We start from the raw sequence: 144,179 nt of genomic DNA, 5'->3' as shown, positions 1-144,179 counted from the left end.
CCCATGCTCGTGGCTAGGAAGAATTAATATCGTTAAAATGGCCATCCTGCCCAAAGCAATATACAGATTTGATGCAATCCCTATGAAACTACCAGCAACATTCTTCAATGAACTGGAACAAATAATTCAAAAATTCATATGGAAACACCAAAGACCCCGAATAGCCAAAGCAATCCTGAGAAAGAAGAATAAAGTAGGGGGGATCTCACTCCCCAACTTCAAGCTCTACTATAAAGCCATAGTAATCAAGACAATTTGGTGCTGGCACAAGAGCAGAGCCACAGACCAATGGAACAGACTAGAGAATCCAGACATTAACCCAGACATATATGGTCAATTAATATTTGATAAAGGAGCCATGGACATACAATGGCGAAATGACAGTCTCTTCAACAGGTGGTGCTGGCAAAACTGGACAGCTACATGTAGGAGAATGAAACTGGACCATTGTCTAACCCCATATACAAAAGTAAACTCAAAATGGATCAAAGACCTGAATGTAAGCCATGAAACCATTAAACTCCTGGAAGAAAACATAGGCGAAAACCTCTTAGACATAAACATGAGTGACCTCTTCTTGAACATATCTCCCCGGGCAAGGAAAACAACAGCAAAAATGAGTAAGTGGGACTATATTAAGCTGAAAAGCTTCTGTACAGCAAAAGACACCATCAATAGAACAAGAAGGATCCCTACAGTATGGGAGAATATATTTGAAAATGACACATCCGATAAAGGCTTGACGTCCAGAATATATAAGGAGCTCTCACGCCTCAACAAACAAAAAACAAATAACCCAATTAAAAAATGGGCAGAGGAACTGAACAGACAGTTCTCCAAAAAAGAAATACAGATGGCCAACAGACACATGAAAAGATGCTCCACATCGCTAATTATCAGAGAAATGCAAATTAAAACTACAATGAGGTATCACCTCACACCAGTAAGGATGGCTGCCATCCAAAAGACAAACAACAACAAATGTTGGCGAGGCTGTGGAGAAAGGGGAACCCTCCTACACTGCTGGTGGGAATGTAAGTTAGTTCAACCATTGTGGAAAGCAGTATGGAGGTACATCAAAATGCTCAAAACAGACTTACCATTTGACCCAGGAATTGCACTCCTAGGAATTTACCCTAAGAATGCAGCAATCAAGTTTGAGAAAGACAGATGCACCCCTATGTTTATTGCAGCACTATTTACAATAGCCAAGAATTGGAAGCAACCTAAATGTCCATCAATAGATGAATGGATAAAGAAGATGTGGTACATATACACAATGGAATACTACTCAGCTATAAGAAAAGGGCAAATCCAATCATTTGCAGCAACATGGATGGAGCTGGAGGGTATTATGCTCAGTGAAACAAGCCAAGCGGAGAAAGAGAAATACCAAATGATTTCACTTATCTGTGGAATATAAGAACAAAGGAAAAACTGAAGGAACAAAACAGCAGCAGAATCACAGAACTCAAGAATGGACTAACAGGTACCAAAGGGAAAGGGACTGGGGAGGATGGGTGGGTAGGGAGGGATAAGGGGGGGAGAAGTAGGGGGGTATTAAGATTAACATGCATGGGGGGGTAGGAGAAAAGGGAGGGCTGTACAACACAGAGAAGGCAAGTAGTGATTCTACAACATTTTGCTATGCTGATGGACAGTGACTGTAAAGGGGTTTATAGGGGAGACCTGGTATAGGGGAGAGCCTAGTAAACATAATATTCGTCATGTAAGTGTAGATTAGTGATAGCAAAAAAAAAAAACAAAAAAAACAGGGCAGTTCCTGTGTGGTAACCTCCAACGAGTTCTACACAAGGGTATAAAGGGCATATAAAAGTGTAGGCAAAGGGTCTGTTTGTGTTTATACAGAGGATCAAAGCCTAATTGGGCTACCCCGAAAATGAACTAAGATATGATATGAAAAAGAACTTCCAACATCTGCACCCTCTGGAAGACTCATGCCAGAAGATGATCATCAAAAAACCCCAACAAAGATCCACGCACTGCTACAGCTGTAGATGCACTCATCCCACCAGTTCCTGGACCTGCCATGGGAATGAGGAAGGAGATATCGAAGCTGGCCTGTGCATACAGTAAAACAACAAAATTGGACTGGATCTATACTGTTGGAACTCAACCAAGAATTTGGAGAAGTGCAAATTGTAGCGCTCCAAAGTCTTACAACTACAAACTATTTATTGTTAAAAGAACATATGGCATGTGAACAGTCCCCAGGAATGGGTTGTTTTAATTTGTCTGATTTCTCTCAGACTGTTCAAGTTCATTTGGACAATATCCACCATATCATAGATAAGTTTTCACAAATGCCTAAGGTGCCTAACTGGTTTTCTTGGTTTCACTGCAGATGGCTGGTAATTACAGATATGCTTTGGTTATGTAACTATACTCCTATTATGTTAATGTGTGTGTGCAATTTAAGTAGTAGCTTAAAACCTATACATGCTGAAGTTACTCTACAAGAAGATATATCAAAGAAATAATCAATCTTCCCATGTTTTCTTCCGCCTGCTACTTCTATAGCTTTTCTTCTTCCTTCCTAATTACAACCCTTAAATAGAATTCGTGCCTCATATCAAATTTACCGAGTATCATAATTCTTCCAAGTGGTAAAGATACCTCAAGACAAATGCTGGGCATAGAAGCCACAGGGCATAAATATGCAAAGAAGTAAAAAGCTAACTTTTTCAAACAATAAGGCTTCTCTCTCACTTACCAACTTCACATTTCCCTGTATGGCCCCGGAAGATGACTGGTTAGCCAGAGACGGGTAAGATTCCTCAAGGGAGGAACAACCTAAGACAGGCACAGTCGCAGGGGGGCCATCAGGTGAGAAATTGGGGATCAACAGAGGTGAGGCTTAGAACCTCACCCCCCCGTTCTGAGAGAAATCTTCTGCATACGTGGATGTTTTATTGCCCTGGTCTAGCTTGGATTAACACATAGTCTACAGGCACACACCTGATCACCTACATGTGCTCTCTTACAACACTAAACTATGTTTTCTACCTTTATCTTGTATCTACCTACCACTTCAGCATTTTATTAAAAATAATAATAATAAAGAGAGAAATGTGGTATCCACATATAAATCAAGTATAAAAACCAAATGAGTATTCATATTTTAACTGACTGTTTATAGTTCATAATGCATGAGCAAAACCGAAAGTTTCTGTGATGACTGCCCTTGTACTGTTCACTATGTAACTTATTCATTATGTAAGAATTTGTTCTACATGTAAAAACTTGTTTGTTATGCCTCAGAAGATTGGAGACTGACAAAAATTAGGCTTGGGGTGGAATAATGATTGTGCATTGAGCATTGACTCCCCTATACAGAATTTTATTGTCGTTAACAACCATTTGATCAATAAATATGAGAGATGCCCTCACAAAAAAAAAAAAAAAAAAAAAGGACAGACTTCCAATGGTAAAATAAATTAGTAACCGGGATGTAATGTATAGCATAAGGAATATAGTCAAGATATTGTAACAGCCTGGTAGGGTGATAGCTGGAACCTAGAATTATGTATATAAATGTTCTACCACTGTGTTGTACACTTGAAACTCATGTAATGTAATACTGTGTGTCAACTACCCTTCAATAAAAAATAATTATTAAAAAAAAAAAAAAAAAAAAAAAAAAAAAGATAAACTTCAGTTTCCTGGGAGGAGATGATCTCTTAAGGCTGATGTTGCAAACTGGCAACCTTGGACAATAATCAGTATACAAACAACTTTGTTTAGTCCTCACCATAAGTGACTAAAAATTGTGTGAAAGAAACAAGCCTGGAGGAAAAAAACAGTGAAAATGCAGGAAGTACAGACCCACCAGCCGTGAGGTCTGGAGGGTGCTCCAACCTCAAAGTCAATGGCTAGAAGTTCTCAGGGACAGTTTACCAGAAAACATGGCAACATTTGCAGAGGATCTGGGCTGACAGCCCACACCTCTCTTCCTACTGCGTAGTAGGCAGCCACAGCAAGTGCACATAGGGACATGCAGCAGTGCCCCAGGGGAGCTAACAACTCCCTGAAGGACAGGGAGCTCCCGCACAAAACAAACCATAAGAACGCAGATCCTCAGAGGATAGCCATGTCCTCTCCAAACATCACAGGCACTCCATTGCAATCAAACCAGCAACTGGGGCAAATAGGAATTCCCAAGGACAAAGTATTACAGACCAGGAAAGTCAGCAACAAGGAGAGCCAGAATTCTGCAAGAAAAACTACGTGGGAACCAACAATTGAGGGGAAAGAGTTAACAGAACAAAGAGAAGACTTTAAAAATGATTAATAGCCCTAGAAAAAATAGGGGAGATTCTACACCCACTAAGTAATAACCCACTATGGAAAAAAAGCAAATAAAGGTCTTGAATATAAATATAAATATAAAAACATGATTTTTTTTAAAAAGCTGAGTTGAATAGCAAAATGAATAAGGCTGGAAAACACAGTAGTATGTTAAAAGATTAATCTGAGAATTTCTCCCAGGAAACTAACAAAAGGACAAAGGGAAGTTAAGTGACATGGGGGACACACCCAAAAGTTCCAACAGCTACCTAATATTCCAGAAAGAAGAACGTGAGAGAGGAAAAATAGGGAAAATAATTAAAGCAGCAATAAAAGAAGTTTTCCAGTGCTAAAAACACAAGACTTCTATATGGATCAATGTAGGCTGATCATGCTGTGATAATAAACCACACCCAAATTTCAATTTGGGAGGAGGTAGGGAGGGCTGTAGGGCCAGTTCTGGTCAGGCAGTAAGGGGCATGGGTGCATGTGGGCCAGTGAACTGCTATTTTTAATTATAAACCTTCTAACATGATTCGATTTTTAAAACTATTTAAAACCACACAGGTATGTTTCTGGCTCAAGCGATCTATCTAATATTGGCAAGGTGTCCATCACAGGTATGCAGTGCGTCACTCTAAGACTCAGGCTCACAATGCAGCCACCATCTTGAACGATTCCCATCGCTAGCCAAACGCAGAGAGAGCCCAACAGGGTCTCACACTGTCAATTAAATGGTCTCACCAAGAAGTGACATGTACTCACAACTCATTGCAGAACTAATCACATGGCCCCACCCAACAACAAGAAGGCCAGGAAGTACAATCTGATCATATGACTGGAAAACAGACAGAAATATTTGGCAGACAGCCCTGATGACTGATGGTGATGGTAAGTATGGAGTTCAAGGGTCCCCATAAAGGCAATACCAGGGGTGATCTCCAAAGCATTACGTGGAGTAAAAGAAGCCAGACTTAAAAGCCGTATTCCATTGTTCAATTCCATTTTCATGACATCTGGAAAAGGCAAATGATAGGGACACAAAGCAGATCAATGGCTGCCAGGAGCTGGAAGGCAGGGAACTTACCACAAAGAGGAACAAGGGAACTATTTGGGGGATAATCTCTTAATTATGGTGGTGGCTACATAACTGTGCAAATTTCTCAAGATTCACAGAAATGTACACCTAAAATGAGTGAATTATACTATATGTAAATTATCCCTCAAAAAATCTTGGAGGATAAAAAGTTAAATGGCCTTTTCATCCATAGGCCATATTTGAAATACTAGAGATTGTTCTCCAGCAAAATGAAAATTACATTCAAGTAAGAGAAAAATATGAGATACAAGAAGCAGTGTAAAGCAAAATGTAAAATAAAACTTAAAATTGAATTTTAAATTACTATTTTTTAAAGATTTTTCTAAAAGTAAGTAGTTTTTAAAATCAAATTATATTAGAATGTTTGTAATTAAAAAGTAGCAGTCCCAGTGACTGTAATGGGGTATGTGGTGGGGACTTAGTAATAGGGGGAGTCTAGTAACCATAATATTGCTCATGTAATTGTACATTAATAATAGCATAAAAAAATAAATATATAAATAGATTAAAAAATAGCAGTCCCCTGGCCCATGCACCCATGTCTCTTACTGCCTGACCAGAACTGGTCATACAACTCTACCTACCTTCTCAAGAGGTAACCACTCCCAAAATTTTTAGTAATTATTTCTAGTATTTATCTCCAAATTTAAAAGAAGTATTTTTTCTAAAATCATCAATTTTAGACATCTATTTACTTACTACATTAAAATGATTTTACTTTACTTTTTTATACACATACCTCTTTTCTCCATCCCTCTACAAATATAGTTAAGTCATATTTTGTTAAATTAAAAATGTTTTTACTGTTTTGACCACAGAAATATTGTGTGCTCTTGAGCTAAGCTGGGCACTATGTCTTCTTTTCCTTTAGTGGTCAAATTTTGTTTTCCCCAGAGTGAACAAGTGCCTAAATTTTCTCCCATTTGCTTAGTTTTCTTTGAACCTATGGTTTAAGTCTTTCCACATCACCCAATAGCTTTGTTAAATCTCTCTCAGCTCACTCCCTGCATTCCTCCATGCCCTCTGCCCCTGATTCCAGAGCCTCTGTGGTTTAATTTCTCCAGATGTTAAACTTCCTGTCTCTAGCGGAAGGATAGAGGGGCAGTCAGTTGAGACAGCGTTAAGATGGGGGTTGGCAACCTGGAGATCTGTTTCATATACAGCTTTTCAGCCAAAACCTGTTTTTAGTCCCTGTTTTCTGAAGTACCTGATGCCTCCAATTCCTGAGACTTTCTGGGATTCTGGAAAAGGACTGGCCTGTTCTTATCAGAATCTAGTTCTGCAGCGCTTGGATCTGCCTTCCTTCGTGTTGCAAAGTTCATTTCCATTTTTCCATGCTCCTTTCCACTTCATATATTGTAGTTTGAGGCTATGGATAGTGCCCTATTTTGCTAAATATGGATTTTTTGCTTCTGCTTTTTCTGGTACTTTGGGGGTGATTTTGGAATAAAAGAAAGGGTTGAACATGCCATTACTTTACCATAGTAAAAACTAAAGTGTTTTTTTTCATTTGACTTACTAACATTTAAAAACTCATGACATTTCATGTAAACATGAGAATGTTAGGATTTTCTTGAACCAACAGAAAATTTGATGGCACTGGGCCCTTATTATTTCCACATGGTAGCAGCTAGAGCTAAGGAGTGACTCTCCCCTTTAGCCACAGCATGTGCTCTGGTTTTTCAGTCCCCACCACTCCCTATTGTTCCAGAGTATTTTGCTTATTTCACTATCTGCCTGGTTTCTGTAAGCATTTGATTTGAAATTCCTGCTAAGCAGTACTATTAGCTGTGTGCCCCTCAATGGAACAAACTAGGTGGAAATTTTTCCTACTGTGGCTGTGGGAGAGAGGACAGCCTAAGGGTAACAGAAGGATTATAGAAGGCAGAGGACACTGGCAATCAGACAGAAGGGGTTGGAAATTGAAGGTGAGAGGGTTCTGAGGAGAAAAACTTTTACAATTTGGGGATAATACCTACCTCATAGGGTTGTTGTGGGGATTGGGTGAGTTAATATACACAAAGTACTTCAGACATAGCCTGGCCCCCAGTAGGTGGTGTAGGTTGCACGCACTATTATTATTTTTGTTTGCTTTGTTGGAGTGTAAGTTATATGAAGTTCTCTCTTTTTAGTGTACAGTTCAGTGAGTTTTGACAAACACGTACAGTCACGTAATCATCACCACAGCAAGATATGGAATAGTTCGAAAGTCCACCACGCACACACAATTCCCACTCACCACTTCGTAATCACTGCCTCTGCCCACCCAGCCCCGGCAACCTGCTTCTTGTCCCTGTTGTTTTTCTCTTTCTGGAATGCCACGCAAGTGGAATCATTCAGTAAGCAGCCTTGATTCTAGCTTCTTTCACTTCGTTTAACACATCTGAGATTCTGCCCTATTGTTGTGTTTATCTGCAGTTCGTTACTCTTTATTTCTGAGTAGGAAGGATTTCATTTTATGAATGTATCAAAGTATGTTGAACCATCACCACTTAAAGGCCATTTTTAGTTGTTTTATTTTTGGTGATTATGAATGAGGCCACTATAAACATTCACATACAGGCTTTTGCTCATTTTAATTTCTCTTAGATAAGTATGCCTAGGAGTAGGACTGCTGGATTGTGGTGAGTTCAACTATAAGGACCTGCCAAAGTAACCTCCAAATGGCTGTGGCAAAATGGTACAACAGTGTTGAGCGTGCTGGTTGCTCGGCATCCTCACCAGCACATGGTGTGATCTATCTTTTCAGCTCTCCTAGTGGGAGTGTTATGGTGTCCCATAGTGATTTTAGCTTGCATTTCTCTAATGCCTAATGATATTCAGCATCTTCCAGGTGCTTATTTGCTTTTTGTAGGTTTCCTTTGATAACATGTCTATGCAAATGTTTTGCTAGGTTTTTTTTTTTTGAGGTAGGGCTGTCTGCTTTCTTATTCTTGAGTTTTGAGTCTTCTTTATATATTGTAGCTACAAGTCCTTTATCAGATATGTGTTTTGCAGAGACTGTCTGCCAGTCCATGGCTTGTCTTTTCATTCTCTTAACAGTATCTTTAGCAGAACAGAGGTTTGTAAATTTGATGCAGCCCAATTTATCACTGTTTTCTTTTATTGTTAGTGCTTTGATGTCATACTTGAAAAAGCTTTGCCTAACCCAAAGTCACAAATATTTTCTCCCCTGCTTTCCCCTGAAATTTTTAGTTACATTTGGTCTATGATCCATTTTGAGTGAATTTTGCTGTAATGTGCAAGGTATGGGCTGAGGTTCGTTCCTTTTGCACATGGACACCCAATTGTTCCAGCACCAGTTGTTAGTATTTTAAATGATTATTAACAGTGTCACGATTCTCAGTGTTCTGGGGGCTGAGGGTAAGCAAAAAGACATCCTGGCCCCATGCATCCCTTCTACCTAACAGCGGGGGCCTGTTGCAATTCTTTGCTGGCAGAAGAATTGGTTTCAGGTCACTTTACCTCCTCTCTCTCTTCCTGAAATCTCTTGCATAAAACAAACCATGAAAGGGCAGGGGTGGCCTAGCGGTCTGGCAACGTCCCTTTGAAAATAAACAAGTACAGAAACTGAAAGGCAGAAGCCTTCTCTGGGGACTACTTGGAGAAACAGTTTGGGGCCTGAGCATCCGCCACGCGTGGCTCTCCTGCCCCTGCTGGGCGTCAGGTCAGATTCAGAGAAGCCAAACAGGATCCGATTGCTTCAGATGTCACCTCTGGCCAGGGAGAGCCCCAACAGCTTGCTGTGAGAGGCCACACTGTTGAGGAGCATGCAGCCGTTGGGGGAGCCCAAGAGCTCACCAGTTTGCACAGCCAGCCTCAGTGTCTAAGGACTGATGACCTTTTGTTTTACAGATAGGAAGTTGTGGCATGGGGGAGGGTTTGAAGAACTGGATGGTCACGGGTTAGGGTTTTTTTTGACAGCTTTATTGAGGTATAATTTACAGCTCATGAAATTCACCCACTTTAGGTGTACAATGCAACAAGCATTAATAAGTCACGCAGCTGTGTAATCCTCCCAGCAGTCCAGCTTTAGAATATTTTCATGACCCTAAATCATTCCCACCTGCCTCTTTACAGCCGATCATTGCTCCCAGCCCCAGACAACCCAGGCTCTCACTTGTGTTCCATAGTTTTCCTTTTTATAGAAATTTCATATAAATGGAGTCATGCAGTGTGCAATCATGGTGGGATTCCAAGCCATACTCTAACAAGGAAGCCAGAAAGCCAGGACAGCAAGCACACCCTTCCCCACGCATTGCACACTGGCAGCGCCACCCCGCTGGCTCCATTGTCTCTGACCTTCAGTCTTTATATCTTTAAAATGAGGCTACAAATTGGTCCTGCCCTCGGAGTGAAACTAGGGTGAAATGAGATAAAATGCAGGTCCAATATCTTACATATACATAATACTCCATGAAAACTGGAAACAGACCAAACACCGAGCAGCAAGAGAATGGGGAAAGTACACTGTCGTGTCTTCAGCCCATGGAATATTCTCCAGCCATGAGCATGACTGGCCTCCAATGACTGCAACAATATTGATGAATGTCACAAACAACACACTGAATGAAAGGAGCCAGGCACACACAAGAGCACATACAGTATGATTCCCTGACCATAAAGTTCAGAAACTGGCAAGAACATTTGTGCAAAGGGAATTGGGGTAGTGGTTACCCTTCAAGGGGTATTGACTAAAAGAGACAGGAGGGGACTTCTAGGGAATTAGTAACGTGCTGTTTCTTGATCCAAGTGCTGGTTAGGCAGGTGTATTCAGTGGTTAAAATTCATTGAGCTACATCCTTACATATTGATAAAGAACTCAGAAAAGTCTTGCATGGTGTTTGACACATAGTAGGTAATTATTTACCATCTGGCGCCCCATAGAAAAAGTTTGCCAATCCCTGCACTCAACAGTTTCCTGTTGAAACGCTGTGTAGTTGAAAGAATAAAAATACTTTCACCTTTGTAAGCCACATAAGTCTGTCTCTGTAGCAACTACTCAACTTTGCTGTTGTATCGTGAAAACAGCCAGGAACAATATGTAAATAAATGAGTGTGGCTGTGTTTCAATAATACTTTATTTACAAAAACAGGTAGGGGGTCAGATTTGCAGATCCCCTCATTTAGTGGAAGAAAGGCTGGGTTCCAAAGCCTCCTTCCCTGAGTCCCTACGGACCCTGTGCCATCACTTCCCTAGCCTCAGTTTTCTATCTGTATAACGGAGAGGCTGATCCCTATTCTAAACTACTGTTCAGGGTGGCAGGGAAATCTACTGAGCTCATAACTGAGGGAGCTCTGAGGCAGAAAAGAGCAAAAATGGAGTCAGTTGAGATGCTTTGATGCAAAGCAGATTGTTATTTCTGCCAAAGTCTGAAGAAAGCCATTGACCTCAAGTCACCCAGTGCATCATGGGCACCAGTGATATCCCAGAGCAGGTCAGGACCCACAGGCCTGGTACCACATCCTGATCTTTGCCCCCAGAGGCTTTTCCTCTAAGTCTATGGAGGGAGAACAATGATAAAGGAGGGAGTGTGGAAAAATAAGGCCCCAGTAAGCTGTTCCTCTGAGACCCAAGGCCCCAAAGTTCCCTGCTAGGGCCTGCTTTATTGAGTAGTCAGTGCTTGTGATGGGGCTGTGTCCTCAAATCACCAGCCATTTGCTCAAGCCCATCTCTCAGCCAGGAATGTCTTCCCTTCTGCCTGTTTCCTGCTGGGCTTCTACTCAACTACAAGGCATGATTCAGAGTATGGGTCACCCGGGGCATGCTGGCTGGATGACCCCAGTATCAATCACTTGGAGAAGAGGTAGGTTTTCAGAGATCCAAGCATAACTCAGAGGACGAGCCCAAAGCAGCTGAGGGTGGGCAATTCTTGCCATTCTCTGGGCCTCATTCTCTAGGAGCTGGATTTCTGGAGTCTAGGCATGCTTAAGGATAATAACTATAATAGTAATAACAATAGCAGCTAACATTTTCCCAGATTTACTATGAGCCAGAACCTGTCCTGAGTACTTTATATGTACGATATTGATTTAATCCTCACAACCTGAGCAGACACTACTATTCTCTCCATTTTACAGATAAGAAAACTGGGGCCCAGAGAAGTTAAGTTACTTACCTGAGGTCACACAGCTCTGAAGCAGTGGAACTCTGAGGATTACAGAAGAGGCTGCTTCACAAGCCCAAAATGGGTCCAGGTTATCTGCTGTTTACTTCCTTGTCCTTGGTTATGAAACTTCCAAGTCCTTGTCACATGGGAGCATTAGAAGGGGAATAGTTTGGAAGGGGAGAGAGACACTCCAAAAGAATGACACCCAGTAAGGAGTCAGAGCTATTCTATGGACTCTACTTCTCCTGGATTTGTCCAGGGGACACTCCCATCCCTAGAATGGAGAGGTTGGGCTCACATGGGGAAGGACAGTGCAAACTGACCTACACTATCAAGGGCATGTATTGGTTCACAAATTGAGAAGTTCAGGAGCTGGGTCCTGGTCCTCAAATGCTCTCAGACAGGCTTTGCCCTACATTGTTGTGAAGGTGGCCCCAGCTGCTCCGTGAATGCCCCAGGGAATTCTCTAGAACTCTTTGCACAGTTCCCACTGAAATCTCAGACTGGCTCTCATTGGGCCATGTTGGTTCATGTGATCATCCCTAAGCCAATTGCTGTGGCCAAGGTGGGGAGGGACCATGCTGTTTTGACAGGCCTTGGTCACATGTTCTCCTGGGAGTGAGAGTGGATGAGGGGGACCCCTACTGGAAGAAGAGGGGAATGCACCTGGCAAAGGCGGCAGGTTCCTACCCCAGCCTCTGGAGGAAAACATGCCTTCCTCACCCAAAGGCGGATAGTTAGACATGGCCTTTAGGGTCTGCAGTCCCTCCTTGGTCCTGACCCTGGGCCCCCATGCTCGTTGACTTGGTCTTACCTTAGACCTGGACCTGAGCTCTCTTTGCCTGCCTCGCCCAGCCCACCTGACCTCACCCCGGCTGGCCACAATATTGATTACCTATCATCAGGGGCCCATGGGCTTTGTTGCCAACTCCTGGCCTCCCGCTTGGCTTATTGCCCCAGTTCCCTAGTTGCTCTGCTCCATCCAAGTCTGGCCTTTTCCAGTGCATGCCATTCCCTGGCAACACCATCCTTAGTCCAGCAGAGCCCTGGCTCAGAATGTCCAGCCACTCCTTAATGTCAACAAGGAAAAAAGAAGCACTGCTCCCAGCCCCCAGCCCCCAGATGGAGCTCAACAAGTGCTGTAAAGCCCACATGTCCACTCTTGTACATGGCTGCTCCTGGTGAAGGGGATGAGAGGAAGTCAGCTCCACAGAGACAAGCAGGGAGCTGAAAGAGACAGAGACAGTGACACAGTGACTGAGAGACAGAGATCTGGGGGTAGAGACAACTGTGAGAGAGAAGTGGGGGAATCCAGAGAGGAGTAGGCAAGGAAAGGGCCTTCATTCAGAGGCAGGCCCAGGCTGCAGACACACAGGCAGGCAGGAGAGGAGAGGGTGAGCGTGTTAGCTGAAGCTTTTTCTTTTGTTAAGCAAACAAGGCTCCTGTGATTTGTGTTTTGTCAAGTTGAACTTTCCATATCAGGAGTTTACTTTGCTGAGCAACGATCATGGCAAAAACACTGGCACACATCAGTAAGGAACTGGTGGAGAGAAGAGGCAGGCAAAACGGGAAGGAGAGGAGGCTTGCCTCCAGGTTGAGAGACTTGGTGCAGGCCTCTGTAAGAGGATAACCTCTCTGCTCCCCACTTGGGCACTCATCCAGGCCAGATTTCAGGTGGAAGAGGGGGCAGCAAGACTGGAATAAAACGAAACTGTCAACTAGGGGGAGGAAGTCCGAGTTGAGAAGGAGAGATGCCCAGGTGCTGGGAGGGGAGAGGGCCCTGGGAAGGTTCTAGCTCCGGTCTGACCACAAGTCACGAGATGTTGAGTTAAGACAAGTCAAGATAACAGTTGCAATCCACCTGTGGGTTGACCCGATCCATGCCACAGGCCACAACTCCCAAAGTTGGGGACACAGCAAACTGGTGTCCTCGGCCAGGACCCTGGCTGGGGGGCCGGGTGTGGCTTTAAACTGAGACTCTGACTGGCAAGGGACTTTCCTGCTGTTGTCTCACCTGAACAAGGCAGTCAACAATGCCCACCCACAGCATCCAGCTGGTGCCTAATGATGGCAGCTATCTGACTGCTTAGAGGCAGCAGTCCCTGCATGCAAGAAGCTTCCAGTGTCCTGTACAAAGCCAGGGCCACATGGCTGTGGAGGAGAGGCTGAGCCAGCCAGTGAGGGACATCCTCACCATCAATTGGACCTCACTCTTTATTATAATGCTACAAAATCACATGGTGTTCATGATTTGAATATTTTTTTTATTTTCTGAAATGGAACCATTGTACATTGTACAAACCATACCTACTGATGGAATAAATAAGTGAAAAATTATACTGCTGTACAACACACCAAAAAAAAAAATTGTTAAGAAGGAAGAAAACTTAGGTAACGGTGAAAAAAGGTCTTTATACCTCTAACCAGGTCCTTGGCGATAATGAACATTCCATTCCAAACCATGACATCATTTGTTAAAGGGAGGTCACCACCCTATATGAATCGGTCAACTGCCTTCCAGGTTTCGGGTGTAAGTGCCAGCACTTTGTGGAATGTGTAGCCGCAGCCTCCCCAACTTCAAGTGCAGTGGGGAGTAAGTTTGCCCTGGGAGCCCTTTTAGGCCATGGGCCTGGTGTCCGCGGAAGGCATTTGCTGAGGACCCCCGGCCCTGGCTTGGCCGGCTGAAAGGTCTTAGATTCTGAGGTGGGACGGGGTTGGGGGCGGGGTGGGGAACAGCAGCTCCAAGGAGCGGACTGTGTCAGGGCAGGAAGCACATCTGGATTTTTGCAGTCTAACCACTCCGTGTGTGGAAGGCCTTCCTGGCCAGCGCTGAGTGCAGGCCGCTGGTGCTTTGCCTGGCGGAGCCATTGGGGGGGCCCAGTCGGTCCTGACCACTGGCCCATTCCTACCTTCAGGCACTTCAGAGAAAAACTATGACAGCCTCGGTATTGTGGATGTCGTCATCCTCAGCCGTGTCGACTCCCCTTACCTGTCCAGAGAGGCCATTGCCAACAGAAGGGACGTGGGGGAACCCTGGCTGACTTGCCATTTCCGTGGATGCGTGTGTGATTCTCCTTCAGCTGTCTTGGTTGCAACCTCTCATTTCCCAAAAAGAGAAGGAAATAAATACACAAATTCATCTTTCACCAAAATGGAGTTTCGCTGCAAAGAAAGGAGTTGCTCTAACTCTAGAGGAACTGGAGGTAAAGCCGCCGTGAGATACGCTGAGAGGTAATGCAGAACACAGTTCTCCACAGAACTGACTGCCTGAGGGGCAAAATTGGTAAGGATTTTTTTTTTAAGACAGAAACCTTTCGGCATTGCTAACTCCAACATTAAAATTTTCAAAGTTTGTTTTTTTTCTTCCCTTATTTCAGGAGACATTTTTGCATGAGGTATTTGAAATTCAGGAACATTTTGATTCTTCTTGAAGTGCAGGAAATAGATTGGCTCCCTTTAAAAAAAAAAAAAAAAAGAGCCCCACTCTCAGAAACTCCTAGAAAATGGAATCTGGCAGACACTTCCCACTGTGGTCAGGAAAGAGAGCCACGTGTCAAAGGTGGTACCTGAATATGCACCGATTAGCCAAAACAAAAACAAAAAAAACAAAACCCGCAACCCCCCTCCCTCCCACAGCTCAAAGGGAGTTGGAACTCCAGTGCAGTAAAGAAAGCTCAGGAAAAGGATCAAGGTCTGAGGAGTTCATACAGGAATTAAGAGCAAACCAGGCCTCAGAACCAAACAATCAGGCAGTTAGTCCAAGGGGGCATCTCCGTTTTAGCAGGAGGAAGCTGACCCAGCAGGCAGGGGTGGAGGCAAGGGAGCGATTCATCACCCCTTTCAGGAGGAGTTCAAAGCTTTCCAATTCACTGGCACCTTGTTTCTGGCCTTTGAGGCCCAACCATCAAGGCCCGCTCCCTGGTGGGGGCCTTCGGGCGCGTTCTGGGAATGAGATATATCCACCTGTTGGCTCTGAGAGTCAGAAACATTACTGAGTCAGGGATTTCGGCGACCTTGATCTTGCCCTCCCTGGGAGGTGGGACTGGGTGGAGCTGGGGAGGCAAGGGCAGCAGGTTACCGTAGATTTGAATCCACACAATTCCTATGAGAGAAAGTTCAGCACCAGCTATTCCAACCACCTGCTCCCAGCCTCCTCAGCCCTTCTGTCGTCTAAGGAGACAATCCTGCAGCAGCCAGAGAAGTCACCTCGTCTCCAGAGGTGTGGCAGAAGGTGGTATGGTGGGGGCAGAGGGTAGAAGTGGCTGAACCACCGTGTGTCCACCTGGGCCGTTGAGGGCTTGGGAACACCGGCCTCAGATGCCCCGAGGAAGTGAGAGCATTTTGAGTGGCCAGCCCTTGGGGACGGTGCCCTGACATCTGAGACTCCTTGGACCCTGGAGGCCAGTGCTGTCCCAACCCAGGGCTCAGGGCGTCCCTGAGCCTGTTCAGCTTCTTGCTCCAGATGAAGTCCTGGACCAGGGAGGAGAGAGATGTGAGGAACATGGCAGTGGCTGCCTGAACAAAACCAAGAGGGCACTTTTCAAGGGAGATGCAAAACAACCAGGAAAACATGCCAGAGGTCACCTCAAGGGCACAAGGCACAAAAAAAGAAAGCAGAAGGAATCGGCTGAACAGTGAAAAGCCTGGACGAGAAGCAGATTCCTGATCGGTACCACCCTCCAGTAGCTTATATCATTAAATAGAGAAGTGGAAAAAAAACAATACAGCAGCAACACAAATGTAATCTTGGCTCCAGAGAGTGCGGACCCTCCTGAGCTGTCGGCCCCACCTTCCCAAGGACAGTCACTTCAAGACTCAGGGGTTTTGCTTCACAGCAGGAAGTTCTTCAGTGTCTGAGAAGTCACGCTGTTCTAGGTTTTCTTGGGTTTGCACTTGGTAAACTTGAGAAGTTAGTAGTTCTGTTTGCACCTGAGAGAGATGGCTCAGGTGAAACTGTTCTGGGATTAAGCCTGCCAATGTGTCTCCCGAGAAACGTGGATCGCAGGACTGAACTTAGTGTCTACATCTCTTCAGAGTTTTGTTGGGAAGCCTCCAATTTCATCTTTTTAGAGGGTGGCACGCCTTCCAAGTCCTTGGGGAAGAGGACGACAAGAGAAACACAGGTTAATGTGCCAGAGGAGTGGTTTAGGCCAGCCGTGAGGTGGAAGGTCAGCCAGAAGGAGGGGTGGGGGGTAGGCATCTGCCATCCGAAACTTCAGTTCTGACCCTGTGGCCCCCATGTGGCCTCCAGGGAATTCACAGGCCTGCAAGGAATCTCAAACCCCATCTGCTCCTGCATCCACAAGCCTGTTTCTGCCATGCTGGATTCCCTCCAGGTCTCCTGAGCACACCGCCACCACACAACTGTCACCACACTGTCCCTGGTGCCTTGAAGTCCTCCTTCCCCTTCATCACACCTGGCCTGGGGCCGGTCTCCCCAGGATCAGCCTTCTGATGGAAATTAATTGCCAGGGTGGTGATTCAAGCACAAGTTTCAGGTGCACCTCTCCAAGCTCGAAGGCCTGGACTAAACTCACCGTGTTGCCAGTGGCTCCTCCAAGGCTCAGCACAGGGCCTGGCCTGGGCAGACACCCATAACTGACGTTATTCTGGGAAAAGGGTCCGTAGTTGTCACTAACTCCCCAAGGAGTCCCATGACTCAACACTCGCTCACCCACGCCTTCCCTGACCTTCCTGTTCAGCCACCTCAGGCATCGCCAAACTGAGCCAGCACCCAAGGCTAGTTCTTGACTTTATCCAGCCTGCCTGCTGCAACCACGGTATTTATCAATGGGAATAAGCTGAGTGGTTTCCTGGAGCCCACCCTGTCCCTCCCATTCTGCCACCCAACCTATCAGCACATCTCACCAACTCCAGCTCCAAGTGGAGCCCGCCCACCTCTCCCCTCTGCCCACGGCCTGCCGCACCTGGGCCACCACTGTCTCCTGAAGCGGCAGCCTGCCTATGGCTTCCCTACCCAGCCTTCCACATAGCCCAAGTGATCCTCTCAAAAAAAGAAAGCATACACAGGATGTAAAACCTACCAGTGTATTCCCACTGACTTCAGAACAAAATCCCAACTCCTCACCAGGCCAAGAAGGCCCTAGCGCCTGCCCGGGCCTGCCTCTTCCTGGTCTCACCCTCTCGTCCTTGTCCGCGAGCCCCTAGCCATCCTGCCTCCTCTTTGGTCCCACAGGCTTGCCTTATGTCCAGGCCTGGGCACCTGCAGTTCCCTCTCCTAGACGGCCTGCCCTCCCAGTCCTGACTTCTCATCCTCCCATTCCTGCCAAGAGCCCAGCCCGCTCTGCCTATGCCATCAGAATGCTCAGGCTTCTTTGTGTCATCCTGTCCCGATCCTCCCCAGGTGTGTTCTGTGACTGTGACCCACCCACGGGTGCTGCTGTGTCCGGGCATCATGAGCCCCAAGAGGGCAGGAAGGGACCTCATTGGCTGCTCATTCTGGGTCCCCAGTATCTGGCAGGGCCCAGGGAATGTTAACCAAGACCCCCGGACCATGACAAAACATGTATGAGTCTCGTGGGGCAGACCCTGAGAGCAGGTATCACGGAGAGGCAGGAAGAGCTGCCTCTGACTTTCCTCTCCCTTTTTCTAATGAACATAATAAAAGCTCAACTCAGACATTAAGGGAGAGAGAGAAAGTGGACTACAGTGTCTTCTGAGGGTGTGGAGCCTGTTCAGAAGGCCCTCTGGTTCTGCTAGGCACTTGGTGGCAGACAGTGTGAGCTCGCAGGGGGCGCGGGAGAGAAAGGGAGCTGGGAATGAAGGGGAGGAGACAGTGGCTCAGGGTGCTGGGCAAGAAGCCCTCCTGATACTGGGGAGGAGGAGGGGCCAGAATGGGGAAGCACTTCTTCTTTTTTAAACAGGAATGTCCAACCTCAGTGTCAAGTTGCTTTCTTTACTGCAGTGAAGCCTCCATCTGGCCCACAAAGCCAGCAGCTGTGTAACCAAGCATGACTATCCATGAGTGCACAGAAGTGGTGGCGGAGGCCCAGTTCCAGGTCTGGGCACCCTAGAGGAGGTGGTGCACGTCAGAAGGGATGATCCGTGAGCTTCTCAGACATGGGAGGCACCTGATGCCCCAGGGTGGGGAGCAAAGTTTCAAGCTGACTTTTCCTGCACTGAGTTTAAGAGGCCAAGAGACCCCAGACAAAGTCTTGGTTTTACAAACCATACATGAGGCTTTGATTTTTATTTTTCAAATCAAAAATGCTGATTTTTTATTTGTTAATGGGCATGCTACTCCTGAGGTTTTGTGCCTTGCTTTTCTCATTTCACATGATGAGAGTATTTCTCTATTCTCTCTCTGTACCTGGGTCAACCACACTTTTTAACAGCTGTATACCAGTCTGTCTTACCCATGACCCCCAGATTTTTTGAAATAGCACCTTTTCAACAAATTTAGGTTGTGGCCAACTTCCTGCCCCCAGCACTACGTCTGCGGGCATCTGGAGGTGTATTCTGTGGGAGGGGGAATTGCAGATCCCAGGGTACATAGAAGTTAAAGTCTGAGAGGCACTGCCAGTAGGGAAAGGCCTGGTTCAAGCCTCCACAAAGTGAGGCCAAGTCCTGCCCTTCCCTTTCTTTCTGCTGTTACTTGTCAGTTTCTCCTCAGGTACCAGAAAATATTGGAAAATATGCAGCAAAGTGGAAACAGTTTTACTAATTGAAATTTTGACCTCTTTGTCTCCATTCCTCTTACATGAGCACAGAAAGTCATCAGTGAAAAACCATAATGGTGGCAACACCAAGGCCTCTCTATGCCCAGCTGCACGTGTGGTACCCACATTCTCTCAGTGCACCCCACCCAGGCTCCAGGGCGGTTCTGGGATCCCATTTGGGCAGCTGAAGACGCAAGGCTCAGTGTCTGTGAGGTGGAGCCAGGATCTGAACCCGGACGTTGCTCTTACACACTGGGCCACCTGCTTCTGCACTGATTCAGACCAGACGCTGACAGTGATGACCCAGAAGGGGTCTGAGCAGGGGGAGCGTAGTCAACTGCAAAATCCCACAGAATGACCCATCCAGCATTTAGGGTTCCAAAGACTTCTCTTCCCAGCTCTAAAGGAAGTTGACTTTGGGTCACTGAAAGTGGGCAGTGCTTTTGTGGACCTGAATAAACAAAGTAACAAAGCTGAGGCTGGCATAAAGGACCTTTCCTCTTCCTACGCCCTCCCCGAAGGCCAGGCCCCTCACTGTAGTGCAGCGCCCGGGGTGGAACACAGAAGGAAGGTCATGAATCCTGCTCAGTGAATACAGGAATGTTCCAATCCTCCAACGAGAAAACAAAATAAAATGCCTTTCAACATACCCCCGACACCCCAACAGGCTCCCCGCTGATCTGGCCGCCCCTCTGAGGCCTCGATCGAGCTACCTGAGAAATTGTGGACATCTCTGCAGCTAGACCTGCATCTCCAGATGGCTGCCGCTCGACTTTCTCTGAACTGTTCATCGAGTTTTCCACTGAAGACTGTGAATTCTGCTCGTCAGAAGCATCTATGGGAAAAGCAAAATGACAGAAGCTGTTTTCAGACATGGGAAATGTGGAGCCAGATGGACCAATTACTAAAAATACCTGGAACTCGCTAGTTTTGTAGCCGGGCGGTCTGTCAGGGCTGCAATGAGTTGGGAGCCTAGGAACCCTCTTGCTTATTCTTTAGTGATGTCGTTTTAAGCGACCAGGCCACACGTCGACCCTGGGGCCTCCAGCCTCTCCCTGCACACCCATTACCTGCCCAGGTCCCTGAGCATCTAAAGGATGCTACAGGCTTCGCGCGGCGTGCGCCTTGCGCCCTCTGGTGGACACAACGCGCTCCAGTCATCAAGGCTGTTGACTCCTCCCCCTTCCATACAGAGCCTGCATCCTCCACTTGGAACCCAGTGGTAACTGCCCCTGTGTAAACGTTTCTCTTAATAATATGGGTATTTTTCTGATTGCCACAGCAATGATGATCATTGCAAATTAACGCAAAAGTTAAAAATACCAATTATCTCACGCCTACAGCTACCGCACCACTAACATTTTAGAGGATTTATTCCCATCTTTCCAGATGTTTTCCCCCAGTACATGCATGTAATTCTTCACTGTCCTCAAAATAGGAGTGCATAGTATTTTGGAAGAAATTTTCATGCCTTTAAAATTTTTCTAAATGCAAGAGTATACAAGATGGCTGCACAGATTCTATCAAGCAATCATTTATGTAATGAAGACTGTTTTGCCAGTTATTTGCACTGTTTCTTACATACTGGTCCCCCTGCCCCACCCACCCCTGCCTGGTTCCGTTGGCGGGAAGAAGGCACAGCTGTGGTGATGCAGGTGATGCAGCTTTGGAAGATGAGGTAGCAGTGGTTGCCCTTGAAGCTTATTTTGCGCACAAAGCTGGAGAGCTCTGGGAGGGAGAAGCAGCCTCCCACCCAGGGCCCGGCAGGCTGGTACGCAAGGCCCCAACATATGCCACCCTGATTTTTAAAAGGAGCACTGAAACACTCAAGAGTGCCTTCTTTCCTGGGGTTTATGAGGCAGAGCACCAACAAGGGGCGGGGGGTGGGGGGAATCCAGGCTTATGTTTTAAAGCAAGCAAGCAAAAGAGAAATGGAGAAAAGTCAAGTGGCACTCCAGTGCCTGAGGCAAGAGAGGAGCAGAGGGCAGGGCAGGAAGGAGCTGCGAGCCCCGACTCCCAAGGGGGCTGCCCTCCCAGCCACCCATCCCAACCGAACAGCTCTTAACACATCCTCCCCAAACCGGCAGCCAGGTCTCTCACCGCGGTGCCAGGAGACCCGACACCCACCAAGGCTCTGAGCTGGGTTTTCCTGCTGCCACGGGGAGAGTCAGGGGTCCACCCTGGCCAGCCTGGGCTCTGCCTACAAGTTGGTGTCTGCGGGACACAAGGTTTAGAGGCAGACCTGGGTTCCATACTCTCACGGTCACATGACTCCCAAGGGGCCCGTAAAAACCAACCACAGCCACCCTGTCGGGAGTGAGAGGCAAAGCACCCCAGCAGTAAAACCACCCCGGGTGGCAGTGACTGAGGGGTTTCCAGGGCACTGAACCAACCCCTGAGAACCTGACATCTCTTTGATACTTTTAGTTTTGCCTTTAAGATCCATGTGAATTCAAGTTCCTCAAAAAGTTTAGCAGAATTACCATACAACCCAGCAATTTCACTCCTCAGTAGAGACTCAAAAGAACTGAAAATGGATCCTCAAACTAATACTTGTACACGAATGTTCACACAGCACTGTTCACCACAGCCAAGGTGGAAACAGCCCCAATGCAAATTAGCAGAGGAAGGGATAAACAAAATGTGGTCTATCCACATAATGGAATATGACTCAGTCATAAAAAGGAATGAAGCACTGGCACATGGATGCACGCTACAACACGGATGCACCTTGAAAACACGATGCTGGGCCAAAGAAGCCAGTCACAAATGGTCATATACTGTGTGATTCTACTGATCTGAAATGTCCAGAACAGGCAAAGCCATAGAGACAGAAAGCAGACTGGTGGCTGCCAGCCGCTCGGGGAGAAGGGGAAGTAGCAGTTAATAGGTACAGGGTTTCCTTGGGGTGACAGAAATGTCTTGGAACTAGATAAAGGTGCTTCAACACTGTGAATGTGCTAAATGCCATTCAACTGTTCACTTTAAAATAGTTACTCTTTTTTTTTTTTTTGAGAGGGCATCTCTCATATTTATTGATCAAATGGTTGTTAACAATAAAATTCTGTATAGGGGACTCAATGCACAATCATTAATCAACCCCAAGCCTATTTCTCAACAGTCTCCAATCTTCTGAAGCATAACGAACAAGTTCTTACATGGTGAACAAATTCTTACATAGTGAATAGGTTCTTACATGGTGAACAGTGCAAGGGCAGTCATATCACAGAAACTTTCGGTTTTGATCATGCATCATGAACTATAAACAATCAAGTCATATATGATTATCCATTTGATTTTTATACTTGATTTATATGTGAATCCCACATTTCTCCCATATTTTTTTTTAAATAAAATGCTGAAGTGGTAGGTAGATGCAAGATAAAGGTAGAAAACATAATTTAGTGCTGTAAGAGGGCAAATGTAGATGATCAGGTCTGTGCCTATAGCTAGACAAGGGCAACAAAACATAAAATAGTTACTCTTTATGTTACATGAATTACATCCTTAAGAAAAAATCCATGTTAATGTTATATTCCATTTACTTTAACAAATGTTTTCAACTGTTGCTGCCCCCCTCCTCTCCAGCCCAGTGGAGGCGGGTGGGGGCCCCAGATGGAGGTACAGAAATCACAAAAACGGCCAATCACCCAGAATCGTGCTAACCCCTTGCGCAGCCTGAGAGCTCAGTGGGAACTGGCCCCAGGGCAGCAGCCTGATTCTCCTAGCCCAGTGGTACTGGAACTCACCCAGAAGAAATTATTTTCCAAGGGCCTAATTTTAGTCCAGGGAGTTTGGCCATTATGTCATCCCCTGAACTCACTCAGCAGTAAACAAGTTCAAAGCAAGGTTAACAGCTGGCAACCAACCCGCCCCGGTCCGGCAGGCAGTGTGCACCCACCTGCGGCAGGCCCGCCTGAGCAATGCTGGGCAGCCGTGCAGGCCCAGTGGCCTGCAGTGGCCAGGAGAGTTATGCTTCATGTAACATAAAAGTAACTATTTTAAAGTGAGCGATTCAGTGGCACTTAGCACATTCACAGTATTGTGCAACCACCTCTATCTAGTTTCAAGACATTTCTCTGTCACCCCTAAGGAAACCCTGGACCTGTGAGCAGTCACTCCCCCACCCCCAGCCCCAGGCAGCCACCAGTCTGCTTTCTGTCCTTATGGACATGTCTTATCAGTAGAATCACACAATGTGTGACCTTTAGTGACTGGCTTCTTCCACTCAGCCTAGACCAGTAAAGCTTTTGGTGATGATGGTGGGCGGGGTTGGTAGCTGCTAAAACGTGGCAATTCTGGAAGCATTAACCCAAGATGTTAATTCTGGCAGCTGAGCTGTAAGTGGCCCTTGAGGCAAAGGAAACACAGACGCCAAACCTGGGGGAAATGAGGCCGTGGCCTGGAAGAGTGCAGGGGGCGGGGAGAAGCCAGGATGCGGTGCACACCTGGTCCCGCAGGGACCTGCCTGCCGCCCCCAGACTCCCTTGAAAGGGCAGAGAAGGCGGCTCCCTCACTCGCTCACCAGGCCCTTCCTGCACACAAGGCCCAGGCCAGCACTTCACTTCCTTTCCTGCGTCATTCGCTTCTTGCAGTGACCTGACAAGGGAGGCAACTCTTATTTGTCTCATTTTATAAAGAAGGAAACAGGAAGGCTTGCAGGAGGCGACGCTGCCAGGCCAAGGCCACACGGCGAGCACGTGTCGCCCAGATGTGACCAGCTTGTCCTGTCCCCAGTCCCAGCCCCCTGGCTCCACTGTCCTCTACCTGCAGAGCCACCTTACCAGGGAGGCACAGGGGGCTGCTATGCCATGACAAGAGGGAACACCCACATGCTGCACACGGTGGAAGGCCACGCCAAAGTTCAGGACAGCGGTTCTCAACCATGGGTGATTTTGTCCCCCTCTGCCCAGGGGGGCACAAATGTTTGACATTTCTAGAAACATTTTTGGCAATCACAACTCAGGGTGGTGGGTGGGGGTTACTTCAGGGCTGCATCCTACCCACCTGCCCACACCCGAGCAGAGGGCAGGCCCACCAAGCGACAGAAACAACGCACGCGACCAACAGCGTGGGGACACTGAACAAGAAGAAGCTGGTAAAGAGAATAAAATGAACCTTATGCCTGAACATGGAACAGTCTCCATGGTGACTGTTAAGCGAAAGCGTTGTAAGAAAGGCAGGTTACAATTGCGTACAGCTATGTAAGGTGCACAGCCCATCTCTGGAAGGCCACAAAAAAACCCACCCACAGTCCTTCCTGCAGCCTGGGCAGGGTCTCTGCAGTCTGTGTCCTGAAGTCTTACTGCTCCCTGCATCCAGGACTACCTGCCTTCCACCCTTCCCCTGCCCAGAGGACAACCTGGCACATCAACACCTTCTTTGCCCAGTGCAGAAAGGGGCACCACTGAGCATCTGAGCCCCTCACACCTGGCTGGCTCGCCCCTTCCCCTCATGTCTCCAAGCATTACCCCTTGGTCCCTTCTGCTGGACTGCTCACTCCCCTCCTCCCCCTGCTCATCCTTCAAGCCCAAGTCAGACAGCACCTCCTCCAGGGGGCTTCACCGAGGCCCCCAAGGCTCTCTTTCCTTACTCTATCACAGCTCGGACCACAAACTCAAAGCTCCCTTAGGGGCCAGGCAGCACCAAGAATGAGTGAAGTGGGCTGTTTAGTTCAGACAAAGATAAAAAAAAAAAAAGTCTCATGGAATATTCTTCTCTTCCTCAAAGGAGCCTCAGACTTTTCAAAGGAGCCTCAGACTTTTGTTTTTCTACTTTTGATATAGAAATAGGTTTAAAAAGCTTAACTTTCTTTTTAAGGATATAAGAAAACAACAGTGATCTGGGAGTAATACAGGATAACTGCTTGTGAGGAGACAGTAGGGAGTAGTGGGGAGTGTGGTAACTGGTAAAGCAGTCGCTCTCACCCCCGTGCAGAGCTGCAGCTGCATTTCTGCTCTAGCTGGTTGCTGCTCCATGGAAAAGCAGGCCCAGTACTGCCAGATCTGATTTGTCAAGAGAAGGCAGAAATCAACCTTACTTTAAGTGAAGTTCTTCAAGTTTTAAGTTTTGACATCAAATTCAAATTAAAAATAAAAATATCACTGGGCTCCGTGGCCACACCCACACACATCAGGCTGGATCTGGTCTGTCTGCAACCTCTGCAGAGTGTAATTCTCAGTTCTGACGTCTGTCTCCCCTGCTTGCCCTTGAGTTCTTGAGGGGCGGGAAGCATGACTCAGCTGTGGCCCAGGACTGGCACAGAGTCCCACATAGGGTGAATGTGGTTCAAGTGTGTCAAAGGGCATGGAATGGGTCTTGGATCTGCTCCACAGAACAGGAGCATCTTTCTCCAGAGGAGACCTTCTCCCTCCCCATGCACCAAGCTGAGTAGCGTATCAGCCCAGGCAGCCCAGGCAGCCCAGGCCTCTTTCCAACCTGCGGATTCTGCACTGGGGCTTGGGCACCTAAGGCACCGCCCCCTCCCCTGCCCTGCTCCTCCCCCCACACCTCCCTTCACAGAGGGGCCAGGCTGTCCCTCCAGGTGCTAGGAGTCACCTTTGAGGCCCTGCCCAGCACAGGCACCACCTGTCAACACGTATTCTCACCTCATACCTTCAAAATAGACCTCGGTATTAGGCAATTGGGAACCACTGTCCAATTTCACTGGCATAAGAACAGTACTGTGACTATGTAAGATAGCACATGGAGGGTACAGGGATGCAACGTCATAAGGTCTATAACTTACTGTCAAAGGCCCCAGAAAAAAATCACCAAATTTGGTCAATATATACAGGAGAGTGAACTATTTTTTGAATTTCTCTGGGAATTTGAAAATTTTCATTTAAAGAGTCCAGAAATTTCAAAAATTTTTAAATAAGCAAATATATACACATATACATACGTCCTCTGCAGTCAGACAGCTGCCTCCCCACTCCTCTGTTCCTGCCGGCCCCCACCAGCCTCCCCCTCTGGGATGACTGCAGAAGCCTCTCGCTGGCCTCCATGCCACCATCCCAGGCCCCTACCATCTGTTCTCAATCTCAGCAGCTGAAGTGATCCTTCAGATCATGACCCTTAGTCACGGGGGTGGGTGGGTGAAGCGGCCTACAAGCCCGGCCCCTCTGACCTCACCTCACTGAGCCACTCCCCATGTGCTCCTGCCTCAGGGCCTTTGCATTGCCTCTGTCCGCAGTGCTCTCTCCCATTTACCCACAGGTCTTGCTTCCTTGCCTAATTTGAGCCTCATATGCTCTAATGTCACCTTCTCAGGGAGGCCTTCCCTGACCTCCTGTTTAAATTGCAATACTCCCTGGAATTCGGCAGGAGCCCCCTTCCCCTCTCTTCCTTTATAGTTTGTGACAGCACTTATTTTCCAAACACTAGACTGCAGGATTTTTAAATTGCTCCACAAAAATGTGAGCTCCAGGCATTCCCTTTCTCCTAAAGTCTCGGAACACGGCAGACCCCCCTAAAGACCTGGCAACGGACTGCTTGAAGGCTGGCTGGGGAAGGCCCCTCCAGCCCAGTCACAGAGCCCAGGCCCCGGCATGTACCTTCTGCCCCAGGGAGCTCCCTCCCATCGGCCTGGGCCTCATCAGCCTTGGCGTCGGGGCCATCGCCGGGCCCTGCTGAGCTGGGCTCCGGAGCCGGGCTCGAGTTACTGCTGTTCTCCTGTTTGATTGGGGAGGCGTCTGCGATGGAGCTCTGGTTGCTGTTATCATCTGCAGGGGGGAAGAGAAGCATGGGGTGAAGTCCCGCAGCCGCTAAGGGAAGGCACAGGGGCTCAGCCTCCCCACACCTCAGCCCGCCATGCCTCATGCCAGCAGCCCCACAGGTTGCTTGCCAAGGACAGGAGACACTTCCTCCCGAAGACCTCCAAGATGACCCCCCACAGCCAGGTCGCATGTCCTGTGAGGCAAAAGGCTCCGGGAGCTGGCCTGACCTTTGCCGGTGGGCTCACTGAGGAGAATCCTGTGTTTGCAGGCAGCTAGCTACAGAGAGTGGCCTACCACCTTTTAAATCTTTGGGGACATTTGAGGTCTCATTCTGGGTGAAGAAGCCAGACATCTTGTGTACCTGACATGACCCATGAGACAGCACTGCCAAAATGTTTCATTTGATCTAATCAAGCCTCTGGACCAACTTCCACTTGATAAAAAATAAAATGGAGAGAGGAACAAGTTAATGGAAAATGGGATATTTCCCAGAGCAATTGGCCCAGGGTCTTCAAAAAGCAATGAATGCCATTAAAAAAAGGGGAAGCAGGGAAGATTATTGTAGATTTAAAGAAATTTAAGAGCCCTAACAACTGAATATGGCATATGAAAATTTCCTGGATCTTGTTCTGAACCTTTCAGCTATCAGATATTTTGGGATAACTGGGGAATATAAGCATATATGGAGTTTAAAAGATAATAAGGAATTGTTAATTTTGCTAGGAGTGAAAAATGGTACAGTGGGCATACAGAAATGTTGTTTATTAGCAACATGTGTTGAAGTGTTTAGGCACAGATTTAAATACATTGCAGGGAAATGTATTTTCAAATGCTTTAGCACAGGCTGCATTCTGCTGTCAGAATTCCTTGAACCTGACACTCAAGAGCTGTGCATTTTTATATGTAAATTGTATTTCAATTAAAAAACTTAAGACATTTGAAAAAAAACAAATGAGGCAAACACGGCATAATGTTAGTGAAAACCTAGGTGGTAGGTATGCGGGATTCATCACACTATTCTCTCTACTACAAAATTTTTCATAATACAAAGAAAAAAAAGAAAGTTAATTGGGCAATGGCATTAGGAACTGAGCTGGAAGCAGAGCGGGGTCCCAGGGCATGTATCCCTTTGCCCTGGACCCCCTTTCTTGGGCACAGTCATGTTAAACTATAGATACCCAAGCAGTGATTTCAAAAATACTGCAAATCATATGCTGCTTTTCTGGGCCATGCTGTGCACCTGGGACCAAAGCCATTTTTGTAAAAATGAGAGAAAGAAAGAGAGAAGAGTTACATCAACATGTCCCAGGCACCAACTACATGCTGGGCACCAGGCCAAAGCATTTACAGTCACCTTGTTTAATCTGCCTAACAACCTACCAGGTAGGTGCAGTCAGAGGGGGACATGGTGGCTCAGAATGGCAGAACCCCTTGCTCAGGCTATCCTGCCCAACTCCAAAACCCAAGACTTTCTGCACCCTCAACCTGCCAGGAAAGCGCGAGGAAGTGATGCAGCCCCCACTGGGTAAACTGCATCTTATTTTAAGTATACTCTGGGGTACTCATAACACAAGAGCATTCTCTTGTGAATTCTGAGACTTAAAAAGCAATATGCACTTCCCTGACTCACCTTTTGAAAAAACCTCAACTTCCTTCCCATGCCAATACACGTATGTGTGCGTGTAATAAGCATAGAAGGCAGAGGCTGGACCAGGGGTCCCAGCATGAGGCTATGTTAATTAAGGACAGTAAGTGCTAATGTTTAGCAAGTTGGCTACCTGGGCCTAAACTGTTCACCAGTAATAGCGCGACCTTAATACCTGGGCTAAGACTAAAGAGAAGGCTGCAGGCAGGCCCTCCCTTCATCTCCCCCAAGACCAATCCACCCACCTGAAACTTTCTGGAAGACTTCAGCCAGGCCCACATCACTCCCTGAGCTTTCCTACTTACATGCTCCATGGTCAGACTTGATCTTGGGTGCACATGTACTAAAATGGAAATAACACCAAGAAGGTGACCAAGGCTCCTGCACTGGGGACCTGGTCTGTTCAGCATTCTAGATTTTTCAGGAGTGTTAGTCTGGGCTTGTGGCCACAGACTTGCATTCTGCCTCTAAGGAATCTCCAGTGCTTACACTGACAGTCACGAACTTCTTAACACTGGGCAAGTTACTTGCCCCTCCAAGCTTTAGGATCCTCATCTGTACATTAAATATTAGGATTAAATGAAATAATGCATGAAGTGGGTTTAATAATGCATGAAGTGTTCAACTGTCTTGTTGAACAAAAGAACTGGGGTGGCCAAAAATACAAAGATACTGAATTGGGATCAAGAAATGGAAAAAGGCAAGGATTGCAAGTTCTTGTATTAGCAGGCGAGGCAGGTGACAAAACTCCCATCAGGCAGGCAAGCCAGGTGGGCTTGGAGATGCCACACCCTCTTCCAGCGACAGCTGGTCCTGCCTCAGCAGGCTTCTGGCTGCCTCCAGGGAGCATGTGGCCAGGGTTCCCAGATCTGATGTTTTCAAAGGATGACAGAAATGCAAATTTCCTAATTTATAAATATCAGGAGCTCAATTTCTAAGAAGCTCCATGTTTGAATCTCTAAGGTCAGAAGCCAGGGGGTGGCTTTCCTTGGAAGGGTAGAGACACCCAGGAGGGGATGCCAGGTGTATTGCCAGGAATAACTTGATCTGGGCTGATTATATGGGTGTGGGCAGCTTGTGAACATTTTGTGGAGCCATACACTTAGGATGTGTGCCTTTCTTCTCAGATAAAACGGTACGAGAAATAAATACCAGCGATATCAAAATAATGGCAGGCTGGCTAAAGCAGGTCTCCAGCCTGGATTCAAATAGTGGGACACTGGTTACAACTTTCGAAATAGGGCAGCACAGGGAGTTGGGCTATCAATGTGGAAGGCTGGTCCCAGGGTTCCAGAGTGATTAATGGGATGTCAGAACCCAGTGTGGAGCTTCCCAGTGGCCGAAGCAAAATAGGAAATGCAAGTACAGTCTTCTATATGTTATGTCAGGCCTAGGAGGGAAAATGGTATACATCTATCCGAAACAAAGTTCCTGGGCACACAGGGCTGACAGAACATCTCCTGGGAGATCATGGTCACTGGGGGAGAAGGTCTTATTTTACATCTCTGGCTTATGTTAATGTTTCTTGGCTTGTTGTGCTGGGAAAAGAAGTTTCTTCTTCTCCACTGATCCTTCTCCTTGGCACAGAGGCCTCCTGGTTGTGCTCAGCCCTCCTACCCCCTGTCTGGAATGTGAACAAACCTGCTGGTAAAACAAAAACACAACTGAGAGCTCTGCCCCAGCCCAGGGACTGGCAGGGGAGGCCGCCGGGGCCGCGGGGAGCTCACCGTGCATGTCCATCATCCCTGGGGACGAGCTGTTCTCTGGAGTGGTTACTTCAGAACCACACTTCTCATCTTTCCCCTTCTTCTTGTTCTTGCTTTTCTGGAGGAGAAAAAACATGGCAGAAACCGAGTCACCAAATCGAGTGTGCGCCGATGCATGAGCAGAACCCTGGGCACAGTATGAATGTTTCACCTGTTCCTGCATCCTGGAGTCCCAAGTCCCTGAGGGCTCTCCTTGGCCTGCATTTGAAAATGTCCTACTAGGGGACTGACCTGGCTTCAGAATCTAAGAGCCCTGCAGGAGGGAGGATTCTGGGGCAGGGCTGGGAACCACCCTGCCTTGTTTGCAGGGCCAGCACCAGTAGGCATGCAAACACCCAGGCAGGTGGGAATTTCCTCCACCTTTGGGGAAAATATCTGGGGAGAAGGCGATCGTCTGGGCCTGCCCAGAGCAGGCATGGCAACGCTAGGTGACGGATGGAAAAGGCAGAGTTCTCACATTCCCACTCTCCGTGGGTCCCTGGGCTGTCCTTCTCAAAGTAGACAGCTGACGTCCAGCACCATCCTGGAAGACCAGGTGAGGAGGGAAATCCCAAGGAGAAGGGGCACGAAGGGAATGCTTTCTGTGTGCAGTCCCATTTTTTACAAATGGAATAGAATCGTGTTGGAAACAACCTGCATTCATCAATAAGAGACTCATTAAATAAGTCATAGTACATTCGTTCAATGTAATGCAGTGCCACAATTACAGAGACTAGGCTCTGTGTGGGTTACAGAAGTACAGTTCTTCAAGTACTAATGTGGAATGGTCTACAAAAATACCAACATATTAAAATATTTCAGTATCTCCAAGATGAGTAAGAGAAAGATGCAGAACATGGGAACATAAAGCCACCATCCACAGTAAGGAAAGGGATAAGGAACATGCACTGCGTGTGTGTTTGTGTGCACACACTCTCTCTGGAAAGATCAACAAACGCTGGTTGCCTCCCAGGAAAAGAGCTGGGTGGGGTGTGGCAGACATGCAGGGATGGGAAGCAGATTTATAAAAAGACACACAGAAAAATAAAAGTACCATTTGAAGAATATGCAAACCTATAGAGATAGAAAGTAGATTGGTGATTGCCAGGATCTTGGGGTAGTGATTGCTAATGGGTATGAGTGTTCTTTTTGGAGTAATGAAAATATTCTGGGATTAGAGTGGTGATGGTTACACAACTATGAAGATAACAAACAGTGATTGCAAACGTAGAGTGAATTTTATGGCACGTGAATGTTTTTTAAAAACGTTTTTAAAGTAACATTTGAATTCTGTAACATTTTACCTATTGAAAACAATACAATTTTCAAGAGCAAAAAATTTTCAAGGAAAAAAATGCTGCAGCCATGTTTTGATTGGGTGTTTAAAAAAATAAAAAGCTATCCCTCTAAAATGTAGATTCCTGGCCATAACCATGAGATTTGGATTCAGCTGTCTGGGGTGGAGCAGAGTGACCTGCATTTCTTCAAGATTCCCTGGAGATGGGCTGCTCCGCCAGGCTGGGACCCATCACCCTGGAGGAAAGTGGGTGGGGGAAATGGCCTATTGTGTTTCAGGGCTCACAGAGCTGACAGCGAATTAGCATTTGTTGAGCACCATCTGCATAGCTGCACTGGGCTAAGTTCTCTCCATTTGATATATTGCCTTTACTCTGCTGCAGAAACCCCAGGAACTGGGTGCTACTGTTCCTCAGCACAAGAGGGAAGGGCCAGCAAGGTGTGGCCACCTGTCCGACATCACAGGTTAATTGGGGGTGGCCTCTCAGACTCCAAATCTCATGCTCTTGCCCAGTCTGGAGCTGCTCTGTCCTCCCTGACAGCCCATATATTACATTTTCTCCTTGATCACAATCCATTTGGCACTTCCCTGATGTCTGCTTCATGCTATTCTATAATTATCTTCCCTCAACGAGATTATAAATTCTTTGAGAGCGGGGACCACGTCTTCTCAGATGCAACCAGCGTTTATACAACACCTAATGATGTGCAAGGCACAGACCTGGGCCTGAGCCAGGAGCTGCCTTCGAGGAGCCGGGCCACGCCCCGCTCTCCCTCTGAAACGGCCGACACCAAATGCTGCAATGGTTTAGGTCTTAGTGCTGCTGGGCAGGGCAGTCCTGGTGGCTCCAAAGACCCAGGCCAGACCCAGAAGGAACGACAAATGCCCATGTTCTCAGCCCAGTACAAACAGCCCCCCAGCCCTGGGTGAGCACGTTGACCACAGGGTGGAGAATGGAGCCTCAGCTCTGCCTGGAGGCCCAAGACAAGTACCTGGAGACAGTGGAGGGAGGCTCAGCCCCACCCTACGGCCCCCTAGAAACTACCAACTATGCCCATGCCTCCCCCAGGAGCTGGGTGGCTGGAGCAAGCCATCTTCCCGGAGGAGAAGACAGTTGGTATGGATAGGGAAGGCCCTCGAGGCAGGAGGAACAGCCCGTGCAAAGGCCTGTGGTGGAACCGTTCTGGGTTTGGTTAGACAGGAGAGTAGCTGACCTGGGGTCTTTGGGGGTAACTGGCATGGAAGCCACCAGCGGAAAACGCCACAAGGGGCAGCTGCCCAGCTTCAACCCCTTTATAATCCAGCCCGGCCGCTGGAGCTCCCCCTTGTGGCCAGTCACCACCGCGCCCCTACCTCCCCCACCACATAGCCCCCAACGGGAGGCTCACATTTCTGCACCAAACTCTCACTCAGGGTCTCCGGTGGCTCCAACCTCCAGTGGGCTCTGCACCAGCAGGGAGAGCACGTGCTCTGGAGGTAGATGGACCTGACACTTGCTACACTTGCTACGTGATTCTGGGGAAGGAGCTTCACCACCCTGAGCCTGTGTCCTCACTTTGTGCAAACAAAATAAAGAGATCAACTACATAGACTTGGTGTGACAGATAAGTGAGGTAAACCTGGCAGAAGGTCAGGGGCTCTCATGGTGCTACAGTGATGGGCACTGTCTGCCCATCTGTGGGTACCACCACACCTGCTCCCACTCCAGGGCTCCAGGAAGGGGACACCTCTGCACTACGCATGTCCCCATTGGCAAACCGGGGCTCTCAGCCCAGAAGAGATGACTTCCAGGGGTACCCTTCCACCTCTCTTGGACTGGACCAGGAGTGGGGGGAGGATACAGGTCCAGCAACCTCTCCAGCCTTAAGCTGAGTCCTTCTGCTTCCCAGGTGGCCTTGGCCCTTGGTGGGAGCTTGAGCAGATGGCCCCACCTGCAGCCCCACCCCACATACTCACGTCGTCAACCTTTGGCTCCGTCACAGGGACCCACTTGTAGATTCGCAGGGATGTGTCGCCTACCGTCACCCACTTCTTCTCCCTGCAGAGGATGGGGAAGAGCCTGTTACCAGGGGGTGTCTGGGGCAGACCCTGCTCACCCTTACAGGGGGAAGAGGCCTTATTCCCCTAGAGCACCTGTGATGCAGTGGCTTGGGGTCAAGACCGAGCCCCAATCACACAGACAGGGTTTGAATCCCAGCTCTGCCGCTCACTAGCTCAGGCAAGTCACTTCCCTAACTAAGCCTCAGCTTCCCCATCTGTTAGACCACACAGGGTTGTCAATCTCTCAGGCTGCCGCGAGGATTACACAAGGAATGTGTGTTAAAAGCCTCTGTGTCTGGAAGAAGTGCTTGGTAAGATGAGGGACAGGGGGCTGCCACTGGGATGTCCCTCTGGATGAAGGGAATTGGCCCACATTCTTCCAGCTTTTGCTCCACATCACTGCCAACCCCACGTGGCCAGCGCCTGAACCACAAGCCCCTCTGGGCAGCAGAGAAGGCGTCAGGCCAGTGGGGTATTTCCTCCTGCGGGGTGGGGGTCTTCAGCAAGGGCGCCCAGGGCTCACGCTGCCCTCCAGCCATGCCTCTGAGGTCTGGGGAAGGGGAGAGAAGCCGACAGCGTGAGTAACTACCCTACATGCTTCTGTCAGAGGAGCCAAGGTGGCCAGAGAGCAATGGCCACCTGGCTGCCCAGCGGCCTAGGCCCCAAGGGCGGCCCCCAGGCACTGACACCGAGGGGCTATGACCGTGGGCAGCAGGCAGCTGGCAGGACGCTCTGAGACCCCATGCCTTGGTTCTGAGACAGACACTCGTCTCAGGGGCTCTGCTGCTAATGCCACATGTGCACAGCTGCCCCCCACCCCAGCCGCATCCTAAACTCCTGGGCCCCCTAACTGCTAGGACAGGTTTATGGGCCAGCAAAAAATCATGAGAAGGAAAAGAGGTGACTGGTTTTCATTGAGGATAATTACCACGCTCTTCTCCCCCTGCTCTGCCCCAAGCCAATGCTGTTCTCTAGATTATTGCCACAGTCTCCAAACTTTGGTTCTTGACCCCCTGTGGTCCATAGGTCAGGTCAGGTCACTTCCTGCCCCCAACACTGGGAGGGACAGCCGGAGGCCAGGCACCTGAGGACACGAGGCTTAGGCGAAAGCTCAGAAGGGAAGCTGGCCTTCCATCCCAGGCGGTCTGCGCTCTGAAGTCCTCGTTCCAAGCACTGGCTCTGCCACCTCGGGAGAAGTGGGAGGTCACAAAGGGTCTGTCAACTGCACGAAGAGGAAAGTAGCTGGCTCAAAAGGACCCACTATGGAATGCTGGGGCCAGATGCACACCTGGTACAGGTGGCTTAGTTGCCAGGAGACCTCAGCAATTTTAGTGACAAGGGAGAATTGAGAATTGCATGTGACATGGGCACTTCTGTTGTGAGCTGCCAGCCACATTGTCCAGCCTCCCTGCCCAGACCTCAGCCTTGAGTCCTCCCCTCCATGGGTGGGTGGTAGTGGGACGTACTTTAGCAACCCAGCTTTCACCACAAGGGGTTCTGGGTGCCTACGCACACTCAAAACCAGCTCACCAAAACCATGGTCATCTCTACTCCAGAACTGTGCCTGCTTGGGTAACACAGGTTCCCTGATGGAAGAAGCCAGGGCCTGTCTTTTGTTTATTCTATGACTGTTTCTAGTGCCTTCTGTGTGCAAAGCACTGTACACACTTGCTCTAATTTTTCCATAATCTAGTGAGGTAAGAATTGTCACCTCCCCTGTTTGACAGATAAAGGAACTGAGGCATAAGGAGCCAGCATTCAAACCCTCCATGCCACACTTCTTTTTGGGGGAGCCTCACTTGCCCCCATCCCTGCCCCTTTTAAACAAGAAAGAGTTAAGTAAAGACAGGTATTTAAGTCATCACCACCTATCTTCCACCTCCCAGAGTCAGGATGGACAATCACAATCACAATCTTGCCCTCTTCCCATTCTGAATAGTCAGAAGGTGCCTGGAAGGGACAGGGCATTCCAAGGAACTCAGTAACAAAGCAGAGATCATAATGGCCATTGTATGGCCACTGTGTGCTGGGAGCTCACATTATGCCTAGTGCCAAGCGCGTTACTTACAATGCTCACTATCCCGAGGACTGCCACCAGGCCTGTGAGTGGGGACTGTTGTCACTCCCACTTTGTAGATGGGGAAACAGGAGGCGCATAGAGGTTATACTACTAGTTCATAGTCACAGAGGCCTAGGCCCCAAATGGGGCACCAGAACCAGGACTGGACACAGGCTCTGACCCCACAGCCCAGCCTGTGCTATCCCATGGTCCACGAAAAACTAAGAAATTATTCCAGAGAGCTCCTCAGTGACAGAAGCTGTACAAAACGTACAAGTTTCTAGAATTCCAGGCCCATGGCCAAAGGCACCCTTCACTCAAGCCTTCAGTTGGCTTCCTGGGACTGAGCCCCAGTAGGTCAGCAATTCCAAGGTTTGACTGTGTCTAAAAACAAAAAAAGTAACTGACTTGCAAAACACAGGACACCTCTCATGGCACAAAGTGTGCCATTTCTGGGCTTCATGAGGCAAGATGAACATTTGAAGTTGTAAGAGCTTCCCACAGATGTTACGGGACCTGCAGGTTATCAGCTGAACAGCCAGGGTCATGCATCTCACTTTGCCCCAGATGGTGACCCCTTGGCCCGAGTCCCCAGCTCACCCCAGAGATTAGAAACCTCATTTGGGTTGCGTTTCTAGGACATTGAGGGGCTCTGGAACAGAGTGAAGAGCTTTAAGGACCCACCCTGGAACTGCTGCTCCGCCAGCAGCCACTCAGGGGAGCCAGGGCCCCGGAGCTCAGGTGGGAGCCACTGAGCAAGCAGTGGAAAGACCAGAAGGGGTTTCATGGACATGTGCAGTGGGCTCTGGGTGTCCCATCAAGCAGGTGGCTTGGCAGCACCTTGGGAAAAGACACAGAACTCAAGGAACAGCTGAATTCCCACTACCACCCAAACTTGGCACCCCAGAGCACACTGCCCCCTACCCCTGATGAGGGCGCTGTTGTACTTCCTACCTCACGTCTGGGTGGCAAACAAGCGGCCAACAGGCGTGCTTTGTCTGGCCTGCATGGTACCTTAAAAAAATGTGAATCATCACCAAACTGTAAGAAAAAAGTCAGATCCACATGGATATCCAGGTTCCTGACTACTCTGGAAAACATGATCTGGCCGTAAAGGGCCCGCCTGCCCCAGGGAACGAGGGCTCTCTCCACATGGGGCTCCGAGGCTCCCTCAGACCTGCAGCTCTCAGCACCTGGAGACACGGGGCCTGGACTCACCACCCCCGGCAGCGCCCAAACCCTGCCGCGGAGCTGCGCTGGGCCCAGCTGCACCCTCCTGGCCCCTGCCATCCAGCCAGACTTCACCTTCCTTCTTGCCATCAGACTTGGGCTCCTGGATGGAAAGGACAAATGGGGTCCCAGCTGTAGCAGCAGAGACCAAATGCTCCTCGCCAGCACAGGCTCCTGTACAAACCACGAGCATCCACCCCAGATCCTCATGTTCTCCTGGGTCTAGGTTCAGGGACTAAGGAGGCCATCTTGGGGCCTCCCACTGTCCAAGGGGACCCTGCTGACCCCGTCAAAGAAGAGCCCTAAATCCTTCACTTTGTATTCACTTCCTGGGGCTAGTCCTTGATGCCCTGGGAGGCCTGGCCTATGGCTGGTCTCATCCTAACTAGGCCTAGGCCCATCTGACCTAACCTGCCCCTGGCAGGAGGGTAACCCCAAAGGTACAGTCAAACCTCCCCTCTCTCAGGGACAGATGGGAAATCCCAGGAGCACAGACCTCTGTCCCCACAAATCACTGAGGGACCCTTCAGATCAAACGCCCACAGACCCGGGCCTAAGCCTTACTGCTTGGCTCAAGCCTTAGCCTCCTGCCCAATGACTCTCCCGACTTCACCCACACTGGGCCTCTTAACATTGCCCCAGTTTCCCAAAAAGGGACCACCATTTTGTTCTTCCTTTAGCCATCTCCTGGCTGGAACATTGAACAGAAAGGAGAGGAGAAACAGCTGGCAGCTATGGACAGGGTGGTGGCGGCTGCCTGCTTTTTCCAAGACAAGTGGAGTGCAGTGCTGGCACAGGGGGGGATTTTTATGGGGTCACTGGAGTTGAGGAGAAATACCACCCTAGGCTTGCAGACTGAATAACATGCCAGACACCTCTGTCCTCCTCTGGATAAAATACAGGATGCTGATTTAAATTTAAATTTCAGGTAAACAACAAATATTTAGTGTATGTTATGTCCACATTGCATGGGGCATACATACATACATACAAAAAAAAAAAGTACAGTTAACCCTTGAACAATGTAAAGTTAGGGATGCCAACCCCTCAGCACAGTCAAAAATCTGTATAGGAGATTAATGATACCAAAATAAAGAGGAAATAAATAAATAAATAAATAAATAAGCTGTATAGGACTTTTGACTCCCCCAAACTTAACTATGAATAGCCAGCCTTTTGTTGACTGGCAGCCTTACTGATAACACAAACAGTTGATTAACACATTTTTGTATATTTTTTACATACTATAGTCTTAAATAAAGGAAGCTGGAGAAAAGAAAATGTTCTTTCAAGTTGGTGAAAATCTCCCAGAAATTTTCCAGTATATTTATTGAAAAAGTTCCATGTATAAGTGGGCCTGTGCGGTTCAAACCTGTGTTGTTCAGGGGTCAACTGTATTTTTAAAAATTATTTCTGAAATGTTTATCTGAAATTCAAATTTGACTGGGAGTCTTGTAATTTTATTTGCTAAATCTGGCAACCCGACGTTCCAGACAGTGGTGAAATACATGGTTGGTGGCCACGCAGTTAATAAACAACCCAAAACTTCAGGACTGACTGGAAGACCCATTCTAAAGGTTCAGTGGAGTGAGGTTTAGCTTCTCTGGGCTGGGGAAACCCAGAAAGTAAGGCGAAGCCATTTTTGCTTAGAAGAGGCAGAAAAAAAAGAAGAAAATTCAGCAAAACACAAGTTTGTACTGAGTCCCCCTCAAAATGAGGACAACATGTAATGACTTTCACACGTGCAGGGATAAGTCCTTTTAGAGACATGACCTTATTCTAGGAGGGGAGAGAGCAGCACACGACCCCTTGCTGCCATGGTTAGAGAAGTTGCATGGTTTGTCCAAGGTCATAGCAAGGAAGTGAACTGGAAGCCCAGTTACGAGCTCCCAAAGCCTGAGGACTTTAGAAGACATGACCTGTTGTTTCCCAAAACACAAGGAGGAAGGTAGACATGGTCTCCTCCCCTCAAACAGAGGCCTGGCTCCCTCCACACTGGCTGCTCAGGGATGCGGGGTGGAAAACCCCATAGCTCCATCTGTCCTCCCTGCAGAGCAGCTGGCAGGCAGGCCCTACAGGAGCAGCTGTCAGGGTGCAAGAGCCTCTGGGAACCTGGAGCAGAAGGCCTCACCACGCCTCCTGGAACAGAGAAAGGCAGCTTGCCCCCAGCCCCCTTCCCCTTCTCACCTCCAGACCAGTGATAGACACCAGTTCTTTCTTTGAATAGACTCTAAGGTAAGCGTCAACTCCAGCCTTCCCTCCGGGATCCAGCCTTCCCTCCGGGATCCCCACAGGGGAGGGCATTGCAGACTTGTCCTGCGTTGTGTTTTGGCCTGCAGCTGTTTCTGCCATTTTTAAATGGTTCCAGTTGGGCACTGGGTGCCCTGCCCGCCAGGGGAGCTCACAGAGCCCATAGACTTGGATCTCAACTTTGGAAGGCCTCCCCTTCTCACGGTTCTGAAAATTCTTTGTCCCATTGAAGCCAAACCCAGCCCTTGGCTGGGCATCCGGCCATCTGCAGAGGGCCCTTTCCATAGGAGGCCCAGGAGCACGTGGACTTTATTGATTTTCCTCTTGCCTTTTTTCTTGGGTTTGACTCAGAAAGGACAGCTAACTTGTGACACAGGCTAGACCGGAGGCTCGCCCCCAGTGGTTTTTAGAGACCAAGGCGTTACTCAAGAAATGACATCCCTAAACATAAACATACCCGCCAAGGGGCCTGCCCGGCTGTTAGGCTTTAAATAAAGGGTCAGGGCGAGCCCGCTGCGCTGACACTCGGAACATCGTGGCTGCTCCTCTCCCTTCCTGACCCTGGTGAAGCCGTGGGAAAAAAAAAATAAAGTTGAAACGAGGGAGCTGGGAGTTTTCAACAAGTCTGCCCCAACCCGGCGATCGGCTGCCGCCTCGGGCCTGGCCCTCGAGCCGATGGCCAGCGAGACTCGCGAGGCCGGGAAACGCTCGAGCATTAATTACACGAGGCCACGCCGGGCAGAGGCCAAGCGGAGCTACGCGAACACGCGCGGCCGCACCGAACCTGCCGCTCCTCCCAGGCGGGGGACAAAAACAACGGCCCTTTCCGCAAAACAAGCGCGGCTGCTGGCATGGGGGACGCACAGGCAGCCCGGGACCGGTTCCTGGCCCCCAGATGCACGCCCGCCCGCGCCTGGAGCCGGGCCGGGAGTGGACCCTACGCTCCGGGCCGCAACAGCGGTGCTTCCTTCTCGCGTTCGCCCTTATCTTTCTCCTCGCCTAGAGCCCTCGCTCCAGGCAGCCCAAAGCGCTAAATTTAAACGGCTCGCGCTCTGCAAACTCCGCGGACTCGAGGGCGCCGGGCCTGGGAGGCGCAGAGCGGGCGGGCCGGCCGGGAGGGCAGCGAGCGGAGGCCCGGTGCGGGCTGGGGCGCGGGGGCCGGCGCTGCGCCGCCCGGGGCGCGCGGGGAGGCGGCGGCGGCAGCGGCGGCCCGCTCGGAGCCTGCACAATGGAGCTCGCGCTTTCTCCTCCGCCGCCGGCATCGCGGCCCGGGCGCGCGGGAAGCCGCTTTCATGTGACTTGCACAAAACGAAATGGCTTCTGGGGCCGGCCCGAGCCCCCCTCCCGGGAGCCGAGCACCGCGCCGGGGACCGCCCGCCGCCCCGCCGCCCGGCCCGGGTGCCCCGCCGCCTCCGGGCTGCCGCCGCCGCCGCGCCAGCTGGGCGACAGGCGCGAGCGCACCTGGGCAGCGGCCAGGCCCCCGCTTCTCGCAGGTGACCCTGCTCGCGCGCCGCCCGCCCTCTCCAACTCCAGGGCCGCGGCGAGCGGGCGGGCGACCCGGGGCGCTGCGCCGCCGGCTTTTTGTACGTGGTCCCTGGGTTCGGGGCGGCCACGGAGCCAGGCGGGCGGGCGGGCGCCTCCGCTTACCATTTGCGCACTTTCTCGATAGCCGCCATGACCCTCTTGATATCATCTTTGGCCCGGCTCCTGGTCTCGGCTCGAACCGACCTGCCCGACATGGTTCTGGCGGGGAGAGAGAGGCTGGGGGAGCGCGCCCGCCGGGTCCTGCTGGCGCTCCGCGGCGGCCACACTCGCGCCGCCCGCCCGCTCACTCACTCGCACACACGCGCACACATACACACACACACGCACACACACACACACATACACACAAAGCCCAAGCCGCCGCGCGCCCGGGCCCAGTGCGCAAGCGCCGGGCGGCAGCTGCACCGAGCAGGGGAAGCAGCGCCGCCGCGGCCGCCAACAGTGCGGCCTTCGGGCGCTGTGAGCCTCCCACCCACCGAGGGGAGGCCCCGCGACCCCAGCCTCGCTGAGGCGGCAAGGGAAGCGCCGAGAGCGGCGGCCGCGCGCGGCCGCGTACTTGCTGGCCGCAGGTGCCGCGGGGCCCCCGGGGGACGCGCGCAGCCGGGGAGGCGGGCGGTGAAGGGGCTGCGTTCCGTGAGGCGTCTCGGCGGCCCGCCCGCTGCCCCGGACGTGCGGCAGCGGGTGCAGGAATGCAAGTTTCCTGCGGGGCTCTTGACTTCTCAGAGTTGAAGGCGCGATTAGGGACGCGAGGTGCTCTAGGAAAGAGTTGAGAAACAGGGATCTCTGCTGGCCCTGTGCCAGATGTAAACCACGAACTAGGGCGTCGCTTCCCTTGCTGGGTCCTTTCGGACACCTGGGTTTGGAGGAGAGGTGCCAGGAACGAGGCAGACAGACCACGAGTGACACTGGGCCTTGCAGTGTCAGGAAAAGCCCCGCGATTATCAGCATTCCAACAGGGGCTTGTCCTCTCCCCCCTGGAGATAAGTTGCCCTCGCCTTAAATAAGGTGGGGGTCCCAGGCTGGGTTTCTGTCGCAGAACCACGATGTAAATTTAAGCCACTCGCAGTTGAAGTCCCAGGCTCAGACCAGGTGCTGCTACTGCACAAAGGTAGCAGGTAAAATGGACTGGCCAGCCTCCAAAGAGAACTTTTGAGGTTGTTTCTTCCCCTTCGGCCTCAAGACAGAAACGCAGAGGAACCTGTAAATGTCAGGACAACCCAGGTGCCACATCTTCGAGTTTCAGCTGCAGCTAAACCGCCTTGACCAGAGCTGATTCATACCCAGATGAATGCTGGGGAAAGCGGGACACCCTGTCAGCAAGCCCAGTGCCTTTGAGATAAACTAGCCAGGCACCAGTCATTTTAGAGGGGTGGGGTGCGGGAAACTGAGTCCCAGAGAAGCTCAAGGTCATAACCATAGCCTAGGTCCCTGACTCCCACTCATCCTAGAACCAAGCAGTTTCCCCTGAGGTTTTGGTTTTGAGGAAAAATACTACTGTGGTACTGGAGTTTCTAATGTGAAAAATGAAGATAACTTTTCCCTTAGAGAATCATTCTGAAGGTTATATGGGAAAATAGGTAACAGTGAGTCATAAAAAACGTTTCATCTCTTGGCCCTCTGACAGTATTCTGACCAGCAGAAATGTGCTTAGGGCCAAACAGAACTTTTTAATATATGTATTTGAATTTAAAACAGGGAGATATCATCTCAAAAATCTAAACATCAACTGAATGGATAGATGTGTAAATATCCACACAATCAAATATTTTTCAGCCATTAAAAAACAATGAAGTACTGATACATGCCCCAACATGGATGAACTTTGAAAACATGCTAAATGAAAGAAGCTGGTCATAAAAGGACAAATATGGTATGATTCTACTTACAAGAGATACATAGATGAGGCAAACCCATGGCGTTAGAAAACAGAGTGGTATTTTCCAGGGGCTTGGGAGCAGGGAATGGGGAGAGACTGCTAATGAGTATGGGGTTTCCTTTAAGGTTGACAAGAAGTTCCGGAACCAGATAGTGGTGGTGGTTGCAAAGCATTGGGAATATATTTAATGCCACTGAATTGTACACTTTAAGATGGCTACAGTGGTCAGTTTTATATATCTTTTACAATAAAAAATCCAAATATCCAGCTTCTCTAGAGGTGGCAGAAGAGCTGCAAACTGAGCCCTGAGGGCCATGTGGCAACAACCAGCTGGAACTCAGGAGCCCTGTACCCCTCAGACAAAGCTCTCCAGGTCACCAGTGTGTCACCAATCACTTGACTCATTTGTGTTACCAGATGGCCCCTGAAGCTATTTGTGGTTTTGATCTCTGATTAAACTGTAAAGGTTTCTACAAATGTTCTTTATAAATCCACTATGTCACTTTTTATAGTTTCCTGTCCCCTGCAGATATTTTTAAACTTCTTTTAACAAAGCACAGTTGTTCTACAGTCTCTGTCTGATAATTCTAATATCTCAAGTATCTGAGGGTCTTGCTCATGGTATCCTATTTCCTTGTGATCTGCCTGGTTCTCTTTGACCATGCTGACACTGCATTTTAAAATTTATTTGTGAAGATAATTTGAGGACTAGGATGAAGTTACCTTTCTCTAGAGATGAATTACATTGGCTTCTGCCAGGCTCCTGAGGGCACTGCCAGGCCAGGACTACCTACCTCCGGAGCTTGTGGTTCCCTGGACCACCCAGGTGATGCAAATGCTGGCTGCCCAGTTGAGCAAGACTGGTTTGCTTACTGGTTTGCCCTGAGGGTGGAGTCACTGGCAGGCCTGCACTCCCCACCTCTGTGTTCAGTGACCTCATATTGATAGTTTGAAATCTGTGGTGGCAGGAGTATTTATACTATGGAAATTGGCAAATGCTATATATACATCAGGATCCTTTTCCCAGCCCAGAGCTGGTTGGTAAACATTTACCAGCATACCACTGGTGGAGCCAAGTGGGATCCCAAATTACCATGGAGAAGGTCTCATCTCCCACTTAGTGTGTGGTCCCTGAACTTTGATTTCTGACCTTGCCTCAAAAAAGTATACACATTGGGGTTCAAATATGCTAGGCTGGGCAAATACTTGCAGTGTTAAAGCAGCTTCTTTGCTAGATTATCTTTCAGGGTTCTCTTTCCTCGCATTTCAGCTATTCCTTACTATCTTGTCAGCATGTGGTGGCTCTCGGGATGTTTTAAAATACTTCTAGTGTTTTTAGTTGCATTCAGCTTGAGAGTTCATCTGAACAACTAGTTACCAGAAACTAGAAGTCAAGCTTGCTCTGAATGCTAGTTCTTATTCCAGATGTGTTAAAGGGTGATCTGAGGGTTGCAGACATGAATTGTTCAGTTATGGCTGTGTCTTAACTCTCTGTGAAATGGGGATGAAAATAATAACAACACCTGCCTCACAGAGTTGTTAGGAGAATCAAAGACAGTATTTGTTGAGCACTAAGAACAGTGCCTGGCACATGTTCAGGACCGGAGGCTGGGCAGTATTTGTTAAATGAAGGGCCTGTATGATCCTTAGCATCATTATGATCCACACTAGGGACTGAAGCCAAACTACTTCTTCCCAGGCTGCTAAATTCAACCCTTAGTTCACTCCTCCTGTTACAGCTCCTGTAGGGTGGAGCCTGGCTCACCCCCAGGGGTGCAGGAGGTTTCCCTCTGTGGAGCTGAGAGAGGGGATGCGTCATTGAGTGGAAAACATAGGCCCAGCTCCTGAGTTCTTGCAGCCTCTGCCCTCACCTAGCAACTTGCAGCAGCGGCTCAGTGTGTTGTTTTCATAAATAGAGGTGCTTTGGTGTTTGGGGAGCAGGCCGTTAGCAAGGCCCAGCAATGTGGGAAAACTTTAAAGAGAACACGCCAACCACAGAATGAAATATAGTCCCTTCCTCAGACACAGGAACAGAAGGGTATATTGCAAAGGACCAAGCCTCCCTCCTGTCATGGAAAAGGACATGAAAATCCAGCAGACTCAGTCCATTTAGCAGAGTCCTGGCCAGAACCCATGGCTTTCCTGATGGTGATCTCTATGTTCCCACTCCACCTTCACCGTGACTAGTTGGAAATCAGCCATGGTGGAGGTATTGACACTATGTAAATTGACAAATGCTATACATCAGGACTCCCCTCTCCCTCCCAAACCCAGGGTTGGTTGGCAAACATTTACCAGCATACCACTTGCTGGAGCATAATGGGGTTCCAAATTACTGTAGGGAAGTTCTCCCTTTGAGGAGACACCCCTTAAGTGTGGGCTTTATGAGGTTCAGATAGACTGGGGAGACCTTGAAAAGAATTTTGATAAACCAGATACTACAATCTCCCTTTCTGCATATTTTCTTGCCTGTAACTGTAACTATACTTACACAACTATAAAAATGGTCACCAGCTCAAATGCCTACCAGTGGACTGGCAATTTGTATATCCATCCATGCAGCCACTGGCTTACCAAAAAAGTTGGGCCCCTTGAGGTCATAAAAGAGGTGTTAGATATAAAGTACTTTGAAAGATGGATGTGTTCAAAGGTCAAACAGTGTGATCCACCACTCTCCTAACAATGAATGATTAAATGCAGACTGTTTGGTGATGAGCTGGTGACTTGGAGTAAAGTTGGAATCCATCCACAAACAGGCTTGGCAAATTCTTGGGTCAGGAATCTAAAAGGCTGCCCAGATATTTTCTGCCTACTCCCACAAGCTACCCAGTATCTGAATACCCTTCCTAGTTCTGGGTAAGCCTTTGGGGGGAAGGCCACCCCCACGCACGGAAGCTAGAGGGGACCTGTCTCTCTCTTCACTGTGGGAATTAGGTCCTGAGCATGGGTCGGACCTAACTGAGCTTGGGCAGATGGTCTAGCTGGATGACTTTTTTAAGTAGCTTGATTAAATTATAATTAACTTACCATAAGACTTAACCTTTTATAGTGATTTTTAGTATATTCTTAGAGTTGTGAAACCATCACTACAATCATTTTTTGGACATTTTGTCATCCAAAAAAGAAACCCTGTTCCCATTAGCAGCCATTCCCCTTCCGCACTCCCCACCAGCCCCTAACAACCATGAATCTACTTCCTGTCTCTGTGGATTTGTCTATTCTGGATATTTCACATAAACTGGATTATACAATATGTGTCCTGTGGTGTCTGGCTTCTTTATGCTAGCATATTTTTCATGTTCCTCCATGTTGTAGCATGTTTTAATTCATTCCTTTTTGTGGCTGAATAGTATTCCATTGCATGGACTTGCTGCTTTTTGTTTATCCATTCGTTCAATGAAGGGCATTGGATTGTTTCCACTTTTTGAATCTTATGAATAATGTCACTGTGAACATTCGTATATAGGTTTTGTGCAGATGTGTATTTTCATTTCTCTTACCTATATACCTAGGAGAAGTATTGCTGGGTCATATGGCTAACATTTTGAGGAACCACCAGACTGTTTTCCAAAGCAGCTGCCCTGTTCTACATTCCCATCAGCAGGGTAGGAGGCTTCTAACTTTTCCACATCCTCACCAACTCTTGTTCTTTTCTGTCTTTTTTATTTTAGCCATCCCAGTGGAGATGAAGTGGTATCTCATTGTGGTTTTGATTTTGACTATGGTTTTTGAGGCAGCATGGAAGCTGTGGAGAAATGACTTCGAGCAGAAATGGCCTAAGAGGACTGAAGGGGCTCTGCTGTCCCTGGGAGCAGTGCCTTTGGCATCCTGGCCTTTTTTGGCTCCTGTTCAGTTTCAGAACTTGCTTCTCCAGTCTCTCCATTGATTTTGTGAGTTACCTGATAGCCTTCAAATAAAGTCCCTTTCCACCTAAGCTAACCAGAGCCAGTTTCTATTGCTGCAAACCAAAGATCATCATTGGTACCACATTTAACCGTAGTCTTTAGACTTCTTTATACTTCCTGAGTGCCTCTTCTCTTGTTGCACTTCTTCACTTTTCCCCAAACTAACAGTCTCCTCACTGCTGTCTCTTTCCTCAGCCACCCACTTCTACTCATCACCTTGTCTTATGCCTCTAAGATGCAACTCTGATCCCCTTCTCTCCCTTCACGTTTAGCCTCCTTGATTTAGCACACAAGTCCATCCATAATGTGACCACTGCCTTCTCTGGGTTGCTTTCCTGCCACCACCTGCAGCCAGCCCTCAGATTGGCTTAGAGTACCTCATTTATGTAATTTCTCCTCCACCTTCCTTGATGTCCTCCTTCTTCCCACCCCATCTGCTCTGGGTGCCCCTCTAACATAACACAAGATACTGTAATTATCATTGATATACTGTTTTCCTCACTACAATGTAACATTTTTAAGAGGAGGAATCATGCTTTGTGTCACTGTATCTCAGGACTTAGCATGTGTCATTGACACCAAGGTCACTATTAGTTAGAAGATCTATATACAAGTTATAGCCATTCTGTCATTTATTCTAGAAAAGCGGTAGAGGTAGAGGTGACCAGCAGGACACTGAGGAAGAAGTAAGTGGCATGCATTTTTTTAAGCGTTACTGTAAACTAGGCTGCCTTCTGGTGATCACTAGCATCTCAGGGGAATGTATATTTCAACATGATTGTGCATAAAGGGACAAGATCACTGAGAAAATCATGGTTATTACATTTTTTTAAAATGTTGAAATTCCTGGAAAACTAAGAAGGATGCCGACTCAGGCATTACGGGGCTGAAACTCACCATGAGCTTTTTCCACCTTTGGCTAGGGTCATGTGAAAGAACACACCAGCTTAAGGGCTGGCTTCCACACATGACTTCTGTATGGTCTTCCCTGGAATCCTCGACAGCTCACTCTCCATCAAGACTCTTTGGACAGAAGGAAATGAGAACAGCCAGCTCTTCTTCCACATGGATCCATTCCTCTTGCCAACTGCCCACATGAAAGCATTCCTATTCAGACTTGTGAGGAGGAGCCACACAATAGTGTTGAAGGAACACAAGAGAACCTTCTAGACCCCTGTGGGCCTCATCTTGAGTCTACATCCCCTTCTACAGTTTGACCGCACAAACCTTTGCTTCACTGACTGCTTCTGGCTGTAGTGCACACTGTTCCCTCTGGAATATTCTGCTCCATGTCTTTCTATGACCGGCTCTCAACTTCAACGTCTCATCTTTGGATGACTCTCCTGACTACCTTAAATAAAGTCCATTCCCCTCTTGGTATTTTCTATTTCATAGGCCAGGGCCTTTTCTTTATACCTCTGAGTATCATTTGCAATGATATTTTTATATTTAATATGAGCTCCCTAAAGACAAGGTATGTGTCTGTCCTGTTCAACACTGCACACCCAGCCCTAACAGTGCTAGCACAGGGTAAATATTTGCTCAGTTTGTGAATGGATGAACGAAGCCCTTCTATGAAGAAATCAAATCCCCACAGAGATGCAAGGCAGCAGCCAGCCCCTTAAGTAGGACCACGTGCTCTGGGTTCGCCGCGGCCCCATGTCTCCCTGTACTTGTTGTGTTCTCTGCACCTCAGGCCTGTGGTCCATGCCACTGCCCACTCCTCCCTACTCTAGGGCAGACATGCTGGTCAGCAAGACGGGCGGGGGGGGGGGACTTGCAGTTCACAGCACACACTTGTGTATTGTTTGAAGTGCTGGCAAGGAGCATATACTAGTTGTTGCAACTAAATTTGTCCCCCTCTCAAAGAAAACACCCCCACTTTCTTTAAAGAGTAAGATATACAAAAATAAATACCATGTTTACATTGCTGTGGTTTGTGATTTCCAATCAACAAAACAACAACATGGGGGATGGGTACAGAACACAATGATTCAGTCCCTTTCAGGGGTCTAGGGGTGGCTTTGGTATTTAACTTCCCCATTGGACCACTAGTGATTTCAAACTATCAAAAAAAAAAAGCAGTGGTGCCAGCATTGGACAGTGACCTTCCTGGGCCTGATGCCTCTCACCTGAGCATGGATAAATACCCACCATTACCTAGAAAGGCACAAAGCCTGCTTTAGGCATCAGCAGCCTAAGAAAACCCAGGCTAAAGAGCACAGGGACCCTGCTATTTACTGTTCCATGAGATCAGTCCCGACACAGTATTGCACTGCCATTGAGGAATGTTGCATCAACCTGGGTTTTTAAACAAATATTCCTTTAAGTCAAGCTAGCAGAGGGTAGTTATATGAAAGATGAGTAGGGTGGCAACTTGCTGTTGATTCCAAGTGCCCTGTTTCTATTAATTAGAGTCAATTTTGAACCAGCTGCCTGGAGGGGAACCTCTGGCTAATTCCCTAAAGAGCAGACTCAGGCTGAAAACACCAGTGTCTAGGGGAGCTGTGCTTAGGGACAGAGATCTTTAAAAAAAAAAAGACCCTTTTTAGCTGCATTGCCTTGAAGCACAGCAGAGGGTCATGTTTGCAGAGGACTCCAGGCTCTCCTTCCAGCCTCCCTGGCGGGCACAGCTTATTTAAACATGAGACACTGACCAAAACTCAGAAATTAACATTGGTACAACACGATGAACTAACTGCAGACTTTACCTGGATTCCACCAGTTTTTCCTAATGTCCTCTTTCTGTCCCCGAAATCCAGGATTCCACTTCACATTTTGTCATCAGGTTTCCTCCATCCCCTCTGATCTGTGCCAGTTTCACAGTCCTTTCCACTTTGCCAAGACCCTGACATTTTTGAAGAGCACTAGTCAGGTATTTTGTGCAGATTCATCGTGTTTGTAGAAGTCTGTTGGCATAAGTGATCTTGGCCCCTGTGATAGAGAAAACTGCAACCTGTGGGACAACAATCTTCCCTGCTGTCTCTGTGTGGCCCACAGGCTAAGAATGGCTTCCACATTTTTAAATGGTTGGAAGAAATCAGAAGAAGAGGAAGATTTCATGATATGTGGAGATTGTCATGAAATCCAAATTTCAGTGTCCGTAAATAAATTTGATTGGAACATAGCCACACCATTCTTTTCTGGACTATCTATGGCTGCTTTTGTCTCCAATGGCCAAGCCCAGAAATTGCAACAGAGCCCATGTGGCCCACAGGGCCTCGGTATTTCCTGCCGGGCCCTTTACAGAGAGTTTGCAGACCCTGATGTAGAGGGCCTGTGAGGACCTGGCATTCACTTTTCACAAAGCCAAGTCAGCTGCTGATGGAGCCCTGAGGCGTCAGTCATTCTCCGGGTGTTTATTGAGGGCCCATTGTTCAAATTGGCAGATACCTCTGTTTGAGCAAGTGTTCACTGACGCTGAAACTCTGGAATTGGGGGAGGATAATTCTCATCAGATGTCTTACCAAGTCTCAGGCACAGTTTCTGCCTGTAACAGTAAAAGCTGCCGGCCTATTTTGAGAGCTACCTCATGCCAGTAATGCTTCCTTGCACTATCTTTTTTAATCCTTTCAGTCGGCAGGAGTTGTTCCAGGAGGACACTGAAGTTTAAGATATTAGCCACACCCAGGGGCAAGCAGGGAGCCACTAACAGGCAGCCCAGCCCAGCTGTGGCTTCCAGGGCAGATGCTGTGCAAACAAGACGCTTGCCAGATGCAGGAGGGCTGAGAGTCAGGGGTGGCTGCTGGGGGTGCTCTTGGTGGTTCCTGGAAACCACTGCTACTCAAACTGGGATGTATAGTATTTTTTTGTCAAAAGAACATCACCATGTGCTTTTTGGTGTTTTGTCTTATCCCTAGGTCTTGATATGCAAGCCCAATACAGTCTTGGCCTCTCCTTCTTCCTCTCTGGTATTGCTGCTCTGCCATGTGCGCTGCTGGAGTGTTCTCTGTTGCCCTGGCAGGAAGATCGCCCTCCGCCTCCTCCCCTGGAGTGGGTGCTGATGGCCTGCCTCCCCACGACCTGTATGGCCAGTGGGCTGCGCTACAGGGCTGGGAGGCAGAGGTCTCCAGTGCACACGCGCCACCCTCCACCTCAGCCCTGCGGAAGGGGGTCCAAAGGCGAGGAGGGGCCCGTTGGCCAGCCCGGGCTGCTAGCAGGTGGGCACACCATTGAAACAGGTCCTGTTACCCGTTGCTGCTTTGGACTTCCCAGATGAAGGTTATAACAAGGGCCATCCTGTCCCTCTGCTGACTTAAAGTGAGACGCAGGACAGTGGCTCAGCACAGAGGGAGCACTGCGGCCAGGTGACAGTGGCTCCAGCTCACTAATCCAGCCAGAGTGGTTCCAACTGGTCACTGGCCAATTCTGCTCAAGACAATTATTCCAATATATGTAGTCAGTAAGAAGAAAATCAGAGTGTGCCGGATTTAATGAAAGAAGCCCATAGTTGGTGTTCAGACTGCATCCCATTCTGAGTTACTTTTTGAGGAGAACAAGTCATTTGAGAGTTTCCTGTTCCCTATAACGTCCCCAGGAACTTCTTAACTGGCTTGGTAATATATCTCCTAAGCCCTTAGCAGCTGCAAAATTGATTCACAAAGCTTGTTCTTTTTTCTGTGTGTGTGTTTTATAAAAGAAAACAAAATGTAAACCAGGTTGCGAAGCCCTGGTGACACAATCTGACAAGCAGGTAGAAACTTGGCCCACACGGTCTGTCCCCAGCCTGCAGGGACACAGCATGGCTTGGGGTACTGGTTCCATTCTACATTCCACGATGTTCCACAGAATCACTGTGCCAAATTTCCAAGTGGAAGCCATACACTGGGGGGCTCTGTGCAGGATGGAAGGAGGGTGCTGTGCTATCCTATTTCTTGTACACAGATCTCTGCTCCTTGGAGAAAGCACCTTTAAGAGGGTCAGAAATGTTATCTGAAATGCTAGTTTCTCTGGGGATGGACCTGGTTTGGGGGGAGGCTGTGCTGAACTGAGCATAGTGGAGAAAAACATGTGGCACATTTGCCTGAGTGAGACCTCATTACTGATGACAAACTCTAAAATCAGACCTTGACTCTCATCTGTTTACACAAGGATGGTACCCTGTTTTCAAGGTAAAACACTGCTGATATTCCCTAAACATCCCCTGAGAGGGGGAACTAGCTTGTTTTTGCCTAATACCTGTTTTGAAGTCCAGCAGAGTGTAAGGTGGCAAATCAATCACATTGGTGTGTGTGGTGTGTGTGAGGGGTGTGTATGGTGTGTGTATGATATGTGTGGTGTGTATGTGTGTGATGTGTATGTGGGGGGGTGGGGGGTGGGGGAGTGAGGGGAGGGGGCGGTGTGAGGGGAGGGAGGGGTGGGAGGGCCGGGGTCTCACAGCCACTGGTGGCCGAGTCCTTACCAGCGGGGCTGAGCAGGGCTCCGTGGCCTCTGGTGCAGGTGCAGCACACACAGGCTCCAGGGTGCATTTTACATTCTATCTGGCAGTTGCTGCCGGGGTTCAGCATGGCCAGTGATGCTCTTCATAACAGCCACACACAACTGCTGCTGCTGGGCTGTTTTGCTGATAAGAAACCACAAGCAGGGACTCTCAGGAGCCCAGGGCACCCAGCAGCCCTACTCTGGCCAAACAACAGGCAGAGGTGATGCACACTGGGCCATGTAAGGCCAAGGGTCCAGGTATACTTGAGGGGAAGGGAATAAGGACACACGTGTGACTTGGAAGGCCTGCTACCAGCTGAGGGACCCCCAGGGAGCACTGTGCCTCCACTCCTGTCAAGCGCCCCTCCAGGCAGCACTGCTTTTGCTCAGGCACAAAACAGGCCAGGATGTCTAGCCACCATTGGCATCCAGCTGCCAATGTTTTTCTTCCCTCCACCCACTTTTCTATTTCAGAAACAGTGGAATGTCCAACTTCGTGAATTCTGTTGCTTAACAGAAATTTGCTTTTAATGTCTAAATGTTCTAAAGACTAAAGTGGGGGCAGGGAAATGCAGGAAAAGCAGTGCTAGAAAAAAAAAAACCCACACAAAGTCCCTTGTGCTTCAAACATTCCTTACAACTTCACTGACCATAGGATCTTGTCTGAAATCTTGTGAAATGGTTAAGCCAAGAATGTCAGTTGTGAATATTTCTGCAGTGATTTCTTCTGGAAGTTCTTCTTCAAAGCAAATTTCTGAACCTAGCCAAACAGGAAAAGAAAACAAATGCCTTCATAATGATTAGGTTTCTAACTCAGAAGCATTTTCCAAAGATACAAGGAAATGGAACTAAACAAAAGTGAGAGGTGCTTTGTGCTATGGTTTGGCTTTGATTCCTTGAAAACCTCTGGGTGGAAACTGGTTACAACACCTCCTTTACAGTTTGGAGCATTGTTAACCAACCTCTGCAAACCACTGGAAAGCCTTAACTACATGGTCTCATTAACTCAACCGTTTCGAAGCACCTAGAAACACAACATAAATATACACCAATAGAGAGAGGTACGTTCTGAGATCCTAGATATGCAAGGAATGGAGTCGGGAGCTTTCAGGAGGAAGTGACTGACCAGACACTGGTGTCTAGAACTGCACAGGTTTAGGAGCACCATTTAACTTGAAACTGGGAATGGACAAGAAAAGGAAAGGGAGAAGGAAGTGCAGTGAGGCACCTTTGCTCCTGACTCCAGTCTCATCGATGGTGGCAGGCTCGGACCACCCCGGGGTCATCGGGACAGCATCCTGGCCTGTCCCAGAGACATTCAAGCAGGCCCAGGAGAGCTGTTTGGCTTCATTCCTCCTGAGCTTAAATTTGCAACCTAACTTCAGGTCCATTTTCCTCTCTCCAGTGGAGTAAAGGAAGGAGGTGGGAAATCCTCAGGTGGGAAAGGAGAGGAAGAGAATCTTTAAAAACTTGAAAGTTCTGGCAGCTTGAAGTCTGACTTGCATGTCTACCAAGTCATTATTCTCTATTCAAGTCTGTCTTGACAACACCTCTTCTGAAAGAGCATCTGACCTGTATCCTCTACTAGTGGCCCATATTCACCCCTGCAAGCTGGAGAGATGAAGACTGGGTCGGTGGAATAAAGGGAATCACAAGGCCAGAAGACAGAATGCAGCAACAAAAGCTTTCATCTCTTAGACAGAAGTGCCGCTGCTGGTCTTTCATAAGTTATTCATGTTGGGTTCCCGACAGGCTTGCTTTGTTGTGTGCATGGTGTTAAGAGAGTGGCCTGAACCAGTCAGGAGAAGTAAATGCACTTAAGTCGACAACAAATTAGTGAGCCACGCTACATGCCCAGACAGAGCCAGCCACATTACCTTTCACGGAGGAGGCTGCAGGCTCAGATTTCCACCCCTCAGGATTCAGCCCCAACAGCGTAGCAAAGCAGTCAGACATCTCCTCTTCTGTCATGTGCTCACCTAAGTATCATAAAGGAAAAAGGCGGCTGTTCAACTCTTGGAACCAAGCATAATGTCAGAGCTTAGTACCATCATGCTGAGGTCTTAAGGAGAATTATTCTACTATTTCCTTTACTTGAGACACAAAAACAATATAGAGAGTCCCATGTGACTGTCACAAATACTTCCTTATATGGTTATAAAATGGTACTCCAATCAGGGAAAATATGTTGGGGTTTGTGTGGAGAAATAAGACCACTTTCTGATAAAGTGTGTGCTCAGCTGCATTTCACGTTCCCTTACATTAGAACCACCAGTTTGACTAAGATGAAATTGTCACCTAGAGAGCAAGCTTGTCTTTCTCACATAAAATAATGAGGCAAATAGCAAGTAAAAATGAACATTTTTACTTTGGTCTGGTTTTATTTTACAAATGCATCCTATCTCTACTTTGGTCTGGTCTTATTTTACAAATGCATCCTATCTCATAATATCCCTGGCACTTTTATTCCCCTTTCACAAGTGAGGGCACTGAATCTTGCAGTTTCTGCCAAGGTGGAGCGTGAACTGCATTCTTCTGGTTCCCAGCTCAGCATCCTTTCCATTACCCCACATTTGCCAGCCTGGAGGATCAGTAAGCAGCACCCCTCCCAGTTAAAGCCCTGTCATGGTGCAGACGCCAGGGCTCTCCCCAGGCTCAGTTCTCTCCAGAGGGAATGGCCCACAATGTTATAATATCCCCATTTAAGTATTTACCTTTAGTTAGAAGCAGTTTTAGGAAATCCTCTCTTCGAATAACCTTCTTTCCTTTTGAATTGGTAAAACCAAGAATGTCAAAACTCTGCTGGATGCCCCTCATGGTGTTACCGAAAGGCGGCCTGTGATTGAGGTAGACTTTGAGGAAGTCTGGTAAGTTGATTTTGTCAATTAGCTTCCCAGTGTCCACATACTCACTATATCTGATTTCGTTAAACATATCATCAATCTAGGGAAGAGGTTTAAAAAAAATAAATAAAGACAAGGGTAAGTAGAAAAGACATTTTGATATGCTTCTAGAAATTGGAGTGTCACAGACAAATGTTTATAGTTAAACTAGAACATGACTGTTTGGTTGATTGTCTCCCCCAAGAAAGATATATTGAAATCTTAACCCCCAGTACGTCAGAATGTAACCTTATTTAGAAGTAAGGTCATGGCAGGTGCAGCTAGGATGGTGTCAGACTGGAGTAGGGTGGGCCTTTAATCCAGTATGACTGGTGTCCTTATAAAAAGAGGATAAAGACACACAGGGAGAAGATGGCAGAGGCAGAGACTGGAGTGATATAGTTTTAGCCAAAGACCATCAGGATTGCTGGTAACAACCAAGAAGTAAGAGAGGCAAGGAAGGGTTCTCCCCTACAGGTTTCACAGAGCATGGCCCTGCTGACAACCTGATTTTGGACATTTGTGAGAGAATAAATGTCTGTTGTTTGAAGCCCCCCAGTTTATAATGCTTTGTTTGGGCAGCCCTAATACAGTGTCTAATTTGTCAGTAATATTAACACTGGTATAAACACTGTTTCATTTTTATCACCTGTCACCCAAATATCTCACAGTGTATAAACTACTTCATTGCTTTGTGAAGCAAATACTAGTTCCATTTAAAAGTTAGAACTCACAAGAATTTAGAAATTAGTTTATATGAATAAGCAAATAATTCAGTGTGAAACTCAAATACAGGACCTATGGCCTAGTAAGTTTCTTAAGACTATCAACTGCACCATGATTCGTTTTTCCTTTATTTCTTCTCAATTTTTATTCTGCAATATTTTATGTATACAACAGAGTATATGTAACATATATGTAACTTATGTGGCATAATTTAAGAAATGAACACCTAAAAAGCCATCATGCATTAAAAATATCAGTGAAACTGACAAATCTTTAGCTACACTAACCAAGAAAAAAGAGAAAAAATTCAAATTAACAAAGTCAGGAATGAGAGAGAAGACACCAATGAGAGAGAATAACCTTACAGAGCTGAAAAAGAGTATTGCTACTATATGCCAACACATCAGATAACTTAAATGAAATGGACAGATTCCTAGAAAGCTACAAATGACCAAAAATGACTCAAGAAGAAGTAGAAAATCTGAATAGACCTATGTAACAAGAGATCAAATTAGTAATTTTTAAATTTCCACAAAGAAAAGCCAAGGACCAGATGACTTTACTGGTGAATTCTGCCAAATATTTAAAGAATAGCAATTCTCCACAAACTCTCCCAAAAACAAAAGGGAACACTTCCCAATTAATTCCATGAGAATTTCTGATTTGAAAATTCATTATCTGTGTATTTTCCAAATTTTCTAGAATGAACAAAAAGTGCTGACATGTTTGTGGATTCAAATGGACATGTGGTGCTGGTTAATGCAGGTTTTGTTTTCACATGGGACCCTTTATGTAACAGGCAAAACTCATGGAAGGGAGAAATATAAAAGCAAAATCAATCCTCGCTGCCATCAATCTGTCTCTGCAGAATTTTTGTATCATTCATGTTGCAGTTGACTGAAATCCAGAAACTTAAATTATGCCTGGCAAAGGGCTAGAAATGAGTAATTTACTTTAGTATCTACATTTTAAACTAATATGTCTCCCAATAAATTGCAGGGTTTAGAATTTTACAAGGAGAAAGAATAAGAGCCACAGAAAAGTGGGAAATATTTTTTTCTCCAGAACATGAACTCTACTTGAGTCTGTAGAAATAAATCAGGAAGTGAATCTACATTTTTACACAGTATTTATCAACAGGTAACCAATTTCTCCCTGTCCACTAAATAAAATTATTTATTTTATTTTTTATATTTCATATTTATTATTTTTTTATATTTTAAATATTATTTATTATTAATTTGTCCACTAACTACAAAAATTGAAAGAGCATCCATCTGAAGGAACCCCAAACATCAGCCTTTCTGGGCACCCTAGTGTCTTGGTCTGGCTCTGAGTACTGAGAAGAAAATAAAAACCTCTTGCAGTCCAACTACCCAATCATAATTTCTGTGAAAGATTTGAGATACTTACCCTTTTTACCCATGTACATAAAATATATGTATATGTTTTTTGCAAAATTAATATCACATACTTTTGTATCCTGTTTTTTTCCTTTAATACTGTATATTAGTAATCACCTAGTATTTTCAAAGAAACCATATATTCTTAATGTAACATTCCAAGAATGGTCTTTAAATATAACATCGTTGGTTAGGAATACAAATGAGCTATAATTGATACTGTATATGTAGCTTTAAATTGTAAGATTTCCATATATAGCATTTATTGAGGTTATATTAGGTATAGTTGCATTAAATTATGTATAATTTTATGAATACATAAAGTATTATTTAGTAGCCTATTATTTATGCTTTGTACTAGATAATTTTAATATTATTATATGATATGAGCCAGTAGAAACTGGGACTAAAAGTATGACCTTTAATGACAAAAGTAGGTTCAAACCCTGACTTTGCCATTTTCTATGTCACCTTGGGTGAGTAACTTAACATTCCTTAGCCTCAGTTTCTCATCCTGATAAAGGAGGTGATATGGTAAAACATATACATTGGATTGTTTTGAAGCTTATTGCAACAATGGATGTAAAGTGCTCAACATAATGCCCAGCACCCAGTAGGCACTCAACAGGGAGTATCTATATTTTTTTAGGCAGTATCTGTTTTTGTGACTATTTTGATTATTATACCTTCTATGCCCTTGCTAATTACAATGTATGAAATTGTGATATAAATTATAATTTATAAGTACATAAATTATAATGTGATATATGTATAAATTATAATGTAAATGAGCTATATAAATTATAAATATGTGATTCAACTCAATTCAGAAATAGAATAACCCAAAGATGACAAAAAGGAACCAAAAGTGCCTGGAGTTACTCATACCCAGAGTGTTCCAAAGCTCTGAACATTCTGGGCACAGACTGCTCGGTAGGTGAGTCACCTCTCACTCCCTTGCCCATATGACTGACTGATCGAGAATCATTGCTCAACAAGGATGAAGTTGGCAGCTTTAGTACCCCTGACGTTTCTCACCCGAGCCTACTTTGCAAGAGTTAGTTGAAAAGGCTGGCTCTGCTGCATGTCTGAACAAAGTTCATGCTTGGGAGAGAAGCCTGGAGACGAACAGAGTGCAGAGGCTCCCCGGTGCCCAGTGAAGCCGACTTTGGAGGAGGGGAGGGCCCCCGGCCCTGCCCAGAACCTTTGGGTTGGCTTCAGCTGGGCCTTTATTGGCATCCCACATTGGCCCTTCATCTGCTAAGGCAGCGGTTCATTTGCTTCACCCAGGGGAGCCTTAAACATTCGGAGGCCCAGGCCGCATTCCCAGAGACCCCAGTTTAATTGGTCTAGGGTGGAGTATGAGCAGTCATATTTTTTGAAAGCTCCCAGGGGATTTGAATGTGCGGCCGAGGTAGAGAAGCATGGCTTTAAGTTAAGGCAGGGGTTCTCAAACTCTGCCAGGCATCAAAATGACCAGAAGGGTTTGTTAAAACACCGACTGCTGGGCCCGCCCCCAGAGTTTCTGATTCAGTCTGGGATGGGGGCCGAGAATCGGCATTTCTTTCAAGGCCTCAGGTGATGCCAGTGCTGCTGGTCTGGGGCCACAGCTTTGGGAACCACTGTTCTTAGACCACAGCAGCTCATGGAGGAGATACTCATGCCAAAAAAGAATCAGTTCTCGGCGTATTATTTTCAGTAAAGAGTAAGGACGGGTGGCAGCTGTGGCACATGACCTAATTCTCTGGGCCCACATCTACCTCCTCCATTACACTGCCATGAGAGCTTTCATCTCTGTTTCCTCAGCAGCTTCATTCAGAGCCTGGCACATTGTAGGGCCCCAGAGAGATGCTGGAATGAAGGAAGAAAGAGAAGAGAGGAGAAGAGAGGAGAGGAGAGGGGAGGGGAGGGGAGGAGAAATAGGAAGGAAGAGAGGGAGGGAGAGAGGGAGGGAGGGAGGGAGGAATGGAGGGAGGGAAGGAAAGAAAAAGGAAAAGAAAGCTGGCACAAGTGAGGCTATGGATGAATTTCTCTTAAAACTCACAAAGGGCTTATTTAGAAGACCGCTTACTGCCCTAGTTAATTTAGTTAGATTTACAAGAAGTCACTAAGCATTTGAGTCAATGCTAAGGAATGAAAAGCAAGTCACTGAAGTGTCACCCTGCTCGCCAGGTGTTCACAGTCCCAGCCAGTCCGCTCCTATTTATGAGGCACTTGCTAAGTGCAGGGCACTGGTCTGGGTTCCCTGAAGGACACTGAGAGACCACATACTGGGGGCTTTTGAAAACTATCTAGGCCCAGGCTCCACCCCTAGGTTCAACTGATCCTAGGGGGTGGGGGTGTAAAGGGGCAGAGGGATGCAGGTGAGAGGGGTGGTGAGGGAAGAGTGGGGGACAGGCCCCAGTGCTTTTTAAAGTGCCCTCTAGTGATTATAACCGGGTTGGATACCAAGGCTCTAAAAGATTCAGTGCCAGAATGCAGGAGATCAGCATCAAGGGGTGGAGGCACTCCCAGCGAGGTGGGAGAGCTTGGGAAGGCTTCATGGAAGAGGTGGGCAACATTTAGCCGCTGTGACATGAGGGTGGCCTATTCCTGGATGCCCAGAGGCCCCTTGCCCAGCATTTTCTACCTCTGTCATTCACCCCCAGAAGCCTTGGGGTTTGTGGTCCTGCTGTCAGCCACAGGAAGCCATTGATGGCCTTAGAATTATGTTTTATAATTAAGTTTGATAGCCTCCCTGACAAATGGAGGGGAACATGATGCATCTGAACTGAGGCTGCTCCTTGTTTTTATAAATGTATCTGGTGTGTGTCGGTTTCTTTTGTGACGGTTTCATGGGCTTGTAAACTGGGAGGACTCTCCCCCAGTATGCCCACCTCCTGACATGCAGTGCTCTCCAGAACACCCTCAACAAAGGAGGGGATATTCTCTTGCTACAGCACACCGTCTCCTTGCCACCAGGTCTGGTGTTTCCATGCTGACCTGGACAGGGAAGGAGGGGACTGAATGGCACATCTGGAGACACCTCTGCTACTTATGCATCACTCTGTGACTCATAACTGAATCCTGCTCCTTCCAGTAACTAGATCTGATGGACAGCTGCCTTTCTCCAGGAGTGGGGCTCACCCACTGGGGGCAGGCACAGGGAAGGGCCAGACCTTAGTGCTCAGCAACAGTGTCTCTCCCTGTGGTCTGTGATGGGTGCTCAGAAATGTTAACACGTAGCCAGAGACGGGTAAGATTCCTCAAGGGAGGAACAACCTAAGATAGGCACAGTCGCAGGGGGGCCATCAGATGAGAAATTGGGGATCAACAGAGGTGAGGCTTAGAACCTCACCCACCCTGTCCTGAGAGAAATCTTCTGCATACGTGGATGTTTTATTGCCCGTGTCTAGCTTGGATTAACACATAGTCTACAGGCACACACCTGATCATCTACATTTGCTCTCTTACAACACTAAACTATGTTTTCTACCTTTATCTTGTATCTACCTACCACTTCAGCATTTTATTAAAAATAATAATAATAAAGAGAGAAATGTGGTATCCACATATAAATCAAGTATAAAAATCAAATGAGTATTCATATTTGAACTGTTTATAGTTCATAATGCATAAGCAAAACCGAAAGCTTCTGTGATGACTGCCCTTGTAATGTTCACCATGTAACTTATTCACTATGTAAGAATTTGTTCTCCATGTAAGAACTTGTTCGTTATGCTTCAGAAGATTGGAGACTGACGAAAATTAGGCTTGGGGTGGATTAATGATTGTGCATTGAGCATTGACCCCCCTATACAGAATTTTATTGTTGTTAACAACCATTTGATCAATAAATATGAGAGATGCCCTCACACACACACACACACACACACACACACACACACTATATATATATATATATATATATATATATATATATATATATACACACACACACACTTCCAATTGTAAAATAAATAAGTGACCGGGATGTAATGTATAGGATAAGGAATATAGTCAAAACATTGTAACAACTTGGTATGGTGATAGCTGGTACCTAGAATTATAATGTATATAAATGTTGAATCACTGTATTGTACACCTGAAACTAATGTAATACTGTGTGTCAACTACCCTTCAATAAAAAATAATTATCTAAAAAAAAAAAAAAAAAAAGAAATGTTAACACGGCTCACACACAGAGCTCCATATGGTGACCTTCACCCAGCTCCTCAGCAGAGCCCAGGCCTCAAACACCTCCAGAAACTTTTCCCAGAAGAATGTTTTTAAAGGGTTTATAGTCTGAATGACAAGTCCTTCACCTTGCTTCAAACCCACAATTGAGGGTTTGTTAGTTAAGTGCCCACAACTGTTTGAAATCCTGATCCTGCCTTGTAGCTGCACCCAGAACATCAGATAGGTCCTGGTTCAGGTCAAGAAATACCATGGATGGAAAACAGGCTGGCAGTTCCTCAAACAGGTAAACATGGAGTCACCATTTCCATCCCTAGGTCTATATGCAAGAGAAATTAACACACAGCTCTACACAAAGACTTGTACACAAATATTCATAGCAGTATCATTCATAATAGCCAAAATGTGGAAATGACCCAAATGCCCATCAGGTGAAGAATGGAAAAATAAAATGTGACATACCCATATGAATGAATAGAATATTATTCAGATATAAAAAGGAGTGAAATACTGACACGTGCTACTGTGTGGCTGCACCCTGACATATTTTGCTAAGTGAAAGAAGCCAGGCACAGAAGATCACATGCTGCATGCTTCTGTTCACATGAAATGTCCAGAAGAGGAAAACCCATAGAGACAGAAGTAGAGTAGTGGTTGCCAGGGCTGGGGCTGGGGGTGGGGGGCTAAGTGCTAATGGGCATAAGGTTTCTTTTGGGGTAATAAACACATTCTGGGATTAGGTAACGGTCATGGTTGCACACATGGTGAACATACTAAAAGCCACTGAACTGTACACTCTAAATGGGTGCACTGTGTGGCATGTGATGTATCTCAAAGTTGTTAGAGAGAAGAGGCAAAGCCATGGCAAAGGCAAGAAACAAAGCAAATAACAGAACAGTATTTTTTAAAATATATTTTCTACCATCACTATGATCTATCCTTTTAAAATCATAAAACCAGTGTAATTCAAGCAATGGAGATATAAAAAAGAGAAATAAAATGCTCTATAATTCTCCATTCCTTGGCAATAACCAGTTTCAGTGGTTCAGTGTTCAAAAAAACATGACTTTAGGGTTTCCTCCTTGTTTGCACTATGGTGCAATGTGGGGTCTGGGGCCGCCAGCTGGGGTGCTGAGCCTGGCTCTGCCCTTGGCAGCTGAGCCACCGTGTAAGCTTCTTCCTCTCACTAACCCTCACTTTCCTCATCTGTAAATTGAGATGGTAAAAGCACAGCCCTGTCGTGAGGACCCAACAGCTGGGGGGCAGCGTGGTGCCTGGCTCGCTGTGAGAGCTCGAGAGAGAAGAGTAGCCCGGGCATGGCTGTTGGTAGTGATGTTAAAGCATCATCACCACCAGCATTCTTATTTAGTAGCTACACATATTTCAGGATTTCTTTCTTTAAATGGTTAAGTGTGAAAAACAGAAGTCATTTTGTCCTGCCCTGATCTCTCTACAGGAGGCCAGTGCCCACTGGTGTGGTAGTCCTGCCCATGAGCTCTCGGTTGACCAGGAAGACCTCCCTAAAACAGCAGGCCATTTCTCTTACCTTCAGGAGGCAAACACCTCCTGATATTTATGTTTCAGAGCAAATCCAACACACTGAGGACCTCCCTTCAAAGTGCACATCTCCTAACTCCCATGGGATCTTTATCAAAGCTGAACCTGTAACCGTGACCGTTGGCTCAGATTTCTCCTCCTCACATGGGGGAGGCTGGGGCACTTGGCCACGGTCCCTCTATCCCAGCTGGAAGCGTGGATTACCCATAAATATTAGCATACAGGGCTTTGGGAGGATTTGTTTGTTTGTTTTTTTGTTGTAAATACAAAAGCAACATAAGCTACATGCTTATAATTAAGAAAAATTGAATAATGCAAAAATGTATGAGTCCCCTCCCCTACCAATTTAACCAAAAACTGTCTTCCAGGTGGATGTCACTGAAAGGGAAGTTGTTCATTTATAGATCCTTCATATAGGCTTATACTGCAGGTTTGGAAATAGAAGCGACGAAGAACCAAACGTCCAGCAGAGGAGAAGAATGTGGGGCTCCAGGGTCCCCCAGGAGAGAGTGTGAAGCACAGCACCTAGTGATGCATGCTGTGGAAGCCCCTGTGGCAGTGGTCATTGGAACTGGGAAGAAGGTCTAGAAGCAGTTTTAGGTAAATTGCTGTGAAATGGGGTTATGTGTGAGCCTTTCTGGTGATTCCCAGAATTTCAAGAAAGTTGTCTTGCATGGATGGGCTTTCTGTTTCAGTGGAAACTGAAGGAGGAGCTGAGTGTCAGGTCCAGAATGATTTGCATGGAGAGTCTGTATCGGCACACGTTGGCAATCCCAGACCAGGAGAGCTTGAGTCACCAGGGCAGCCCCAAAACTCCAACTGACATGGACCAGAGGCCCCAGCCGACTCAGCGTTATTGAGAAAGGAGGAAGTAGAAGTTCTCCCAAATCCCATCCCTCAGAAATCAATGTCCTAAAGGGTTTGGAACATATTATTTCACAGTTTTGCTGGGCATATGCTAATGTGTATATACATATATATTATTGTTAATAAAGCTGAGATCATGTTTACTATGTTTAGCAACTTGTGTTTTATCCTTTAATAACAAATCTTGCACATTCTTTCTGATCAAGAAACATAGGTCAGTTTCATGTTTTGATGACTAGTAGGTGTAGGTGTGCCTTATTTTATTTATCCCATCTCCCATCAATGCATGTTGAATTGTTTTAATTTTCACTCTTATAAACTCTGCTGCAGTAATGGTCCCCCCTGTAGGCACATCACTGTACATGTGTGTGAGTTTCTCTATAGGATACACTCCTAAAGGTAGATTTGCTAGGTCCAAAGAAACACACATTTAAAAAGTAAGTTAGTGGTTATTTCCTATAAACACTCCTAAGCACGGCTAAAGCTCCTAAATATAATCAAACACCTTAGCACCACTAAGTTAGTTACTCTGAGATCAAGTAACAATGCCGGGGCTCTGTTTTCCTCTTTGTCTTTGGAGTCATTTATTCATTCAACCAGCATTTGCTGAGTGTCCACTATGTCAGCATCTGCTGAGCACATACATCTCTGCCAGGATTTTCCTTACATTTTTATAACTAACTGGTTGCATTACTGTTAATTCACTGCAAAAACCTATCAAGATTATATAGTGCTCTGCAAGCTAACTAGAAATGGAGCCACAAGTGACCAGGGAACACATGTGCTGCATGGGCCCTGCACTGACATGATATCCTAAAGTCCCTGAGGAAAATACTGAAAAGTAGAGGATGACACTTTGTCCTATGTGAAATCAGCTATAGAAAGTGTGACACCTAAGTTTTTGGTTCCTTCTATAACACTGTAAACATTGCTAATCTTTCATTTAAAACATGAAGGTTTGTAAGAGCAGTCCCCCTTCCCCGACCACACTTTGGCTGTTTTCTGCCTAAGTGCAGTGGTGCTCTGCAAAAGATGGGAGCGGTTAGGAATTCTTTGGGGAGGGTTATATTCTTGTATAATTTGGCTTCAATTTACCACACTGACTGGATTCAAATCCCCAAGGCAGTTAAAATGACGTAAGAGAAGTATAAATAATGTATAGCCTTGGGGGGCTGCTTTGAATCTTGGTGTCTGAGTCTTTTATGTAACCAAGTGTTAAAATCTTCTGTTAGCTGGGCAGATTTCTTCATACAACTTCTTGGGGGAGGAGGAACAGCTGCATCTTAATAGGAAATGTCTCATTAACCACGACAAAGCCAGGGTTTAAAAGTTTCAAAGCCCTGAAAACATTTTTATTAAAATCACTATAAATCTGCTGTGAAAACAAGAGATCAAAAGGTTCTCCTTGTGCAGTTTCAGATATAAACTAACTCACCAACTAACAAAGTTTGCAACACTGATGTGGTCACATCTGGATCAGAGGCCTTCAGAAAACATCTCCAAAGAGTAAATGTATTTTTTCTGTGGATTAAAACCCTGGAATCTAAGGGATTTATGGGACATTGAGTGGAGCACTTAGTGAAACTCTCCTTTTGGCAGTGGAGGGAGACATACCCAACAGCGAGTGGAAACCTTACAACCACCATTTGCGTTTCTTTTTGTTTTTGTGTTTGTAAATAATGCTCAATGTCACTTTATAACATTTCTTGCAGACTAACATTCTTTTCTGGGTCCCTTTACTTAACAGCAAGATGTTGATAGGCTGCTGAGCTTTATTATGTTTTTCCAATGGGACAACTGAACTCACCTTCAATGAATACACTTCCTAACTTCTACAGGAAGCAGAAAAATACCTAAAAGGGCCTGAGAGTTCATATTCACTGACCCAGTAATTCCATTTCTAGGACTCTGACTCTGGAAAATACCTAGAGAAGTGTACAAAAACTACACAGAGATGTTCATCACAGTTACGTCTCTGACAGCCAAAATACTTCAGACAACCTACATGTCTGTCAACCAGGGAATGGTTTGATTAGTTCACCGCCTTTAAAAAGCATGTTGCCTACACCACACTAAAATGCTTCTGCGCAGCAAAAGAAAATCAACAAAATGAAAAGGCAATCTATGAAATAGGAGAAAATATTTGCAAACCACATAAGGGGTTAATATCCAAAATACACGAAGAACTCATATAATTCAGTAGCAAAAAAACAAATAGCCCAATTTAGAAATGGGCAAAAGACTTGAACAGACATTTATTCCAAAGAGAATGATATTTAAATGGCCAACAGGTCCAAGAAAAGGTGCTCAACATCACTAATCATCAGGGAAATGCAAATCAAAACCACAGTGAGATACTGCCTCACACCTGTTAGAATGGCTATTATCAAAAAGACAGAAGTGCTGGTGAGGATGTGGAAATAAGGAAACCCTGTGCACTGTAGGTGGGAATGGATACAGAAACTGTGCTATATATGTGATACACACACAGACACACACACATATACAGTGGAATATTATTCAGACATTAAAAAAAAAAAGGACATTCTGACATTTACAACAGCCTGGATAGACCTTAAGGGCATTATGCTAAGTGAAATAGGTCAGAAAGAAAAAGACAAAGACTATATGATTTCATTTATATGTAGAATCCAGAAAAAACCCAAACTCACAGAAACAGAAAACAAACTGGTAGTGGCCAAGAGTGGGAAAAATGGGTAAAGGTGGTCAGAGGGTACAAACTCCCAGCTGGGGATATAATGTACCCCATGGTGACTATGGTTAATAATAATGTATTATATATTTGAAAGTTGCTGAGAGAGTAGATTTTAAAGGTTCTCACCACACAAAGAAGTTTTAACTATGTGAGGTGATGGATATGTGCTAACTAACCTTATTGTGGTAATCATTTTGAAATATATGCAGATACAAAATCACTACACTGTACACTTATACTTATACACTATTATATATTAATTATATCTCAATAAAGCTGGGGAAAAGGGCATATTGTCTTGGATTCTTACCACCATGCTCACAGTCACAAACAACAGTCACTGAGAATGTTGCTATACATACAGATATACACATATACATATACATATAAGTCATATATACATATGTAAATCTATACATATATGCATGTATATGACCATATACTCGGTAAAATGTTGACATATATATATATACACACACATACACTATATAATGCCAGTTCTTCATTTAAAAAACATATATATCTCCAGATATAAACCCAAGCATATATGGTCATTAATATATGATAAAGGAGCCATGGATATATAATGGGGAAATGACAGCCTCTTCAACAGCTGGTGTTGGCAAAACTGAACAGCTACATGTAAGAGAACAAAACTGGATTACTGTCTAACCCCATACACAAAAGTAAACTCGAAATGGATCAGACCTGAATGTAAGTCATGAAACCATAAAACTCTTAGAAGAAAACATAGGCAAAAATCTCTTGAAAATAAACATGAGCAACTTTTTCCTGAACACATCTCCTTGGGTAAGGGAAACATAAGCAAAAATGAACAAATGGGACCACATCAAGCTAAAAAGCTTCTGTACAGCAAAGGACACCATCAGTAGAACAAAAAGGCATCCTACAGTATGGAGAATATATTTGTTTTGGGGTTTTTTTGTTTTTTTATTTTTTTATTTTTTTTGAGAGGGCATCTCTCATATTTATTGATCAAATGGTTGTTAACAACAATAAAATTCTGTATAGGGGACTCAATGCACAATCATTAATCAACCCCAAGTCTAATTCTCAACAGTTTCCAATCTTCTGGAGCATAACGAACAAGTTCTTACATGGTGAACAAGTTCTTACATAGTGAATAAGTTCTTACATGGTGAACAGTGCAAGGGCAGTCATCACAGAAACTTTCGGTTTTGATCACGCATTATGAACTATAAACAATCAGGTCAAATGTGAATATTCGTTTGATTTTTAGACTTGATTTATATGTGAATCCCACATTTCTCCCTTATTATTATTATTATTTTTTTTAATAAAATGCTGAAGTGGTAGGTAGATGCAAGATAAAGGTAGAAAACATAGTTTAGTGCTGTAAGAGGGCAAATGTAGATGATCAGGTGTGTGCCTATAGACTAAGTATTAATCCAAGCTAGACAAGGGCAACAAAACATCTATGGATGCAGAAGATTTCTCTCAAAACAGGGGGGGTGAGGTTCTAAGCCTCACCTCTGTTGATCCCCAATTTCTCACCTGATGGCCCCCCTGCGACTGCACCTGTCTTAGGTTGTTCCTCCCTTGAGGAATCTTATCCATGGAGAATATATTTGTAAATGACATATCCAACAAGGGGTTAACATCCAAAATATATAAAGAACTCACATGCCTCAACACCCAAAAAGCAAATAACCTGATTTAAAAAATTAAAAAATGGGCAGAGGATATGAACAGACAGTTCTCCAAAGAAGAAATTCAGATGGCCAACAGGCACATGAAAAGATGCTCCACATCGCTAATTATCAGGGAAATTAAAACCACAATGAGATATCACCTCACATTACTTAGGATGGCCAACATCAAAAAGATGCTGGTGAGGAACAACAAATGCTGGTGAGGATGCGGAGAAAGGGAAACCCTCCTACACTGCTGGTGGGAATGTAAGCTAGTTCATCCATTGTGGAAAGCAATATGGAGGTTCCTCAAAAAACTAAAAATAGAAATACAATTTGACCCAGGAATTCCATTCCTAGGAATTTACCCAAAGAAAACAACTTCTCAGATTCAAAAAGACATATGCACCTCTATGTTTATTGCAGTACTAGTTACAAAAGCCAAGAAATGGAAGCAACCTAAGTGTCCATCAGTAGATGAATGGATAAAGAAGATGTGGTACATATACACAATGGAATATTATTCAGCCATGAGAAGAAAACAAATCATACCATTTGCAACAACATGGATGGAGCTAGAGTGTATTATGTTCAGTGAAATAAGCCAGGCAGAGAAAGACAAGTACCAAATGATTTCCCTCATTTGTGGAGTATACCAACTAAGCAAAACTGAAGGAACAAAACAGCAGCAGACTCAAAGACTCCAAGAAGGGACTAGCGGTTACCAAAGGGGAGAGGAGGGGGAGGGCAGGTGGGGAGGGTGGGAGAAGGGGATTCAGGGGTATTATGATTGGTACACATGGTGTGGGGGGGTCACAGGGAAGACAGTGTAGCACAGGGAGAAGACAAGTAGTGACTCTGTGACATCTTACTACACTGTTGGACAGGGACTTCAGTGGGGTATGGGGGAAACTTGATAATATGCATGAATTGTAGTAACCAAAATGTTTTTCATGTGAAACCTTCACAAGAGTGTATATCAATGATACCTTAATTTAAAAATAAAACAATAGAAGGAAGTCCACCAAAATGTAAACTGTGGTTATCTCTGAGTAGTTTCCATTTTCTTTTTTATAGCTCTATTTTCTAAATCATAAAGTTATAAAATTAAGGTATTTCCTTTAAAAATCATGTTTTCAGAAAAATTGTTAATAAGTGGAAAATGCATATGATAGAATATCAATTGAACTACAGGATAAAATATATATTCAATACAGTACCAATTAGTTTTTTTTAATGAGCATTTAAAAATCCAGGAAAATACTAATAACTGCTAAGGCTGTGTAGTGGGATCACAAGTAATTCTTTTCTTCATTTCACTTGTGTAACTTTTCCAAACTTTCTACAGTGAGAATATGTTAACATTTCATGTGGGAAAGAAAACCCAATTGGTTGCATTTTAAACCACAGTTTCAATAAGGAACATTTTCTCTGAGTGCCTCTGGTCCCTGGTGGGAGCCCCTTGCAGGTGGGGGTACTCTGTGAGGTCCTGAGGAGTGCCGGCACCTTCTGAGCCCACAGCCCAGGAGGAGCACCTCTTCCCAGAGACACCCCATGCACACAGACCAGGTTGACAGCAATTACACAGTGAAAATAGTCACAGACGCCACCATTTACTCAGCTTCTCCTACGAACCCTACAGCATCACCTCCTGCTTCTTGGAGGCTGGTCCTCACCCAGAGAAGGGCGGTCTGTCTAATTCCAAAACCCAATCTTACCAACACTGAACTTTGGTAAGGAATACGTCTTTTAGGAATATCTTACTTATTTTTACAGTAGGTCTGTTTCTAAGTAGTGCATCTGTTACATCCAGAACCTTCTCTCCTATTCATCAATGTAAGAATAATGCTAAATTTTTCCCTTGACCTATACTTATTGTTCCCAGAAGTCGTTTTCATAAATAACATCTCCCACAGCTGTTCTGTTTCCATTCTCCCTACCTCTTCTTCTGACGGGTAAAAGCCAGTTGCTCTCATGACAAAAGGAAGCTCCGACAGGCCAATGTGTTCTGACACCTTTCTGGTCTCCATTGTATCGATACCTTGACTACGGAGCTGAGAATAGTAAAAATAGTCTTCCAGCTCCTACATGGAAACACAACACACATTTTGGCTAAAGTCTGAAGCATCCATTAAGATCTCAAGGACTTTTTCCAGAAAGTACTTTTTGATTTCAGTGGGGAAAAGAACTTGGAAGAAAGCAAGAGGGCTAACCCTGGGCACATTTGTTTTACAAACTTAACTAGATGTTACCAGGAAGTGTTTACTCTGAGACAATTACCCTGTAGAATTTTCCTTCCCTGCCACCAGACACCAAACCATAGAACGGGGTCAAGTCTTCACCCCCGAGAGAAACTGCTGCCTCCAGGGCACTGGAACAACAAGAGAAACATCAACATTAGAGCTCACTCAGCTGTGATCGCAGCTGCCCCTGTGGGCCTCCAAGGGGCATCACAGCACACATACAATTAGGGGCTCCTAAACTTGTTAAGGAAATCCCCTCCAAAATGAAGCTGAAAACAGAAAATTCAATTTCAGTGTGGAACCTGGTGGTACCGGGCACCCGCCTAGTAACAGTGATATTCTCTCGCTGGTGACAGGGCAGGCACTTGGGAATCTGTCTGCAGTCTTTGGGGAACAGGGCTCTCCTGAGGGAAGGAGGAGGGAGAGCTCTGTGCAGGGCCACCGCAATCCTCCCCAGCAGAGTGGCTTTACCTGTAACTGCAGATCTGCATGTGACCAGAGAAATAAGAATGGGGTATGCACAGGTGGACTGCCAACACTAACTGCTTCCATAAAATGCAGAGGCCATGAGGGACCCATGCCAGTCAGATAAAAATAACCCTCTGCTCTCTAACACAGGGTCAGATTTTCCAAAAATAGGCCCTTTAAAAAGAAGAAAACCTACTTTTTGTATGAAACTGACTTTGCCTTATATAAAATGCTAATAATATTAAATCATTATTAACAAGCCACTAACTGGATTTCTGCTAATCAGGTCATTAGGATCTTTGTGGGGTTATTAAAACACACTTCAATGTAGACCACCAAGTGGGGAAGTGGCTAAGTGCCCAGAATCTGGAGTCAAAGGGATATGTGTAAGTCTTGGTTCTGCCACTTACAGGTAGTGTGACCATGGTCAAGTAACTGAACCTCCCTGGGCCTCAGTTTCCTCTTCTGTAAAAGGGGAATAATTGTAGGTCTGCCTCACAGGGCTGTTATGAGAATGAAGTAAATTAATGCATCGACAGGATTTAACACCAAGCCTTCATTCTTCTCTTGTGACAAATGTTTGTTGAAGTGTGGGGATGAATCAGAAAGACCATTTACTCCATTGTCTAGGCAGGTCATTTAAGGTCTCTGAGCTAGTTTCCAGATCTGTACGATGGGGACACCAACAGTTCCTACCTCACAGGACGGCAATGAGGATGGAATCAGTCAATGCAGGAAAAGCCCCCAGCACAGGGCCTGGCCCTGAGAGGGCCCAGCACAGGTGGTTAAGGCTATTAGTACTGTTGCCTGCGGACTGAAACATACCTACAGCTCTCTTAAAAGAGTCAGCCACAAAACCGTCTTGGCCCTCTTGCTGGGGTCCCGCAGAAGCAGGTCATGTTAGGTTCTGTGGGGGCCAGCGTGGTCTGGTGTCCAGGTGGACCAGGTGGACCTGAGGCCTCTCTCCAGCAGGGCCCAGTCTTCCTCCAGCTCTTGGTTCTGCTATCAGCCATCAAGAAGGCAAGTGCCAGCTGCAAGGGCTTCCTCTCTGTGGCTGCCTGCCCAGGCCCAGGCCTACTCCCACAGGCTCTGTGGGCAGTGAAGCCACTTTTAGCCATGTGGCTCTGGAGCAGGGCCAGGTAAAGGCCAGCAGTGACACGGAGGAGCCTGTTTCTGCCATGAATGCCCTGGGGAAAGGCTCACAGGAGCTCTGGATTCTCTGGGAACAGTCCTCTGGTGCTCAGGACCATACTGCGATCCCAGCTTCCTGGCCACTGTTAACTGACCTGACAGAGCCAGAGGGACAGTCCTGGGGTTGTCTGTCCAGAGCTGGAGAAGGAGACTCATTCCTCTGCAGTGAGAGCAACAGTTTGTGAAACTTGAGACCTGTCAGTGGCCACGTTCCCACTGGGGACCCAACCCAGTTCTGCAGGGAATGAAGCCCACCACAGAGCAGGGCAGAGAGTGCAGTGGGCGCCAGGGTACACTGCCCTGCTCTTCCTGCAGTGCGGTTACCTGACATCCCCTCGGCCTTCCCCTTTTTGCTTAAGCTGGGTTTCTAACACTTGCAACAAAAAGGGAGGTCTTTGGGGGCACAAAAGGGAAGTACACTTATTGACAACCTACTATGTGCCTGGAAATACATACAATACTTCTGAGAAATGAGCTAAAGCTCGAGAAGCAGTGAGCACTGTGCTAGCATACAGCAAGCACCCGGTAGATGTTCCCGGCAAAAAGGAGGAGGAGTGATAGCAACGGTGGTAATCATTACGCTCAAATCAACTCTGAACTTGGTGATAATATTCCCATCTAGCAGATGGAGAACTGAGACCCAGAAGTTCAGGGACTTGCCTGAGGTCACGCAGCAGGAACACAGGGAAGGTAGTATTTGAAACCAGGCCTTTCTGCTTTTAGCTGAGCAGGGCAGCAGGATTGCAGGTAGGCATGAGGTTGAGCATAAAAAGGTAACGGGGGATTTTAAACCTGAAGCCAGACAAGGAGAGGAAAAGGGTGGCATGCTAGCAAAAATGGGAAGAAGGGGAAGTATGTGTGGGGTGAACTTTGGGGGTAGGTGAAGGGAAGGGGTCTCTTAGGGAAAAGTTCAATTGCTGCAAAGATAATATTTGGACCTGGGAGTGCACAGATTAAAACAATGGAATCTTGAGAGGATTGATAGTCTTTATTTCCCCCTACAACTCCCACAGATCTAGTAGGGAGTTTTGTTTGTTTACTTGTTTAGGGTTTTACATTTCTTCCCATTAGTGAAATGCTGAACATATTAAGACACCAGAAGCAGCAATGAAGTGCTAATTAGTTTATAATGGTCCTTTGTCCCACAACAGATTAAATTGAAATTCTCAGAAGCCTGGACTCTGGCCAGGCACAGGAAAGCTATTGGAAAGCGGGTGCCTTTTTTTTTTGAATCTCTACCATTCCAGATCCCAAGATGGTTGAGAAAAGAACAAAAATGAAAAAGGGAAGATTCTGTTTTCCCACCAGGGTGTCATTTGCCCCCATGTCCAGGGAACAGGCTAGGAGACAGGGAATCAAGCAGCTCCTTTTAAGGATGATCGGGAGGTGTTTTTCATTAAGAGAGCTCACCTCCAGCTTCTAAATTCCCCCAATTCCCAAAATCAGCTCTTAGGTGAAGGCAAAGGTGAAGGTCAAAGTTGCAACTGAAATCTGAAACCACTGTGGCTGCAAAGCAGATTTACCTGGCTATTTTTACTCATATTCAGGTTAAGAGGAGAAGTTTCCATGTCTGCCATAAAAGACAGACGTGTACTTGGAAGATGGTAGGGGGTATGCTTTTACTGGGAGCCGTGCATCAAGTTTGTTCTTTGAGGAAGGAAGGTGCCTCTGAGCTGCTTTTATCTAGGCGAAAGCTCCTCAATGTGACACTGTCAGGCAGGGGGTCATCCGAGAGGCAGGGGCTTGGAGACAGTGGTCAGGATAGGCACTGGCTCTGCCCTGAGGCAGCTCACTCAATTTGGGTAGATGAGAGGATTGTCATATGCCCCTCTTTAAGTAAGAAAGACCCTGAGTTCATAAGCATGTGTCTTTATACAGAAGAAGAGAAGAAAGAAAATCATTAATTTCTAGAGACCTTAGCTCTGAGCTGGGTGCTTTACAAGAATCCTGTAGAAGTCCCTATTATTACCCCCATTTCACAGATGAGGAAACTGAAGGTTAGAAATGTGAAGGAACCTAAAGGTTAGAGATGAGAAAAAACCTGCCCTGCATCCCACAGCCAGCAGAACACAGGCTCAGATTCGAACAGTCACTTTGACCTCAAACCCACTTTTTCTCCACTGCTCAAGAATGGAATCCTCCAGCCTTGCGCTGGGCGGGGAGTCTCCACTCCAGGCGAAAGGGTGAGAAGAACAGAATGAAAACACTTATTTCAAATAACAGTCTTACTATTTCTGCAATACACACATGGGACCTGGTGTAGATTTACAGATGGCAGGGTGAGAGGTTTTTAAGAGGTCATGGGTGAGCAAGCTAGAATCTCACTTCCTTAACTAAAAATCCATCTGTTCCTGAGACAGAATAGGAACCTTTTGACTGCACATTAATATGCATGGATGTCACAGGGAGTGGCCTGAAGGCAAGACTGGAGTCTTGGTCATCTTTGTACCCATAGGCCTAGCACAGTGCCTGGCACAAATTGGGGCTTAAAACCTATCTGCCGTTGCTGAGTGAAACAAAGGGGTCTATACTTGACACCTTGCTTATTGGGCCAAGCTTCTTGCCCCATCATGTACCTTAAGTTGATTTTCCATTGTACCACAGTCCGATCTTGCCCTCCTGCTGTGAAGGCATAGCAGCCATCATAGGAAAGGGTCATTCCAGCCACCCCATTTGGGTGACATACAATAGCAGATGTCTTATGTGGATTGCCATCAACTGGTAAAATCTGAAGTCCAACCTAGAAAGGAATATGTAATTGGAAATTCAGACTCAGATAACGGGGCCCCAGGCTAAGCCTGGCACAGTCAAAAGTGACCTCCAGTTCTGTTTACTGGAAGAACCTGTGTGTCTGGAACCATCTCAGCATGCAAGAGCCATATTTCACATGACTGGGGTTCACACACACTCACCCTGCAGGGTTGTCCCTTAGTTAAGAGATACCAGGTTCCAGCAAAGACCCAGAAAGGAAGCTTTCTTCATGTCTTCATAGTCAAATGTGCAGGGTTTTCCATAATAATTCTGCTATGATTTTATGCTTTTTAATATAGATTATTCATTAAACATAACAACTAATTGTAACTAATTTGTATGTCTTTATAAGGTTTTTCCACGTAAATACAACAGAAAGAAAAAACCTTTTGGTGGACCACGTGTCTTCACTGGGGCACAGAAAATATGGTAATTCTGCTTAGAATGTCTCCTAAGAGTCATTCTCACCTCTTTATGGCAATTTTCAGTATCACTGTTAACCAGGATGGAAGTAGTTGGGCCTAGCTATAAAACCAAACATCCCTGAGTTTTCTAATACTTGGGACTGACTGCTGCTCAAAATACACAGAGCCATCTTACAGAGGGGGGAGCAAAGGGCTAATACCTTGTCTCTATTAATAAACACCAAGTGGCGTTTCTGCAGTTCCAAAGTGGTTTTCACTGGGAGGATATGTATCTGCTCAATGGGAGAACCATAAACTGGCCCAAGAAGTGTCTTCCTGCATGAGACAAAAGAAACCTTCTTTAATCCCACAAATCTAAATTTAGGTGTTATGACTAGCTACCTTTTAAGATACCCTGTCCATTTTAAACTCCAAATTTCCTGTCTCATCACTCAGCTAAGCCTGCCTGTAAGAACCTTTCTCTCAACCACTGCTAACAGCTGCCGCAAATAAGGGGTAACAGCTCCAAAGAGTAAATGTTTAAGGGAAACTGATTGTGAAGAATGCTTTTTGCATCTGAGGCTCTGACTTTCCTTCGTGACATCTGAGAGAAGGGAACATTATGCCCTGAGAATGTGTACAGGACCAAGGGATGGGAAAAACGCTGCGAGGAAGGGACATGCTTTGGTAGAATGCAACAAAACACCCCCTCCCAGGTGGTAGGCCACAAGATGAGGTGAGGTGCCGCACATGTGACATCCAGGTCTAAGTGCGGCATGCAGAGCTCCAAACCGCGACCTGAGAATCACATTGTAATGAACTGTATCCCTCCAACAGTCAGACTTCTTTAATTCAGACTCTATTACACTAATTAGGAATCTAACCTGAGATGAGGCTACTGACATCCCCCAAAGCCCAGACCTGGGTGTTCCCTGAAGCTAGCAAACTTGAGCTTCTGGACCCTCACTCAGGCATCTTCTGAGACCAGAAGGGGCCTGGGCCACTTTTTATTCTTAATTATGTACCTTTTACTTTAAAGAGAGCCCACAAAATCAAATATATATATCACATCCCACACACCTGGACCTGCCCATATGTGAAGGCCAGGAACGACTTCATCTTATAAGCCCCTCATTGTCTGGATGTGTTTTGTCCCTGTGTTCCCTGCACCCAGCCCATGTCTGGTGGCAGCAGGAGATGTTACATGTATGTGCTCTGAAAAAATGAAGAGCAAATACACTAAACACCTTTGTCTCTGTGCAAGGCACCGGGTTAGGTGTGGGGCACACAGAAATGACTGAGATTTGGGTAAGTTCTGAGGGCACACTTGGTCACCAGGCTGCAGGATGTCACAGGAGGTGTCACTCAGATGACCCATGCTTGGGTTTATATGCACAGAGAATTATGTGAAATGTTAAAAATACTGACATGACCAATTGGTAGACAATGTACCAGTTAGTTATGTCACCGTCATCTAATCATTTGAGTAGAAATGTTTAGGGACCTTCCCCAAATATCACTGAGTGGACAGAGGACAGACTCTGATTTGAATCCCAGCTCTCACCCTTAAAAATTCAGGGCAAGTTATGGAGAAATTGGAACCTTCATACACTGCTGGTAGGAATATAAAATGATGCAGCTGCTTTGGAAAATAGTATGGTGATTCCTCAAATGGTTAAACATAGTTACCGTATGACCCAGCAATTCCACTCCTAGATCTATATCCAAGTGAAATGAAATATGTCCACACAGAAACCTATACATGAAAGTTCAGAATAGCCAAAAAGCAGAGACAACCTGAATGTCCAACAACTGATGACTGGGTAAACAAAATGTGGTGTATCTCTACAATAGACACGATTCAGCCATAAAGATGAATACAGTACTGACATATGCTACAGCACAGATGTACCTTGAAATATTATGCTAAGTGAAAGAAGCCAAACTCAGAAAGTCACATATTACATGATTCCACATATATAAAATATCTAGAATAGAATAGACAAATCCATAGCAATAGAAAGTAGATTGGTAGTTTGTCAAGGGTGGGGCAGAAGGCTAGGGGAGGGAAGGAAGGGAATGGGGAGTGACTGTTGATAGGTATGGGATTTCTTTTTGGGGTAATGAAAATGTTCTTATTAGACAGTGGTGATTCACAATTTTGTGAATATAGTAGAAACTATTGAAAAGGTGTAAAATTCATGTATGTGAATTGTATCTTAATTCACATTATAAATAAGAAAAAAAAACCCAAAACACCCAAGGTCAAGCTAGTCAACCTCTCTGTGCCTTGGATTCCTCACCATAAAATAGGGACAATGACAACACCATTGACCCTTGAAGAATGAGGGGATTATGGGTGACATCCCCAAGGGTGGCCAAAAATCCACCTGGAACTTTTGATTCCCCCAAAACTTAACTACTAATAGCCTACTGTTGACCAGAAGCCTTACCGATAATATACGGTTGATTAACATATTTTGTATGTTATACGTATTTATACTATAATCTTACAAGAAAGTAAGCTAGAGAAAATGTTTCTTCAAATTGTTGTAAATCTCAAAAAGAAAAATTCCAAATATTTATTGAAAAAATCCACTTATAAGTGGATCTGTGCAGTTCACACCTATATTGTTCCAGGGTCAACTGTACTTAACCCCATAAGACTGTGGAAAGCCTTAAATAAGCCTTTTAATATATATATATATATATATATATATATGTATATATAAAACACTCAGTTTCTGGCACATAGTAGGAGCTATATTATTGTTATCTCACATTGTTAAACCTATCTAACAATTTCATAAAATTAGTATTTTTCTCCTAATTGAAAAGTTTTCTTCTAATTAAAAAGTATTACATATTCACAGTGCAAACATTTAGACATATTTAGAGCAGAAAATCTACCTATAACTCTACATTGCCATAGCCTTTATCACAAGATACTCAAGGGTAACAGTTTGGTACATATGACTCAAGAATTTCTTTATATATATTCTGATATATATAATTATAATTTTATATGAAAATGTACTCATGCTTATTTGGAAATTTGCTTTTAGTTCTTATTATGTCTTGGAGCTATTTCCACATTACTACGCAGGGAGCTACCTTTTCCTTTTTTTCTTTTCTAAAAGCAGCATCCTGTTTCAGTGTACTGACAGGCCATCATTTACCTAATCCCCTATTAATGGACATCTGGATTGTTTCCATTTTTAAAAAACATTTTCAAGCAAGACATTCTTTTACTTATGTCTTAGCATACTGTGTGAGTACTTCTGTGGGCTACATTCCTAGAAGTCAGAAGATACGGTCAAATTTAATAGAGGGTAACAAATTGCTCTCCCAAAAGGTCACCCCGATTTATACTTCCCCCAGCAGCCAGTGAGAGTGCCTGCTCTCTATGCCCTTGCCAATTCCAGGCACTATCAATCATTTTTATCTTTGCTAATCTGATTTGTGAAGAATGTCCTGTTTTCATTTGCATCTTTGATACACTAGAGAGCATCTGCTCACAGGTTTATTGGTCTTTTTCTGTGCATTGCCTTTTCATGTTCTTTTGAATATTTTAAAATGCATTTTAAAATTCTTTTGGATTTGTTATGAAAAGGCAATACTTTCCCCCTTAAGTTGTGGTTATGAGGCCTTATTATTCCTGTAACTTAAAAGATGCTTTATGCAAGGGGCTTTTACTCTGGAATGATGGAAATGTTTCAGTCCTAGACAGAGGTGATGGTTGCACAACGTTGTGAATAGACTAGAGGTCACTGAATTGTTCCCTTTAAAATAATTTCATGTTATGTGAATTTTACCATGATAAATTTTACCTTATTTGTTTTAAAAGATGCTTAATGCTAGTTTCTGACTGATCTTTAATAGGAAAAAACTCCTAACTGTATGGCCTAGGTCTCTGGTTAGTAACTGTTAGCAGGAACTAAGAGCCCCAATCTACCTGCTCAGCAAACTCAGATTTTTCTCAGGACTGGGCATATCTATGAGATATTCTTTGTCCAAAAAATTTGTGTCCATTACAGATGACGCATAAAGACACCAAGATCTTCTTAAAACTCCTTTTTATGTATTTCTTTCAATGTCTCCTTCCCAGTGTTTCACTAGTTTAAACATTTTTTGCTGGATTTCTCTCCTGTTCCTGTCAAATGGCATGGTATTTCTCAGTCATTTTTCCTTGTGCCCTCAGGAACTGTTTAAAAAAAAAATCCTGGGTGACCCTGGCCTTTTGAGGACCCATCTTACTGAGATACACTTCAAAAAAATGATCTTCCTCAAGGGTGGGGCCAGCTGCTGTTGGACAGTTTTCTAACTGCCTCTTTGCAGGTTGGGTCACAAAGTACCCACATGGCAGCCAACCACAGGTGGAAAGAGGCTGCCCTCTGGGGCTGACTAGGTAGGATCCCAAATCCAGGGCTGTATCAGGGCCCCATAGTGCCAAGTAGAGGACAGAGTCAGAGCTAGACTCAAGGGTCAAGGGTCAAGCTGGCTGCCTGACCGAGCTTTCTGACCTTGGGCAAGTTTCATTGTCTCTCTGAACCTTGAAGTATAATACTTTGCGGGGTTGTTGAGGATAAAATGGATGCTCAGTGCACGCACAGAGACAGTGGACCATAATCAGCATTTATCTTGAGGAGCAAGCCCTGGGGCCACCCCACAGATGTAGACCTATCTCAGGATAAGGGGCGGCAGCTCTAAGATGCTAAACTTTGGATGCCCTAGGCATGGCCCTCTGGCCTCTTCTCTACCTTTCCCCTTTGGAATCTTCTCATTTCATGGCACTAAAACACCACGTGCTCTTGACCTCAAATGTGAATCTCCAGCCAGCCTTTCCCAGGAACTCCTCTCCCCAACCAAAATCAAATTCCCTGAGACAGAAACTTTGTTTTTTTCTCATCCCGGCCTTCAGCACCTAGAATAGTGCCTGGCTCATGTAGGGGCTCAGTAAATACTTAAGTAAACACATGAATGCTACCAGGTGAACTTAAAAACTCCTTTAAGAACCAACAGTAAGATAAATCAAACAATCAGTAGTATTCAAGTAAGAACACCTGTTTTTATTCATTAGGGAAAACAGCTGATTTTTTTAGAGCATCAGCCACTTACTAGCTCCTTCAGTGATTCTCAGGCACTGAGCCCTGGGTACCTTATCTCTGTGCAGCACTGGGCTCAGAAGCAAGGGCTCTGGGCTTGAATCCTGCCTCTGGCACTTCCTAGCCATGTGACGTGGGGTGAGAATTACTAACCTTATCTGTGCCTCAGTTTCCTCTTCTGCAAAGTAAGTGATAGTAATAGTGGCCAAGCTGCTTGTAGGTCCTTAAATTGTGACTTGCAACAAGCCAGAATCTGTGAAGTTGTTTCATGTACATCAGTGGGACGCTCCAGTGCTTACCTGCACATTTTTGTGGTAGAATTAAAAAGTTTTACTTTGTAGCCACTGTTGCAAACTAGCAGGAAGAGTTCCTTGGTGAGTGGGGGATACCAGACCATACAGGTGGGGTAGCTGCCCTGGTCAGTTCGGTGAATGTCCAGGACTTCCAAGTGGTCTTTGCAGCTCTTGAGAAGATTATATTCAATCTGCAGGGGATTCCAGATGGACACACATGAGGACTGAGCAAAATGAAATCAAACCAACAAGCCTATTCTGGAGGAGACAGTATCAGGCCTCCTAAGAGAAGACTTGGCCTAGACCCTTACACTTAGTAAGCTACCATTACAGAGTATTCCTTATGAGCAAAGACGATGAGCAAAGTGCTCTAAAACCATGATGCTATCTATTTATCACAACTCCCCTGCAAAGCAGTACTCTTGTACCCATTTTACAGATGAGAAAATAGATGTTCAGAGAGGTTTAGTGATTGCTCAAGGTCGCACAGTCAAGAAGTGGCAGGGTGAGAATTCAAATTTTGGTCCAACTGATTCCAAAACCTGAATTCTTACAATTAAGTTGTACTGCTTATCCCATTGTTTTGGGAACACTTTGAGGAACTAATTCAAACCTAAATCCTAGCACTTAACAGTCATAAATTAGCAGCCTGCTGAATTTCACCCATAGAAGGTTTTAGTGGCCTGACAAGGATGGACAGATGGATGGACAGATAGAATAAAGGAAGGAAAGGGAGATAAGGATGGAAGAGAGGGAGGAGGGGGAAAGGGAAAGAAAGATGGAGGAAGAAAGTTTAGATAGATAGATAGATAGATAGATAGATAGATAGATAGATAGATAGATAGATAGATAGATAGATAGATAGATAGATAGACAGGCAGACAGTCAGACAGGCAAAGATCTGATAAAGACATAGGAAGTTGAAAATAACCGAAGTCAAAAATGCATTTAATACACCTAACCTACTGATGATCGCAGCTTAACCTAGCTTATTTTAAATGCACTCAGAACACCTACAGGAGCCTGCAGTTGGGCAAAATCAGCTAACACGGAGCCTATTTGATAGTAAGGCGCCAAATAGCTCGTGTAATATACTGAATGCTGTACTGAAAGTGAAAACCAGAACAGCCTTGTAGATACAGGACAGCTGTCGTCATGCCGGTGGTTGATCCTCCGGGTCAGTGGCTGACTGGGAGCCTCGGCTCACTGCCCTGCCCAGCATCACAGAGGGGATCGGACAACATGTCACTAGCCCAGGAAAAGATACAAATCAAACTTCCAAGCATGGTTTCTAGTGAATGTGTATTGCTTTCCCACCATCATGAAGTAAAAAATTCTACATGAAGTAGAACCATCGTAAGTTGGGGACCGTCTGCACATAGATTGGTTGACTTTGAATCCTTTTGTCTGGATCGTGTGACATTGCTACCATTCCCTCTTATCTCACATCCTCTAATAGTTGTCACATTTAGGTGACAGCCTGGCCCTGACCTCTGAACACATAGAAAGTGTCAGGAGTGTTGGCTTTTCAGATGTACACTGAGAGTTGAGGGTGGCTGAGCTGCCCAGGCTGTGGGGAACACCACTGCCCTGATGCCTGCCATGACTCCTCCCAGAAGCCTCTTCACTTAGGACACAAGTCCCCATACCACATCACAGCACATGAAGGCATAGAATGGACCCTGAGAGGCTTACACCACCTTACTGCACATTCATTTCCCCCAGCAAACACACAGACTGTGGGCCCAGTTCTGTGCCAGACACAAGGGACGGAACAAGAATTGAGACAAACATAGTCCTGGAAGCCAGGTAAACAGACACTATACGGCTCACCAGGAGTCTGTCTCTTCCAAGGCTCAGCAGCCTAGGCTCATTGCTGTCCAGATGGACCCCAAACAGGAGACTTCGAATGCTTTTGCGATGAGAACGAAGCCTTGCCAGGTATTCCCAGACCCTTTGTCCATTTTTCACTTTCACCATGTAAATGGCCACAGTAAAATTTACATCCTGAATATGAGCAAAAGACTAGAAGTCATTCCTTTTTAAATTTGGACTTAAAAATGTTCATTTTGTTTTCATATTAATTTTGCCTTTAGAATACTTTATCCAAAAAAGGAATCTTAGTCTATCAGAACAATTGGTAAAATAATACCCATTTTACAGATGAGAAACTAAGGTTAAAGACAGATGGCTCACAAAGGTAGTAGGGGAGAATATTTATCTGACACTCTGGTCTTTCTCCCCTTCCTAGTACCCACCTCATGTTCTGTGGAAACTGAAATGCTGACTCTTTTTGCCTTTGTCCTTCCTTCTCTTTATCCAGTTACACAAAATTAAAAAGGTATAATTTTTTAAAAAGCATAAATGCTGAGAGTGAAATGGGTCAGAGAGTGGGAGAGACCAGCCTGAGGGGACAGGGGGCATCTTAGTCCATGTCCTGATGGATGGGACCCCTGAGAGCTGGCTTTGGGCCTCCCAAAGTGTTGTGTGCACAGCCCAGAGGAGAGGCTGCGCCCCGGTGGAGGTGGAGAGCAGAGGTTTAGTGAAGCCCACTGCTACCGCCATCCCCAGCATCGAGGCAGGATGAGCACACTGCAGACCACGAGAGCCGGCAGCAAGCAGAGCGGGGAGGTCTGAGAAAGTCTTCACTGAGATGAAGAGCCCTAGTCACACCGGGGAGGAACAGAGTGCAAAACACTGGTGGAAGACTTTGCTTTGAGATAAATGAGAATGTCATCTTGTCAAAAATCAAAGGGAAAGATTAAAGAATGGATGCAGGGAAAAGGTTCCAAAAAACTAACAAACCCAAGTGAACCGTCAGGTAGCAGAATCCGAGTTTGGAAGTGCCAGGCCCTGGTCTTGTTCTCAGGCCAAAGTCCTTTCCCACCCCTCTCCTTTCTCTTTTAAAAGCAGCTTGAGTGAGATGTAATTCACATACCATACAATTCAGCCATTTTAAGGGAGGAATTCACTAGTTTTTGGCATTTTCACAGACCTGGCATCCATCACCACAATTTCAGAGCATTTTCATGACCCCAGAAGAAAGCCCACACCCTCAGCAGTCTCTCCCACTTCCAACAGCCCTGTCTTTTGGTTTCAAATAAGATTGCTAACCACTGGGCATACTCAGTGACAATACTTACAGCAGTTGCCATATACTGGGAGTCATGAGAGAAGCTGATATGTGTCACATTGGTTCTGGAATATTTGAAAGGCTCTGGGATTTCATTTTCTAAGGACATTGCATCAAGAATATAAACTGTCCCCTCTGTGAAGCCAGCTCCAAGAAGGGCCCCTAAAATCACAAGCCAGAGAACAATGATGGAAAGGGACTTCATCATTCAAGAAACATCAAATCCATGCCAGGCCTTGTTCTGGGTGCCAAGGAGACAGCAATGAACATGACAGACAAGGTCCCTAGAAGGAGCAATAAACTGAAAAGCCTTATACCCTGGCATGAGTGCTCAGATACTCCTAAGCACAGAGAGCCACAGGATCCAGAGGGAGGAGTTGTCTCATGTAGGCTGGTCGGGGGAGTGGGTCAGGGCAAACTTCCAGGAGCTGTTTCAGCCAAGGGCATAACCATCTGGGTCTGTTTTCAATTTGGAACCTAATTAGATAATAAAATGAAAATACCTTCAGGATTGTAGGTCAGACTCTGGACTCCACGCCCCTTCTCAAAGACCCTGCTGAAAAGGTACTCTTTCTTTTCATAATCCCACACTTTGATCATCCCACAGAAACTCCCGATGGCAATGAGGGGTTGATATGGGTGGCAGGAGATGGCACAAATGGCATCCTTGGGCTCTACAAATATCTTCTCAAGCTTGGTCCCATCTGTCGTTAAGTGGTACACTGTTGCATCAGATGTTCCAATGATAAAATTCCTGTTTGTCAAGGAGAGACCAAACAGTATCAGTGTTTGCAGGGAACGGGACTTTCCAGCTATTCTGCTTCTAATTGCACATGAAACGCCTCTGTCGTTGGTAATTTAGTGACATTATTAACCCAACATCTCCAAAAATATACCACCAATACCCAACGGCCTCCATCTGCAAGTAAAAAAGCCCACATTTCTACATGTAAATGGAGTCATTAAGTATGCAGATGGACAGTCAGTTGTACAATTAGCTAATCTGCACATGCAAATATTCATTTGTGTATGCAAATATGGAGTTTGGTGCACACATACAGATGTGCCTGCAAATACTGCAAGGGTAATTAAGCAGACTCACAGATAATTCAGTCTTGAAATGTTATGGCTATTAATTATCGGATGCCTTTTACGGCAGTGCTAGGACAAACTCGGCTTTCAGAAGAGACCAACCTACAGTGAAGGACTCCTGACACAGCAGCGATTCAAGCTCAGGGATAAGCCCTTCCCAGCTACCAGTTACTAAAGATTCCTAATACGAAAGTGATGTTTGAAGTGATTAAATAGTGATTATAATCAGCTAAGGGGAGCCATCTGCCAGCCAGGTAAAGGACTAACCAGAAGGCCATTCACACTGTCCCACTGCATGTAAGCTAAAAGAAGACATCGATTCTTTTTTGACCATTCAGATGATGAGATTCATTAACAACTTACCTAACAATAAAAAGGTCACCTTTTAAAGTGCAGTCTGGAGGATAGTTTGATTTTTCAGTAGGAGGAGATGCCGGGGTCTTTGAAAAGGACAGGGTTCTTATGGAGCCCAGATTGAAGTGGCTGTACCAGTTAGCAATGGACAGGGTGTGATCATAGAACTTAATGTTACCCTTAAGGTCACCTGTGACAATAAAGCTGGAATGGAGAATAACATCAACTGGTTAAATAGCAGTAAGCACCATCTACTGAACACCTGATCACACGGCAGGCTCTGGCCCCCAAGCATTGTAAAGTATTTTGTTTAATACTGCCCTATCAGGCTGATTTTACTTTACCCCACTTTACATCTAGGCAGTTAAGGCCCAGAGAAGTTATGAAATTTGCTTAAGGCCTGCGATTGACAGATTTAGCCAATAAAAATGTAGGATGCCCAATTAAATCTGAATTTCAGATAAATAATGAGTAATCTTTTAGTATAAGTATGTTCCAAATATTGCATGGGCTATACTTATACCTGACAACCCTATCTGGGCCATGTGGCTAGGCAATACAAGGACCCAGGTGTAACTAACACAAAGTCTGCGCTCTGACTCTATTCTTGCCTGCCCTCCAAGATCAGCCACCTGCAATGGCAGTGGGCAGTGACTGACATTCTCTTCCATAAGACTACAGATGACAACAGAGTCCATCTACCAGCCTCTGAAATCACACAGGCTGGCACTAGGACACAAGGCACTGAGAGGAAGGTGCTGCTGTTAGAGTAATTGTAAAACCCTCTCCAGGCATCACAGCCAAAAGCAATGTCGCGTGACAAAATGGCTTTTATTTCCAGTCCTAGATTCATCCCAAATGGGCTTGTTTTTTAAGCCTCTGACATAATTCTAATCACAGGGGGAGCAAAGGGATGAATTTCCTCTTATATATGCAAAGTAATTAAATGAGGTTTCTGATTAATAAGCAAAGCAGGTGGGCTGAGTAATTGGCTAGAACATCTTTTACTGCCCTCTGCTGGACAGAAGTGGCAAAACGTTTTCAGAGGCCTTTTCCTCCTGGCTCCCTGGTCCTGGCTGGGTTTTCTCTCACACAGGGAGAAAGAAACAGAGGCCTGTTATTCACGGAGTCCTATCCCACAACTATTAAAATATGATTGCATCATCAATTGCAAACTTACGACTGTCTTTTCACACTACTGAATGAGGATGACAACTTGAATTTCTCTTCATAAAGCCATACCAGAACCTCACTGTTCCCCTGAGATAAAAGGAAGGAAAAGGAAAACCCATAGGCTTTTGGCAAGCAGATAACAGGGACTACACACATAGGGTTAGGGTCCTTGTCATTAGGCAGTTTTCTCCACCACCTGTGGGAACACCTGTAGCACACTAATAATGATTATTTTACCAAGAGTTCTCCTTGCCAGCCATTGTGGTGAGTTTTACATGCCTGTTTCACTAAATCCTTGTAAAATCAAATCACTCTGAGATAGATAGCATTATAATATCAATTTTACAGATGGAAAAATGGAGGCTCAGCAAAAGTTAAGTCCCTTGCCTAAGGTCACTCAGCAAGCAAGGGATGCCTCTTCAGATGCATGTGAACACCTTTCTGTCTGAGGAAGAGGCTTTTAATGATCGCCTGTGAGATCCACAGCCTCTCCAAATCAAAGAGTGAACTTTATAATATTCTGTTGTATATCAACTTTTCATAATGGGTATGTGTATTTTGTAATCAGAAAAAACAATATAGCTATTAACATTGTTTTCTTAAAGTATATTAAATTTAGGGTGCACAGTAAGTCTGATTAGTGCAGAAGAAAAAGATCAGTTTTTGTTTCATTAACACAAAGAGATTTTTAAAAGTAATACATGCTCATTATTTAAACAAAAAGCAAACAACATTAGTACAAATGAGATTCCAACAAGAAGTAAATCCACCCCCATCCTTGATCTTAGTTCTTTGTTCTTTTCCTCAGAAGAAATAGTTAACTTCCTCCACGTTCCTAGTTAATTGTGGCTTTCCCCAGAAATATTCTATGCATATACAAATACAGGTATACATACAAAAGGATTTTTAAGTACTTTTAAAAATTAAGTTCATTACCGATCAACTGTAGTAAGCACAGTGATGCCCTCTTCCTGCAAATGAACCAGTTTACAAGGTTTGATAGAGGGAAAGCACACAGAGGTAGAGGCAGATGATAGTGGGTGGTATATGTCCCAGACAACCAGCTTCCCTTCCATTGTTGCAGAGAGTATTTGTGTTAAATTCAAATGGAAAACAGACTGGCTGAATTTTCCCACGAGCTTGTTGAATGTCTACAGTTTAAAAGACAGATTACAGTTTATAAGTTATCATTGGTAATAAATATAAAACAGCATTTATCAACATGACTTTTTTATAATATTACATTGAAATACAGTAGGAAAAAAAGCTTTTAAAAATCACTGAAAAAATTCCTCCCGCATGGATTGCCATGGTGCAGGCAGCTCTGAGCCTCTGAAGGTTTACTAAGAGCAAGTGAAGGGTTATGTACTGTGCTAATTAAACTGTTTGCTTAAAGCAAGTGAAAGAGTGATTAATCACTGTATATACCTGTTCAACTTCACTTATTGAGGTTTCAGAGACTGATAAAGAAACTAATGTCTGTTGCAAGCAAAAGTATGCTCTAGTTGTAAAATATCATAATTCTCCCAGTCCCCTTTTGATCATAAATTATTTTCCTATCAGTAGAAATTAAGCACTGTATGCACAGAAATGCCCCTAAGACTCCTTATTAAACGTGTGCTATGTAAAATAAGGCACTAGGTCACCTTTGTTAGACAATGTCTTAGAGATGAAGGATGGACAGAACCCACAGCAGTGAGTGAAGCCCCTCAATGAATGTTTAGCAAATGAATAAAAGAAACTCAGCAATCTGTCATATGATATGGCAAGTCTGCTGCCCAATTCTCTGATTATGCAGAGAAGATCCTAGGGTTTACCTCTTCTGACTTGAACACAAGAGGGTCAATAAAATAATAATCATTCAAGCAAAGGCATCAAGTCCTTTCTGAGAGCAGCACGGTGCACTGTGAAACATTTTATCATAAGGCCATCGATCCTCATCGTAAGTAGGTTCTGTATTTGAAAATTTGTCTACTTGCCAAAATTTATCTGTAACCCCCAAATCAATCCTCAGGGCACTTAAATGATCATTTGCATGTGCAGAGTGGTGGAAAATTTGACTCGCCCTACATGCATGTTCCCTGCTAAGGGCAAGCAAGGCAACGCTCTGCTCTGCCTTTTTGTTTCTGATCTGAGATTGTAAATAGGGATCCTTTAAGTAGCCTGTTTAGTGTCATGATCTTCACACTTTGGGGTTGCTTTTTGTTGGCTCTTTTAATATTTAAATTTACCCCCCAAAATAGTGCTGAAATGCTGTCTAATTGTCCTGAGCACAGGAAGGCTGTGATGAGCCTTACAGGGAATATACTTGTGTTAAATAAGCTCTGTCAAGGCATAAGTTCCAGTGAGTCCAATGTTACTGAATCAATATTACATATTATACGGTGTTATTAAACAGAAACATACATAAAACAAGGTTTTGTGTCTATCAGTTGATGAAAATGTTATGACCAGAGGCTGGCAGGAACCTATTCCTGTATTTGTCCCGGAGCAATGGTTCAGTATTCCCTAGTTGAGTCCTGAAGAGAGTTTTTGGAACATAACTGCCACCAATACTGAGAATTGACTGTATTTATTTTTTGATACTTTGATTTATGAAAAAGAGTTTCCAGAAAGAATAACCTTTCCTCGTATCCATCTCATCTTTTTTCTTCTTTTGACATGCCCTCTCAAAAAATACATTTCTGTAAGTCATACCAAGAATGAAGAAAGGGAACAGAAATTTATATAGCATGCTCACTGAGGGCAGATTACATGGGTATCAACACAGAAAATGCTGCAGGAGATGGGGCTTGTGTTCCACCTCAGGGGCAATAGCTGGAGGTAAGCAGGCAAGATAAACTATTTGCTCCAACACCTGGTTCACCACCTTTCTGTTGGCACACAAACAACTAAACACCCAATATCATTGTTTATTACTCTGAAAACTGAGCATCTTAAAAGGGATCCACTCCTGTTCAACTACCTTCTTTGTATCAGTCCAAATTAATTTTCATTCTTTGTCATATGCACACATACATTATAAAAGCAATCTTTTTGGGGGATATTTTCTCATGGTGATGAAATTTCTTTTCCATAACATTTATTCTAAACAATAGTTCCATTATTTTCAACTGACAATTCAGTATGGCAAAGGACTCAAGTAAAATTCAAATTATCTTCCAAAGGCTTAATATCAAAACATATAAAGCACAGCCCAAAGTGACTAAGCTTACACATACATATTTACTCTCCACAAAATTTGACACATAAAAATCCAACAGGCATACTCACTTTTTCTGTTAAAAGTGGAGCACTGTAAACAAGTATATCTTCCTCTTCATGCTGATAAGTACAGATAAAAAAACACCGCTAATTAAAAAGGGACCTGATTTTCAAAAAAGAACTACACACAACAAAATCAAAACAAATGCATCTAAACAGGGCCAGAGCTTTGTAATTTCTATAGGAGCGAGAACCTGCTGCCTCTAGGAATATCTAAAAACATTCTGAAAGAAAAGCAAATACTTAAAAAATGCCACAAATATTGCGACTTTAAATGGTAGTTAATGCACAAATCTGAATTTTACATTTGTAAGGACTTAAAGCTGTAACAAATACCTGAACTAATGCCTATCACTGAAAATCAGCAATTCAATCAGTGTTTTTATTTTGCATTTTTTTAAAGGCTTAATTTTTTTACTGAAGTATCATTGATATACAATCTTATGTTGGTTTTGTTTTGCATTTTTTATTGAGGTAAAACTCACATAATTTAAAGTTTACCATTAACCATTTTAAAGTGTACAATTCAGAGATACTTAGTATATTAACAACAATGTGCAACCATCATCTCTATCTAGTTCCAGGACACTTTTATCACCCTAAAAGGAAGCCCACGACCATTAAGCAGTCATACCCCAAGCCCCTCCTCCTGCCCCTGACAGGATTTACCTATTCTGGACATTACATATCAATGGAATCATACACTATGTGGCTTCTTTCACTTAGCATCATATTTTCAAGGTTCATCCACATTGTTGTGTGTGTCAGGGCTTCATTCCCTTTTATAGTTAAATAATATTCCATTGCATAAATAGACTACATCTTGTGTAATCCATTCATTAGTTGATGGACATTTGGTTTTGTTTCTACCTTTTGGTTATGGCCAATAACACTGCTGCTATGAACATTTGTGGTAAGTCCTTGTTTGAATGGCTGTTTTCAATTCTTTCAAGTATATATCTAGGAATTGCTGGGTTATATGATCATTTTATGCTTACTTTTAATGTTTCTTTGGCTTATGATTTTGTCCTCTGTCAGTATACACATCACTGATCTGTTTGCTAATTATTTTCTAAAAGGAAATAAAGTCCAAGGTGTTGAAAAACCCTATATTTTAGACCTGTTAAATATATTCAAATAAATAGTTGACTTATTACCTAAAAAATTAAATGAAATTTAAATTATCTGCTTCTGATTCAATAGGTTAATTTCCAGGTATACTAAAAAAATACTATAATTAAATCAAAACATTTTAAATACATGCCTCATATCAAAATTACTGAGTATCATAATTCTTCCAAGTGGTAAAGATACCTCAAGACAAATGCTGGGCATAGAAGCCACAGGGCATAAATATGCAAAGAAGTAAAAAGCTAACCTTTTCAAACAATAAGGCTTCTCTCTCACTTACCAACTTCACATTTCCCTGTATGGCCCCGGAAGATGACTGGTTAGCCAGAGACGGGTAAGATTCCTCAAGGGAGGAACAACCTAAGACAGGCACAGTCGCAGGGGGGCCATCAGGTGAGAAACTGGGGATCAACAGAGGTGAGGCTTAGAACCTCACCCCCCCTGTTCTGAGAGAAATCTTCTGCATCCGTGGATGTTTTGTTGCCCTTGTCTAGCTTGGATTAATACTTAGTCTATAGGCACACACCTGATCATCTACATTAGCCCTCTTAAAGCACTAAACTATGTTTTCTACCTTTATCTTGCATCTACCTACCACTTCAGCATTTTATTAAAAAAATAATAATAATAATAAGGGAGAAATGTGGGATTCACATATAAATCAAGTATAAAAATCAAACGAATAATCATAATTGACCTGATTGTTTATAGTCCATAATGCGTGATCAAAATTAAAGTTTCTGTGATGACTGCCCTTGCACTGTTCACCATGTAAGAACTTATTCACTATGTAAGAACTTGTTCACCATGTAAGAACTTGTTCGTTATGCTTCAGAAGATTGGAGACTGTTGAGAATTAGGCTTGGGGTTGATTAATGATTGTGCATTGAGTCCCCTATACAGAATTTTATTGTTGTTAACAACCATATGATCAATAAATATGAGAGATGCCCTCTCAAAAGAAAAAAACATTTTAAATACATTTATGGCTTCCTGAGTAGATACTATATTGTTACATTGCTAAAACACCTGTATTAGAGGAATGAACATATACATGATCAGAACATATCAAAATATTTCTACTTACCCACAGATAATATATTGCCTGTGTTTTACTATTGCTCACCAATTCTTTATTATTTGTTGGATTAAAAGTAAGGTAGTTCTGAAATATAAAGCATTGAAATACACATTAATAAGCTAATTAAGCTAAAGGTTAAAATTAAATAACATTTTTTATTATAATAAATGAATAGGAATATAAAACAGAAAATATATGGCATTTTATAAGCCATAAGAATATGATTAAATACTAGGTGTTAAAATTAATGGTCTCAAGTGTATTCACTTTCTTATTTAGTATTATTTATCATAATTCATCATACATAATTTGGAACAAGCAAAAGTAAACCAGTATTCACCAATAACCTTTACTCTGTATCCTTTTAGGCAAAGACTGCTGTATACACATTTCTAAATTGGACAGGGCCACAAGGTAACCTGGAATGAGTGCAAAACATCAGAAGAGGCTTCTGACTCCTGCCAAGATGGTGAATAGCATGGGTTGCCTGGCTCCCTTCCCAAATATCAACCCTTCAGAAACTGAGGGAAACATGAAATGCAGTGACTAAACAATAACAACAACAAAAAGTGAGAAATCCCTGGAGAGACATAAGCATACATTTTGAATTAGTATGTGTAAGGGAGGTGGGTGGTTGCAGCTGGAGATGAAGGGCCTCGGTGGGGGACGCTGAGGGACAGGCTTGAGAAGGGCTTCCTAACTTCATGCCTGCCATTTCCACCCCATCTCCTATTCCTGCCTCACTTCAGGAATATAAACTACCAATGCCAATGTCTAAGAATACATACAGACACATCATCAAAAAACTTCTAAAAACCAAGAGCAAACCTTAAAAGAAGCCAGACAGGAAAAAGAAAGGCACATAACTTTCAAATGAGGGAAACTAAGACTGATCATTGACTTCTCAACAGAAATGATGTAAGACTGAAGATAATGCAGTATCTTCAAGGTACTGAAAGATGATAACTACCAACCTAGAATTCTACACTCAGGGAAAATATCCTTCAGAAACAAACCAAGAGATAAGCACGTATCCCTACAAACACTTGGGTGTGAATGTTCATGCAGCTTTATTTTCAGGTAGGAGTAAGAACAAGCCAGTATCGCTAACTGATAGCTTCCTTTCTCTCAATGAAATACGAGAGAGATCAGCTGCAAGTGAGAGGAAGGGCCGTGGCTGGGATGAGGGGAGGTGTGAAGCTGTCTCTAGAAATGAAGAAGACAGACTATGAGAACAGCCAGGCAGTGCTGAGAACATTCTCACGCTTGTGACTGAATTCCAAGGAAAACGGATCAGCTGATTTGGATGGTTCTCTCCAGCCATATCCAGCCTGCTCAGGTACTAGTACAGAGAAGGCTGAAGGCAGGGTTCACCCAGAGTTGGGGCGCTTTTGCAGCATTGTCCAGTGGCACTTTTCATGATGATGATGTTTGAGAATCTGTGCTGTCTAAAGCAATTGCCATAGTACAGCATGGAAAAGACAATTAATGACTTTATAATATCTTACTACACTGACAGACAGTGACTGCAATAGAGGGGGTGAGGACTTGATAATATGGGTGAAAGTTGAAACCACTGTGTTGTTTATGTGAAACCATCATAAGATTGTATATCAAGAATACTTTAATAAATAAATAAACAAAACAAAAATGTGATAGCCATTAGCCACGTGGCTAATGAGTACTTGAAATGTGGCTAGTAAAACTGAGGAAATGAATGTGTAATTTTATTAATTTTAATCAATTTCAATTTAAATAGCCAAAAATAGCCAGCAAAGTTGCAGGATCCAAAATCAGCACATAAAAATTAGTTGCATTGCTATACACCAGCAAAGAACAATCTGAGAAGGAAATCAAGGAAACAATTCCACTTATAATAGCATCAAAAAATACTTAGGAATAAATTTCACCAAGGAAATGAGTGATCTGTAGTTTTCAGAACTATAAAACACTGCTGAAGGAAATTAAAGAAGACACAAATAAAACATATAAATGGAAATACATCCCATGTTCATGGATTGGAAGACAATACTGTTAAGATGACAATGCTACCCAAAACAACCTATAGATTCGATGCAATCTCTATCAAAATCCCAAAGGTGTTTTTTACAGCAATAGAAAAAAACATCCTAAATAGCCACATCTAGCTGGTGGCTACTGTATTGGCACAGCTTTGAAAAGCAGTAAGGAAAGTTTTTTCAGGGAGCAGGAAGAACGCTGTGGGGGAAGAGGAGAGAAAATGGGCATAAATCTGCAGATGACATGTGCCTTGCTGAGTCTAGTCACCAGGCCCTTTGTTTGGATTCTAGTTCCTGCTAGCAGGTATGTACTTACCATAGTGTCTGGCACATAGTAGGTACTCAGTAAATGTATGCTGAATGAGAGAGGGAAGGATGAATGAGACAATGCAGGATAGCAGGGTAAACTTTCTGGATGTCCTGGGAAGTCACCTCATGCAAATTGAGAATAATAACTCCCCTATATTAAAAACAGTTAAGAGCATGCTTCTAGAATAATAAGGAATGCCAGCTTTAGACAAATTATTTAACATGCAATACCTTATATAAAGAACTTAGAATCTGGCACATAATAAATGCTCAAAAAATAGCTATTATAATAAAAAACAAAATGAAATCATGGATAAGAAAGTGTTTTTAAAAAGCCCAAGGGCACCATTAAAAAACTCCACTAAAACAAAAAGTAGATTTGACTTGGCATCAGCATAACTTTAGGCTTATCTTTATGGGCTCAATTGAACTCACTTGAAAACCATACTCTTTTGGAAGGTCAAGAGTGCATGCTGGTGTCTCCACTGCTAAAGTCCACCTCCAGATGCAAACTTTCTGTAAGTGACAGCAGACAAGGAGAAGGAGCATGAGAAGTTTTCTGAAGGCTGCTGAAGTAGCCCGAAACTCTCACGATAACACTGTAGCTTTGCTTAACTAAGCACAGCACCATGAGCTAAGCCACAAGCATGGAATCCTGTCATCCCCTGGGAGTGTCACAGATGCCATGTAGTCTGGGCAGAGCTGTTCAGGAGGACACTCTTGACAGGGTGGCCAGCGCATGCGTGCTGCCCCATAGGGCCCTTTACCTGGATTTCAGCATCAGAGATGGTTGCCAGATACTTGGCATCATGGGTGATAGCTATGGCCCTGATGCCATTACCTTCTGGGCAGCTGTCAAATATAGTGTGCACAGGAATGCTGCAAAACAAGATGAGGGAACAGGCATTTGCTGAGGTCTGCTTTGCTTCCCAGAGGGACCCACTTCAAAAACGTAACAACTGAGGGGACTGGATTAAAGATGGCAGCGTGAAAGATGAGACAGAGACCTCCTTCTAAAACCACATATAATATGAAAATATAATTAATACAACTAATCCTGAAAGAGCAACAGGAAAGAAGGCTGCACCAGACTGAATACACCTGGAGAAAAGAGCAGACCTCAAGGTACAGGGTAACATACCAAAGTTGTGACCCAGTGGGGCCCAAGCCCTTCCCCAACCCCAGCTCACCAGCAGAAGGAAGAGAAATGGAGCAGGGAGGGAGTGGAGGCCTAGGACTGCTAGAGATCTGCTCTGGGAGCATGAACCTACATTGCATGGTGATCTGGTGATTTAGTGGGGTTGGAAAGCTAAGACAGATTGAATACCTAGAGAGACAGAGACTCCAGTTGCTTGTGGAAAACAGGGATTCATATCCTACTGATCTGGGTGGGCAGTCTGAGAGACTTTCTGAAAGCGAGAGGGCTGCTAAAGGGGCAAGAATTGCACAGAGCTTAATACTCAGCAGAAAGGACAGGTAGACAAAATTGTCTGGGTGCACTCTGCCCAGCAGGTTGGGAGCTTAAACGATCTTCAGGGGCTCCCGCACCCTGGCTGGCTATGCAGCTCCAAGGCCACCCACTGTGATATGCAGCCTGCTGTGTCTTCCTCACAGCTAGCCTGTACCTGGCTCAGGCTCACAAACCAGCAACCCCTGCCCTGGTGTTAGGCCAGCCAGAGAGAAGCCCAGCCTATGGCAGCTACAAACACAAAGCAGAGAGGATTACACCTGAGTTTTCAGCCCTGGTTCTGGCAGTGGAGACAGGCATAGCAACCAGGAAGCAGGAAAAAGCTCTTTCCTCCTGGCAAGCACCAATACCGCTCCCCTGTGAGCCCCAACATTGCTCCAGGGGCTGAGCAGCTCCAGAGAGTAGAGCTTCTGGGTACTAGAGAGCGCCACAGACAAATTATGAAATGTCAAAGGAACCTGGTTCAAAGCAAAATTATGAATACACATGAGAAAGATTCAAATGAAATCGACCTCCTGAATCTTCCTGAAAGAGATTTTAAAATAAAAATCATTAACATGCTCATGGAGGTACAGAAAAATATTCAAGAACTCAGGAATGAATTTAGGACAGAGATCCAATTGTTGAAGAACACAATGAAGGGTATTAAAAAGCAGATTAGATACAGTGGAGGAGATGATAAATGAAATAGAAATTAGGGAAGAGGAATACAAAGAAGCTGAGGCACAGAGAGAAAAAAGGATCTCTAAGAATGAAAGAATACTGAGAGAACTGTGTGACCAATCCAAACAGAACAATATTTACATTATAGGGGTACCAGAGGAGGAAGAGAGAGAAAAAGAGATAGAAAGTGTCTGAGGAGGTAATTGCTGAAAACTTCCCCAATCTGGGGAAGGAGATAGTCTCTCAGGCCATGGAGGTGCACAGATCTCCCAACATAAGGGACCCAAGGAAGACAACACCAAGACATATAATAATTAAAATGGCAAAGATCAAGGATAAGGACAGACTATTAAAAGCAGTCAGAGAGAGAAATAAGATCACATACAAAGGAAAACCCATGAGGCTATCATCAGACTTCTCAGCAGAAACCTTACAGGCCAGAAGGGAGTGGCATGATGTATTTAATGCAATGAAGCAGAAGGGCCTGGAACCAAGAATACTCTATCTGGCAAGATTATCATTTAAATTTGGAGGAGAGATTAAACAATCTCCAGATAAGCAAAAGCTGAGAGAATTTAGCTCCCACAAACCACCTCTACAGTGTATTTTGGAGGGACTGCTATAGATGGAAGTGTTCCTAAGGTTAAATAGCTGTCACCAAAGGTAATAAAAAGGGATAGACAAAGAGTACAGAATATGATACCTAATATATAAAGAATGGAGGAGGAAGAAAAGGAGTAGAAAAAAAAGAACCTTTAGATTGTGTTTGTAATAGCATACTAAGTGAGTTAAGTCAGACTCTTAGATAGTAAAGAAGTTACCCTTGAACCCTTGGTAACCACAAATCTAAAGCATGCAATGGCAATAAGTACATATCTATCGATAATCACCCTAAATGTAAATGGTCTGAAGGCACCAATCACTAAATGTATAAAAAAACAAAACCCATCTATATGCCACCTGCAAGAGACTCAATTCAAACCCAAAGACATACAGAGACTAAAAGTGAAGGGATGGAAAAAGATATTTCATGCAACTACTCAGGAGAAAAAAAGCAGGTGTTGCAGTACTTGTATCAGACAAAATACAAGTCTAAACAAAGAAAGTCACAAGAGACAAAGAAGGACATTACATAATGATAAAAGGGTCAATCCAACAAGAGGATACAACCATTATAAATATCTATGCAATGGACAGTGACTGTGAAGGGGTATGTGGGGGGGACTTGGTGAAGGGGGGAACCTAGTAAACATAATGTTATTTCTGTATTTGTAGATTAATGATACCAAAAAAATATATATATATATCTATGCACCCTTACGATTAGCATGTATAATGTGGGGTGGGCACGGGGAGGGCTGTGCAACACAGAGAAGACAAGTAGTGATTCTACAGCATCTTACTACACTGATGGATAGTGACTGTAATGGGGTTTGTGGGGGGGTGCTTGGTGATGGGGGGAGTCTAGTAAACATAATGTTCCTCATGTAATTGTAGATTAATGATACCAAAATATATATATGCAGCCAACACAGGAGCCCCTACATATGTGAAACAAATACTAACAGAATTAAAAGGGGAAATAGAATGTAATGCATTCATTCTAGGAGACTTCAACACTCCACTCACTCCAAAGGACAGATCAACCAGACAGAAAATAAGTAAGGAGACAGAGGCACTGAACAACACATTGGAACAGATGGACCTAACAGACATCTACAGAACTCTACACCCAAAAGCAGCAGGATACACGTTCTTCTCAAGTGCACATGGAACATTTTCCAGAATAGACCACATACTAGGCCACAAAAAGAGCCTCAGTAAATTCAAAAATATTGAAATTCCACCAACCAACTTCTCAGATCACAAAGGTATAAAACTAGAAATAAATTGTGCAAAGAAAACAAAAAGGCTCACAAACACATGGAGGCTTAACAACATGCTCCTAAATAATCAATGGATCAATGACCAAATTAAAACAGAGATCAAGCAATATATGGAGACAAATGAAAACAACAGCACAACACCCCAACTTCTGTGGGACGCAGCAAAGGCAGTTCTAAGAAGGAAGTATATAGCAATCCAGGCCTTTTTAAAGAAGGAAGAACAATCGCAAATGAATAGTCTAAATTCACAATTATTGAAACTGGAAAAAGAAGAATAAATGAAGCCCAAAGTCAGCAGAAGAAGGGACATAATAAAGATTAGAGAAGAAATAAATAAAATTAAGAAGAATAAAACAATAGAAAAAATGAAACCAAGAGCTGGTTCTTTGAGAAAATAAACAAAATAGATAAGCCCCCAGCCAGACTTATTAAGAAAAAAAGAGAATCTACACACATAAACAGAATCAGGAATGAGAAAGGAAAAATCATGATGAACACCACAGAAATACAAAGAATTATTAGAGAATACTATGAAAATCTATATGCTAACAAACTGGATAACCTAGAAGAAATGGACAACTTTCTAGAAAAATACAACCTTCCAAGACTGACCCAGGAAGAAACAGAAAATCTAAACAGACCAATTACCAGCAATGAAATTGAATTGGTAATCAAAAAACTACCCAAGAACAAAACTCCTGGGCCAGATGGATTCACTGCTGAACTTTATAAGACATTTAGAGAAGACATAATACCCATTCTCCTTAAAGTTTTCCAAAAAAAATAGAAGAGGAGGGAATACTTCCAAACTCATTCTATGAAGCCAGCATCACTCTAATACCAAAACCAGGCAAAGACACCACAAAAAAAGAAAACTAGAGACCAATATCCCTGATGAACATGGATGCAAAAATACTCAACAAAATATTAACAAACTGAATTCAAAAACACATCAAGAGGATCATACACTATGATCAAGTGGGATTCATCCCAGGGATGCAAGGATGGTACAACATTCAAAAATCCATCAACATCATCCACCACATCAAGAAAAAGAAGGACAAACACCACATGATCATTTCCATAGATGCTGAAAAAGCATTCGACAAAATTCAACATCCATTCATGATAAAAACTCTCAACAAAATGGGTATAGAGGGCAAGTACCCCAACATAATAAAGGCCATATATGACAAATCCACAGCCAACATCATACTTAACAGTGAGAAGCTGAAATCTTTTCCTCTAAGATTGGGAACAAGACAAGGATGCCCACTCTTCCCACTTTTATTTAACATAGTACTGGAGGTCCTAGCCACAGCAATCAGACAACACAAAGAAATAAAAGGCATCCAGATTGGTAAGGAAGAAGTCAAACGGTCACTGTTTGCAAAAAACATGATATTATACATAAAAAACCCTAAAGAATCCACTCCAAAACTACTAGATCTAATATCTGAATTCAGCAAAGTTGCAGGATACAGAATTAGTACACAGAAATCTGTTGCATTCCTATACACTAATGAGATCTAGCAGAAAGAGAAATCAGGAAAGCAATTCCATTCACAATTGCAGCAAAAAGAATAAAATACCTAGGAATAAACCTAACCAAAGAAGTGAAAGACCTATACCCTAAAAAGTACACGACACTCCTAAGAGAAATTAAAGAGGATACTAATAAATGACAATTCATCCCATGCTCTTTGGTAGGAATAATTAATATTGTTAAAATGGCCATCCTGCCTAAAGCAATCTACAGATTCAGTGCAATCCCTATCAAAATACCAACAGCATTGTTCAACGAACTGGAACAAATAGTTCTAAAATCATATGGAACCACAAAAGACCCTGAATAGCCAAAGCAATCCTGAGAAGGAAGAATAAAGCAGGGGTGATCTCACTTCCCAACTTCAAGCTCTACTACAAAGCCACAGTAATCAAGACAAGACCCATAGACCAATGGAACAGAATAGAGAGTTGAGATATTAACCCAAGCATATATGGCCAATTAATATATGATAAAGGAGCCATGGATATACAATGGGGAAATGACAGCCCCTTCAACAGCTGGTGTTGTCAAAACTGGACAGCTAAATGTAAGAGAATGAAACTGGATCACTGTCTTAACTCCATACACAAAAGTAAACTTGAAATGGATCAAAGACCTGAATGTAAGTCATGAAACCATAAAACTCTTAGAAGAAAATATAGGCAAAACTCTCTTGAATATAAACATAAGCAACTTCTTCATGAACATATCTCCCTGGGCAAGGGAAATAAAAGCAAAAATGAACAAGTGGAACTATATCAAACTAAAAAGCTTCTGTATAGCAAAGCACATCATCAGTAGAACAAAAAGGCATCCTACAGTATGGGAAAATATGTTCATAAATGACATATCTGATAAGGGATTGACATCCAAAATATACAAAGAGCTCATGCACCTCAACAAACAAAAAGCAAATAAACCAATTAAAAAGTGGGCCGAGGATCTGAACAGACACTTCTCCAAAGAAATTCAGATGGCCAGCAGGCACATGAAAAGATGCTCCACATCACTAATCATCAGAGAAATGCAAATTAAAACCACAATGAGATATCACCTCACACCAGTTAGGATGGCCAACATCCAAAAGACAAACAACAACAAATGTTGGCGAGGATGTGGAGAAAGGGGAACCCTCCTACACTGCTGGTGGGAATGTAAATTAGTTCAACCATTGTGGAAAGCAGTATGGAGGTTCCTCAAAATGCTCAAAATTGAAATACTATTTGACCCAAGAATTCCACTCCTAGGAATTTACCCTAAGAATGCAGCAGCCCTGTTTGAAAAAGACATATGTACCCCTATGTCTATCGCAGCACTATTTACAATAGCCAAGAAATGGAAGCAACCTAAGTGTCCATCAGTAGATGAATGGATAAAGAAGATGTGGTACATATACACAATGGAATATTACTCAGCCATAAGAAAAAAACAGATCCTGCCATTCGCAACAACATGGATGGAGCTAGAGGCTATTATGCTCAGTGAAATAAGCCAGGCAGAGAAAGACAAGTACCAAATGATTTCACTTCTATGTGGAGTATAAGAACAAAGGAAAACTGAAGGAACAAAACAGCAGCAGAGTCACAGAACCCAAGAATGGACTAATAGTTACCAAAGGGAAAGGGACTGGGGAGGATGGGTGGGAAGGGAGGGATAAGGGTGGGGAAAAAGAAAGAGGGCATTGCAATTAGCAGGTATAGTGCGTGGGGGGCACAGGGAGGGCTGTGCAACACAGAGAAGACAAGTAGTGATTTTACAGCATCTTACTATGCAGATGGACAGTGACTGTGAAGGGGTATGTGGGGAGGACTTGGTGAAAGGGGGAGTAGTAAACATAATGTTCTTCATGTAATTGTAGATTAATGATACCAAAAAAAAAAAAGAACAAAGAAAAAACTGAAGGAACAAAACAGCAGCAGACTCACAGAACCGAAGAATGGATAAACAGTTACCAAAGGAAAAGGGACTGTGGAGGATGGGTTGGAAGGGAGGGATAAGGGGGAAAGGGGGCATTATGATTAGCATGCATAATGTAGGGGGGCACACGGGGAAGGCAGTATAGCACAGATAAGACAAGTAGTGACTCTACAGCATCTTACTACACTGATGGACAGTGACTGTAATGGGGTATGTGGTGGGGACTCAATAATGGGGGAAATCTAGTAACCACAATGTTGCTCGTGTATGTTTATATTAATGATACCAAAAAATAAATAAATAAAAATAAAATAACAATAACAAAAAAAAGTAACAACTATGGAGAAACAAAATGTGGTCCGTGCACACAATGGAATATTACTCAGCCATAAAAAGCAGTGAAGCATGGACACATGCTACAATGTTGTACATGGATGAACCTTGAAAACATCATGCTAAGTGAAAGAAGCCAGACACAAAAGACCACGTACTGTATGGTTACATTTATAGGAAATGTGCAGAATACAGAAATCCATGGAGTCAGAAAGCAGATGAGTGTTTTTCATGGGGGCAGGGGAATGGGGAGTGACTGCTGATGGGTGTGGGGTTTCCTTTGGGGGATGAAAGTGTTTTGGTACTAGATAGAGGTGGTGGTTGTACACCATTGTGAATGGACTAAATGCCACTGAGTCGTTCACTTTAAAGTGGTTCATTTTATGTTATGTGAATTTTACCTCAATTCTTTAAAAAAACAACTAACTCAGGGTATCACGTATATGTGCTATTTGGTCTCCACATGAACTCTAGTCTCTCATTCATTACTGAGTGCTAATTCTGGGCTAGGCACTGTGCCAGGCATGAAGACTAAAAAGATGCCTAGACCAATACCCCTGCTCCCAGGAAACAAGAGCTGTCCTACATAAGTGGGAATATAAATAAGCACAAGCTTTCCAGACAGCAATTTAGCTGTATCTATCAAAATTTAAAATGTACATACCCTATGGCCCAACAATTTCACTTTACAACTTTTTCCTAGAGGAACAATAGCAAAAGTAAAGAGAGAGAAATGTAAATTCACATTCATTGTGGCACTGCTATTGGCAAAAAATCTAGAAACATAAATATCTATTAATATAGGCATTGTTAAACATTATGACACAATCATATAATGAAAAACTATGCTACTTTCAAAAAGAAGGAGGTAGACTTGGGAAAGTGATAAAATTTTGTGAAAAAAGCAAATTGCGAAACAGTTTACACAGCATCATCTGGATTGCATGTGTGTGTGTCTTTGTGTACAAAGAAAAGTCTGGAGGAATAGTCTCCAAATTGAACAATGGTGATTCTGGAGGTGAGGTTTGGTTGAGGAGGGACTTTCACTGTTTGACTTACACAGTTCCGTACTGGGTCACCGGCAAGACTTTAGAACTGTTAAGATGCAGACAAAGCCTTGACAATGCAGAATTTAATTAGATGATAGTTAAATATCTAAAAGAGTCAAAGAAAAACAGGAAACAATGGAAGCAAAGAGAGAAGTGAGCTGTAACTTTGAAGGCCCCTGACTTCCACTGGAAGTGAAGAATGGTTGTGCGAGCAGGTGACAGGAAACTTAGGAACTGTGGGCTATGAGCTCCCTCTTTTTATGGAGCCCTTGTTACAGTATGTCCCATCAGTGTCCTAATTGGCTGGAACCAAGTCTGTGTACTAGCTGAGGGCCTGTCTGGTCTCTGTCACTTGAGAAACTTAATCCCACTGAGAAATAGCCCCAGAAATTCACTTGGAAGGCAGTCGTAAAATTGCTGGGAATGACATAATGATATCCTTAATTTGAAAACATAACTTATCCCTGGGAACATTTAGAATTAAAAATAGAGAAGATGAAGCCAGTCAAATTTGCACTATTAACACATTTGTGATCAGAGAATTTGTTCTTTTTTTAGGAATGGCTGATGTTTAAGAGAATTTAACATATCAGAGTTTCTAACAGATTAGATTTGTGATTCTAATCTAAAGTACATAATGATTTAGACTTGTGATTTTAAATTCAAATTGTATTAGGTTTATAAACAATATTAGAACACTTAAGAGAATTGAAGATTTGCCACATTTATGTCTAATTTATTAGATTTACAAGAATTAAGTACAGTTGAAAGATTTGTTAATCAGGCTACTAATGAACTTAAACATGATAGCAAATATATTCAATTTCTAAATGCAGCTTAAATGTTTAAAAGGAGTTAATAATCAAATTTGTAAGTGGGACCAAACATTAATCAAAGTCCTTTTAAGGCAACTGCAAAAATATGCTAGATTTATAAATAGAGTAAGATTTATAAGTTGAACGAAAAGCTTAAGAATTACAGTTTTTAATTTATCACTTTAATAAAGTGAATATTTATTCCAAAACCAAATAACCTTTTCTGTGTCTTAATGTCATCATTTGTGATGTCATGAAACTCATATCGACATGTCATTTGAATTGTTAATTTCAAATAAGCTTTACTATATAACTTAAAAAGAAATCACTACTAGAGTCACCCTCTGTCTATTGGGAGAAACAGCTTTATAGACAAGAAAACAGCAAAGAATAAACACTTTGTAAGGGGCCAGCTCTGCTTGTGGAGAAGGACTATCAGCAACAGCTTTAGAGCAGAGACACACTGAGGGACCCATTCTTGCAGGCTTTGGATTTCCCATTGCAGGAGATAATAACCTTCCGCCATGTGTAAGCAGAACGTCCCGTTCCTTGTAGCTGAAAGCATGTAACAGCTACAAATGACTGCTAGGCATGCAGATGGGAAATTTCACTTTCTGGGGTAACCGTTGGTACAGCTATGATGTGAGGTGTGTTCCCTGTGACACAGGCTGCATTGGCAAGGAGCAGCCTCTGAAGGGTGGCAAGCAGGGGAGCAACACAATCAGATTTGGCGTTTGGGAAATGATCACACTCAAAATGCTGTGGAGAAAAACCACATGATGATACATGATGATATCCATATATGTGTAGTTAAAACAACAGCAAATGTTCTGAAAGGAAACATACCAAACAGCCTCTAGGAAGAAGACTAGGACTGGAATGGTAGTAAAAGGAGACTTAAGCTTTGCTTTGAATTAAAATGTATTAAGACAATTTTTTAAAAATCAACAGATGAATGGATAAGCAAAATCAGTACATCTGTGCAATGAATCTTAAAAACCATAAAAAGGAGTGAAGCACTGACACACACTACAACACGGGAGAACTTTAAAAACATGACTCTGAGTGATAGAAGCCACCACAAAAAGCCACATATTATGGAATTCCACTGACACAAAATGTTCAGAATGGGCAAATCCATAGAGACAAAAAGCAGATCAGAGGCTACCAGGGGCTAGGGGAGGGGGAATGGGGAGCTCATCAGTACAGGATTTCTTTTGGGGGTGATGAAAATGTTCTAGAAATAATGGTGATGGCTGCACAACATTGTGAATGTAATTAATGCCACTGAATTATACATTTTTAAACAGTTAAAATGGGCAGTTTTATGTTATATGCTTTATTACAATAAAAATAATCAATGTCACAGAGGCTGGGTTGAAGAGTGAATCCACAGGGAGGGAGACCAGGCAGGGGGCTGCTATGAGAGCCCAGGCTGCAGAGGTGGGCAGGGCTGCAGGGACAGGGTCAGAAGTCCTTTGGGAGGTAGATGCCTCAGGACTGTGGACATTTTAGCAGGAGATGCCATGGGACATATGGGAGAATGTCCTCCAGCAGTTTCCTCATCAGTAAATAGAGGAAACCCTGAGATGGTTGTGTTCTCACGTCCTAGATCTGGTCCTGGCTGGAGAACAATACCAACAGCATCCTCATCATCTCAGGCCACAGTTAAGGAATGGCCAGAGGAAACTGAGCCTGAGTAGAGTCTGAGAAGGAATAGACAGCAAGCAGGATGAGAACCAGGGGGACATGGTAGCTGAGAAGCCAAGAGAAGAGAGGGTACCAAATGCCACTGAGGTCAGGTAAGATGAGGACCAGGTAACATGGCCTATGGAGGTCTCCGGTCACCTGGGGGGAATAGTTCCTGTGTCCTAGAACATTCAACATAACTTTCAGAACACTCAAGAACACTGAACGTAACTTCTTCCTATTCTTGCCCACCTGGACCCATTCAACCCCACAGCCCTACACTCTTACACACCCAACCAGGGCCTTGCCCATGAATCTAGCACCACTCTCTGCCTCTAGGACCTCGAGTTAAGAAAGAAAACTCATCTGTAAGCTCTATCATGGGCCAGGTACTGTTCTCTACTGTCTTCAGAATAATCCTGTAAGGTTGTGTTATGGGTTGAATTGTGCCCCCTCAAAACTCATGTCCGCTCAGAACCTGAGAATGTGACCTTATATGGAAATAGGGTCTTTGCAGATGTAGTTAGTTAAGATGCAATCAGACTGGATTAGGGTGGGCCCTAAATTCAATGACTGGTGTTCTTACAGAAGAAAAGACACAAAGGCAGATGAGGAAAATGCCACAATGCCACGGGCAGATGAAAGCAGAGACTGGAGTGATTAGTCTACTAGCTACCAAGGACGGCCGGCAGCCCCCAGAAGCTAGGAGAGGAGTGTGGGACAGATGCACCACCAGAACCACAGAAGGAGCCAACCCTGCAGACACCCTGATTTCAGACTTCTTGCCTTGTGAACTGCGAGAGAACAAATTCCTGTTATTTTAAGCCACCCAGCTTATAATAATTTCTTATAGCAGCCCAAGGAAATCAAAACAGTAGGTATGATTAGCCTCTTGTTTTTTTTGCAGAAGGAAGTCACGTAACTTCTCTGGGTCTCCAAGCTGGGTTAGTGTGAGTTAGCCTCCCTCAGCCCACTCTGCTCTGGGACACTGTGAACCCAGTTTCTAGGCTTAAATAGCAAACAATTGTAAAGGGGAAATTTATCAAGGTAATGTCACTCCATCAGGCCTCAAGGCAACAAGACAACCAGCCTTCCCTGGCAACCTCAACCCTCACCCTGCATCACTGGCATCTGCACCCCAGACCTGCACTTCTCATTTTTTGCTGGTTGCAAGGGCAGACATTCCATAAAAATTAGGGGGGAAAAAGTGACTGCACCAAACCTACCCTGTGAAAGAGTCCCAGATAATTATCAGGCAGCTGGGCCCTTTGTCGGCAGTGGCGATCCATCGCCTGTCTTCGCTGACGCAGAAGCAGGAGATCACATTAGGGTGGCCCTGCAGAAATGAAGAGAAAATGCTACATCAGGGATGCAGCCCAGTCTTGGCACCAGCAGGAATGGCTGGGCCCCCAAGAGAGAACTGAACTCCTCTTCCAGGCTCGTCAGGCTGAAAATCCTCCTGACAGCCTTCCCTGGTGTTTCTCCAGAGCCAGTGGTTTTCCCACTTTCTCTCCTTCAGAACATCTGAAGGATAAGCTACACCCTCTGCAAGAACAGTAGCTTCCTAGGGGTCTAGGCATGTACCCGACTCTGAACCAGGGTTGAGAATAAATGTCAGGGTTGTCCCCCACCACTGTTCCCCTTGAACCTCCCTGCTGCCTCACCTCCCTAAAACAGGGATCACATCAGGTCACTGAGCAGGACAACTGACCTGCTTAGTAATTTCAAGTCAGGGACCTACATGTAACACCCAACTTCACCATTAGCTAGTGCAGTCTTGGGCAAGTCAGTTATATCACTCCAAGACTCAGTTTCTTTTTCTGTAAAATGGAGATATTAACACTCACTTCTCATCATGATTATGAGGATCAAAGCCCTTTGAAACCAAGTGTTAATGAATCTGAATCCCTGCTAACGCCCTATGTGTCTCCCCACATTCTATGGCCACATTTTTACAGGAATGTGTAAAAAATACAGGTGTTTTTAATTCTTGTTACTATAAAATGAAAATCAACTTCTGTTTGTAGATTGATTCTGATTAGAATCAGAGAGACAATGAACAATAAAATGTGTTTCTAAAGACAGGATTTGCCATAGTTCAGAAGAGAGGTAGGAAAACATGATAGTGGTATAATGAGGTCAGCCCTTAAAATAAAAGACAACATGCTATATGCAAGTTAAAAACAATCTTTTCTGCTTGTGGTAAGAAAAATCTGCATACCTGAAGATGATGCTGATTATTCTTGAAAACATTGTAGATGACTGCAGTGTGAGCACAGACATACAGAAGAACTCTCTGGTTTTTGTCTCCAATATAGTAAACAGGAAGAGAACTGTTCCACCCGAATGACCAAGTTTGGGTCTGGAAGACAAAGGTGAAACCAGGAGACATCAGTGTGCCGAGCCCAGAGCTGTGAGGCCAGGCGCTCCTGGCAGGAGTCCTTTGTGGAGAAGCATTTCGCATCACCAGTCCAATGAAGAGAAATCACTTTAAGATAAAGTCCTCAACACATGCTACGATGTGGATGACCTTGAAAACATGATGCTAAGTGAAATAAGCCAGACACAAAGGCCAATAGAGTATGATCCACCTGTATGAAAAGTCCAGAACGGGCAGATCTGTAGAGACAGAGAGTAGTTTAGTGGTTGCTGGGAGCTGGGGGAGGTGGAATGAGTGACTGCTGGTGGGTATGAAGCTCTTTCTGGGGTGATGAAAAATGGTCTGGAATTAGACAGTGGTGATGGTTGCACAACCTTGTGACTGTGTTAAAAAACAACAATGAATTGTACACTTTAAAGGGGTAAATTTTATGAGGATGTGGAGAAACTGGAACCCTTGTGTGCTCTGGATGGGAATGCGAAATGGTGGAGCTGCTACGCAACACAGTACAGAAGGTCCTGAAAGTTGAAAATGACCCAGCAATTACACTTCTGGGCATATCCCAAAAAGAATTGAAAGCAGGGTCTCAGAGAGAGATATTTGTGTACCTGTGTTCACAGCAGCATATATGACAGTAGCCAAAAGGTAGAGACAACCCAAGCATCCATCGACAGATGAATGGATAAACGCAAGGTGAATATTATTCAGCCTTTAAAAGGAAGGAGATTCTGCCACACATTGCAAGATGGATGAACTTCGATGACATTAGGTAAGTGAAATACAGTCACAAAAAGGCAAATACTGTATGACTCCAAGTACATGAGGTACCTAGAGGAGTCAAATTCATAGAGACAGACAGTAGAGTGGTGGGTGGGAGCCCAGGGCTGGGGTCACTTAATGGTTAGAGAGTTTTGGTTTTGCAAGATGAGTTCTGGGGACTGGTTGCACAGAAGTGTGAATGTGCCTAACACTGCTGATCTATACACTTATAAATGGTTAAGATGGCAAATTCTACTTTATGTGTTTTTTACAATTAAAAATGTGAATTTTACAATATGTAAATTATAACTCTATTTAAAAAAAAGTTTTTAACCGTAAAGAGAAACAACCTCCTATTCTCTCACTTTCCAGAACCTAGACCTAGCTCAAGACCAGACACACAGTGAGCACGTAATGTTGTGAAATTCAGTTTACTTCATGCAAATCCATAGCATGGACAAGTTATAATAAAGTCACTAAAAAACTTAGTAAGACAGGCAATTATCGAGCAGAGGTATCTGGTCCTTACATGCCATTTTCCTTGGAAGGATGAAGTATAGAAAGACAAAATTCCATATTGCCAGAATAAATCCAAAATAAAAAATTTATGAAGTGAAATTTATTTATGTACATTTTTGTGTTCAAGGTCTTTTTAAAAATTACAGATAAACTGTGGTCCATTCACACAATGGAATAATACTCAACAATTAAGAAGTGAGCAGGCAAGCCATGAAAAGACATGGAGGAACCTTAAATGCACATCACTAAGTGAAAGAAGTCAGCAAGAAAAGGCTACATACTGTATGATTCCAACCACGTGACATTCTGGGAAGGCAACACCATGCAGACAATAAGAAAAATCAGGGCTTGCCAGGGGCTGGGGGAGTAGGTAGGGTTAGAGTTAGGGATGACTGGGGAGTGGGGCACAGGATTCTTAGGGCAGTGAGATGATGCTGTGTGATGCCACGCTGGTAGATACATGGTTTCACATATTTGTCAAGTCCCAGAGACTGTACAATATGAGTGAACTCAAAGGCAAACAACAGACCTGTTAATAATAACATATCAATATTGCTGCATCAATTATAACAAGTGTACTATACTAATACAACGTATTTAAAAGAAGGGGAAACTAGAGGTGGAAGAGGCACAAGGGAGTATACAGGAAGTGTACTTTTCACTCAGTTTTTCTATAAAGCTAAAACTGCTCAAAAAAATAAAGTTCATTTAAAAAATTCACTAAGGCCAATTAATTGAAGGTGGTAGAGGTAGAGTGTTTAAAGAGATGGCTAACTGATTAGTTACTAAAAATCAGTGAATTATATTGGAGTATAGAAATGAAATCTGCTGTTGCCTTTCTTATCTCTGACCAACACTTCCAAGGTTAAATGGATTGTGCCCTGTATCTCTCCCGAGATGGACAGCGTGGGCAATGTGGCCCATTTCTCTCTCCTACACTCTTCACTCCCCATTCTCTCCTATTTCCATCTGCTCATTCCCTGTAATTTATATTTATATTTAGGTCTCTTATTGTGTGGGTGTGAGTGATAGAATTACAGAATCATAACTGTCTCAAGCTGCAACTTCTAGGAACAGAACTATTTAATAATTAGCTGGCTCTTAAAAACCAGCTTCTTCAATGAGATTGTTCTCTTTGAAAACTGCTAATCCTAAACGACATTTTTTTAATCTTGGAAATTTATTTTACCATTTAACTAACTAGTTATGAAAAGAAAATATTCCTAACTAGACTCCTAACTCGAGGTAAAACAACCTTTCTGACTCAAAACCAGGCTGAGTTGACTGAGTCGTCACAGAACGTCCTTACTCAAGAAGCTTCACGTTAACTGAAGTCTCATAGTATGAATATTGTATTTTGTGCCAGATTTAACATTCATGGTGAATGATCATAGAGATAGCCACCTCTTGCATCAATCTTTTTTTTTAATATGGTGATCTTGGAAACAAAACTTTATTGTCAAAACCCAATTTTGCTGAATTTGATCGTCATAAGATTCCCTCTCATAAATGTGTGATACCTTGTTTCTTGGCTGGAGATGATATCTATGGTATGCCTATTTACTATGAGCACTGTGAGTTATTAGAGGCCTTTGGAATAAGGCAGGACACCCCAGAGGAAAAGGAGGGTGCCGCATGCACAGGGATTGCTGGAGGAGCACACTCACTTGAAGCATCATTGGTGACAGCCAGAAATTGGAAGCAACGTAAATGGCCATCAATAGGGGAAAAGGTGAATTTAAAATAAGGAAGGGAATCTACATGCACTGATATAGAAAATCCTCTGAGATGTATTAAGTGAAAAAACATTTTGCAGAAATACAGAATATCTCACTGGCAAAAAAATACCCTAAAACTAAACGTATGTCATGTGCACATACATAACATGTTTGCACACAGATAACATGTTTGTTATGCACAGGAAAAGCTTTGGAAAGATAAATAGTTATGCCAAACTGCAACAGCAGCCACTCAGAGAAAGGGGATTAGGGTGGGAGTGTGTAAAAGAAGAGCAATCTTTGCTTTTGCTGAATTTTTTTTATGAAGAGCACTCATTAATTTTAGCAAAAAACCAACAACAAAGGTGAAAAGAAAGGGGAAAGAAAGAATGTGTGCCCAAAGAACTAAACAAATCTACAAAGGGAGATGGCCTAGGACAGTTTGGTTCTGAGGTGAGCCCAAGGCTAGCAGGAGACCCAAACCTGGGCAGTGGCTTTTGTCAAGTCCGGACAGCTGGGGCCCAGACACAAAAACCACTTGCTCTCATAAGTGATGTTAACCTGCTTTCTTCTTTGCTGGCTCAACAAGACAAAAGTCTTCTAAGACTCAATTATTCTTTCTTTCAGACTGAGCAGTTGCCAGCTTTAAACTTTAATGCCGCTGCTCAAAGTAGGCCTAAGCTACAGACCAGAGGCTGTCAGTGCCTGCAACTTCCACTAGGCATTTTGTCATCATCATTGCCACCATCATCATCATGTAGTTGTTAACACTTGTCTAACTGCTCACTGTGTGTTAGGAACAACATTAGGTATTTTATATACACTCACTCACAAATCTTCCAAAGGCATGAATCTGCAATGAAAAAGAAAAAAAAAAAGAATCCTAGGAAACAATTTTTGGAAAGTAGCAGATGGAAGAAGGAAAAAAGCCCTCCTCTTCCCTCTCTTAGCAAGTGATCATATTCTTACTCCTCACAGACGGTGCCTCCCTGGAGCACTGTCAGAGGCAGCAAGGACAGGTTCCTTTCGACTACCTAGTACTTTTCACAGTACTTTCACTTTTCCCTACCTTTCACTTTCTGATCCATCTTGGAATGGAGTTTTAGAAGCCTGGAACAGTTTTAGGAGTTTGTAAAGGTGTCAGGACAGTAAGGCAGAAGAAGTGAGGAGAGGGGGTAAAGGGAAGGAGTTGGTGGAATGAGGAGAATATAACAATGTGAGAGAGGAGAGGAGAAAGGAGGAGGGGGAGAGATTGAGGTGGAGTCTCCCACAAAAAGCAGCACCCCATGCAACAGGAAAACCATGTTTGGGACTTCCTGCCTGCTGAGCAACACTGTTGAACCCAGATGCAGTAGTCATGTCCATGCTGCGTCACACATGTCCAGCCAGAGCTCTGAACTGAACAATAAAAGACACAAGTCTCTTAGTAGTTTAAAAAAGGATCTTTCTGGTGGTATTTTTTTTCCCCATATATATAAAACTCCCCTATTTCACAATACTCTCAAAGCTCTGGGGGAAATTAAAAGGCATGTTACACTTACCAAGGGATACACGTTGGCACTGTCATCCTTTTGAAACAAAATGTCCTCAGTGCTGGTGGACACCAGTGAGTCCTCTGGGATCCCTGCTTTGGGCTGGAGTATTTCTTCTTTCTCCTCAATTAAGTATGATATTCTTTTTTCTTGTCTCCTTTCTCCCTTTTCTGAGTCTGAGTCTCTCCTTTCTTGTCCCAATTCGTGTTGGGACAACTGGTCTGTTTTCCCTTCAAGCTCACCTGAGGACTGCCTTTGAGAGCAACTAATCTGTGGTTCCTCAGAACTGGATTGATCCAAATCAAGAAATGCTAATTGTGAGCTCAGGTCTCTTGCAAGCTCACATGTTCCTGAAAGTTTAGATGGTAATGAGTGCTTCAACTTGCCATCACTGTGGGATTTCTTAAAAAAGAAATAAAAGATTATAATTCCAAAAACAGCACGTGCTTCTACATTTCCTCATTTATTTCCCTCTCTATTCCTAATCAGCCAGTCTGTCAGCCTCACATTAGAATTATGAAGTATTTTTATATGGAGGCTGGGGTATTTTGTACTTAAATAACATGAATGATGAGTGTGCCAGGTTAATTCTTGGCCTACTAGCAGACCTACAACATCAAAGTCACTCTTCTAAGTGGCACTGGTGGTCTCCAAAAGATAGTTAGTCACAGAGAGTCACTGCTCCTTGGACCAGAGCTGAGTTCTACAGAGTCTGTGGGAAGCCTACGTTGCTTCCTCACACTAACTCTATTCTAAGATAAGCACACTCCAGCTAAGCGCTTTAAGTAAGTCAGGTCTAGCATACACCTCCTCCAGGAAGCTTTCCCTGATCATCCTCCAAGCTGACTTAAGTCATCCCTTTCTTTTTAAATCTCCTATGCATCTCTAAATCACTACACATAACATATTGCTTTATAATGTTCTATTATGGGTCTGCCTCCTTACACACCCTAGAGCTCCTTAAGAGAATGCATTATATAGTATTTGGTTTTATATCCCCACAGCCTGGTGTATAGTAACTATTCAATTACTGATTTTGAATAAATGAATGAATTACAATTATTACTCACTGGGATAGTTCCTGACAACACTGCCTGGGAATCAGTCAGTGTCAGTCTCTCCAAACTGATCATGGACTTGGTTATTTCTTGGGGTTCTGTTGTGGTTTCTTCCTGTATTCCTGCAGCCACCACCTCCTGTGAGGCTCCAGGCTTTTCCTCCATTTCTCCTCCGACAGTCTCCTCTTCCTCTTCCACATCTGCTTCCCCCTCTACCTCCCCCTCCCCTTCTTCCTCTTTCTGCCTCTCCTCCTCCGTCTCCCTTTTCTCCCCCTCCTCCCCCTCTTCCTCCTCCCATTCCTCCTCCTCCTTTTCCTCCTCTGCCTCCTCCTCTTTCTCCACCCCTTCTTCCTGCTCTTTCTCCGCTTCTCCTTCCTCTTCCTCCACCCCATCCCCGACTTCTCCTTCCCACAATTCCCCCTCCTCCTGAGACTCTCTCCATGCTAATGTGTCATCTTCTTTTGATTCCTGTTGCATGTTTTTTGCCTCTTTATAATCTGGATTTTTCTCTTCTTCCATTTCTGTTTCTTCATCTTCTGTTTCTTCTAGTGGGTTTTCCTCTGCATCTGACATTCTTCTCTTTGGAGTTTTCTCTAGAGAAATTTTGACCATGATAATTAGCAGCACCCTGTTTCTCATTTTGATCTCCTAGAGCACTAGCCTACTGATGGAGTGTGCAATACCAACTCTGGTTCCTTTCCACGGAAATAAAAAGAATGCCCTTTTCCCAGGAAAACCTGTCCCACATGTTAAAAATGTTGATCTTGGGGTCTCTTGCTTTCCTAACTTTAGAACTCTCTCATTTTAAATACATTCATATTCCTACAGGGAGCAAAATGATAACCCAGACATTAGCAACTATTATAATAATATGAATAAGGGAAGCAGCAGTGTGGCTTAGTGGTTAAAAGTGTGGGCTTTACAGTCAGCCTCTCCTAGCATTGAATTCCTGCTCCACCACTCACTCGCTCTGAGAACTTGGGCAAGTCACCTTACCCCTCAGGGTCTAGATTTGCTCACAGGCAGAATAAAAATGATAACCCTCAACTCTGGACTGTGTGAAGATTAGATGAGATGACGTTAAGTAAAATGCTCAACACAGTTGCAGCACAGAGTGCTTGAGAAATAATAGCAATTGCTTAGAAAGTTTAAAACTTATTCTCTCATTTGTTCCTACAACAAGCTTAAAAAGAGTTTCTCGAGACTGAGACTGAACGACTTAGGCAAGATCACACAGCTGGAAGCAGCCCTCTCTGACGTTCAGTTCCTCAGCAGTATTCCTAAAAAATTACAGCTATGATTGCAAGCCGAGAGCCCTCAACACAGAACCCGCTCCGACCGACAAACTCTGCCAGTAGGCCACAGTTCAGGGGTCGAGAAAAGGGCAGCAGGTGTGTAGGCCTGCGGGGCGCCACGCCCAGACCCGGCCCTCCCTCAGCTCCGGGCTCCCCGAGGCCGCCCAGGCCCAGCGGGGGTAGGGTGAGAGCTCCCCGCCCCCGACTCACGGCGTGCGCCCTCCCTGGTCCTCAGAGGCCGGGGTTGTCCCGCCGCCTACATCCCCCCGGGCCTCCAGCCACCGCAGCTTTCTCTGTCACCTGCTCCCTAGTTACGGTTGCCACCCAAGCCTCATCCCGTGGTAACCGCCGCAGCTGCGGGCGGCGAGTCGTAAAGCAAGAGCGCTTAACGGTGGTCACGTGCCCAGGACGCGGCCGCGAGCGGGGTCGGGACGCCCCCTGCAGTCCAGGGAAGAAGCGCCTCGGCGACTCGGGCGGCGAAGTTGGTTTTCCTGGGTCTTGCCTCCTTGTTCTCTCCACTTTTTCCCATGGTGTCATCCATTGAGAAGCTGCACCACCAATACTGGCAGTTTTGACTTTCTGGGCTTGACAAGATTAAGTGAATAAATAGTAAGTTTGATAAAATTCTCTGCCAAAAGCAAACTAAATTTCCTGGGTTCATGGATGCAGCACATGGCTGTCCTGCACACCGTCTCACCGGGGCACTAGCTGTGTAGAGACTTTTAGCTAGCTGGTATTAAGTATTTCATAAATTACATTATCCTGCTGTTCTTATCACAAAACGGTTCTGCAAAACCAGTTTGGTTAAATTTCTTAGGATCATTCCACTTAAAGTTACTCTCTGCTAGACTCTCAAGAAGCCGTACAAGTGGCCCACCCTGAGGTTTCTTGGGCGAACCTGCAGGGAACCAGTCAAAGGCATTGTTGCAGAAAACTCTTTGCTGCTTTCATTTGAGGAGAATGTGAATGATTCTCCATCTTCCCCACTCACGTGTCCCAATGCTGGCTGATTAATATGCATACATTTCAAATAAACAAACTGGATGATACAAGCCGTTTATTATAGTCTAGGGTTATAAAAGTGATTGAAATACAACTGGGAGTTAGAAGACGATTTAAGCAGCAAACAATGGTAAACAGCATGTCTGTGGCTACAGGGGTAATACATGGTGGATGTAGGGCTAGAGTACAGTTTGCCGGAAGTCAGCCAGCTGAGCTTGAGGACTCATGGCTGGAAGCATACCCCAACACTGACAACTGTCAGGGCAAGCTGGTATGTGTATCCAACCCAAGAAAATCCAGTCCTGAGGAACACGGGCATGCCTCAGCATAATGTGCCAGACCTCCTCTGAAACAGAAAGGGATCTGCAGGAACTTTGGAAATAAATACTGTGATATGGTGAAGAGAGACAGAAGGTAAAAAAGTCACTAGGAACCACTGAAACCCATTTTACCCTATTAAAGAAAGAAAATAAAAGGAGAAAGGAATCAGCATTTTCAAGAAATCAGATCCACACATATTTCAGCAACATCAAGCACACCTTACCAGCTTACAAAACAGTGCTCATCTACTGTTGAGAATTAGGCTTGGGGTTGATTAATGATTATGCACTGAGTCCCCTATACAGAATTTTATTGTTGTTAACAGCCATTTGATCAATAAATATGAGAGATGCCCTCTCCAAAAAAAAAAAAAAAAAAACAGTGCTCATCTGAGAGCATGGCCAGGAAGCTCAATTATAAAAAGCCAAATTAGAAGCTAACTGCTTGTTCTTTTATTCCAGAAGTGAGGGGACCTTGCTGCCCACTGGTAGATTTCAGAAGAGGAAGCCAAAATCACTCTGGGCTACCTGGGGAGCCTCCTGACTCTCCCTTGGCCTTGCAGGTCCAACTGCTGAGGATGTAACTTCTGTATCCCGAGCAGCAATGCTGCAGTACAAATGCAGATGGTGGTGCAGCCTGCATGTTTGGAAACCCCATTCACTGAAGGCTGACATTCCTGAGGGGTTGGTCAAATCTTGACTTCAGCACAACTGTTGGTTTGTTCTGCCCAGTTTTCTATAAAGATATTCTAACTCCCATCTGAGCTTGGTTTGAGAGGTTCATAAGAAATTCATCTGGAGTGATAACATTGTCATTTCAGCACTGTAAAACTGTTTATTTGGGGGAAAAAAATTACTGAAAGAATAGTTTTATCAGCACCTGCCAGAATAACTCCTGCCCACCTGCCCACAATCCAGAGGGTTCCCATTTAATGCCATGGCCTAATTTGCAAAAGATGCTAAGCACAAATCAAGTTTTTATCAATGCTTTAATTCCAACTAAGTACACTGGGAGACCACAGCACTTCCACCACCTAGATGCTCAGGCTTCCAGCCTCTTCCAGATCCTTTTACTTCAAGGAGAGAATAGAAGGAGGAAATCTCCACTAGACCCAAGTCCAGGCCAAGGGAAGATGCTTTCCTCTTATGTTGCCCAGGGACAGTCATCTTTGCAAAGGAATAATGTTGCAGCTGGAAGACAAGAAGGAAAGGAATGACATAAGTTTGCTGGCTCCATTCAGGAAGATCAGAGGTGAGCCCTTCTGAGCTTTCAACTATATTCTTGTTATTTTAAAGCAACTGCCCAGTTAATGAAACAACCAGAGAGACCAGGGCTCCCTCCACCTCCATACCTGCATCTCATTCTGCCACAAGTATTTACCACAAGTTTGTACAGGCTGTCTGGGAATTCCCATCATTTCGCAAGAACCCCACCTCCTCCTGCAGCTTCCTGTGTAAAAAACACCCAATTGACACTACAGTGTGAATAATACTTTACCCCAGCAGTCCTCTGCCCGCCCAGCTGGTTGGGACAAGTCTAAGCTGGTGTTTCTCCCCTCTTCGGATCACTGTCACATTCAGGGGCTTCTGAAAGGAAAATAAGCCCATTTTAGTTAAAAGAGATTCAGGCTAAAATGCTAAGATGCTGATTTGTGCACATCAGATAGGTAAGGATGCTTATATTAAGCAAAATCCTGCAGTTGGTGAGAATGTTGGGGAAGTAGCACCTTAAGGCAGCCAGTGGGGCCGCAAATCAGTACCACCTTCCTGGAGAAACAGGTCTCCCCCGATAAAAAAATTTTTTTAAGCCGCATACAAAACATATTTTTCAAAAGTACAAAATGATATATGAATGAAGCATTCACTTCAGGATTGTTTATAAATTCAAAAACTGAAAAACCAAAATACCACTCCATAAGGTATTGTTCAAATATAGTATCATGAATGAAGCATTTTTAGTAAAAACAAAACAAAACCAGCAAAGTACAAACCAATCTGAATATATGTTCTAAAAGGACATGTGTTGCTTTATGCATACAAAGTTTTCTGGAAGATACACAACAAAACCGTTAACAGTGTTTACTTCCAGAGAGAAACACAAGTAGTTTTGAGTAAGAGAAGATGATGACATTTACTTTTATATCTTTCTGTGCCATTAATTTTTTCTTACCACATATATGTAAATTACTTTAATTTTAAGTACGTAGAATACACACCAAGGAAAATTATAGATTAAAGCCAAGATGGATCAAAATTTAGAACTTCTTAAATCAAAGGACACTGTAACAGACTGAAAAAGCAACCCATGGAATGGGAGAAAATATTTTAAATCATATGTCTGACAAGGGATTAATATCCAGAATATATTTTTAAAACTCCTACAACTCAACAATGAACGGAGTTCATGGCACAGTGGATGAACATAGAAAGAAGTGAGCCCCAGATTCACTCAACAACATGGAAGACTCTCAGATGTTAGATGCTGGGGGAAAGGAGCCAGACTTATAAGGCAGTATGCACTGGGAGGTTCCATTTATATGACAATCTGGAAAAGGTAAAACTATAGAGACAAAGTGCAGATCAGCGGTTATCTGGGGTGCAGTTAGGGGGAGGGTTAACCACAAAAGGATAGGAGGCCATTTTGGAGAGACAATGGAACTGCCCCTGTATCTACAATACAGTGGCAGTTATCTGACTATAAACATTTGTCAAAATTCACAGTACTGTACACTGAAAAGGGTGAATTTTACTGTAGGAAAACTACACCTTAATAAACACAACCAGTAGCTCTATATGCTGGTGTATGAACAGACTATCTCTAGGCAGACACACAGCTGGAAAAGTGGCTACCTCTGGAGGACAGCACTGGATATGGAGTAGAGGGAGACTTCCCATTACATGTTCTTTGGTTCTTCTGTCTTTACCAGGTGCATGTATTACCTCATCCAGGAGAAAAGAAACATAATAAACGAGTAACAGTGAGCCCAGACAACTGCAAAGTTTGAAAGTATGTACATTAAGGTACACAAGAGACATGAATGAGCCATAACAGCTAGAAAAGATGGAGGGAAAAGGAGGGAAAAAGAGAGACTTTGGATAAACACAGTGAATCTGTACCACCTCCAGAAACTTCACTAAAATGACGATGGAACAGTAAAGGGATTACAAAGGTATACCACCACAAGGACAAATAACAAAATGGGAAAGGGGACTGCAAAGATGAGAGATGGCAACAAAATGAAAATGGTTAGAGAATCTATACAAGTAGTCACTGAGCTAGTAGGGAAAACAGAAACCCTGTGTGATGGTTTTAGAATATGCCCATAAATTCTTTGATATTCTTTCCTTCAATAGGTAAAGGCTAATTCCCCTCCCTTTGAATGCTACCTTAGGGACTGGGTCAAGGAAGCCCACTGCTCCCCTTGGCTCTCTCCTGGATCGCTCACAATGGGAGCAGCCGCCATGCTGAGAGGGCACCCAAGCAGCATGATGGAGAGGCCTGCGTGAGGAGGAACTGAAGCCTCCTGCCAACAGCCATGTGAGAGAGGCATCTTGGAAGCAGATTTTCTAACCTCAGTCAAGCCTTCAGGTGACTGCAACCTCATGAAAGACCCTATGCCAGAACCATCCATCCTAAGCTAAAACATCCTTGATGCCAATCCTCAGAAACTGTGAGAGATAATAAATGTTTGCTATTTTAAGCTGTTAAGTTTTAGGGTGATTTTTTCACTTATCAATAAACAACTAATATACCCTCCGTGGCAAAAGGATAAAGGGAAGCTGATAAAGAACAAATGGATTTGTTCCAGGGAACTCCAGAAGGGTTCAGAACAGACTAATGAAACAGAATAAAGAATGTCAGAGGACTGGGGAAAAAGATGGCAGCATGAGAAGTGAGGCAGAACCTCCTCCCAAAACCACATATAACATGAAAACACAGCAAATACAACTAATCCTGAAAGAGTGGCTCAAAGACTATAGAACAGAAAACAGAAAACCTCACAAAAAAGGGTAAAGTAGCAAAGCCACAATCCAGCAGAACCTAAGCCCTCCCCCCACCCCAGCCCACAGGTGGGAGGAAGAGAAACGGAGCAGGGAAGAAGTAGAAGCCCAGGACTGCTTAACACCCAGCCCTGGAGATCTGCTCCAGGAGCACGAACCCATACAACATGGTGCTCTGGAGATTAGTGGGGTTGGAAAGCAAATACAGGTGGACTACTCAAAGAGACTGAGATTACAGCTGCTTATAGAGAACAGATACGCACATATGCACAATCAGCATCCCCTCCCCCTGGGGACAAAATAAACGCGGGCACTTTGAAAGACTTCCGAACAGCAAGAGGGGCACTAAAGTGGCAAAAATTACACAGAGCTTGCTGCTCAGGAGAAAGGGCAAGTGGACAAAATCATCCTGGCACACTCAGCCCAGCAGGTTGGGAAATCTCAGGAGCTTCAGATGCTCCATCCCCCTGGCTGGCAACGCCTCCCACTGCAATATGCAGTCTGCTGCTCCTTCCTCCCAGCAGGCACTGGTCCCACATACCTGCTGCACCTGCCATTGTGCCAGGCCAGCCAGGGCGGCCTTGCCTATGGCAGCTACAGGGGCATAGCACAGAGACTCCTTCCTGCATGCTTGGCCCACTGGACCTGGTAGTGGAGGCAGGCAAAACAGCCGGGAAGGCAGAAAAGAGCTCTTTCTTCCAGGCAGGCACCAGTTCCGCATGCCCGTGACCCCTGCCATTGCTACAGGTGCTTGGCAGCTCCAGAAAGTAGAGCTTCTGGGCACTAGAGGGCACAAACTACACAAAGTTGTAATTCCATAGGAATCACTAAAAAATGAAAAGGCAAAATAATTTTGTCCAAACAAAATTACAGGAAAAGATGCCAGAAAGAGGGCTAAGTGAAACTGAAATCACCAATCTACCTGATAAAGATTTCAAAATAAAAAACATAAACATGCTCATGGCGCTATGAAAAAAACATTCAAGAACTCAGGGAGGACTTCAAGAAAGAGACAGAAACTTTGAAAAATACTGTATCTGAAATGAAACATATGACGGATTTAAAAGCAGATTAGATGAGGTAGAGGAGATAGTAAATGAAATAGAAATTAGAGAACAGGAAAACAAAGAAGCTGAGGCACAGAGAGAAAACAATAACTCAACAGCCAAAGCCTGTGGAATGCAGCAAAAGCAGTTCTAAGAGGAAAGTATACAGCAATACTGGCTTACTCCAAGAAGAGACTGGCAGTTACCAAAGGGAAGGGGTTGGGGAGGGGGGGAGGGGAGTGAGGGAGAAGGGGATTAAAGTGTACTATAATTAGCACTCATAATATAGGTACGTCACAGGGAAGGCAGTATAGCATGGAGAAGAAAAGGACTCTATAGCATCTTACTACACTGATGGACAGTGACTACAATGGGCTGGTGGGTGGGGGGACTTGATAATATGGGTGAATGTTGAAACCACAATGTTGCTCATATGAAACCTTTATAAGATTGTTGATATACATAAATGATACTGTAATTTTAAAAAAAAAGAAAAAAAGAATGTCACATACAGGAATTAGGTATATAACAGAAGTGGCAATATAAACAAGCAGAAAAAGTATTAACTACCCACTAAATGGTACTGGGACAACTACTATCCATTCAGGGGGAAAAAAAAGTTGGGTGCCCTATCTCATACCATTCACAAAATTTAATTCCAGATGAGGCATATACTCAAGAGAAATGAAAACAAATGTCTACACAAGTTTATATACAAATGTTCCTAGAAATATTATTCACAATAGCCAAAAAGTGCAAACACAAATATTCATCAACTGATGAATGCACAAATAAAATGTGGCATATGCATATAATGGGTGATTATTTGGCCCTAAGAAGGAATGAAACACTGACACATGCTACAACACGGATGAACCTTGAGAACATTATGCTACGTGAAAGTAGTCCCAAAATACCACATAGTGTATGCTCCCATTTACATGAAATGTCCAGAATAAGCAAATCCAGAGAGACAGAAAGTGTCCTGCCAGTGGTTGGTGGGTATGGGGAGAATGGGGAGAAACTGCTAGAGTATGAGGTTTCTTCTGGGAGTGATGAGAATGTTCTGAAGTTAATTGTGGTGATGGTTCCATAAGCCTATGAATATACTAAAAAAAACATGGAATTATGCACTTTAAATGGGGAACCTGTATGGTATGCAAATTATACCTCAATAAAACTGTTGTAAAATTAATGCTACCAAAAATTTTTAAAAATAAACTGTTGTAAAAAGTAATAAAAGATAAATTCCAGATGGAGAACAAAACTAAAAACAAAAGTACTGTAAGAACTTCTTTAAGCAGATATAAAATACAAAAGCTATACAACCAAAACTGATGAATTTGACAAAACCAAACTTTCAAACTTCCATTTAAGTACAGACTTGATGAAGGTGTCAAACTGACTCCTAGCAGGGGGCACAGGCACAAGCCAGCTGTGTTTCAGTCCACTGCCTGCCTTCTGATGAGTTACACATGATGAGCAGCTTGGCCAGGCAGGAGTTGAGTGGCAACAAAACAAACCAAGAACTGTTGATTAAACCAAACATTCTGTTTGAGAGCTAAAAACTTTAGTAAATAATTTCTGTGGATTTTGAGCCCCATTATTTCTCCTATAAAGTATGGATCTTGGCCAAAAAAACAACCACTTTTGTTGAGGTTATATTACTGAGAAATGAACTGTGATGACTACATGGAAAGGTTATTTGATGGCACACCATGCCAGAAACTGGAAGAATGCAGCCGATTTTGAATTGTGACTTTCACTATATTTTTAAAGACCGAAATTGTCAAAATGCACACAAATCAAGCAAGTTCTAATACACGGTACTATTGCTTGAACAGTACTGTGCTACTATGCATTGCCCATGTTTCTTTAAATTCTCAGGTATGGTTTTGGCAGGAAAAGAACCCTGTAATATCACTAAATTCCACAAAATGTATATCTAACTGAATTTTTAAAAAATCTTTCAAGTAATCAGTCACTATTAACAAAGTTGAAGAGATAACAACAACAACAACAAAAAAGTACAACATATAAACAGGCATATGTTTAATATCTAGAACATATAAAAAATTCCTGCAAATCAACTTTTGAGAAGGACAAATACTAAAAGACAAAAACGGGAAAAAAAATAAACAGACAATTCACAGAAATGAAAATATGAACATTCATGAATATATAAAAAGAGATATCCAAACTTACTGGTAAACAGGAAAACACAAATTAAAATAAGATGCCACTTTAGCAAAAGTGTTAAAAGATAAGTAAAACCAGTGTACTATTGATATGATACTCACATGCAAATTAGTAAAACTTATTAAAACTTTAAGTGTGCAGTAGCATCTTGCTGCACGGATGGACGGTGACTGCATTGGGGTATGGGTGGGGACTTGATAATATGGGTAAATGTAGTAACCACATTGTTTTTTCATGTGAAACCTTCATAAGAGTGTATATCAATCATACCTTAATAAAAAATAAAATAAATAAACTTTAAGTGTGCACACACTTACAGCCTATAATTCTGCTTTTTGGTAGCTACCTCAAGAAGAGGACACATGTGTGCACAGTTGTGAGCAAATATATACAACTGTTTGTGCTGGCATAAAACTGGGAATAACGGAAATGCCCAATGATAAGGCAGTGGATGTACAAACTGGAGCACACTCATACAATGGAGTACAAGGCAACAGTGAAAGAGAGCAAGGTACATGTCAAATGGAAAGCTCTCCAAGAAACACTGTTAAATGAAAACAAAACATGGATAGTAAGGAGGGAAGGGTAATTTGAGGGTGGCTGGAAAGGCCCAACTGAGAAGGAGTCATTTATACATGATGAGGAAGGGAAATGAGAAAAACCATTCAAGGCAGAGGAACAGCAAGGGCAAAGGCCCTGGGCCTGAGAAGCAGCACTCTGAAGGCAGCATAGGTCCCAAAACAGTCCAGCCCCGGCAACTCTTGGGTTACTGACTAGATGTCACATGACACCCAACTCACCCCCTCACTGTGCTGCACCACACTGCCAATGTTATGCAGAGACTGGAAGTTCTGGGTGTTCACAGAGCCAAACTCCATGATCTCATCATCCACTTGCAGACCCTAAAGGGAGAAGAGAAAGCCAGGCTAGAGGTTAATGTGGTCTGGTGTTCTTTACCCTTCCCCACCCAATTTAACATCAAGATCAAGAGCTTGTTCTCCACAGGGCAGAATGGCAGTTACTAAAGTAAGAGGTCAGGGATTAGATACCTCCCATAGGAAGGTGTGCTGGGTAACTGGGCCACTTCCTCCTGGGGTCTCCCTCTAGTGCAGACCTAGTAAAAGAGGGCCAGGTCTGGCTGACATCTGATGAAAGCTGGCGGTTGTAGAGACCTTAAGGAATGTGGGGAAAAGCCAAATGCTGCTCTCCAGGATCCTGACCCAGGTTCAGGGGTAAAGAGGTAGGCCAATCTGGACCCATTTTGTTTAGGGGTCAGAACTTAGAGCAGATTGCCCTGGAAGCTCCCAAACAAGCAGCCACAGGCACATGGCTGACCCAGGACTAGCATGATGACCCTTTCATTCAAAGAACACAGATCACAACTCATTCATCTCTTCAACAGATATTTGTCATGGGCTGACTATAGCATTGTGTGAGATGCTGCAGAATAAAACAGAGCTGTATCTGCCTTGTAATCATTAAAGATGATTGGCAGGACCTGGATTCAGGACCCAGTTCCACAGCTTTGGAGTTATGTGCCCTGGTATAAGCCTCTTCAGGTCTCTGAGGCTTTTTCTCATGGGTGAAATGGGGTAAGATTGGTACTTAACCGAGAGGTGGCTGTGAGAAATAACATACGTCCACCTAAAAACTCATACATGATGTTCATAGTAGCATTATTCATAACAGCTAAAAACCAAATGTCTGTTAACTAATGAATCCATAAACAGAATGTGGCCTATCCATACAATGGAATGTGACTCAGCCATAAAAAAGAATGGAATAGATAAATGCTCCAACATGGAAGAACCTTGAAAACATGATACTAAGTGGAAGAAGCCAGTCATAAAGGACCACATGGTGTAGGATTCCATTCTTATGAAATGCCCAGAATAGGTAAATCCATAGAAACAGAAAGCAAACTGACAGTTGCCAGGGACTGGGAATTGGAGGGTGGGGTTTCTTTTTAGGAAAATGAAAATGCTGTAAAATTAGCTGTGGTGATGGATGCACAGTTCTGTGAATATAGTAAAAGCCATGGAATTGTATGATTTAATGTGTAAATTTTATTGCATGTATATTATATCTCAATAAAACTGTTTAAAAAATGTTTAAATATACCTGGTAAAAAACATGACTCACTTGGCAGGATGCTTGGTGTCGAGCAAGGGCTCAGTAAATGGAAGCTATTGTCATTCTCAGGTCCATGATTCAGTGCCAGCTAAAATAAGCCCCAGGAGATCCTCCTTCCCTCTCCTGGGACATTTATCACCTTCAATCTTGTGTCCCAGGTCTCCCCAGTGGCAGCCGGGCTGACTCCTCTCTGAGACGCTACCCCCAATGGCCTCAGTCAATTTTTGCTGAACAACTAAGTGGAGTCAAGTTGCAGCATGGAGGCAGTGGGTCCATCTCTCCACAGTGCCCCAGGCCCAGCCCATGGCTACCTGACCCACAGCACCTCTGGGTGCAGCTTTAGGTGGCCAGGTCCCAGCTTACCGCGACACTGGCAGGGGAGCCAGGGCTGATGCTATTCACTCTGGCAAAGGCCTGAGGGGGGCTGAGACCCTCACTCTGACTCAGGCTGCGGCTCATGGCCTCCTCATGGGCCTCTGCCATGTCCCGGGCCTGCTTCTCCTTGTCACGAGCGTGCAACTGGTGCAGGGCCTCCTCCACCTGCTTCATTACCGCCTTGTGATCGTTCTGCAAGCCTGGGGGGATAACACTGTATCAGGGGCCAAGCAAGACAACTGAGGACACAAGAGTCCCACATTCATTTACTTCATATATAACAAGCACTTATCACATGCCAGACATTGGGCTAGAGGCCAAGGACAAATCTAAGAACAAGACAGAAGGGCTACCCCTCATGAAGCTTACACTCTAGCAAGAAAAGCAGCAACAGAACAAGTAACTACAATGACATCTGATGATTGCAACGAGGGCTTACCCAGCCAGGCAGCCTGACCTTGCTAGTCTAGGAGATCAGCGATGTCAGTGCTCTCACTCCCTGCAGGCTACCGCTTTGGTTTCCTCCTGAATCCTCCTAACTGCAGAGGAAAGAGGGCTATATACCTGGGGAGTCTAAAAGTTAAGCCAAAAGCCCCAAGTTTCCCTCCAGTCTGATATCTTAACATGGTTTTGCCCTACTCTGTATTTTCCTATTTTTTTAAAAATAAAAATGGCATGCTTCTAAAAATATTAAATTATTCTGGCTTCTGCTAAACTGCCTAAAGCAACCACAGGCAACGATCTTTCCAACTTGTTCCCATGCAAACTAAATGTACCTCCTTTAAAGTCTAGAGGTTGTGAAAATAAACAAAGGATCCCTCATTTGAATTGGAACACCATGAAGGAAGAGTTCTCAGGCAAGGACCACTCATTGCAACCTGAATGACCAGCAGGAAGAAGGCAGAAAGGAATTATTTTGATGACGGAGGACACTTTTCACATAGGAATTTCATCTTCTGCTTCAAAAAAGAAAAAAAAAAAATAGAAGGAAGATCCTCCTGTACCCCAGCAGTGACGTACTGACCAGCTTCGCAGCCAGTGAGAAACCACCACCACCTGCACGTCTTGTTCCCCTCCAATGACCTTTGCTTTAAAACAACCCTCTCCAAATTCCTCCTAAAAACTAATAAAAGGTGGCCTTCCCTTTGCCTCTTAAAAAAAAAAAAGGCATGCTTCTTTTCCAAAAATTTCCAAGGAAAACTGGTATTCAAAGGGACTATTCTATAATTATACTGTGGCTCCAAGGAGCCTTTGGCATCTTAGGCTGTATCACACCCCTGGGGTTACTTGCACCCCCTGACCCCCAGAGAGGCATGGCCTTACACCAACACACACTGCAGATGGAGTCAAGACTCAAACAGGTAAAACAGAGGTCATTAAGTGAAAAATGTGGATGATAAATTCCCTTCTGATATGACTGCGGTAGCCAGTGCTGGTTGCTGTTCTGGGGCAGGGTGAATAATGGCCCCCACAGATGTTCCCATCCTGATCCTTGTCACTTTTCAGGCTAACAGGGGCTTTGCAGACTTGACTAAACTCAGGACCCTGAGATGGGGAGATGATCCTGGATTATCCAGATGGTGGGCTCAGCATAACCACAAGGGTCTTTGTAAGTGAGAGAGGGAGGCAGAGAGCAAGAGAAAGATGTGATGACAGAATCAGGGATTGAAAGATGCAACTGTAGGCTCAGAAGATGGAAGGGGCCACAAGCCAAGGAGGGTGGGTGTCTCTGGTAGCTGGAAAAGATAAGGAAATGGGTTCTTCCCTGGAGCCTCTGGAAGGAACAGAACCTTGACAACAACTTAATCTCAGCCCCATGAGACCCATTTGTACATCTCACCTCCAGAGCTATAAGATAGTAAATCTGTGACATTTTAAGCCACTAAGTCTGTGGTAACTTGTTATAGCAGAAACAGAATACTAGTGCTCTATCAAAAAACCTAATCTCTCCTTGTTGCTTTATTATAAGTAAGTAAAGGATTTTATTTAGACAATGACATACCCACAATAGAGTATGCTCCCCAATGTTTCTTGCAGGGCAAAACCACGTTAAGATGATCAAACTGGAGGGAAATTTGGGGCTTATTCTTAGATTTGTCTAGGAGGGGAAAGCAGAAATTGACCAAGCAGGGTAGTGGTGGGGTGGGACATGAAGGACAGATCCATAAAAGGTGGGGTGCTAGCTGGCACAGGACCATTTACCCTTCCCACATCCTTCCTTCCCTTTCTTTCTGCTTGGCACATGGACATGGTGACCCTGAAGACAGAATGTCCTACAGATGGCAGAGACTGGGTTTCTGATGACTAGCACCACACTGCCTACTTGAAGTGTCTTTCCTGAGGGACTAAATTCTTTTATGTTTTCATGACTGTATTTAGGTCATGATCATTAACAGCTGAATGTATTGAATGTATTTCCTATTCTTAATTGATTAGGATTGTAAGCAATATTTTACTTGGGCTTCCACTGTTACTTCAAAAAAGTTTCCACATGAAGTTCTTAAAAATAAAATGAAAAACTGGACAGCTACATGCAAGAGAATGAAACTGGATTATTGTTTAACCCCATATACAAAAGTAACTCGAAATGGATCAAACACCTGAATATAAGTCATGAAACCATAAAACTCTTAGCAACATAGGCAAAAATCTTCTGAATATAAGCATAAGCAACTTCTTCCTGAATGCATCTCCTTGAGCAAGGGAAACAAAAGCAAAAATGAACTCATGGGACTACATCAACCTAAAAAGTTTCTGTACAGCAAAGGACACCATCAACAAAACAAAAAGGTATCCTACAGTATGGGAGAATATATGTGTAAATGACATATCCGACAAGGGGTTAACATCCAAAATACATAAAGAACTTACACGCCTCAACACCCAAAAAGCAAATAACCCAATTATAAAATGGGCAGAGGATATGGAGACAGTTCTCCAAAGAAATTTAGATGATCAACAGATACATGAAAAGATGCTCCACATCACTAATCATCAGGGAAATGCAAATTAAAACCATAATGAGATATCACCTCACACCAGTAAGGATGGCCTGCATTGAAAAGACTAAGAAAAGCAAATGCTGGCAAAGATGCGGGGAGAAAGGGGAACCCTCCTACACTGCTGGTGGGAATGTAAGCTAGGTCAACCATTGTGGAAAGCAATATGGAGGTTCCTCAAAAAACTAAAAATAGAAATACCATTTGACCCGGGAATCTCACTCCTTGGAATTTACCCAAAGGATACAACTTCTCAGACTCAAAAAGACATATGCACCCCTATGTTTATTGCAGCACTTTTTACCAAGCCAAGATATGGAAGCAACCTAAGTGTTCCATCAGTAGATGAATGGATAAAGATGTGGTACATATACACAATGGAATACTGTTCAGCCATAAGAAAGAAAGAAATCCTACCATTTGCAACAACATGGATAGAGCTAGAGGGCATTATGCTCAGTGAAATAAGCCAGGTGGAGAAAGACAAGTGCCAAATGATTTCCCTCGTTTGAGGAGTATGACAAAGAAGCAAAACTGAAGGAACAAAAGAGCAGCAGACTCAAGAGACTCCAAGAAGGAACTAGTGGTTATCAAAGGGGAGGGGTGTGGGAGGGCATGTGGGGAGGGAGGGAGAAGGGGATTGAGGGATATTATGTTTAGTACACGTGGTGTGGAGGATCACGCAGAGAACAGTGTAGCACAGAGAAGGCACACAGTGGATCTGTGGCATCTTACTACACTGGTGGACAGTGACTGCATTAGGGTATGGGTGGGGACTTGATAATATGGGTAAATGTAGTAACCACATTGTTTTTTCATGTGAAACCTTCATAAGAGTGTACATCAATAATACCTTAATAAAAAAATTTTTTTCAATGAAACATGAAACCACAAATATAGAACTCTAGAGTCTAACCTATCCCCAGTCCCTCAATAGGAACAATGAGGCAATCTCATCAAGCAGAGGGAAGGAAGCAGGCAACGTGGAACACTGGTGATTTCATTTGTGGGCCCTAAACACCCCTGGTGTCAAGGTGGGGCAATGTGCCCTGCAAGGACCACTCACAGATGATGTTGTGCCTTGCGGTTCGGACTTGGTACAGGTCCACGTCTGACCTGGGGTAGCCCTCACAATCCACCAGCGGCTCATTCATCCCAATGCCTTTTTGCTATAGGGAAGAAAGTGGTTAACAAGATTTCACAAGTATCAAGTCCTCAAGGCCTCTCCCCAGACTCTTTTCCTTTGCAATCATAATAAAGGTGACAGTAAGGAAAGCTGCCCTTTATAGATCACTTAGCACAGGCCTGGCACTTTACCCACATCTGCTCACAACCACCCTCTGAGATGGGCACTATTTTTAAATTAATTTTAATAAAACAGGTATTGCAGAAATCCATTCTCCTCTTTTGAAGTTAAAACAGTGCAGATAAAACTAGACTCTTTTGAGCATCTTCCCCAAGGCCAGCCTCCTCGACTCCTCTAAACTTTCCTTCCGACAGCAGCTGACACCTGGCTGGTGCCCTTGGAAGCTGCTGGGGAGTGAAACTCCAAAGAGCTCCCAGCTGTGGCAGGCCTTTGGTTCTTCTGAAAATAAAAAAGATCTGAAAGGGATTTCCTTGGGAAGGATATGCTGGTATCACTGGTTGCCTCCAGGGAGAGGAATGGGATGGCTGGGGAATGGGAGGGAGGGAGGCTTTTCATTTCATCTCCTTTTGTAGACTTTGAACTTTGACTATGGAAATAAATTCACTATTCAAGAAAATACACTTGTTTTAACATTTTAAAGTCTTTTTCTACATAAGTCAGAGCATGGTGCACAAAAGCAATAAAATGTGTCATATGACACAGGGCAGGGCCTTTACAGTCAGACTTCGATTTGAAACTCAGTTCTGCCATGTACAACCTGGGTTCCCTTTATTAAGACCTTCACTTCTAAGCCTCAGCTTTCCCAATTATAAAATGGGAATAATAGCACTCAACCTCCCTTCCCACCTGTTGGGAGAATTAATGAGTTGAGTGCTTAGCACATGCCAGGCACATTCACATGGGGTGAAAAGATAGCCCAAGTCCTCACCCCCAGAACCTGCAAAATATGATCCTATTTGGACAAAGGATCTTTGCAGGTATAATTAAGTTAAAGAGCTTGAGATAAGATCATGTTGGATTTAGGGTGGAATCTAAATCCAATGATGGGTGTAAGAGAAAAGAGAAGGACATTTGGACACACACAGAGAAGGCAACCCCGTGAAGACAAAGGGGAGATTGGAGTTATACAACTACAAACCAAGGGTGGCCAGCTGCCAACAGAAGCTGGGAGTGAGGCATGAAACAGACTCTCCTCAGAGCCCCAAATGAGCCAGCCCTGCTGACACCCTGACTTCAGACTTCCGGCCTCCACAACTGTTGAGAATAAATTTTGTTGTTTTAAGCCACCAAGGCTGTGGCAATTTGTGATAGCCCCAGGAAACTAATACACATAAAACAAATGATGGCTGTAGTTATTAGTCAGCAGAGAGACAAGCTGCTCAGTGTACACATGTACCAGGAGGAGGGATCCCACGCACTTTGCTTTCTCTCTGGAAGCCCCTGGGATGCACCTACTGTTTCCTGTCATTAACTCAAAATCCATAGTTTACCTTAGGGTTCATTCTTGGTGTTTTACATTCTATGGACTTGGCTAAGTGTATAATGACACGTATCCATCATTATAGTACCATACAGGGTATTCCCCTGCTCTAAAAGTTCCCTGTGCTCTGCTTATTCATCCTTCCCACTACCCTCAACCCCTGGGAACCACTGATCTTTTTAGAGTCTTTATAGCTTTGCCTTTTCCAGAATGTCATATAGTTGCAATCATACAAATGAAGTCTTTTCAGACTGGTTTCTTTCCCTTAGTAATGTGCATTAAGGTTCCTCCACGTCTTCTCATGGCTTGCTAGCTCATTTCTTTTTAGCACTGAGTAATATTCCACTGCCTGGATGGACCACAATTTATCTATTCACCTACTTAAGGACAGCTTGATCACCTCCAAGTTTTGGCAATTATGAAAAAAGATGCTATTAACATCATGCAGGATTTCATGTGGACATGTTTTTAGGTCCTTTGGGTAAATACCATGGAGTGTGACTGCTGGATAATAAGAGTACATTTAGTTTTGTAAGAAACTGCCCACCTGTCTTCCAAAGTAGCTGTACCATTTTGCGTTCTCACCAGCTCCAAATGAGAGTTCCTGTTGCTCCACATCCTTGCTAGCACTTGTTCTAGATATTGGCCATTCTAACAGGGATGCAGCAGTATCTCAGGTTGTTTTAAGTTGCATTTCCCTGATGACATATGATGTGGAGCACCTTTCCATATGCTTATTTGCCATCTGTGTATCTTCTTCGGTGTCTGTTAAGGTATTTGGCCCATTTTTTAATCAAATTGTTTGTCTTTTTTAGCACTGAGTTGGAAGAGTGCTTTGTGTTTTCTGGATCCCTTGTTAGATAATGATCTGAAAATATTTTCTCCCATTCTGTAAGTTGTCTTTTCACTTTCTTCAGTGTGTCCTTTGAAACACAATTTTACATTTTGATGAAACCCAGTTTACTTTTTCTTTTCTGGCTTGTGCTTTTGGCATCATATCTAAGAAGGCTTTGCCTAATCCAAGGTCACAAAGTTTTAGTCCTATGCTTTATTCTAAGAGATTTATAGTTTTAGTCCTCCACTTGTTTTTAAAAACAACCTAGACCAGGACTTCAAGTTCAAAGCCTTCAGCAAGCAATAGTAACCAGCTAAGAGCAATAAATATATTGTAACACTCGATATGCTTTTTACCTTATATTTAAAGGGAAGAGATTCTCATTTTTTCATGGGCCTTAGAGTTATAAAATTTCCTTTCGAAATAAATTTACTTAAGTAAATGGAATATTATTCAGCCATAAGAAGAAAACAAATCCTACCATTTACAACAACATGGATGGGGTATTTATGCTCAGTGCAATAACCAGGCGCAGAAAGACAAGTATCAAATGATTTCACTCATATGTGGAGTATAAGAACAAAGAAAAAACTGAAGGAACAAAACAGCAGCAGACTCACAGAACCCAAGAATGGACTAACAGTTACCAAAGGGAAAGGGACTGGGGAGGATGGGTGGGATGGGAGGGATAAGGGGGGAAAAGGGGCATTATGATTAGCACAGATAATGTAGGAGGTGGGGCACGGGGAAGCAGTACAGCACAGAGAAGACAAGTAGTGATTCTGTAGCATCTTACTACGCTGATGGACAGTAACTATAATGGGGTATGTGGTGGGGAGTTGATAATGGGGGGAATCTAGTAACCATAATGTTGCTCATGTAATTGTACATTAATGTTACCAAAAATTTTTTAATTTTACTTAAGTAAAAAAGTGGGCTTACAAATATCAAGGAAATAACAGTACAGGAAGTATATGGATATAGCAGCCTGCTTGTGGTAGAAGGTAACTAAAGTTTGAGAAACTGCTAACATAATGCTGAAAGTACAGATTCTAGATTCAACAGGCTTGAGATCTTAATTCCTCTTTGTGACTTTAAGCAAGTGACTTCCCCTTTCGAAGCTTCAGGGTAACATAATACCTCCACAGGATAGTTGTGTGGATTTCATGATAAAGCAGACACGTAAACCAACAACCTTCAGGCATATAATCAGCACCCAGGAAAATGGTACCCTGAACTCCATATACACTTCATCTGATTTCCATCACCTAAATGCATTCCACCTGCACTATACAAGATGTAATTTTCTCTTCCTCTGAAAATTGATTTGTGGTTTTACTCGGTGGCAAAAGAAAAACTGCGTAAGTTTTGGAGCCAGACAGACCTGAGAACTAGCCTCACCACTGCCACTTTCTAGCGATATGACTCTAGGCAAGAGTTTGCCTCACTCTGGGCCTCAGTTTCCTGCTTATATGATAATGATATGATGATAATGAGCTGTCCCTCAAAGTCCGGTCCTTAGACCAATCGCATCAACTTCGCTGGGAATTTGCTAGAAATGCAGCTCTGCTTCTGCGCGCCCCGTCCCCCAATCAGAACCTGAATTTTAACAAGATCCCCAAGTGATTTGCATACACATTGAAGTTTAAGATGCTCTGACATAAAGTGGTTAGCAAAGGACAAGACATCTTGTAAATGTACAAGGACTGCTAATGGTGATTTATTACCCTGACTCTGCAAATTTATTAGCTGTGTGACTTCAGGCAAATTTAAGTAACGCTTGTTTTCTCATCCCTAAAATTGGGGAAATAACAGAATTCACCTCAAAGGCCTGCTGCGAGGATTAAGTGAGCTAACTAAAGCAATGCACTTAAAACAGCGCCCAGCACACGGTAAGGGCTCATGAACGCTTGCTGTAACAGCACGACTAATTGTCCTTAGCAGTTAACATCACAAATGCCACTCTGTAGGCCTCCCGGGGAGGGAACAAGCCACAGCTGGGAGCGTAAGAGGAGGCCGCCACGGCCTCGCGGTCCTCCCGACTCGGGAGACCGGGTCAGAAGGCCTCGGGGCTCCCATCACGCCAGCCGGGAGTCCCGAGCCCACACTCACGCTCTCCAGCACGTCATAATTGGCCTTGATCTGCGCCTCAATCTCATCCTTGCGCCTTATCAGTTCCTGGACGTCCCTGACAGTCACCGCGACGGCCTGCGGCGAGCCTCCACTCGGCCTCGCTTGCTCCTCGGACATCACCGACCGCCTCGCGAGATCCTGGAAGCCGGGTTTCCCGGCTGCGGACGCCACATAAAACTGAGGCTACGGTGCCACGCGTGGGCCAAAACACCACAGCCAACCGCGAACGCGCGGAGAAGCGAAAGGTGTGTTTTGGCGATGGGCGGGGTCGCCGGAAGCCACACCCTGCTGAAACCCGCGGTCCTGTGGTAACCGGCGAAGGGCAGTTTGCGGAGGGAGGGTTTCCAGGTCCCCTATAAGCGCTGTCCCTAGCGAAACAGGAAAACCTCTTCCTAGCTGACTTTTTCTTTCATCATTCATTCAACAAACATTTATTGAGTGCCTACCGTATGATAGCAGCAATGTGCGAGGCTCTGCAGTTCAATTCTACACATCTACCAGAAACATTCAGATTCCTTTCTTGCGTTTTACAAACCCTACAAGCTTGGTTCAAATGGGGCTCTTGCCACTTACTGCAGTGTACACACTTTCAGTAAATTACTTCACTGCTCTTAACCTGTTTCCTCATCTGTAAAATGGTGCGATTTTTATAGCAATCTATCTCACTGAGCTGTCATTTTGTCAATAAATATTTATTGAATGATTCTTCTGTGCCAGTCATCGTTCTGGGTGCTGGAGGGGTAAAGAATTGAGCACTGGGCTCAGTGCCTCTCACACGTGAAGGCCTCTATAAATTTTGGTAAGAATAGCAGTGATAACTATAATAAAAATTTGTATTATTATTATTACTTACCAAACACTTACAATGTACCAGACACTGTCTTAAGTGCCTTACACATATCAATTCAACAACCTTGTGAAACCAGGATTATTATTGCCCTTGACAGCTGAGAAAACAGTCTCAATAACCAACCTGCCCAGCTAGCAAAATAAGCTGCCAGAATTTCAACTCAGCTTAACCAATGAAACTTAACATCTCAACATATGCCCCCTAATATTTTGCTGGAAAGGACACATCATCACCTAGGTAGTATTCAAAGATGTTGTCCCTGAATCTAATCGTGGAAAACAGAAACACACACAAATCCAAATTGAGGGACATTCTTCAAAACAACTGGCCTGAACTCTTCAAAAAGTCAGTGTTGTGAAATACACACAAAATAGCTAGGCAATCACCTAGATTAAAGACCAAAGAGACAACAGTTAAGGGGCAAGAGAAGCAACTTAGTTTCAAGTGGTTCTGAAAAAAATAGGAATTTATATTTCTAGACAGAATGATAAGGTAAATGTAGCAAAATGTAAATAATTGGTGACTCTCCCCAAATCATAAGAACACTCTTTACGCTATCTTTGCAACATTTCTGTAAATTTGAAATTATTTCAAAGTAAAAATGTTATACAGAAAGTAGAACTGATTACATTAGACTTCCTATATTTTAATGATCTTTTTTAAATAAACATTTCTAACACTGACCCACACACACACACACACACACACAAAAAGAGAGACACAACTAAATGCAGTGCACAAACCTTGACTGGATATTAATTGTTTAAATAAAAATCAGCTTGAAAAGACATTATTGGAACAATTGGTGAAATTTTTAATATGGACTTTATCTTATAGTGTTGTATCAATGTTAAATTTTCTCAATAAAATTATGGCATTGTGGTTATGTAAGAATATCTTTTATTCAAAGGAGATGAAGAATTTGGAGATACAGTATCAAATTTCTGCCTCTAACTTGCAAGTGGTTCAGGAAAAGAGCTATACATACAGAGAGGAAGAGAGAGAAGCAAATATAACAACAGGTAAATATAAGTGAAGGGTACATGGATGTTCATGGAAACTATCTTAACTCTTCTAAGGTTTGAAATTTTTCCGAATAAAAAGAGCAGGGAGAAGATTCCCACTCAAGCAATTTCCCATAAGTGGAAAGATTCCCACTCATTTGAAGAAGAACTATTGTTTAAGTCCCTATATAAGGTTTTTGTCAATATCATTGTCTTTATCATGATAAACCCAGATCTTGTCCTCCAGAGCTCTCAGATCCATCCGTCACCTCTTCCACTGCTCGCACACTGCACCCACAAGTCTTTTTCCAGACTGCAGCAGCCTCTGGCCTGGCCTCAGCTTTGGGTTACTCCTTTTGTCCATTCTCCACTCAGCAGCCAGAATAACCTGCCCAAAGAACAGAATTGTCACTCTGCCGATTAAAGGCTTTCAACGTCTTTCCAGTGCCCCTCTCTTGGCTTTCAGGACCCTCTGATCCCCACTTGCCTTTGACCCCCCCACACACACACACTTCCCAACAACATCTGTTCCAACCATCCTGAGCTTCTAGCAGTTTCTGGCATATTTATTGCTCAGTCTCTCAGCACTGCGTCTTAGCTCCTGCTCATCCTGTCTGCACAACACCCCTTAGGCCAAGTTGATTCCAGCTCTCCTCCGAGATCCAGCTCAAACTTACCTCCTCTAAGAATCATTCTTTGACCTGACCCAAGGAGCTGGGCTGTTCACTGCACTTTCCACGTTATATCATAAATGCATGTTTATCTGTGTGTCCAACACTCCAAGGACTCTTAGAGGATATAGACAGAGGCCTATTTATCTTCATATGTTTGACTGAGTGGTAAACTGCAGATTCTAAGAGAACAGACTGTGAACACAGTCTTTGCTAGGTTCTGATTCATCTTACCTGCAGTGGCTACCAACAGCCAGCAAAGCCTTTGTTTTAAAAAGCTGCCAAGATCTGGGAGAACTTACATTGTTTGCCTCTTCCAAAGATCCATATCTTGCTTATTTTCATTTCAGAATGAGATAGAGGCCAAGAAATGCGAAAATTGGAAATAAAGCCAGGACGCTAGAGTTACCCTAAGAAGATGTAGTGGTCATGATTCTTCCCGCCTGCCTTCAGGACTCAGCAAATATCCTGTATTTCCCTCCTACCTGGCCTGGAAGTCAGGCAAACTGGCAAAGCATTTACCCTCAGCTCCTGCATCCATAAACCAAGAGGCTGGACTCCAGGGTCCAAACTTGTGTGGTCCAAACATAAGCCAGGCATCAGGCTTGTGTGAGTTGGTTCACTAAGTTTTTAAGAATTTTCAATTAGTTGTTGAATCAGCTCAGGGCCCCATCACAGAACAGTTGGCACACAGAGGATATTTAAACGGTGTTTAATGGAAGGGCTATTTACAGAGTCATGACAAGCTTAAAGAAGCAAATAAGAGATGATGAAATCAGCTGGGACTGGCAACCATAGGGGTCAGTTACCACCTGGTAAAGGAGCAAAGGGAGGTTTTGGAAGAGAGGGTGTTGTCACCCAGCAGGAGTGAAACACGACTGCTGCTAAACATCTGGCAGAGAGGGAGCTGGGGAGTAAATACCCCACCCTCTTCTCCCTCCTCTCACCTCCTGCCAGCGCCTCTTGTTGGCTGGGGCCAAAGGGACTTGGGGCATAGAGTAGGGCAGAGAAGGGAGAGACCTGGAGGAGTGGACAGAGTATCCAGCACAGTTGCCAATATTTAAACATCTGAGATTATTTAAATTAAATATAAACAGAGACCTACATAGTGTATGATACTATTTTTATACAACAAAGCAAACTCCCCCACATACTATGCCTATATATGATTGCATGAGAATGGAGAAAGATGGGGGATTGTACATATGAGATTGTTAATATTTAGTACCTGCACAGAGTATGGAGTAGGGGAGAAAGCAATTGAAAAAAATAAGTTACTTACTAATATGAATTCAGAGTAATTTGACAAAGAAAATAATTATTAAAGAGCATGGAAGTGTATGTTCAAGTAAGATTGATCATGGTAGATGCTGTTTCTACTAGTAAGGTTTTGTTTGGTCTAGGATTGGTTAACATAATCATGATACAGCCTTTCAATGAAATATACATACACATATGACAGACATAGGTATTTATTAGCATTGAAATTGTTTACAAAGCATATGAAAAAAATTGTTACAGGAAAGTATCATATCTATATATTTATACATTTTTAGAAGGCAGTCTGGGTGGATATGCTCAAATAGTCCATGACGATTGTCTAGAGTTGAAGAATAATAGGTGGGTTTTCTGTATTTTCTTTTTCCTTTTTTAAAAAAATTTTAATTTTGTGTATTTTTTCTTTTTCTTCCCCTAAGTTAACTTGTATTAATTGTGTTATAAAGAATAAAATATGCAACAACATGGATGGAGCTAGAGGGTATTATGCTCAGTGAAATAAGCCAGGCAGAGAAAGACAAATACCAAATGATTTCACTCATCTGTGGAGTATAAGTACAAAGAAAAAACTGAAGGAACAAAACAGCAGCAGACTCACAGAACCCAAGAATGGACTAACAGTTACCAAAGAGAAAGGGACTGTGGAGGATGGGTGGGAAGGGAGGGATAAGGGGAAAAAGGGGGCATTACGATTAGCACACATAATGTAGGGGAGGTGGCACAGGGAAGGCAGTACAACACAGAGAAGACAGGTAATGATTCTATAGCATCTTACTAGGCTGATGGACAGTGACTGTAATGGGGTATGTGGTGGGGACTTGATGATGGGGGGATGTCTAGTAACCATAATGTTGCTCATGTAATTGTACATTAATAATACCAAAAAAAAAAAGAATAAAATAAAACACATGTTTGAGCTGGTTAAACAGGTGTGTTCAGTTTGTGAAAATTCAGAGAGGTATATACTTTTTGCACTTTTCTATGTATATTAATCTTCAATAAAAATACTATTTCTCAAATCAAATATTCCCCAAAAATCATAAGGAAAACTTAGGAACCAATAGAATTTCTTTATTAAGAGGAGAGTCACATGTTTATATGTCACATGAGAGACATAAAGTTAACTGTTTTTGAAGTGAATAAGTCAATGGCATGTGTTACATTCACCATGTTGTGTAACCACCATCTCTACCTAGTTCCAAACATTCATCACCCCCTAAACAGTATCTGTACCCACTAGCAGTCACCCGCCATCCCTTCCTCCCCCAGCCCTGGCACCCACCAATCTATGCTCTGTCTATTCTGGATATTTCATATAAATGGAATTAAAATCAATACTATTTTTAAATTGATGGATTTCACATGAAAATTCAGATTTCCTGCTTCTTTTAACTAAAATCAGGCCAAGTGAGACTCACGTCCCCACAGGCAACCTCTGCTGAAGCTGAGTAATCATTGACCTATTGACAAAGCATAAGCCTGCAACCCCACCATCCTACCCAGCTCTTCTCTCTTCTCTGTCCCTTTCCTGGCTCCTGGGGCATTTTTTTTTTCTCAATACAAAGAACAACACTTTAATGAGATCAGAGAGAGCAGTGCATACATACCACTAAACGGGTACTGCAGGCTGGGCAAGGTTACAAGCAAGCGGACTGACAAACTACAAACTCTTAATGTTTCAAATGTCCTCACTAGAGAGATTTGATTTAAACACGTAAAATGAACATATAGGAAACTTTTCCTTTGAGGAGCTGGTGACCTGCACTCAGCATCACATAATTAAAAATGTTTATGACTTTCAGCACAGATCTAAATACTTTCACATTTTAAAAATCAGAATCTACACAAGTTTCAAGCTGATGGAGTTCAAGTTCTGAGTTTTCATATATAGTTTTAACTTGTATTAAACACGTTTATTTACAACATGGATTCAAGCCCCTTGACTAACAGCTTCTCAGACTCTTTTCATTTGTAAAAATCCTGAGGTTGTCCAGGAGCAGTGAGACACACCAGAAAAAATGAGAAACGTGGACTGGAAATAAGGAGGAATGAATCTCGACTCCATCACCTATGAGTATGAACCAGTTAGCTTCTCTGAGCCTCAATTTCCTGAACTGTAAAATGGGTCTAATATTAAAACCTACCTGAGAGGGTTGTTATGTTAAATGCAAAGCACTGGACACATAGTCATTCATATTCCTGTAGGTAACAGAAAGACTCATAACAGTTCTCCCTAATACGCAGAAGTGGGAAAAGGGGGTTCAGAGAGAGTAAACTATATATTGAAGGCAACTCAGCAACTTGGAGGCCAAAGCTAATTCCTGTTGCCCTTGTGGAGAATGAAAGTCAGCGCTCTAAAGTGTGGGTGGCATTTAAAGCTTGGGGACTTTGGCTGGTAAGGACACAGGTTCAGTGTGGAAATGATCAATGGTTGCTCTTGAGTAACTTCAGTCCCAGCTTATGCAAGCGACGGAGCTATGACGCAGTGGTGGTTTGGCCCAAGAGGAAAGAGAAAACCCCTTTGATGTGCCCTGGACCTGCTCAAACTCCATGGCCACTGCACTCCTCCGACCATTCCCCAGTCACAGGGGCCTCTTGCCCCCAAACCTCAGGCAACCGCAGTGGTGCAGCCACTCCTACGAGCTCAGGAAAGCCCATCATGGACTCTTCAGGGAGTTTGTAAACGTTTCTGTTTTACAAACACCAGCATTCCTTAAAATTGAATTATATAAAAAATTAAATGTAAAAGCAGCAAAAAAGTAATGTAAGCTTACAACTTAATAAACTGTATTAAAAACAAAGGTAATAAATGCTCGAATCTCATCACTTCCTTATTATTTTACTAAGTTTAGTACTTTCTAATGGTGTGATATGTTACTGCACATGCTGTTTTCAACTCCAAGCTCAGTGACCTCATGTTGGTAGCTTGAAATTGGCCATAGGTAGTATTTACCCTACAGAATTCAGCAAACACTACAAACCAAGGCTTTAGTTATTGTTTTATTGATTGTCCAGGGCAGGAGTGGACAAACTATGGCTCTTGGTCCAAATCTGGGCCACCATTTTTTTTTTTTACGGTTTTATTGGCACACAACCACACCAATTCATTTCCATACCGCCTGTGGCTGCTTTCCCGCCATCATAGCAGAGTTGAGTAGATGCAACAGAGGCGGTATGGTCGGCAGAGCCTGAAACACTTAATATCAAGCTCTTTACAGAAAATGCTTGCCAGGACTTCTTTTAGACTTTAAAAAGTGATAGTGTTAGATATTTAAAAGTTGCTAAAAGAGTAGCTCTTAAAAGTCATCACCATAAAAAAGAATTGTAACTATGTATGGTGACAGATGTTAACTAGACTTATTGTGGTGATCATTTCAGAAAGTATATAAACAGAGAAGCATTATGTTGCATACCTGAAACTAATATGTTATTTGTCAATTACATACCTCAATAAAAAAAGTTTAAGTGATAAAGAAACTTCAGATCACAGCCTCCACACACGTTTCCCCCACATGTTGCTATTATTGTTATTGTTCTCCTTGTGTTGGTCAGGATTAGTGGTTGTAAATGCCAGAAATCCAACTCAACCTAGCTTAAGCAAGAGGGGAAAATTTGGCTCATCCAGGAGCATGTCTGGAACAAGTCACTCAGACATCAGGAATCTGCCTGTCTCCTTCTCTTGTCCCTGCTTTCTCTGTGCTGGCTTCATACACGGCACGCTTTCTCTCTGTAGACTCAGACGGGGCCACCACAGCACCATCTGATCGTCTTGGCAAATGCAGAGCGCACAGACAGGCTCTCTCTCAAGCAAATGTCCCAGGGCTCATATGCCCCCAAACCACAGACAGAGGAGGGGAAAGGATGGTTTCCCCAAAGGAAAAATGAGATGCAGTAACAATAGGAGGAATGGATGCTGGTGAGACATCAATGACAAAGGTCCATTCCCAGACCTCAGCACAGAGGACACCCTTCACACCATATGGGATCCTGAGCACCCACTGCTTACAGTTTGGAGGACTGAGACTCAGAGAGAAACTGGGAGTGGCCCAAGTTCACATGGTCTCCAAGGCCCAGCGATCCCATAACCCATGCCATCAACTCTCTGGCCCTTCCAGGCCACCACTGATGCCTGATGATACAGCTGCCTGTCACCCCAAAGCCCAGGCACATGGGCTTTGTGCCCCACGAGATAAAGACCAGCCACACCCAGCTGGTCCTGCCCAGCTACACTAACCCTGATAACCAGGCACCCTGGCCAACCCTCACCCACTTCAGGCTCCACCTGCCAACTCAGCCCTTGTTAAGAGGACAGTGAAGCCTGGCAGGAGAAGTTCTTTCCATGGCTTGTGTTTCTTGTCTTTTCAATGGGTTTCAGCCCCCAGCAAGTTCACTATGATTCAGTGAGACCAAAGAAATGACAGTAGAACGTTCTTGGGGTGAAAGGGCTATACCCAACTTTATTTCCATGGTGGCAGGCTGATCACTAAAATCCTATTCACTCAGAGTGAGACTGCATGCAGCAAGCTGGTCCCTGCCTCTGGGCCCCTCTGCCCGCACAGCTGTCCTCTGGGTCTCTCTGTCCGCACAGCCATCCCACACGGCCGTCCTCTGGGCCTCTGTCCTCTGCTCTGCTCTCCTGAAGCCTTGCAGCCCTACCACCATGTTGCCCAGAGCACTGGGCGGAGCTCTTTATATAGAGTCAGTAGCAACGTATTGCCCACACGTGTGTAGTGAGCTAGTCAACAAGGCCAGGTGAGAATCCTGGCCACAAGAACTTTCATTTTATCCACACTTCTGAATCCTCATTAGTTCTGTGTTTCAGCGTCTGTAGCTGTAGATTCTAGGAAGCAGAGCATAGATTGTTTGGCTGTTATAAGGTCCATTTTTTAAAATTAAAGTATCATTGATATATAATCTTATGAAGGTTTCACATGAACAACATGTGTTTTCAACATTCACCCATATTATCAAGTCCTTACCCCCCACCCACATTGCAGTCACTGTCTGTCGGTGTAGTAAGATGCTATAGAGTCATTCCTTGCCTTCCCCATGATATTAGGTCCAATTTTTAAATGTAACTAAAGCCTCTTGGTTTATTTATGTTTTCAAATATAATAAAGAATCACAAATAGACCACTGGACCACTCAGCGCAAGCACAGCAACTATGAACAGGAACAGCTGATTTCCTGCCCATCTTTCTTCCTGATGCTAACCTTGAGCAGAGGAGCCTTTAAAGTTCTGATGATGTTGCAACTCTGCTCTAAAGTAAAAAGGTTTTACTTCAATAGCTTCCCATTGCCTCAAAGATGAAGTCCAAACACCCTAACCTGATATTTGAGAACCTCCCACATTGCTTATAATAATAAGCATAATAGGTAACTACTGAGTCTTACCACGTGCCAGGCATCAAGCAGAACTAAACAAAGCACACTACATACATGAAATCAGCTGATCCTCATAACAATCTTATGAGGGAGGTACTATTAAAATTCCTATTTTACAGAAAAGGAGACTGAGGGTCAGAGAGGTAAAGTGACTTGCCCAAGGTTGCTCAGCTAGTCAGTGTCAGAGCCAGGAGCACACTTCTGGCTTGTCCACAGAGTCCCCTCACACGTCTACAGTGCTCCTACCTCCCTCCTTTGTCCACCCTGGCCCCCCTTCCCAGCATGCCCCTCCCACTCAGCCACAGTCAAATGAAGAGGTACTTCTCCAAAGTCTTAGTGAATAAAGCCAGGAGGCCGATTTTCTTCTGCTGCTTGAAAATGGGCTCAAAGGTCATTCTCCAAGCATTTTCCAAAATGTGTGAGCAACAACAGCATGGCTAGAATGGGCTAGCATGTCGACTTTGGAAAGAGCCAGGCCTGGGTCTCATTCTCAGCTCTGTCACTTGTCGCTGTTTGTCCCTGGATGCCTCTCTGTGCCTCCATTTCCTAATCTGCTGTCATGTGGGATCTTAGACTCAGCATGCAAATTAAAAGCTTGCAGCTGCTTCGGAAAGCAGCAAGGGGCTTTCCTTCCGGAAGAGAGGAAAGCTTCCAGAACAGTTCTGAAATTTCAAGATCATGAATGCTCTCTCCTCCCCTCTCCTAAGTCTGGGGTTTTGTTTATCTCCGATGTTAAAAAAGATCAGTGTGTCC

General features: G+C 44.0%; 3 protein-coding genes and 1 long non-coding RNA gene across 12 annotated transcripts; 1 reads left to right on the top strand and 3 right to left on the bottom strand.

Annotated features, from left to right (window-relative positions):
* Positions 1-14,213: 14,213 nt before the first annotated feature.
* Positions 14,214-41,057, bottom strand: BCL7A (BAF chromatin remodeling complex subunit BCL7A). 2 transcript variants are annotated; one of them, XM_036929200.2, is made up of 6 exons: positions 40,828-41,057; positions 33,558-33,639; positions 30,287-30,383; positions 26,753-26,920; positions 19,910-20,031; positions 14,214-16,609 (listed from the first exon to the last, which is right to left on the bottom strand). In XM_036929200.2, exons 1-6 carry the CDS (start codon positions 40,917-40,919, stop codon positions 16,538-16,540), a joined length of 633 nt encoding a protein of 210 aa, XP_036785095.1. In that variant the 5' UTR covers positions 40,920-41,057; the 3' UTR covers positions 14,214-16,537. The 2 variants fall into 2 exon arrangements, with proteins under 2 accessions (XP_036785095.1, XP_057348590.1); XM_057492607.1 differs by lacking the exons at positions 14,214-16,609; positions 19,910-20,031; positions 26,753-26,920; positions 30,287-30,383; positions 33,558-33,639 and adding exons at positions 34,870-36,540; positions 36,655-37,033 and having other exon boundaries at positions 40,828-41,044.
* Positions 41,058-41,113: 56 nt separating this feature from the next.
* LOC118934092 (uncharacterized) lies at positions 41,114-48,434 on the top strand. Its single transcript, XR_005033325.2, has 2 exons — positions 41,114-41,294; positions 46,273-48,434. It is a non-coding gene; the product is annotated as an uncharacterized LOC118934092 (long non-coding RNA).
* Positions 48,435-51,955: 3,521 nt separating this feature from the next.
* Positions 51,956-114,952, bottom strand: CFAP251 (cilia and flagella associated protein 251). 7 transcript variants are annotated; one of them, XM_036929469.2, is made up of 22 exons: positions 114,868-114,951; positions 113,285-113,865; positions 112,224-112,616; positions 107,528-107,668; positions 106,533-106,642; positions 94,705-94,816; positions 94,373-94,453; positions 91,617-91,694; positions 89,408-89,458; positions 87,071-87,285; positions 84,971-85,165; positions 84,019-84,269; positions 83,526-83,677; positions 82,216-82,389; positions 80,389-80,573; positions 75,206-75,320; positions 74,406-74,569; positions 70,208-70,298; positions 69,868-70,011; positions 54,642-54,870; positions 53,805-53,906; positions 51,958-52,687 (listed from the first exon to the last, which is right to left on the bottom strand). In XM_036929469.2, exons 2-22 carry the CDS (start codon positions 113,843-113,845, stop codon positions 52,551-52,553), a joined length of 3,681 nt encoding a protein of 1,226 aa, XP_036785364.2. In that variant the 5' UTR covers positions 113,846-113,865; positions 114,868-114,951; the 3' UTR covers positions 51,958-52,550. The 7 variants fall into 7 exon arrangements, 6 of the variants coding, with proteins under 6 accessions (XP_057347442.1, XP_036785364.2, XP_036785363.2 ...); XM_036929468.2 differs by having other exon boundaries at positions 114,778-114,902; XR_008993619.1 differs by having other exon boundaries at positions 52,652-52,687; positions 54,642-54,692; positions 114,868-114,952.
* A 1,907-nt stretch (positions 114,953-116,859) lies between these two features.
* PSMD9 (proteasome 26S subunit, non-ATPase 9) lies at positions 116,860-134,488 on the bottom strand. 2 transcript variants are annotated; one of them, XM_036929549.2, is made up of 6 exons: positions 134,218-134,470; positions 129,710-129,812; positions 125,633-125,844; positions 123,937-124,038; positions 117,388-117,476; positions 116,860-117,080 (listed from the first exon to the last, which is right to left on the bottom strand). In XM_036929549.2, exons 1-6 carry the CDS (start codon positions 134,353-134,355, stop codon positions 117,053-117,055), a joined length of 672 nt encoding a protein of 223 aa, XP_036785444.1. In that variant the 5' UTR covers positions 134,356-134,470; the 3' UTR covers positions 116,860-117,052. The 2 variants fall into 2 exon arrangements, with proteins under 2 accessions (XP_036785444.1, XP_036785445.1); XM_036929550.2 differs by lacking the exons at positions 125,633-125,844; positions 129,710-129,812 and having other exon boundaries at positions 134,218-134,488.
* Positions 134,489-144,179: the final 9,691 nt, after the last annotated feature.

The sequence above is a fragment of the Manis pentadactyla genome, chromosome 14 (genome assembly GCF_030020395.1).
Source record: "Manis pentadactyla isolate mManPen7 chromosome 14, mManPen7.hap1, whole genome shotgun sequence".
NCBI classification, from domain to species: domain Eukaryota; kingdom Metazoa; phylum Chordata; class Mammalia; order Pholidota; family Manidae; genus Manis; species Manis pentadactyla.
This window is presented reverse-complemented; position numbering and strand designations above follow the sequence as displayed.

Coding starts and splice junctions, on each gene's coding strand:
- PSMD9 (XM_036929549.2), bottom strand. CDS start 134,355: ATGTCCGAGGAGCAAGCGAGGCCGAGTGGAGGCTCGCCGCAGGCCGTC. Junction 125,845..129,709: donor CGCAAGGCACAACATCATCT/GTGAGTGGTCCT, acceptor TTATCCCCCCAG/GCTTGCAGAACGATCACAAG. Junction 117,477..123,936: donor TGGTGCAGCACAGTGAGGGG/GTGAGTTGGGTG, acceptor TTTTCCTTTCAG/AAGCCCCTGAATGTGACAGT.
- BCL7A (XM_036929200.2), bottom strand. CDS start 40,919: ATGTCGGGCAGGTCGGTTCGAGCCGAGACCAGGAGCCGGGCCAAAGAT. Junction 30,384..33,557: donor CGGAGCCAAAGGTTGACGAC/GTGAGTATGTGG, acceptor TTTCTCCTCCAG/AAAAGCAAGAACAAGAAGAA. Junction 16,610..19,909: donor AGATGTCCACAATTTCTCAG/GTAGCTCGATCG, acceptor CTCTTCCCCAAG/GACTTGGAAGGCGTGCCACC.
- CFAP251 (XM_036929469.2), bottom strand. CDS start 113,845: ATGTCAGATGCAGAGGAAAACCCACTAGAAGAAACAGAAGATGAAGAA. Junction 80,574..82,215: donor TTGGAAGAGACAGACTCCTG/GTGAGCCGTATA, acceptor AATCCCCTGCAG/ATTGAATATAATCTTCTCAA. Junction 54,871..69,867: donor TTTACCCGTCAGAAGAAGAG/GTAGGGAGAATG, acceptor CCTCTTCCCTAG/ATTGATGATATGTTTAACGA.